Source organism: Lynx rufus, unplaced genomic scaffold (genome assembly GCF_022079265.1).
Source record: "Lynx rufus isolate CCGP_SWC_20201006 ecotype Redwood Valley unplaced genomic scaffold, mLynRuf1.p SCAF_16, whole genome shotgun sequence".
Taxonomy (NCBI): domain Eukaryota; kingdom Metazoa; phylum Chordata; class Mammalia; order Carnivora; family Felidae; genus Lynx; species Lynx rufus.
Window position 1 is genome coordinate 47,328,766 of NW_025814830.1, and position 133,854 is coordinate 47,462,619.

Here is a 133,854-nt window from a genome sequence, read left to right on the forward strand (position 1 = left end):
AAAGGTTTTCTTGAAGGAGAGGCAAGAATCGAAATTCTAGCTTGGTCAATTACCAGATGTATTTCTCGGTTAATTTCTTTAAATTTTTTGAATTTCAGTTTATAATTCTGTGAAGTATGGATATGGATCGTGCCATTCCTCTTCCTCTACCCAGCACTTGTCATGAAATTGGAAAATATCTTCCATTATATTTATAACGACAAGGAGGAAGCGAGGAAACAAGCATTCTGTGTCTGCTTAAAAAACTTGGATGTGGGGCGCCTGGGTGGCGCAGTCGGTTAAGCGTCCGACTTCAGCCAGGTCACGATCTCGCGGTCCGGGAGTTCGAGCCCCGCGTCGGGCTCTGGGCTGATGGCTCAGAGCCTGGAGCCTGTTTCCGATTCTGTGTCTCCCTCTCTCTCTGCCCCTCCCCCGTTCATGCTCTGTCTCTCTCTGTCCCAAAAATAAATAAACGTTAAAAAAAAAAAAAAATTTAAAAAAAAAAAAAAAAACTTGGATGTATTTTGGTATGCATTCTTTAAGTCTCTTCCAGACATTTCCAACCAGAGGTTTTCTACAAACTCTGTGCTAAAGATCTTCAGCTAAACCGAGTGGAGTGTATTTGTAGGTTTTGGTTTTAAAAAGCAGATTTGGGGGGAGTAACATCAGCAAGATGGTGGAATAGGAAGCCCTACACTCTCCTTTATCCAGAAACACGGATTTAACAGCAACAAACCAACAAAATACCTCAGTGTGAAATGCAGAAACTAATTAAAAGGCTCCTGCACCATAGGTGAGCATGAAGCCGACCACATCAAAACCCAGCAGGTAGGTAATTCACAACACTCTCCTTCCACTCTCTCGTCAGGGTCCTGTAGGGATAAACATACAGACAAATAGAGAAGCCTGTGGTGTTGTAGGGTAGATGAGTAAATCTTTCATCAATATGTACAGAGTATTTTTTAAAAGCATAAGAAGTCATTATAAATCTATGTTAATATATATGCAATATAGAAAGAAGTAATTTGTGTCACCAATAACATAACACACAAAAATTTATTCCAAATGGATTAAAAACCTAAATGTAAGGCCTGAAACTATTAAATTCCTAAAAGAAAAACATAGGAAAAGAGCTTCGGGACATTGAATTGGGTAATGACTTCTTGGATATGATACCAAAAGCACAAGCAACAAAAGAAAAACTAGACAAATTGGACTACACCAAATTCAGAAACTTCTTCATATCAAAATAAGCAATTAACAGTGTTATGAGAGAAAATAATTGCTAGTCATATATTTGATAGAGGTTAATATACTGAATATGTAAGGAGCTTCTACAACTCAACAACAAAACTTAATAACCAATTAAAAATGGGCAAAGAACTTGAACAGATATTTCTCCAAAGACAAGCAAATGATCAATAAACACATGACAAGATGCTCAATGTAACTAATATTAGGGAATGTAAATCAAAACCACAATGACATCCATCAAGAGTGCCAGTCTCTAAAAAGCAGAAAAAAAGTATTTGCCAGGATGCAGAGAAGTTAGAACCCTTGTACACTGTCAGTGGGAATGCAGAATGGTGGGCCATTATGGAAAATATGAAGGTGCCTCAGAAAATTAAAACTGGAATTACCATCTGACCCAGCAATCCTACCTCTTAGTATATGCCCAAATGAACTCAAAGCAGAATCTTGAAGAGATATCTATACAGCCGTATTCATCACAGTATTATGCACAATAGCCAAGAGGTGGCAGCAACCCAAATATCCACAGACAGGTAAACAAAGAACACGTGGTTTTTACATACAAGCGAGTACCATGCAGCCTTAAAAAGGAAGGAAATCTGGTCAGACTTGAACATGGATTAACCTTGAGAACATTTAGGCTAAATGAAGTTAAGTCAAGGGCACAAGGACAAATACTATATAATTCTATGCATGTGAACACCTGAAATAGTCAAAACCACAGAAAAAGAAAATTGAAAGGTGGTTACCAAGGCCTGAGAGGGAATGGGAGGTAGCGTTCAGTGGACATTAAGTTTCAATGTGGAAAAATGAAAAAGTTCTAAAGATTTTTTGTGACTATGATGTGAATCTACATACACTTAACACGACTGAACTACACACTTAAAAATGGTTCACGACTGAACTACACACTTAAAAATGGCTCAGATGGTAAATTTAATGTTATGTTTTTACAATAACTAAAAATTTTAAATTTTTTGAAGTTAGATTGGTTAAATTTTCATTTGAACTAACTTGTTTTTCATTGGGTAATGTTTTTGAAAAAAAACTTTAGTTCAATAAAAAAAAAAAGTATTTAGATTCCATTTGCAGTTCAGCAAAACAGGCCATTCCAAGTCAGACTCTAGAGTCAGTCTGACTTGGATGGAAGACGGTCAATCCAACTTAAGCCAGCCTATGGCTATTCTGTAGGTTCCTTCTGCTGACTTCAAGCACAATGGGGCTAAAAAACACTATTGATCACGGCCCTGATTTCCTAAAAATGTCAGGGACATTTTACACTTTTTCTCTAAGGCATTAAATATCAGGCCTGCCATTAAACAGATTGTGATAACAGACACAATAAAGCCAACTGCAAAGTTAACATTAAAGAATATTTCTCCAAAGGTCATGCTGCAGCTGTAGAATATCATAATGACCCTCTTCTTTGAGGGCTACTAAGTTTTTGGGGTTTTTTTTTCTTTTACAAAAGATGTCCTCAGCCCAGCTTTGCAGCTTCTATAATAGCAAACAATTCAGAGATGATTCCTGCTTGGTCTAACCCTTCCTGAAAATCATTTCACACAAGCACAAGCCTCATAAAAAATAAATAAATAAAACTCTCTCCCTGCTCCTTCTTACTAAGACACACTTCAGGACTCACCTAGCACACCCTCCCTCATTGCATGAAGTCAATAAACCTACTTTTCTGGACAAAAGGTTTGCCCCCTGTGGTCACTGGCTGTTGGAATGTTTCATCTTACTTGCAGGAAAAGGACGTTTCCGACATATCCAAAACCAGCAGGCTTATGTAGGGGGCTTTGTTCTTCTCCCAAACTAAAGATAAATCTGAGATTTGCAAAGACCATTCCCGTCTCCTGTCCTGGCTCACCATCAGTCAGTACACCGTCATCAGGAGAACGGCTGGAAGCTGAGAAAGCCAGTTTTTCTAACCTTCCCCTGACAACAGTTATGTGTCTCTGAGGTCCTTTAAACTGAACATCTCCTTCTCTGCACCCACGCACAGCTGGCCAGAAGGGTACCTCGGAGTTTGGATCCGACACTCATCCTCCAACGCTGGTTCAAGACAGAATTAATCATTCAAGGTCTTGCAAAAATATATCTTCAGACACACCTTCTTTGATTACCTTGAAACTATGCAACCTCTTCACAGACAATCTCTAACACACCTCTTACTCATTTTTCTTCTTAGCACTTAATACTTCCCATATTTTGTTCATTACTTTATCAAATTCTTTTCTTAAGTTTCATGGGTTTTTTTAAAATTTTATAATCATGACTCTTTTCTCCAATGTTTATCATAAATATTTCTTGTTCGTATTGCATTAGCTGCTGCTCAAAAAAAAAAAAAGATCAAAATAAGTAACTGATAGACTCTACTTTTGCTTTTTGGTTTTGGGGACTTTCTTGGCAGGTACAAATGTAGTTATAAAATCTGTAAGGAACTTTAGTGATCAAAAAATGTTTCTCCTTATTTTGCAGAGACAAAACTGGGTGTGAAGGCAATTTGGAAATGCCCTGATTTACTGGTGACTGAATGCCAGGTGATACTTGATTGGAAAAGGGAAGAGAGTAATGAAGTATGTTTTGAGCACTATACACATTTAGCATTTTGCCTTTTTATATTAATGAATATTTTTATTTTTAAATTTTTTAATGTTTGTTTTTGAGAGAGAGAGAGACAGATTGCCAGCAGGAGAGGGGCAGAGAGAGATGGAGACACAGAATCTGAAGCAGGCTCCAGGCTCTGAGCTGTCAGCACAGAGCCCGATGCAGGACTCGAACTCTCGAGCCGTGAGATCATCACCCGAGCTGAAGTTGGACGCTTAGCCGACTTAGCCAACAAGGAACCCTTATGTTAATATTTTTTAAATTAAAAAAATATACACTTTATACTTGTTTAAACACGTTTTAATTGAAGAACCATGAATAGTCCACTCATGTCAACAAACGGCAATATTATTTAAGCTTTCACTGTGACACTTCCTGATGCCATCTTCCTCTTATCTTGTGAAAGAAAGGGTGAAGGACTATTCTGAATTGTTTTCACCATTCCTCTGTTTATATTTGTAGTTCTGTCACTTATGTGTTCTTGAATTCACATCAGTGATTTCTTACTGTATGGATTCATTAACAACTTGCTTTTTTCAGCTTTTGAGATTCATCATTTTCATGTTAATTCATAATGCTACATTAATTTTCACTCCTGTATAATACTCAAGTGTGTAACAATGTCATACTTTATCCATTTGCCTACCCTGTGGGTATGTTAAACTTAGCTATTTGGGCTGAGAGCGAAGGTGACCTGAGTCAACAAAATGTAACTATTTGCTCCAGGAGAGGCCCACTCAAAAGGACTGCAGCCTAACAGTAACATATTAATTATATTAATAATAACAATATTTCACTATTATCTTTAGGAAATTCTTGCAATTCATTCTATCCAGGCAAACAGTTTGCATATCTAGAAAAACAATTATTTTATAAGGACAAGGCTTTGCTCATCTGGATACATGGTGAGCTTATCAGAACACAGGGATTAAAAAAAAAAAAAAAAAAAACAACTGTACTAGCCCAAAGGCAGGCAGAAAGGGGGAGAGAAAGGATCCAAGAACAGATGGAACTAACAGAAAACTTGTAGCAAGACGGGAAATTTAAATCCCCCCCATACTAATAGTAACATTAACTGTTAATTGTCTAAGCACTGCAAGCAAAAGACAGAGATGGTCAAACAGGAGAAAAAGCAAGAACTATTTGTCATCCACAAAATACCACCTTTCAGTATACAGAACAGATAAAAGTAAAAAGATGGAACAAGATGCAGTATGAAAACGCCAATCCAAAGAAAGCTAGCTAAATTAATAGGAGACAAAATTCTCTGGTGCCTTTCCGTTGTAGGGGAACAGGTGAAGAAGCCGGGAAAAAAAAACAAGGAATCGTGAGGATGGCCCCGCACAGCAAAAACGGCCTTGCAGGCCCCGTCTATACTTACCTTGAGAGGGACACAGAGGCCTCAGGCCTCGGGACCCAGACCTTCTAACAGAGCCGGACTGAAGTCTACAATTTCGACTGCGGCTGCAACTCTGCGGCCTTGCCACGACCCTGTTGTCGAGCCAGATGCTGCCTGCACGAGCGCGAGGCTATCCTGGAGCACACTCCGCACCAGCCCGGAGGAGATCGCTGGCAGCTGCAGGCCCACGAGAGCAGCGGGGAGCCCGTTGTGAGCAACAGGGCTGCCGCTCGGCCTGCGACACAGGAGCAGGTGCCGGCTTCCCTGATGGGAGGTAGCCTTCGTCCAACCCCTTCCTGCAGAAGCCCGCCTGCAGGAGCTGCCCAGATGACGCTCAACCCCCAAGCGAGGACAAGAACAATGCGTTTCCCAACTTCAGAGTCCCGTCACTGCTCCGTCAAAGACCTCAGCCCTCGAGCCTGAGAAGCTTCCGCAGACTGCGGAGGAGTAAAGGAGGAAAACCACTGCGCATGTCAGACCTGACGCGCATGCTCCACACGCCGCTCGATGGCTCCATGCACCACGCAGGGCTCACTGAGCTGTGAGAGCTGCGCATGCGCCGGTGGCCCATCAGCCCTTGAGAGCCTTAGCGCGGGACGGCGTGCTCCGACGTCATGCAGAATGCAGTGGGCCTAGGGTTCACTCTGGAGCGCGGGCGGAAGCTGATTCGGAAGGACACGTGGACGCCGGAAATGAGGGGAAGCCTGCAGACCCGCCGCCACGTAGTGGTGCAATGGATGGCACAGTGACTCCTCGGGCTCCGGAGTGAAGGTGCTGGCGCAGAAGCCGTGGCCGGCGGCCGGGGAGGCGGGCCTGAGTGGGCAGGAAAAGGAATAAACCATCTTGAATGCGGGGGGGGGGGGGGGGGGGGGCGGGGGGACTGTGGAACCAGATTGCGTGAGTACAGATCCTGCCTCACTGCTAGCTGGCTTGAGTAAGTTTACCTTAACCACTTTACGCCTCGCTTTGTCTGTCTTTAAACTGGGGACATTAATGGTCCTCCTCAGAGGGCCAATGGGAAGATTCAGTGAGTGAATACGAGAAGTGATCAGTACTAATTCCAGTTTTTAATGGTAAATGGTCTTAATATTATACCCTTCAAAATATTGTTTGCTCTTTTCAGTAAATAGCATTTGTTTAAGTGGTTTCCTTCTACTCTCCCTGTAGTTATTCACAGTAGCTCTATAATTTATTAAATAGCTTTCAACATCTATTGTTACCCTTTAGTTTGTTGTAATGAAATACGTTGATAAAGTTCCTGTTTCTGAAGTTCTTACATTACTGAAATTAATCCCATTTGTTTATATCATAATTTTATAAATGAATAGCTGGATTCAGACTTATAATAATTTATTTGAAATAGTTGCTTCTATGTTTGTAATTGGAATTCATCTTATTTTCTCTTGTGTGCTATCTTTACAATACTTGATAACTATGAATTAGGGATCTTTAATCTTTCTCTGTGGACTACAATTGTTTAGAATAACGTAGGAATTACATCATGTGTGAATTTAGATTAAACTCGGCAGTAAAACCACCTAAATTTGCCACCAGATTTGGCTAGGATTATTGGACTATTCAAATTATCTTTTTTTTTATTTTTGAGAAAGAGAGTGAGTGAGAGGTGAGAGGAGGTGAGAGAGAGAGAGAGAGAGAGAGAGAGAGAGAGAATCTCAAGCAGGCTCCACACTGGGAGTGGATTGACATGGCATGCAATCCCACAATCTTTGGATCATGACTTTAACCAAACCTGAAGTCAGGAGTCCAGTGCTCAACTGACTGAGGAACCCAAGAACCCCTGGACTGTTCAAATTTTCTGTCCCATTTTGGGTCAAATGAGGCATTTTATGTTTTGGTAACAAGTTACCTGTTTCTCTTTGGTTGTCCGTATTTATTATGGTAAGTTTGTACCAATGCTTTAATATACATCTTTAAGCTTTACTGTATTTGAAGACTGTATCTCATTATTAACCTTGTATATTCATTTTCTATGTATGTCTGTTAGGATTGCCAGGGATTTCCCTTTTTATTGTATTCTTAAAGAACAAAATGTGTATTTTGTATCATGCAACATAGAACGTGTAGCATATTACAACAAGTTAAGGAACAGTATCTTAAACAAAAGTTCACTCTCCTTTCATGGAAAAGAGATCCATTGTGTCAGCACCTTGGTATCATCAAGGACCCAGACTTGTCTTCATGCTCGCATTCCCAACACCTGGCTTCCATCCTTATGATCCTTATTATTCACGATAACTGTTGGAGCTCTAATGATCAGAGTCATGTTTCTGGACATTAGCAAGTAGAAGACAGGCAGATAAGAGGATCACTTTGCCAATGATTCAGCCCCCTTTCTTCGCCTTCCCAGAAGTTGCTGACGATACTTTTGTGTATATGTCTGCCAGAACTTCTTCATAGAGCCACAGCATGATGCAAGGAGTGCTAGGAATACAGCCTTTGTAGATTTTCATAAAAAAAAAAAAAAAAAAAAAAAAAAAAAAAAAAAAAGTTCTATCCCTGCATGAGAGGACAGGAATGAATATTGAGTAGAACTGGAAGTGTGTTACAGTGTCACATATACTACCAAACATTTCTGCTTTCACTTCTACTAAAACTTTTCATATCTTTGATCTGAGTTCATTTATCTTCCTCGTTTTTATTGGTTGATTTTGATACTCACCTTTTAAATCCTGAGGTCAAATAGTTTTTAGGGTTTTTGTCTTTTTAAAACAATATGTGAGGAAACATTTGGGAATATAAATTTGAAATCCTGTTTTCTGCTGCTTCATTTGCTAGATCTTAACCCTTACCTGTGGGTTAAATGTTCAGGGAAGCGTCCACAGACAGCTGGAACTAAGAGCATTAGATTTTAGGACTTATGTTCTTAGAACAAATATTCCCTGAGCTGGGTGGTTATGGGACATATTAAATCTCTCAAGCACACAGTCTTTCGTATCATAATTTATTTAACAAATTGCCTATTGCCAGACATTTAGTGGTCTCCAATTCAAGATGTGAGCATCACTGTATTTGCCATCCTTATGACAGATCTTGTTGTGTAATTATTTCTGTAAGATTAATTTCTAGAAGGGGAATTGGGTGTAGAAAATAAAAATCTGATACCTATCAGAAAACACCTTCTCTGTTTGATTGTCATCTGTTCTCCAAAGTTTTCCATAAAATATAAAATTGCTTTCTCTCCCACGCTTCTGGTGAGAGCGTAACCTGCTAACACTGGTTTAGATAGCAGTGTGGTAGCATCAGCCAAAATTTAAATAGGCATAGCCACTGGTGCAGCAAATCCTCTTCCCAGAGTCTTACTGAATTGCTTTTTTATGTACATAAATATACAATGTATGTGGTGAATCAGAAATATAGCCTAATAAGTAAACAATCACTATGAAGATACATGCATGTGCTTTGATTCCATTTTGTGAAGTGAAACTGTATGTGTATGTCTAAGCCTTTTGTTAGGGCTCAAATGCAAGGTAAAGGAATGAGAAGGATATTGAACAAAGGCCATGGTTACTTCTGAGGAGCTGGACGGCCCCCGAGAGGGAGAATGTGGTACAGAGAAAGGTCCATGTTTAAGTTGATACCCTTTTGTATTACATTTATTTTTTTCACTAAGGAGGTATTTTCATTTTATTATTAGAGAAAATAAGGTACTTATTAAAATTAAATTAGAGTGCTGGTATATACTTCTCAAGTTATCAATACTGTCATTCCACGATTTATGTATATTGCTTAGATTTTTATATGACTGCTTAATTTGTATTTCAGTGTCTCACCGTCATTGTCAAGGAGTTATGTTCTTTCTCTCTTTCTACTCTACTAGGACATAAATTGGATGCTGCCACCCCAGGTGTCATAAAAAAAAAAAATCCAATGAAAGAAGAAGGTGTACTTTCACAGTGTCTCCACAAAAACAAACAACAACAACAAAATTAGCAAACCACCCAGCACTCTTCTCATCCATACCCATAAACACACATCACCTGGTCATAATTTTTTCCATGTCCCTTCCTAAACCAGCCCTTGACCAAGGGAATTAGTATCATGACAGGCTTAAGGAAGAACCTCACCATAAAAGGAAAAAAAGCTATGGGGGGTAATGGCTATTAAATAAGACACCAGCAAGTCTGGTATCATGGTAAAAGGGATCCCTCCTCCCCCATAATAAGTGCCTTCCCCTTTTCGATCTTTTTAAATTAATGATTCTAAAGTTTGGACCTCAAATCTTACAAGTGTACTTCCACCAGAAAGTCCAGTTGTCATGCGTCAGCCAGTGTGAGTTGTAGTTGTGAGCAGTTCATGCTGAAAGCACTTGTGTCTGTCAAGGGTCTAGGAAGATTCCTTCTACTCTGCATGTATCCACAGATTATGAAGTTCCAAAGGGAATTAATAGATTATCACACTTAGTCTCAAAGAGTGTAAGATTTGATAAATCACAAAATAAATACATAGTTTTAGGAATGTATCAACAGCTTGGACCCACAGCCCTTTGCTCCCAGAAAAGGAACCATCCAAATTCAATAGTTACCATGCATTGGGCTGGATGCAGAAAGTGAATTTAGACCAATAGAACTAATTCCATGGGCAAGGTTGACCAAATATTCCTTCCCCCATCGTAGGTTGGGCTTCCCACAGTCAGAGAAAACTTGACACAAACACAACTATGCCTCGAATAAGGAGACCATCCTAATTTCTTCACCAAGCCACACAACTGGGTCATATTTCAGCAAAAAAAAATGTTAATGAGTTGCTAAAGACCAAGCATGGGCAAGTGTGAGAGTATAGAACTCCTGAGGTTCTCAGACACAAAGAGGTTTTGTACCAACTCACAGGTTATTCTTCGTGGACATCACTGGGTGCTTACAAGAAAGATGGAGGATGGGGTGGTACAAAAGGCATAAATCCCTACCCATTTCCTTTTCCCCTATGGGACAAACGTAACCATAGAAACAAAAAAACGTACACCTAGCTCTGCTGTTAAAGGTTACCATGGCAACAACAAAATGCACACATAGCTCAACTACCGTTAAGGTTTTCTCTTTATCTTTGGTGTTTGGCAGTTTAAATGTAATGTACCTGAGTGTGGTGTTCTCTGTAGCTCTTTGGCTTAGTGTTAATTGAAGTTCTTGGTCAATGGAGTAGTGTCTGTCATCAGGTTTGGAAGTCTTGGCTCTCTTATTTATTGAAATATAATTTCTGTACATCTTCTCTCTGGTTTTCCAATGACACATATTTTAGACTTGTTGACAGTGTCCTACATTTCCTTTTTGTTTATTTCTGGGTTTTTTTTGTTGTTTTTCTTCATTCTTCGTGCTTCATGTACATTGACCTCTGCTTTGATATTTCTTCAGATTTATTAATCCTGTCTTCTGTTGTGTTCATTTACTGTTAAATCCATTCAAAGAGTTCCTTACTTCAAATACTGTATTTTATCATTTCTAGGACATTGATTATTTTTATAGATCACAATTTTCAATTGAAATATTCAATGTTACATTCATTTTATTTTTTATACATTACCCACTTTTTTAAAGCCCTTGCCTGCCAACTTGGGATCACCTCTAGGTCTGTTTCTATTGACTATTCTATTTATAATTGGACACTTCTTACCATGTGTGGTTACTTTTTTATTGCATGCTGGACACTGTGAATGAGACTGCATATTATGTTATCTTCTCCTAAAGCGTGTTGGCTTTTGTCCTAAGCGCAGTTAAAATACCAACAGATCACTTTGTTTCTGGTGAGGCCCACTTTTAGGTTTCGTTAGGTTGGATGTACAACAGTTTTGTCCTAACGCATAATGTCTGCCCACATGGCATTGACTTTATGGGATCTCAACTGAATGTCCTGGTTGATCATGTACTTTAAAAATAGTAATCATAATATTCTTTCTTTATCTGGCCGCTATAAACTATAAACAGTTAAATTTTGTATTCATTATGTAAATGAACTTGAAGCATACACGATTGTTGGTAGGGGAACAATGCTGTTTAACTTGACCACTGCCATTTAATTGATGATAACCATTGCATAAGGATAAAATAAATAAATAACTCTTGACTTTAATGAGCATCTCATGTGAGACTAAAACTCAGTCTGAGGGACACCTGGGTGGGTCTGTCAGTTAAGTGTCTTGTCTCTTGATTTTAGCTCAGGTTCTCATCTCATGGTTTGTGGGATTGATCTCCATGTCGGGTCGTGCACTGACAGCACAGAGTCTGCTTGAGATTCTCTCTCCCTGTCTTTATGCCCCTCCCCGACTCGTGCAGGCACTCTCTCTCTCAAAATAAATACGTAAATTTAAAAATTTTTAAAAACTCTGAGTTCTGAAGTTAAGGCTTTAAAATTAAAACTAGGGGCGCCTGGGTGGCGCAGTCGGTTAAGCGTCCGACTTCAGCCAGGTCACGATCTCGCGGTCCGGGAGTTCGAGCCCCGTGTCGGGCTCTGGGCTGATAGCTCAGAGCCTGGAGCCTGTTTCCGATTCTGTGTCTCCCTCTCTCTCTGCCCCTCCCCCGTTCATGCTCTGTCTCTCTCTGTCCCAAAAATAAATAAACGTTGAAAAAAAATTTTAAAAAATAAAAATAAAAAAATAAAATTAAAACTAAACATATATCGGTTAGGAGAGTTTAGGTCGTGAAGATATAGATGTCAGCAAGTCCGAGCATTTCTTAGTTCCATGACTGAAAACATGTCCCTGACCTTCACTGCCAGACAGGTCCTGCATTATCCCCATTATCCCCACTCAAGTCTGACACCAGTGAAAGAACATGAGAATGCAAAGTGGGCCCTCGCTAGGATGGCAATGTATGTATACGAAGAATAATCAACTAAGAGCATGGGATTTAGAGCTCCAGGCTTTCCAGAAATATCTTGGGAAAAATTAAATATCTTGATTTCCTCCTTCCTGCTTTATTTTGATACTTCTGGAAACTGTATCTCTATAGCTTACTATCATTTTTGTTTCCCTGAGGAATCAGAGCTGCTCAAGTAAACATGATAAATGATATTTTTTTAAATGTAGTGACAAGAAAAAGGAAAATACTGGTGGTCTGTCTGGAACTAAAATTCATTTTACCTTACAGGTCTTATAATTCCTGGCAATTATCCTTGAAGTTCAAGTTAGCCAGCAATTACTGAGTTTGGGAAACATGGAGAAGAATGATACCGATTTTTAACTTACTAGCAACTGTCTCTTTCAGTTGGGTAAGCACATATTTCACATCTTAATCATGTTGGACATCACTTGATGAATGGGATGTATGAGACTTACTCCTAATATATGCTAAATGACAGAAGGTTGAAATCCATCAGAAGATTTACCAAGTGCTTCTTTGTATGAGATAAGAATCTGATTTGGCCCTTGGCATTCAAAAGTTTTAAGCTGTGGCAGGCAACCTGCTTAGAATATTAAATAAATGTTGATCATATACAGGGCTGAGTAAAGCAGAAGTTAAGCATTTAATTTAATAACACAGAATAAAGAAAATGTTTGTTTTTTTGGTAGTGTTACTCTCAGTTATTAATTGACTGCCAACCACATTCCAGACAGCAGATGACAAGGATCACGAAAACAAGGACCAGGAAACACTGTATAGCTCACAGCACATAAAATGTTGCTTGATTAATGAATGTTTGTTGAATCGGTAACAACCTGCTTGCCTTTTCCTACACATTATATCATTTTATCTCCAGAATTTCCCTGAAATGGATGTTTTATGCCCATTTCTTAAATGCTGAAATTGAGGCTTAAAGTAGGTAACGGCCTTCCTTGGCCCAGGTACCAAAGCCGTGGGTGATCATGCGGATCTCTCCGTACCTGTGCTGTGCTCGCTCACTCTTCTGGCTCAGCAGGACGTAGTCATTCAGGCTGAGGAGTGAGGAAGGGGTACAAGTTGGAACTGGTAAGTAAAGTAAATGTACCCTCTGAGAGGCGAGGTGAGGGTTTGTGAAACTTGTTGGATTCCAGTAGTAGGAACAACAGAAAGACAAGTAACCATGGCAACTATGTGCAGAGGCTGCCACTTGAGGAAGATGTGGAGGCAGAAAGGGGGCTCACTGAAGAAAACCTGGGTAGGAGATGGAGAGTGTGATATTGTGATGGAAAGTAAGAAATATATTTGGTTATCAGCCTATTCCTGGCTCACAGCTGTTGAAACCCTTGGAATTTCTTGTGCAGAGGGTGACAGAGGTGTCTTTCATTTTGTTACCAAGGTGACTTTTGGAATGTCCTTAGGTAAACTGAGGATGGGGAGCTGGTTGCCAGGAGAACCAACCACATGATTTGAGGGTTGAAACTTTCAGGACCTGGCGCCCCCGACCTCCAAAGCGAAGAGAGGGGCCAGGGTTTGAATCAGTCGCCATTGGCCAGCGATTTTAATCTGTCATGCCTATGGAATGAAGCCTCCATAAAAACCCAGCACAACAGGGTTCACATTGCTTCCAGGGGAGTGAATACGTGGAGGTGCTGGGAGGGTTGCGCCCCTGGAAAGGGCATTGCAGCGCCCTACCCGGTTCCCACCCCTCACCCTCTGCATGTCTTCTGTCTGGCTATTCCTTATTAGCTCTATATTTTTATAATAAACCAGTAATCCAGGAAGTAAAATGTTTCTCCTGAGTTCTTTGAGCCACTCTAACAAATTAATCAACTGTAGAGGCTCTTGGGAACTTCCAGTGTATAACCAATCAGTGAGAAGTGCAAATAATAGCCTGGGCTTGCAACTGGCATCTAAATGGGGCTGGGGTGGGGGCTGGGGTGGGGGCTGGGGACAGTCTTGTAGGACTGAGCCTCTAACCTGTGGAATCTGATGCCGTCTCCAGGTGGATGGTGTCGGAATTGAGTTCAATTGTAGGACAATCTGCTGGTATCCTGAGAATTGCTTGTTGGTGTGGGAAGCGCCCCCCCCCCCGCCCCCACCACATACACACATTGGAATTGGTACTAGAACCTATTTAGAGAGAAAGCTTAATCATCCGAGGTGTCTGGGCAGAGGGCCTTGAGGCAAAAAGTGGCATCCTGAGAACTTGCTGTGAGTCTGTGTTAAAAAAGTTACTAAGCCAGTTATGAATGGAAAATGCAGCTCTTTAAGACAGATGTGTGATTACCTAAATTTCACGGCTGCTCGCTGGTGGGCCCAACCCCAGATCTGGCCAAGTCATCTTTCCTTTGCCTTAAAAAAAAATGAAATGTGATGCCATGAGGTAGGGTCTGTATTCTTGAGACTGCCTACTATTCCCTGTTGACTCCTTAAACTGCCTCTCTATCCCTTTAACCACCCAGTCTCAGGAATGCACATGGGCCTGCTCCTTCCATATGGGGGCCCCAAACCTCAGTTCCCAAAGGAACAAAAATTAGGCCAGCATGGAATAATTTTGTATTGGCTTGTTGGTGGATTTCTTTGGGTTCATCCTTGTTTTTTAGTAACTTCTTTCAACATGGCTTATAATTATGCAACTACAGTACCTGCTAGAATCACTCAGCCTTCCAAACCCAAACACGTTCATCTTTATCCAAATGTAATTTATCTGAAATGCCATGTTGGTGTGAGAATTATGCATTACTACATAGGCTTCTATTTTCTTCTTAAATAATGAAATACCCTAATGGAAAATATTCCCTCTGAATAAATTTTAATGAGCACTTATTTGCCCAAATTGTTCTTTCTCTGAATGGCAAAAATTTAATATGAACTGGAATTATCAGGGGCTTTTTGTTATAATGGGCTTTGGGAATAAGTCATGCAAAGATGACTTATTTTCCTATATCTTCGAAACTGTGAGTGCTGCCTTAACAACTTCCTGTCAAATGCAAAGTGAGTGTCAGTGTCTTACCTTGCGTCTATACAGGAAAATGTCACATCAGAAATCATGCCAAGGTGTAAGATAATACAGGAGATTGAAGTGAACAAGAAACCTAATTGCTGTTGAAGGGCATATATCCCAGACTTTGCTGCTAAGAAAAAAAAAAATGCTTGTGTCTGCCACATTTTTTAATTCTCTGCATTGAATAGTTTTTCTGAGGAGAGAAAGCAAATGGGAAATATTACCCTGTACCCTGGCAGGCTACAGAGCACGGGCCTCATTGTGCTCACCAAGAATTAGAGCAGGGACAGATGTAGAACTTGGAGAAGTGCCTTCCAGAAAAGAACTCAGGCCTCAGCAAGAATTATGAGTCAGTGGAGTGGGGAGCCAGATCTGAGGGTGCCCCCATAGACTCGAGAATGCACACCATTAATTGCTTCTCTAGACTTTTCGCTCCATCTGAAATACTGCCAAAGGGAGCCAGTGCCATTTCTGAGTCATTTTTTATAATAGAATTGACATTGAAAGGGGTCATTTGGTTCAGTTTAAATTTTTGTATTGCATACCTTCTAGAAGCTTCATAGTATCAAAAACCAAACACAAAAGGGAGTTTCCATTTTCCAGGAGCTCAGCACTGGGACGGGGAGCTCACAGCTAAGTCAAAAACACTTTCAGTGAATGTCCATCCACTTCCTTTTTTTAAACCAGAAAAGTGCCGGCTCAGTAAGCACCTCCAAGGGGGCAAAAAGGCTACAAAGTTAATGTTCCTGGGATGCTTGTTGGCTTGATGGGAGAGCACAGGCTTCAGATGCTGATGACTGCACCACCCACCTGCTGAGTGGCCTTGACAAGTTCAATGAAAACCCTAAAAACTGCTTCCTTCTCAGAAAACTGGAAAAAGAACACCCATCTTGTAAAGCAGTTGTGAGATGCTCACATATGGTAGACATTCAAGGCATGTTCTCTTGAGCGATCTCCTATCCCCTTTGGCCCTCATTGCCTATGACCCCCACAGCTAGCAATTTTGTCCAGGAAGGGCTCTATCCACATCTGTACAAAGGATGAGAATATGTTATCTCAAAGAAGGTTTGGGAAGTGGAATTACTTCGTCTGTAGAGAAGGTAGGAAAAATATTAAATGTGATTAAGATTATTTTATAATCAGTAATGGTAATATGCTTCCTCATAATTTAGGTATCCTCATAATCATTTCTATTAAAAAGCAGAAAAATAACATAAGATTTAAAAGTTACAAAGTACTTTATAATTTGACTCTCAGAAAATCTGCTATTATCAGCATGAGAAGAAATTTTACTACCAATTTTAATGATGAGGACCTGAGACTGAGGATTTCAGAGGCCCCCAGTCTTATGTTTGCAAAGCATTCTGTACTTCTTGTACCTGCACATGGATCTCCTGCAAATACTAATTCAGGATATTTTGCCTGATGTCTGTTGTCCTGATCAGAGAGTATGACACTCCTCACATAGCCTGTCCCGGTCACCGCTGAATTGCCAAGCTTCTAGCACAGAACATAGCCCAAGAAGGAATTCGGGGATTCAGAGGAAAGGTTCACAGAGCAATGTTGTGGCAGGGGGGAGAGCCATATATTAGTAATGAAAATAAATAGGCTCTTTTCAGAAGCAGGGCAGCTGACTGGTAGCATATGTTGGGAAGGTGGAGAAGGACTGTCTCCCAGGCCTAGCTCACCACCTCTCTAGGTGCACACAGGGGTAGATGCTGCTTGCAGGGGTGACGCAGCCTCTCCAGTAAGCTTCCGAGTCTGTATCGAGGGACTGAGTGGTCGGTTGCCTCTGCGTGGCCAAGGGTGCTCTGAACGGGAGCCTTCCCCCATGCCAAAGGGGACCTGGGACAGTGCTTGGTTTCCACCCACTCAGGAGTGCAGAGATGAGAGAAACGGGCAGTGTCTCCTTCTGGGGAAAGAGTATTTTTGAGTGCCTAACATTTACTCCTAGTTTATTCCCACGTGGTAAGATAACGCACACACACAAACACACACACGCCAGCTTGTTGGGGATGTATCAGGCAGCAAGATCCCTGTAAGGAAGAACCCTGGTAAGTGCTGGCAATGATCCCTTCTGAAGTTTCACTCCTCTGGCCTCACATTCTGGCTGTTTCCTTTATAATGAAAAGAATCCCTAAATCAATCGTTTTTCTCATCTGCAAAGTGAGTTTGTAATACTCACTTCATCACATTGTTTCGATGTCCCAAGGATTAAACAAGAACATACGGGTTAGATACCCGGTACACTCACATGCTCAGTAAATGGCAGGGATTGGCATTGTCCTTCGGTTCTGAGGGAGAGGAGGACAATAACACTGTTGCTTTTATCAGCCGTGCATTTTCTCAGCATTCAGTCACACCTCCTTGTGTCCACACCACACCCCAGTGAGGGAGACAGTCTCATCCCCGTCTCGCAGGTGAGGAGTCTGGCTCCTGAAGCTGGTGTGACTTTCCCAGAGCTACATAGCGTGTAAATGGCAGAATGTTTGATCATTCTAGAGCCAGAGTGGCCTCGCTGAAGGTGGGCTTGGCTGTTCTTTTACTCAGGGAAAGAACAATCAATACCTCTGCAGGAACACTGCTGGAGAGAATCCTGACATGAGCACAAAGTTTCTGGGAAAAAGAAATTGGCAAACCTCCCTGTCAACAATCAGAAGGTGATCAGCAGAGAAAAGTACTCTGAGAGAGCACTGTTCTTTAATCTTCTTTGAAACAAAGCTGATTTCCCTAGACAAATGGATCGCTAAATTCATATAATTATCTGTGCACATACTCCTGTCATCTTCAGTATTTGTAGACAGCACGTTTTATTTTTTTAAGTAAAGGAAAAACAAATGCCATTATTCATATGTTCACAGGTGGAAAAATCTCTCTCTCCTTGCTTTTCTCATGCAGTTATCAGCACGTTATGATGAATTCAGGGAGTTGGTCAACAAATGTATCCATGAAAAAACTAGGAAAAGAAATTTTGACTGCTTCTTGCTGCTTGTTACTGTGAAAAAGATAATCGATTGCTTCCTGATTCTTAGGAAAAGGAAACAAAAATTCACTCCCTCAACGGAAGAGGAACCCATCGTTCTAGCCAAATGTACCTGATGAACGGGAACATGAAGTCATGGGGCAGACACACATCAGCATCGCTGGTCCCCTGCCTTCACACGTACCACCTAGACAACCATCTCCTCTTCTCAGGGCCCATCTAGGTCCTACATCCCCAAAGAGGGGAAAGCTAAGCCTTCCCTTGGGACTGCTCAGGTGTGTGTTGGGGTGGAGGGAACCAAGCATGAGCTGGCCACGTGGCAGCGTCCTAGGTTTCATGTAACCATGCCTGCCCATCACAGACCGGGCTGAGAATTCACATTTATTCCCCTGTGTTCTACTTATTGTATTGTATCCCTTTCCACACACCCTTCCAAGTCCCAAGCTGGTAAACACCCTTCTTCCAAACCCACGGAAGTCTTCGACACACTTCCGGCTATATTTGGAGCTGTCCAGCAGGCCAAAGCAAGTTTTTGTATATTTTGAGAAATTAACCTATTGGAATCCTCAGTCCTGGGAATCCAGCAGGAGTCAGAGTAGCTGATCAAAGCTCTCCATCCATAGAGACCTGGGGAACTGGGTCCTGCCTCAGCTAGGTCACAAGGCCAGTGAGAAAGGACTTGTATAAAGCAATTCTGGCAGCCCAGGAAAATGACTAGAAACCGCAATCTACCCACAGGCCTCAGTGAAGCAAAGGGCAAAACTAGGTTAAAAAACAAATCGTACGGTGCAATCTCGCTAAAACTGCAAACTGTATACATGTCATATTCATATTTTTGAAAAATATCAGAAGGAAACATCAGAATTCAACATTTTGAGCCTTTCTTTCCCTGCCTTCTAGGAATACAGGTGATTTTTATTTACTTGTGTTTTGATGCAGACCTATTTTTCCCCACATTTTCTCCATTAATCATGTACTATTGTCGTAATCAGAAAAAAGCTACAATTTAAAAAAACTACAAGTGACCCACACCAGCCTATGACTTGGAAGAGTGCTACTAATGGAGCCAAGTGAGTCCAGTGACAACAGTCATTCTCCAAGCCCTCCTATGCCCTTCAAATGGCCTCCCTGTACCCAAAAGAATGAAGCTTTATAAGTGTGCATCATCAAACACGGAGCCATTAGACCACTGAGTCTGCCTTTGTAGAGCGTAGAATAAGTGTTCTGAACAGGAAGGACTCAGCGGCTTTCTCTTCCCCGTAGTCCATTCCTCACCCTCACAGAGCAGGTCACTTATCCTTCTGACCACCTCCATCCTCGCCTGGAAAATCAGGGAGCAGTAAGCCACACACCAAAGGCGATAGCACGGGAATGAGGACTTGGAGAAGTTGCTGGGCCAGACACCAGTGGGTCTGATGCAGGACAAAGGTCAGGGACACACCGCGGAGGAGGCAGCTCTGCACCCACGGATGGGAGCACCGTGCATGGGGGCTCCGATCCCAGCTCTGCAACCATGCAGCCTGCAATCTTTGGGTAAGTTATTTGGTCTCCCTTGGCCTCATGTTCCTCATCTGTATGGGAGTCTTCTCTTTTGTCTCCCAAGAAACCGTTGTTGAAGTTTCACAGAACATTGGCTTCCTCCCAGAACAGGATTAGGAAAAAAAATGGCAACTGTGAATCTGAACAGAAACAATGTCCTAGCTTGGAAAACATGGAATGGAAATAAAGTGTGTTTCCCTTTACTTTTGCTTAAAATGAAAGAAAACCAAAACACCCCACCCTCACACATACCCCAAATACAATTGTATAATCATACAATAATTGTTCAGTTACTTCGATGTTGCAAAGCAAAGCCAGAATGCCAGAATTTTCTAAGCATCCATTGTCCAATATGGTAGCCACTGACCACATGTGGCTGTTGGAGGGTGGCCAGTCCCAGCTGAGATGTGCTGTCAGCGTAAACTACACCCTGGATTTCAAAGATTTAGTGTGAAGAGAAGGTCACATATCTCATTCATTTTTTTCATTGATTATATGTTGGCCTGATAATATTTTGGATATAATGAATCAAAATATATTATTAAAAGTAATTTCACCCGTTAATTTTCACCTGTAGTGTGCCTTACTAAAAAATTTAAAATTACTTACGTGGTTGGCATTATATTTCTTTTTTTTTTTTTTTAAACGTTTATTTATTTTTGAGACAGAGAGAGGCAGAGCATGAACAGGGGAGGGTCAGAGAGAGAGGGAGACACAGAATCGGAAGCAGGCTCCAGGCTCTGGGCCATCATCAGCCCAGAGCCCGATGCGGGGCTCGAACTCACGGACCGTGAGATCGTGACCTGAGCTGAAGTCGGACGCTTAACCGACTGAGCCACCCAGGCGCCCGGCATTATATTTCTTGTAGGCAGTGCTGATCTAGGAGAAAGATTTTCTTTCAGGGAATAGGCTCTACCTGCCCTTTCTTCAGGTGCCTTGTGACATGATGACAGAACTATGTGAAGCATGTTGCACACAGGGAAGATGGAAGGGCTGAAGATATTTATTCCACCACCACCCCCAAGCCCTCATTGGGTTATCATGGCTTTGATGTGAGCCACTGGGTCTTTCTCCTTCTTCCCTTTCCCCCCCCCCTTCCTCTTCTTTCTTTCTCTTCCCTCTTACTTATTGTAAAATCAGCTATGCCAAAGTGCCTGCTATTCCTGAGCTCTAATGGGAGTGAGGTGTCGGTCAGATAATTAGCTCCTGTTATACTTCACTCATCATTAGCACCTGATTTACTGGGAAAGCTTTACTCCAGGTAAAATCAGTACCTGCCAGAATGATGTGTCTTGTAGAGACAGGCTTTGCCTGCCCAGAATACTTCCAGAGTTCTTTAAGTAATATTATTTTGGTTTTTCTTTGCAAAACTGATCAACATCTTTGGTTGTATCAATCACAGTGCCCTGTACTCTTCCCCTCCCCACTGGACATTCAGGATAATTCAACTCCCTTTCCCAGGACTTGAGTCTCAAGAAGAATGACCTACCATGGGAGTGGAGGTAGATCTAAGCCATTTGTATATCAGTCTCCACAGAGACTGACTGATCACTCCTGCTACGGGGTTCTTAGACCTACCTTGATACTGTGCTGATTGATTTTCAATTCTTCTTTCAATCTGATGAGCTACCCAATAAGACTTGAAATAACTTCCTTTTGCATTTAAGCTGTGCAGAATCATTTTCCATTCCTTGCAGCCACAGCCCTCTATGTTGTTATTCTAATTCAGCAAAACAGTGAGATGCTGCAAAAAGTATTTAAGAACCTTTATCCCTGGCTGCAAATATTAATAGGATAGAATAAGGAGGTAAATTGGTTGAAACACAGCCATCCGCTTTGTCTTCGTACAAAACCACCATTGTGCTGTTCCTTGGCTGGCTCCGTTGATCATGAAGCTGATTCCCACCAGTTCTTGCAGACCTCACCTTCATGCTGGGGGCTGCTGAGCTCTGGGAAATGGGAGTTGAAAGGAATGAGAAGGCCTGGATCTCCCCGATCCTTTCACTTTTTAAACACTACTATCGTCAGTTCTCACTCAAGCTGTCCCCTGTGAAACCATTTTGAAGTTGGGCCAAAAGCTACACATCTCCAAATGTTCTTTAAATACCTGCTAGATTTTAACCGCTTGGGAGCAACTATTTCCTCATGACCTGCATGTGCGACTTCAACTATGTTTGTCATTCAGGTAGAGTACTGGTGGCTTCGTCTACTTAACCAAGGTAAAGGAATGCTTCCTTTCTTCCCAAAGTGTACCCAATTGTCCTCTTATTTGGGGGTTTTAAAGACTTGGTCATGGTCTTTCCTTAATTCTAATAGTCACCCAGTGCAAATCTCTGGAGCATTTTATGATGGGAAGAGGAGAAACTTCATGTAAGTTTTGCAGCTGTGAGCCGTGGATTTGCCATTACTAAAATACCTTGCATTTGCAAAATAAGTTATCAAGAAATTGTTTCTTCGTGAACCCTATACCTGTATTTTCCATTTTTGTTAGAAAGGTTGGTGCCAGCTAGGGAAGAGGGGTTTAGGGGTAAATATAGCTCCTTTGATGTGTATAACGAAGAGACTGACATAATGTTCTTTTACCAGAATTGTTTATCAGTTGCATACTAAGTTCCAAGCACTAAACTAGGGTTTTGCATTTATTATTTGACTTGTTTTTTGCAGCAACCCTAAAAGTTAGATACCATTATCCCAGTTTTAAAAAACAAGAATGCTGAAAACTAAGTAGGTGCTCTAACTACAGTCACCCAGCTAAGAAGTGGCAGATCAAGATTTCGAAGACCAGTTGGGGCACCTGGGTGGCGCAGTCGGTTAAGCGTCCGACTTCAGCCAGGTCATGATCTTGCGGTCCGTGAGTTCGAGCCCCGCGTCAGGCTCTGGGCTGATGGCTCAGAGCCTGGAGCCTGTTTCCGATTCTGTGTCTCTCTCTCTGCCCCTCCCCCATTCATGCTCTGTCTCTCTCTGTCCCAAAAAATAAATAAACGTTGAAAAAAAAAAAAAATTTAAAAAAAAAAAAGATTTCGAAGACCAGCAATGTCTGACTTCAAACCATAGTTAATTCCATCAGATCTTCCTGTTTCTTTTTTTGCTTTTGTTTTATGTTCATTCTGAGAGGGACAGTGTGCGCATGTGAGGGGGGGAGGGGCAGAGAAAGAGAGAGTCTCAAGCAGGCTTCGCGCTGTCAGCGCAGAGCCCGACATGGGCTCAAACTCACGAACTGTGAGATCATGACCTGAGCCAAAACCAAGAGTCAGATGTTTAACCACCTGAGCCACCCAGGCTCCCCACATCTTCCCGTTTCTTTGCTATTGTTTTTGCCATTTAATAAAATGCAGTTTAGTTAAAAAATAAAGCTGTTCAACCAAACATAACTTTGTTTTTAGGTTAACCCTTAAATAACATGAAACAAGAGTTAAAGAGACAGACCCTTCCTCAAGGGGACGTGCATTAAATCAACAAGTGGTATGTTAAGTACTACTTCTTAAAATTTAACTCCAGTTTTCAACTCATCAGGATAAAGTGTCTGGTGTTAGGAAGCCATTGTCCTCTATGGCACAGACACCACAGACTTGGCATATTCTGCCTGGTCCTGCTCTGTGGAGTTTCCCCATCCAGGGACACTGTCCCCTTCAGGCATTCTGTCAGTCATCAGCTGCCTTCCTTCCAAGTACGATCTGGACATAACTTTGCTGCTAGGTCTGTCCTGCCGTGTTTCTCCCTGAGCTAAGCTAAAGTTGAAAGAACCTTCCTCCTTCTATAGGTTACCGCCATCCCCAAACCTTCAAGTTTCTAAACTTCTCATGACCAGATGCTATCCTTCTAAGTAAATTATTTTGGCAACTACGTAACCTTATTGTTCTCTGACTCTCCAACCAGGATAAACCCACTTCTCAGAGGAGTGGCACAAACTCATGATTTTTTTTACCAAATACCTAAAGTAATTTGAAATACAAGATAAGGTTATATGGTTATTTCCTAAAAATGTCATGGATGGGTTTATCCAACTATCACATATGATTATTTCCTAGGAAAGTCACGGACGGCTTTATCACCTCGAAGGATGGACATTCCTGGTTCCACCTACTGTTCCAGCATCATGCTGAGGTTAGTTTGTGATACCATATGTGAGACTTTTCCACAGACATGGCAGTCACTGCCCAATTCCTGATGACAGGAGGGCGAGAAGGGACAAACGCATTTCCTTCTCACAACTTTCACACGGCCCCCTCCATCTTCAGGCCAAGTTTACCATCTGTTTCTTGAGTCTCCAGTGCTTACCGGGTAGGGAGTGTGGGGAGGTTGGAGGAAAGCTGAGTGGAAAACAGATTTCACAGAAAAAGCTTATAATCTTGGAGAAAAATAGGGGAAGGCCAGAAATACAAAGGTTTGAATCAAAGAGTGAGATAAATGATCTTCATCAGTGATAGTGTCTCTGCTTCTGAACTTTTATTGAAAAACAAACTTTTGGGCAATAAAGAAAACTTTCCTGAAACAACAACAAAAAAAATTCTGTGCCCCATAGTACCTTTCCATATATTTTTTCCCATTCTATGAATCTGATAAAATTGAAAATTTAAATCTCTTTAAGTTTTTAAAGGAAGCATGGATCACTGCCCTGAAATATCAAGCATAGAACATCCATGGTCCTATATAACTGAACTTGCCATTTAAAATCATTAAGGACAAATTTCCAAAATCCAAGTGAATCTAGCCCCAAAGATCTTTCAGTATAATTGGAAAATAACCCCTTGACTGGCTGTTGAAAAGGAAGAACATGGAATCCCTTTGGTTCCATGGAAAGAAAATGAAGAGTATCCCATAGTGGAGGCCAAAGGTGAATAGCATATGCTCTGAAAAGTTTCTAAGCCAGATAACCCCTACCCTTTTCATTTCATGGGTAGTAAATGTAGATGACTATCTTGATCCAGTCCTGGCTCCTATCCAGGTTTCTAGCTTTGTGACCTGGGGGGAGGATGTTTGACTTCTCTATCAGTTCTATTAACTATAAAAATGGGCATAATTATATTTGCCTCATAGGGCTGTTGTAAGGATTGAGCAAAATAAGCATATAAATGAGCTAGTTTAGTCCTTGACATGATAGGTGTTTAATGAATAGTAGATTTGTTTTCTCTCAATTTGCAATATCTAACACTTCTGTATGAAAAGGAGTCCTGATTTAACTAGAAATGTCATTGCGGCCAACTTGTGGGCTGAGATGAGCGCTCGGATGAGAACTCCAAGCAGACTTCTCAACACATGCCTGTCAAGTTTGCAACCAGTCAGATATGGAATTGTGTTTTCCCAGACAGAAGTGGAAAGTTACTCCTACCTCATAGAATTGTGTGAGTAGAACATAAACTTTATAAAACACCTGGCACTAAATAGCATTGCTACAGTACATGTGAGTGTGTCTGGTGGAAGAAATTGTTGCCGGCCACGGGGTCGTGGGGATGTTGTAAATCATAGATGGGAATCATCTTTGTTTTCTCTCTCGTATTTAGATCTGTAATCTACCTGAAACTGACTTTTGCCTGTGGCATGAGAAAGAATTCATAATAACTATTGGTTTTAAGGTCAAGACCCTTAGTAGACTTTTCTTGACCCATGGGTCACTCTCATGACCTTGACCCTCCAAGATAACTGGGTTCCACTGCACTCTGTCTTCTTTCCTTCCTGCTCCCTGTTGACACAGGCCGTCTTCCTGTATGTGCAGACATACCGAGCTGGGGAAAAAGAATGCTTATCTGTCTTCCCAAGGCCTGTGTCCTTCATAAAGGATGGTCTTGGAGAATCTCTAAAAGGCTAGAACATAGGTGGAAAATCATGGTGGGAAGAGCCACAGTACAGCCCACCCTCCTCTTCCAAATCTTTTGTTTGTATAAGCTTGGCAGGAAAGGGTGAGGGATGAGACTGAGGCAGCAGAGACAGCTTGGAGACTTCTCTTGGGATCTGGGATCTGCCCCCAGTTGTTTGAGCTCTGATGCCTCTTCCTTCAGCTTTGGATCCCATTTAGCAATTCTTAGGCAACCAGACAAGTTCCACATACCCACATCTCATCACCCCAGGGTGGTCTTGCCGGGGAAAGGGGGCAACACAGGAGAGAACTGGGGTGCAAACATAGTGACGCCTGTTGACACTTGCCAGTCTTACCTAAGGCTTTCCCTGTGTGTGCACACTTAGAGACAGGATGAGTGCTGGCGCCCTCTGCAGTGCCGAGTTCCTGGTACCCGGGAGAATATCAGTGATGCAGACGGTGACATTCGGTGTGTGCATCTTACAAGGAGTTCTCTGTCACCTCCCAAAGTTAAAAGCAACAACAACAACAACACTGAAACAAAAGTTGCCACGGCTGAACGGCTGGTGATAACGTTCGTTAAAAACAACTACCGCAGTCTGTATGTTGTGGAGGAGCCACGTGGCACCTGGAAAAATTGCATTCTGATATTTTAGGGGAAAAAACAAAAGTTAAAAGGAGAAAGAAAAGAACTCTCCTATCTCAAAAGACACAGATTTTCCCAATTCTGAGAATCTGAATCACAGCCAACTTACAAAGTCCTTTGAAATTAACAGGTTATATTAGCAGAGCTGATACAGCCTTATCTGAAAGTGAGCAAGAACAGCCCCCATCATGATGGAAAAGCAAAGCAAAAAGCTTCTAAAGCCTGTTACGGCCTGAGCCAGAAGAATTAAGGACTTTGCACAATATTGTCCCAGAATGTCTCAGAATCATATATTTTTGTGAGAAACTTGGAAGTCAGATTTTCTTGTGTGGCAGAACACATACCATGGGGATTTCAGAGCCGTGGATGGCCAGGATTTTTACTAAGCAGCAGGAAAAGTTCAGGGCTAAGAACCAAGAATAATGAAGATGTACAGAGAAGTATAGGTGGGGACAGGAGGTGAAGGGAGAAGATCTCAGGATCTTTCCAGTTTCTAATCTCAACCTGAAGTCTAGCCGCTTTCCATTCTATGTACTATGAGGTATATTTAAATTTATTTCACGGCCACCTTTTTAATGAGCTGTCTGGAGCTGGGTTCTCTTACTTTGTACCAAGAATCCTAACAACCGCAGTGAGTGTCAAGACACGGCCAAGTGAGCCGAGAGGTGGTTTTCTAGGCACAGGACGCCACACCCCCAACAAAGCTTACTCTGCCCCACGGGTGCTGACGTGTTCCACAAAATTCCTGAACATCAAGTTACACACCAGAGAAGTACGTCAGGCTGGATGTGCTTTGCCTGTGGAGGAAATGGAAGACAGATTGAGCCGGCTGCTCCAAGAAGCCAAGATGTGTGACTTGACTACTCCGCTGTGCAGAAGGCCATGCGACCTGGAGCCAGCAGACTGGTCCTAGTCTAAAACACTCTGCTAACGGCAGCCTAGGTATATTACAATGCTCCCTTAAGAACTTCTGCTCATCCTTACTCAGAGTAACACAGCTAAAACTGTTTTCCAGATCCACTTTTTCCAGTGTTCCAGTAATGAGATGTTCTTCGCACATGAGTCCCGGGCCCAAAGGGACAATTACTTTTCATCTGGATTCATAAGGCCCTAACGATGCTGACATCAAGCGCCATATTGTTAGTTCTGTGCAGTCTATATACATTTTTTAAGTCACATTTTCCTGATTATATGACCTTGAGCAAATTAATTAAACTCTGGACCTCTGTATACTTTTCTGTAAAACAGATTTAATATGCATTACTTCACGATTGTTGTGAATATTAAATAAACTTACCAATATAAAGTGCTTTGCACAGTTCCTGGCACATGGTAGGCGTTGAACAAAGATGAGCCTTTTATTATTGTTGCTAGAAGTATCTGGCTGCCTCTGTTGACTTTACTCCAGAGGCTGATGACCTCCCTCCCCTTTGTCTAAAAATATTTCAGATGCCACTTTAGCAGTTAGAGATTCATCTCTCCGGGTTGTCAAATAATCTCTTCTGTAATGTAGAAAATTCTAGTTCAGAAATATGAAATACTACCTAATGGTCATTTAAACCTTTTCGAAAATAGTTTTCCAACTAGATCATTTCCTTCTAATATATTTTACTGCAAAGAAGGATGCAATTAACCAATGGACTCTTGAGAGAGATGCAGACTTGCAGAACTGACATGGTGGGAGGCTGATGCCTAATTCTCCAGACTCACCAGGCAGATGAGCTTGTCTCCTCAGAGATACTCAGAGCTCCAAAATCTGAGGAACAGGTGCCTCCCTATCAGGTACATGGATTTTTTCTGCCATCTAGCGGTCAACTTTTGAGGACAACTGCCTTTAAGTAAGCTAAGAAGGCATTGTCCCACCCTGGACAGTTCACAAGAACCTGACTGGCTTCTAGGAGTTTGTTTTACGTACCTTATATAAGCGGAATCATGATTTCACAGGTGTACATATATGCCCAAACTCATTTAATCTTACACATTAAATATGTGCAGGTTTTGTGTATCAGTTATATACTTTAATAAAGCTACGTAAGTAACAACTCCTGGGCATCGTCTTTGGCTTGCACTTTCCAGGGACTGAGATCCCGTATGAGATGGAAAGAAACACAAAGGCCTAGATCTTCAGGGAGGTTAGAGCTCCACACTGGCTGTCTCCAGAGCAATACCTTAGCCACCTGTTCTTTGGGTGGCCTCAGGCTTGCCACTTCCCTCTCCCAACCCACCTTCTCATCTATCAGATGGGTCACACTATGGATTCCTGCTAGCTCTGATATTTTGGTGTTCCAGTGTCTCTCAGATTGCAAATATTTGTTTAAAGAAGCTTATCTATACTTCATTAATAAAACTAAACTGAGGAGAAAGTATAACATTTAGACAGTTAACTAATTTAGCATTCCTTAGGACAACTCAGTAATAAGGTGGGTAGGTATAAAGTTTCTGGCATCATCTTCCTCTTGGAGAAGCTCCTCCTTCTTAATTTCTGTGTAAAGCCTCTTAACTATTGATTCATTTACTCTAAAGTCTGTAGAATGCAAAGAGCACTGAGTAGGTGGCTTGTTTTTAATATTCAGATATTTTTTTGATGAATGCTAGAAAGGCTGATCACACCAATAATACATGTTTATTCATTTGTTGGATTTATTTAACCTAGACTTTTCCATTTGCCAAGACATAGCACTGGCTTAATCCCTTCCAAAAATGACTACCATACGTTTTGTACATTCTACCAACTTCCAAAGTCTCTCCTTTTCCCTTCATCGTTATTCTATTCAATAATTAAGAGACCGGATGGGGTCCTTGGGTGGCTCAGTCAGTTTAGCATCAGACTTCAGCTCAGGTTGTGATCTCACAGTTTGTTAAGTTCGAGAGACTTAGGGCTCGCTGCTGTCAGCACGGAGCCTACTTGGGATTCTCTGTCTCTGTCTCTCTGCCCCTTTCTCTCTCTCTCTCTCTCTCTCTCTCTCCCTCCCTCCCTCCCTCCCTCTCTCTTTCTCAAATATAAACATTAAGAAAAAAAACAAGAAAGAGGAATTTGAAAATAACCAACTACATGAAGGTCCCACTGGCTTCCCATTGCTGCCATTATCGCATCCAAACCTGCATTTTGCCATCAAAGCATTCCTTGGGCCCTAGAAAGGATGTTTGTGTATCACTTCTTCAGTACTCCCATCTCCTGCCAGCTGCAGCACCCTGAATTTTCTTTGGAAAAGTACTCCCTGCTATGACGTGAGTAGTCTTGACTTCACTTCCAAGGCCAGAGTGGATCTTTATTGGCTTAGGCCACTCTCGATGTTCCTTCTCCTGGCCATAGTGGTTGGTTCAGAGGTGGACATAGGAACCAACCCAAGTCAATGAGATTTCTGGAGGAACTTCTGAGAAATGGACTCTCTCTGATCCGTTCTGGACATAAGCAGGACATATATACCCAAAGAAACTGCTGAAGCCGTCTTGGAATCAGAGGAAAGAGACTGCTAGAAACTTGTGAGCCCCAACAAAGAAGAGCAAGAAATGGAGAAGGAACTGGAATCCTGACCAGATCATTGGAGCCCTGGACCAAGTCTGACCCGAAGCTAGTCTCTCCTTTCTCTTCAGTTAGCCAACAAAGCTCATTTATTATTTAATCCAGGTTGAATTGGGTTTTTTCCCTTTTGAAGTAACAATGACACCAACAATAATAATTTATAACTCCTATCAACCCCATGCAAAGTGTCCATACATTTTGCATTAGTCCTCATAGACTCTTTCCTTCCAACTTCACCAGACTAAAGGAAAATATTCAGGCAGAAGGGACAGCGAAGGACCCCAAGTGCCCATGAGGTTCCGGGGGGTGCTTACTTGGCTGTTAAAAATTGGACCTGAGCATGGGGGAGAAGGCAGAGGCAAGTGTGACCTCAAGGGGACGACCTAGGTCACTTTGGGCCTGACTGCTATTGCCGTAACTAGGAGAAGAAATGAGTTTGGAGGAAGGGGACGAAGTTCAGTTGAGAACAATTTGAATTTGAGGATAACTATCGAACTGAGCCTCAAAGGCGTTGACTTGTCTACCATCACCAGGAAACTGGCAGGTCCTTGAGGGCATGGACTGTGCCATCTGACCCCTAGAAGGCCCCAAGGAATATGTGCTCAATTAATGAAGAAATAAATTAAAGCTAAATTATCCAAAAATAATTACAGAACAATCAGGTCCCAATGTCTTCTGTGAGCCTGATGATCATTACGTTTATTAGGAATTCCAAAAAGTTCTGTGGTGCCTGCCAGTGGGAATGATGGTGCATCCGTGGAAGAGGTAATGCTAAAGCTGTACTTGGAAGATGTAGTGGAAGAAAGGGAGTAGGACATTCTAGACTGGGAGAGGAGCTGGAAGAAGGTGCTCATGCCTCCCTGCCTAATTTGACAATACCACTGTGTTGTGCAGAATTCTATCACTGTTTCAAGTAATGAGAGCACTGGAGTGAAGCAAGTAATAAGGGACCCCATCTCACCTGAAAACTGGAGACCCATCACAGTGACCAGAGAAGTAGAGGGTACCAGAAAGGCATTTTTCTTGGAGAAAAAGGTCACAGGAAGTTAAACAAAAAAAAAGGGGGGGGGGGTGTCCCTGGGTCACGTGGGTGGCTCAGTCAGTTAAACGTCCGACTTGTGATTCCAGCTCAGGTCATGAGCTCACAGTTTGAGTTCAAGCCCCACATGGGTCTCCGTGCTGACAGCACAGACCTGCTTGAGATTGTCTCTTTCCTTTTCTCTCTGCCCCTCCCCAGTCATGTTCTATCTCTCCCTTCCTCCTTCTCTCTTCCTCTCTCCCTCCCCCTCAAAAATAAAAAAAAATAAATAAAGGGTCCCTAACTGCATCTTTCTATCTCCTTCAGCTAAGTCAGGAGACCATTTGGTCTGTCTCTATTGAAATCCAAGGAATAGGAAATAAGGCAGCTGGTGGTGATGTTTTGTGCCTCGTTTTCTGATTACATACAAGACGGAGGGAAAAAAAGGGGGGAATTTTGAGCCATTCTGATAAACAAATCCAGAAGCCAACTGCATGGTTTTGTTGCCTTTACCTCCAAGGGAGTTTTTCAGAGAAAAAGTTACAATGAAAATTTCTATTTAAAAAAGAGGAAGAGTCTAACTCCCATAATTGTTTCCAATTTAAGAAAAAAATATCTTCAAAAGGAAAGTGTTACTTCTAAGCTAGTTGTTCCCTATGCATTTTAAAAAGAAAATATGGCACAACCTAAAGCAGCTTTCTGTCAGCTTTTGGGGATTTGCAGGAGAATGATCAAAGGGGCCCTTTCTCTCTGTCTGAGATATATAAACTCTTATCAGTCTCCTCTTAAAAGGCTCTCTGGGTGTAGGCAGTTACTCCTCTATCATAACTGTTTACTCTTACAGGGAGTAGAACTCTCACGGCTGGTTTTCTGAATGTCTTAGTCATCTGCAAGGAAGTACTTTGAAACATTAGAAAATCCATTCAGATCTTATTTAACTGGCAGCAGGTGACTTGGAAATGATTTTGTGCTCCTTCTTGTTTTCTAATTCTTTGAAGAATGATGATGCTCACCGGCTTCATTACTTCCACAGGGAATCAGATCTGGGATCCAGGGACCTGTGCAAACAGAGGCACCCACCCATCACCATTATGCAGTGGACACCTTCTGAGTCTTGGTGACCAGATTGTGGCCTTGTATTCTGGGCAGGCAGTTCTGAAGGTTGCTCCTGCTCTCGCATTTTAATATGGGCACTAGAATAGAGCAGAGGTGGCGTGGAATAGTGGATGAGGCTTCATGAAGTCTGGAGGTGCACATTCCAGTTCGACTTGACTAAATGCTTCAGCCTTTCTAAGCTTCTTTGTAACTTATCTCTAAAATAGCATAGTGATAGCCATTCCAAAGGAGTGCTGAGGATTAAATGAGATAGTATATATCAGATGTCTCCTATACATGATACACAGTATTGGTTCAGTGAATTATGATTGTTGCCAGTGCCGGGGGGCGGGGAGGGTACTCCTGGCAGTGGTATTGTTATAGGATTTTCAGTATTCAACCAATGGAAGAAAAAATTTAAGTGGAATACTCCTTTCCAAATTACCCATGTTGATTTCAAAGCGTTACAGTAGGAATGATTAATACAAATAATACGAAATTGCCATTTTTCAGTATGGGATATTTTTGTTGTTTTAATTTATGTTTTATTAAAGCTAATAGATGCTCATTTTCAGATATTTAAATGATACAGTTGTACCAAGTGGGAAATGAAAGCACCTTATCATCTCATACCTTTCTGCTCTGAGATATGGTAATTATCATTTCAAATCTGTTTGTGTATACATATACAAAGAGTGCTAGGACAAAATCATGAACTTTTCACTCAGCAATAAGATTTTATTTTGATGTGATGGTGGGCCATTTATTTATTAAAAAAATTTTTTTTAATGTTTATTTATTTTTGAGAGAGAGACAGTGCGAGTAGGGGAGGTGCAGAGAGAGAGGGAGACACAGAATCCAAAGCAGGCCCTAGTCTCTGAGCTGTCAGCACAGAGTCCCACATAGGGCTCAAACTCACAAACTGCGAGATCATGACCTGAGCTGAAGTCGGACGCTTAACTGATTGAGCCACACAGGCACCCCAATGGTGGGCCATTTAATTTCTAGGTCCTCATCTTTGGGGTGGAGCCCACTGGGAACTTTAGATTTTTGATCCAGTTTTTAAGCCAAAAGCAAAGTAGGCTTTCAGATTGCTCTAACAGAGGGGTTGTGAGTTGTCTATTATTAAATCACGTCTAATAATCTCAGCATTTCCTGTTGGACTTGACTTATAGAGTAATGCCTTTTGTTGAGGGATAATTTCAAAAAGTTAAAAACACAACTTACATAAACATATGATAAGGATATGCCAACAGTTTGAGTTTGTTAAGAAATGAAGCAATCAATCAGATGATATACCTGTTTCAAAGCAGAATTCAAGGAACAGAAATGTAAAGAGTCATTCAGATGAATGGTGAAATGAATTTGTTAATAGATATAAAACTGGCTAATGCTCTTTAGGACCATAAACTGAAACCTTTGGAGTGTAGATTTCTGGTGAGATAGAAATCTAAAAGTGAACATATTAAATGATATTATCAATGCTCCCATCAAGTAGTAAAGAACAAAATCAAACACAGATGGGTCCTCTTAAATAATTGAATAATCCTTGGATGAGACCTTTTAATGATGACCTATGACTTTAAAAAGGACACATTGTCATCTTTTCATTTAAGTTTTGGACATTTTTTTTTTTTTGAGAGTGAGAGAGCATGGAGACAGTATGAGCAGGGGAGAGGGGCAGAGGGAGCAAGGGAGAGAGAGAGAGAGAGAGAGAGAGAGAGAGAGAGAGAGAGAGAGAATCTCAGGCAGATTCCACACTCAGCCCAGAGCCTCATGTGGGGCTCAATCCCATGACTTTGAGATCATGACCTGAGCAGAAATCAAGAGTCAGTTGCTCAGCTGAATGAGCCACCCAGGTGCCCTTGGACGTTAATTATTCTTAAGAATTATTTAAACTTGTTCTTGGTTGTTATGGTCACTGTGTCCCTGTTATCTTGAGCCACAAAATCTTCACTTTCTATGTCTTTGATGTCCTTTTCATGTCTTTCATAATTTAAGAAAAAGGTTTTTATTAAAAAAACAAGACCTTAAATTTTTTTCATTTACTCTTTTTATCTTCTCAATACATAAAGCAGCAATGGGGAGACTAGTCCCTTGTCACCAGCAAGGTAATTTTATCTTCCGTTGTAGAGCTGATTTCACGTATTTGTAGTGATTAACTATTAAAACTCCTGTTCTCTTACTATTTTTGCATGTTTCCCTATTTCAAGCTTATAATAAATTCCTCCCATGCTCTATCCTACCCCCAAGACCATATAAGGTGTCTCTTATGTGTCCTAATGCACTTGTCTCACCCTATTATGATACGTTTCCCAGCCACCTACCTCCACCAACACACCTTTTTATTAACTTGGAAAATTAGACTGTTCTTGTCTCCTGTTTCCTTAGGGATTGACTTATATTAGGTGCTCCATAAGTAATACCTGAATCAAAGAATGATGTATGGACACTATTCTTATAGTCAATGAAGCAAATGTAAAACTAAAAACAAAAAAAATTAATTCAAAACATCCTTCTTCATCTCTCCCTCATAGTTTTCTTTTAATCATTCTACCGAACTTTCTTTGTCACTCATTTTAAACATCATAAAACTCTCCACCTTTTAATGTATTAATTAGTATTTTTGCCTTGACTCAAGACCAGTTGTTCTTCTTTAGGTGAAATAATGAAAAATGGTTAAATTCTGAGTGTCCCAACTCAAAGTTGAACTTAGCTGTTCAAAACCAGTTTTACTGACTATAATTTAATTTCGCTCTATAATAGCTATAAAACAGACTTCTCCCCTGGAAGAGCCAAAAGACATTTAGCACATCATTCTTAATTTTTTAGAAAAGAACTGAATCAAAAGAGTTCCTTATCATATAGCAATTTCATGGTGAGACTAAGACTGGTTTTTTTTGATACTCAAACTAGTGGGTGAAACATTAGACTCCACAGTGACAAGTTGGTGTGTATTACCTAGCCAACATCCCTGTTCGTTTTTGATCCCAGATACATGGTAAATGGAAACAAGCAATGATATTCTCTGGTTGGGCAATACTTGCTCTGCTTGTGAGGTAATCAAAGACCAAGGCTTATTAGGTGAGTCAACAGTAATACTTGCAATACTGGACAATCTCACATTGCCATAATGAGAAATGAATGATGCTACAAAGTTGAAGAAGCAGAAAGATAGCCTTCCCTTATTAATATTAATCATCGGCAGGTAACATAGTGAGTGCTCAGCAAATGCCTGTTAATGCTACTGCTCTCTCTGTTACTATGAAAGCCCTTCTCCCTGTCCCCACCTGCCAGGTCTTATACATACACTGACCAGGCAAGAAGGAGTACTGCTTCTAGGATATGGAAAATCAGAAATAGGGTCTCTTCTTACCTTCTTTCAGAAAACGAATGGGAATCAATAGGAAAATAGAGAATAGTGATTAAACCAAAAAAGGTTGTCTTTTGAAAAGGGCAATCAAATTGACGACTCAAGGGGTGTATTAATCAAGGAAAAATGGGAAAATGTGCAGATTACCATTATCTGGAATGATAAAAGAACATCACTACGGATATATCACACATAAAAATAAAATTAGGGAATATTATAAAGAACTTTATGCTAATAAATTTGAAAGTGTAGGTGAATTGGACAAATTCCATGAAAGATAAAGATTTCCAAAATACACACAAGAATAATTAGAAATTTAATTACCACTGCATCAGTCAAGGAAATTGACTTTGTTCACTGAAATTTTCTTACCTTCCAAATAAACTTTGCTTCACCACTTAATCTAACAAACTTTTTTTTTTTTCAACGTTTATTTATTTTTGCGACAGAGAGAGACAGAGCATGAACGGGGGAGGGGCAGAGAGAGAGGGAGACACAGAATCGGAAACAGGCTCCAGGCTCTGAGCCATCAGCCCAGAGCCCGACGCGGGGCTCGAACTCACGGACCGCGAGATCGTGACCTGGCTGAAGTCGGACGCTTAACCGACTGCGCCACCCAGGCGCCCCTCTAACAAACTTTTAAGGCAGAAATAATACATTCATTCACAAACTCTAAGAAAAAAGAAGAGAAATGTCTTTTCTTAGGTTATTTTATCAGTGAAAAATTATTATGACACTGAACACAAGAAAATACATACATACATGCACACACACACACACACCCTCTAACATCGATATTCTTCAGGAACATACACATAAATTCCACAAGAAAATATTAGCAAATTAAATCCAGCAATGTGGCTGAAAGTTGATTTATCTTTCCAAAAACCAAATAATGCGGTTTACTACATTAACCAAATAAATGGTTAAAGAGGATCAATTTAATTATGTATGTAGATGCAGAAAAAAAAATCTAGCAAAATTCAATTTTTTGAGAGAGAGACAGAGTGGAAGCAGAGGGGGGGCAGATAGGGAGGGAGACAGAGAATCCCAAGCAGGCCCCAAGCCACCAGCACAGTGCCTGATGCAGGGCTCGAACTCATGAACCATGAGATCATGACCTGAGCCAAAAACCAAGAGTCAGATGCTTAACCAACTGAGCCACCCAGGCACCCCCCAACAGTTATTTTTGATAATATCTCTCAGAAACATAGCAATAGGAGAGAATATTTGTTAACATATTAAAGAACGTATAATAACACTTTACAACCAACGTCATACTTAATAGTGAAAGACTGAATGATTTCTCCTTAAGATAGGCAGCACGGTAAAGATTTCTGCTCTTATGCCCGCCATTATTCAACCCTACTATTCTTTATTGTAACAAAAGTTCTAGTCAGTATATAAGGCAATTCAAAGGAATAAAAGTCATAGTGATTGGAAAATAATAAGAAAAACAGTTGTTATTCATGGATGGCAAAATCTTGTATGTAAAATTTATTAAGAAATCTAAAGAAAAGCTACTATAACCAATACGTGAACTTGACTAAGTCACAGGGACAAGAACAATGTAGAAAATTCACTCGTACTCATTTGTATACGACAGGAACAATTACAAATTGAAATTAAAAATTGGGGCGCCTGGGTGGCTCAGTCGGTTGAGCTTGAGCGTCTGACTTCAGCTCCAGTCATGATCTCGCAGTTGACGAGATGGAGCCCCGCGTCGGGCTCTGTGCTGACAGCTCGGAGCCTGGAGCCTGCTTCAGATTCTGTATGTGTGTGTGTCTCTCTCTCTGCCCCTCCCCCACTCACACTCTGTCTCTCCTTCAAAAATAAACATTAAAAAAATTTTTTTAATAAAAATCAATACCTACTCAACAGCATAAAAATAAGAAATAGTTAAGAACAAATTTAACAAAACATGTGCCAGACTCATAACACTAAATACAAAACTGCAGAGAGAAATTTTAAATGGTATAATAAATAGAGATAAAATGCTCATGGTTTGAAAGGCTCACTATTGGTATCAGTTTCCTTAAAATAATCTCTAGATTCAAATCAATTCTAGTCAAAAGCCTAGCAGGCATTTTTGACAAGCAGTATCTAAATTGTATATGCTGCAGGCTCTGTATGCAATGGAAATAGCCAAGATGGGTTTAAAAAAAAAAAAAAAAAGAATACATCTAAAAGAATAACACTACAAAATTTCAAGTATATCATAAAGCTACAGTAACAAAATGTGGTATTAGCATGAGAATACTTATATAGGTAGTAGAGGAAAATATACAGAAACAAACTCACTCATGTAGGGTGCATTGATTTTCAACAAAGAGGCTAGGGTAATATAATGGAGAAAATTGGTCTTCTCAAGAAATTATGCCAGAACAATTGATGTTATATGGAAAATAATTAACTTTTATTCTGTCCCCAGACCACACACAAACATTGACTTGAAATGGATCTTAAATGTAAGGGCAAAAGTTTATGCCTACAACTTCTAGAGGAAAACAAAACATTTTTACAACCTTGGCATAGGCAAAGAATTCCTATATTACAACAACAACGACAAAAACATGAAAGGTTTAGAAAACAACTTTTGCTTAATTAAAGGAAAATATGTGTATTATTCAGAAGACACTGTAAGGAAAAAAAGCCAGACTAAAACAGCGAATATTTTATGGAATAAAATAAAACCATTTATTTAAAATTTATTGAAAAATAAAACAGTTAACTTGAAATGCATCAATGTAGCTCTGTTTGCCTCGAGATAATTCCAATGAAGAGCCTCACAAAATGTAAAAAGGATGGTGTGTCTGGTGGAGCTCTCATAATGTGTCTGGTGGAGCTCCATATCCCTGGATAGGAAAAATGTGTGTGTGTGTGTGTGTGTGTGTGTGTGTGTAAGAGAGAGAGAGACAGAGAGAGACTGAGAGACCCCTATGGTAGTCAAAATAATGCCCCTCCAAAGATAACCAGATACTGATCCTTGGAACCTATAAATGTCATATTAAATAACATTATGTATATTAATGTTACAAATGGAATCAAGTTTGTAATGAGGTCACTTAAAAATAGATTATCATGGGGGCACCTGGGTGGCTCACTTGGTTAAAGCGGCTGACTTTGGCTCAGGCCATGATCTCACTGTTTGTGGGTTCGAGCCCCGCGTTGGAGTCTGTGCTGACAGCTCGGAGCCTGGAGCCTGCTTCAGATTCTTTGTCTCCCTCTCTGCCCCTCCCCTGCTCATTTTCTCTCTCTCTTTCTCTCTTTCTCATTCTCTCTTTATCTTAAAGAATAAATAAACATTTAAAAAGTTTTAAAAAATAGATTATCATGGCTTATCAGAGTGGAGCCAATGCAATCACAAAGATCCTTTAAATGTGAGAAAAGACGGCAGAAGAGTCAATGTCGTACACTGTGATGTGAGAAACACTTGGCCAGCCATCGCTGGCTTGGAAGATGGAAAGGTGCCATGAGACCAAAACTGGGGGCAACCAGCAGTTGGAAAAAGCCAAAAATGAAAAAGAGAAATTCCCCTCTAGAAACATATTAAAATATCTAGGACATATTCAATTATGTTTTAAAATCTAATGTGATACTGATGAAGGAATGCACAAATAGACAAATTAAATAGAAAATCATTTTATAGTCTCAAATACATCTGCAAATTTAGTATATGCTAAAGGTGATATCTCAGTTAAGTATGGAAAAAGAGAGCTTTGTAATAGAGTTATTGGGTTAATTGGATATCCATATGGCAAAAATAAAATTGTGCTCATGAATCATACTGATACTAAAAGAAATCCCAAATTGGTTAGAGATCTAAATATAAAAAGTGAAATTATGGAAAGAATCATGGTAGAATCCTCTAATACGTGTTAGTTGTGGAAGCACTTGCTAACTATGATTCAAATTCCAGGTGCAGTTAATCAAAATATTGTTAAACTGATTATATATTTTTTAACTCAAGATGAGTAAAATGTTATATGAGAAAAATAATTACAATTATACCATGGAGAGTTAATGTTTTTAATATATAGTTTCTAGAAATAGAGAAACAGTCAATAACCCTGTAGAAAAAATAGGACAAGATATGGACAAGTCACAGAAAAACAATGCCAATGGCTCTTACTCCAACCCTATTTCTAGAAGTCACTTGTAAAGACATATATCTATGTCTATACTACCCAAAGCAATCTACACATTTAATGCAATCCCTATCAAATAACCAACAGCATTTTTCACAAAACTGGAACAAACAATCCTAAAATTTGTATGGAACGGCAAAAGACCCCGAATAGACAAAGCTGTCTTGAAAAGGAAGAGCAAAGCTGGAGGCATCACAATTCCAGACTTCAGGTTATACTACAGAGCTGTAGTAATCAAAACAGATGATACTGGCACAAAAATAGAACATAAGTCAACAGAATAGAAAAATCCAGAAATAAACCCACAATTATATGGTCAATTAATCTTTGACAAAGCAAGAAAGAATATCAAATGGGGACAAGATAGTCTCTTCAACAAATAGTGTTGGGAAAACTGGACAGCAAAACACAAAAGAATGAAACTAGACTACTTTATTACACCATACACAAAAATCAATTCAAAATGGATGAAAAACCTAAATGTGAGACCAGATACCATAAAAATCTTAGAGAGAGCACAGCAGTGGCATTGGCCACAGGACCTTCTTTCTAGATATGCCTTTTGAAGCAAGGGAAACAAAAGAAAAAATAAACTATTGGGACTACATCAAATCAGCAAAGCTAAAAGGCAACGTATGGAATGGAATAAGATATTTGTAAATGGCATATCTGATAAAGGGTTAGTATCCAAACTATATAAAGAACTTCTAAAACTCAACACCCAAAAATCAAATAACCCAATTAAATATAGGCAGAAGACATGAACAAACATTTCTCCAAAGAAGACCTACATATGGCCAACAGACACATGAAAAAGTGCTCATCATCACTTATCATCAGGGAAACGTAAATCAAAACTCCAATGAGGTATCACCTCACACCTGTCAGGATGCTAAAATCAACAACACAGGAAACAGGTGTTGTTGAGGATGTGGAGAAGGGAGAACCTTCTTGCACTGTTGGTGGGAGTGCAAACTGGTGCAACCACCGTGGAAGATAATATGAAAGTTCATCAAAAATTTAAAAATAGAACTACCCTACAAATGAGCCGTCACACTACTGGGTACCCAAAGAATACAAAAGCACTGATTCAAAGGGATACCTGCACCCCTACGTTTATAGCAGCATTATTCATAATAGCCAAGATATGGAAGCAGCCCAAGTGTTCACTGATAGATTAATGGATAAAGAAGATGTAGCATGTATATTATTCAGCCATAAAAAAAGAATGAAATCTTGTCATTTGCAACAACATGGATGGAGGTAGAGACTATAATACTAAGTGAAATAAGTCAGAGAAAGTCAAATACCATATGATTTCACTCATATGTGGAATTTAAGAAACTAAACAAATGAGCAAAGGGAAAAAAAGAGACAGAAACAACCAAGAACCAGACTCTGAACGGTAGGGAACAAACTGATGGTTACCAGAGAGGGGGTGGAGGGATTCCAGGTGAAATAGGAGATGGGGAATAAGTAGAGCCCTTGTCATGGTGAGCACTGAGTGGTTAAAATAAAAAAATATAAAAATATGCTTAAAAAATAAAGATACCTTGTTAAATACAAGAAAAGATGCATGTATTTTTTTTTAATTTTTTTTCCGATCTTTATTTTAGAGAGAGAATGCAACTCAGGGAGAGAGGCAGAGGGGGAGAATCCCAAGCAGGCTCCACACTCAGCGTGGAGCCCAACGCGGGGCTCGATCCCACGACCCTGGGTTCATGACCCAAGCTGAAATCATGAGTCAAACACTCAACCCACTGAGCCACCCAGGTGCTCCAACAAGATGTATTCCCACAGAAAACTGTTGAAAGAACCAATTATTAGGAAATGGTTGGATAATCCAGGGCCTATCAACACAGAGTACTATACAACTGTATAAAGAATGAGGAGTGTCATGAGGTATGCCCTAAAATAAAAATGGCAAGATGACCAAAGCTATATTTAGTGCACCACAATGGATGTGCTTATGTCTGTGCTTTTTCTTTTAAATTTTTATTTTAAGTAGGCTCCACACCCAATGTGGGGCTTGAACTCACAATCCAGAGACCAAGCCTCACGTGCTCTGAGCCCTCACTGACTGAGCCCACCAGGCACCCCTTGTGTCTGTGCCTATAGGTATTTCCATTAAAGGAGCAACAGGAAGATAAACCACAACATAGTAAATTGAATCATGGTGGGGGGTGTAGGGCAAGTAGCAGAGAAGAGAGCTGCGGGAAAGGAGTTGAAATTGAATGAGTGAATAAGTTTTGTTTGGTAGATTTGGTATTGCAGGTGACTTTGTTTTCTTCAAATCCTAATGCAAATTTAAATTGTATAAAGGTCCTAAATACATTTCTTTTTTTTTTACACGTTTATTCATTTTTGAGAGAGAGAGAGAGAGAGACAGAGTGTGAGCAGGGGAGGGGCAGAGAGAGAGGGAGACACAGAATCCAAAGCAGGCTCCAGGCTCTGAGCTGTCAGCACAGAGCCCAACGCAGGGCTTGAACCCCCAAACCATGAGATCATGACCTGAGCCAAAGTCGAATGCTTAACCAACCGAGCCACCCAAGCACCCCATGGTCCTAAATATATTTAAAAATAAAACAAAGGTGTCTGTTGGTTTTCTAGGGCTTCCATAAGAAAGCACCATAGACTGAGTGGCTTAAACAACAGAAACTTATTTCCTCACAATTCTGGAGCCTAGAAGTCCAAGATCAAGGTTTCAGCAAGGTTGTCTTATTCTGAGAGTATGTCCTTAATTTATAGATTGCCACCTTCTTTTTTTATGTTCACATGGCATTCCTTCTACGTGTGTCTGTGTCCTAACGTCCTCTCATAAAAGTACCAGTCATATCAGATTAGGGTCCACCCTAATGACCTCATTTTACCTTAACTCCCTCTTTAAAGACCCTATCTGTAAATACAGTCACATTCTGAGGGACTGGGGGTTATGACTTCAACATGGGAATTTCAGAGGGACACAGCTCAGCCCAAAATACTGACCAGGAATGGATCAATTTGGTGGCTCTTTGAATAACCATACAGAGAGATTCCAAGTGACAGTGCGTGCAGTAATCACACAGTACCTGCCTGGTTGATATGCCTGAAGGATGAAAGGAAATGCAGATGAGAGAAAAATGATTCCAGCTAATACACCCACTTATCAAATTGTACCCTCCCAGTGGATATGCTCTAGGGCGAAAAGGAAATGCAGAGGGCTATTTATCCTTCCTGGTGCTAGGTGTTCTGCAGAAGCCGCGGGACACCTTGGCTCAGACTGACAGAGGTAAGGCATTTTAGACGTAGAACATAGACTTCATGCATCCAGGAGCTAGATCCAATCTTTCTCAGGCCCTTAAACATTAAGGGAGATAAACAGTCATCCGAAGTTATCCCAGTTTCTGTCTAGAGGTGGATGGAGGAGCTGGGCTAGAAGTTCATGCTGTAATTTATGCCCTGTGTTCCCTAGGGCCCAATCATGGATCCTTCATTCCTGGTAATCTTTCCTTTGCTCCTGGCCCTGTCAACACCTTGCAATGCTTGTGATTGTAAAATTCAGCACCCTCAGACATATTACTGCACATCAGATGTCGGTGAGTCTTAAGGGGACACCTTAGAGAAGTCTCCACCAAGGAGCTCTCACCATAGGGTGTAGAAATGCAGAGGTGGGGGGAGCTCAGAGGTGGGTGATCTGATCAATGCCTTCATGAGACTTTGGATGTGGGAATCCTAGAGCAATGAAGCTATGGGCCCCTGACCCATTTCTTCCTCCTCCCAGTCATATTAGCTGATATACAAGGACCAGGAAACAACACCGTGACAAAACAAGGTTTCAGAGTCAATGTCATTAAGGTAAACTCAGTACCTCCTTTCTTCTTACCTCCTTTCCTCAAAATCAGCAAGACTATCTGCTCTTGCTGAGAGATTTGGATGGTTTCTGGAGCCTAGCAACTTCTATGTAAACCTAAGGTCCTAGTCACTCTTTCCCTCCCATTGCAGGTACTCAAGGCTCCCAGAGGCATCCCAACAATCCACGAGATCTACTCACCCATCAGTTGGAAAGACTGTAGTTATAGGCTGAGGACCACTCAACAATCACTATTACTTATCGCAGGTGAGCATCCCTGTCCACATACAGCCCCTCAACCTTGCTACCTCCTCCTAAAAGGACCACCTGACTTCTGCAACTAACCCCACCAAGGACCAAGGGCCCCATTATCATGATCTGACAGACTCTTCCTGGGGCAATGCTGGACCCTCATTCATGGCTGACTCTGTACCAGCCTCAGGGGTTCTAGACCCTCTGGTCTGACTTCCCAGGGGATATGCATACATGGTATACTAACTCAGGCCATGCTCCCCCCTCACTGCAGGCTATCTGAGGGGGGGCACATTGCGCTTCACAAGATGCCATCTGGTCTATTTCTGGTACCGGCTCACCAGACAGCAGAGGCTAGGTTTTGAGGCAGCATACAGAACAGGATGCAAATGTCAAGTGAGTATGGTGATTTTTCTCTGCAGCCCAGGAACTACTCTTGTCCCACGTCCTTGTTCCCAGATCTTCCTCCCTGCTGTCTCCCTCTGGATGACCCTTGCTCTTTCACCTTCCTTCCATTCCCTGACCTCTTCCCACTGTTCCCTTTCTGTCCTTTCCCTCCTCACTGCTCCCCTTAGCCTCTCCTTGTTGACAGACCCTTGTTGCCCTTGTCGGTCCAGGATGGAGTGTATGAACAGGAAGTGGGCAGTTCTGTATCTCCCTCCACACCTAGGTTCAGCCCTGCCTCCACTGCTGGCATTCCTGCCCTCAACCTGACTTTGGAGAGTGTGTGTGGAAACAAAAAGACTGTAACTACAAGGTATGGGAAGGAAACCATTCCTTGTTCTCCATGTGTGTGCCCTCCATGAATGGGTACTGTGAATGGACCCGCATCCAGATGAACGATCCGTACCAAACCTCGGCTCCAGCGACCTCTGTTCACTAGGCCCGGAATCATATAATAGAGTTTAATATTCTGTCTCCTGGTCTGGCTGCTGCTAACGGAACTGAGTTAGTTTTGTACACCTCCACTGAAGTGTACGCTTAAGTTTTGTTTACTTTCTGTAAGTAGTGTACGCATCAATAAAACTTACAAAAACAAATCCCAAGTTGATAAACCACCCTGATGACAAATTCCCTTTATCTTCTCTGTTCATCAATTATCTTTTATTTCTTCTTCATCCAGCAACCTCATGCCAGACTCTAATCCTTCTTATTGCACAATTCCTGACATTTCCTCATCCTCTCAAAGCAAGAGCCCTGGGTCCAAACAAAGGGACAGATCCAGATCCAATCTGACCAAGGTCACACTCCACCTGACACACCCTTAACCTTCCCCAGATGATTTGCAGAACCATAAATCACAGGAGAAAGGATATTCCTTGTTCCCACAGAATTAAGACTCACTTGCAAATATAAACATTGTTCCTTGTCATATTAAAATTCTGAAAATAAAAGACTTTTAAACTTTTATAAGAACACAAAAGGCAACATTTTTAGGACTTCAAATCACAAAAGTTCCAAAATATATGAAGGAAAATGTTGATAAATTCCACTACTCTAAAATAAAATATCTTTCCCCAAATAAACCAAAGTACCATAAACACTATAAAAATATAAGACACAGACATAGATTGGAATTGGAAAGGATTTACAGCTTTATGATAAAAATTAGGTCTGAAGAGTGTTTTGGGGAATTGGTTGAAGTTTCCCTTTGAACATAATTTATGAACTTAAAAATTTCCCAGAGTCCTTCCAAAAAGAGTGTCTTCTCTGTGTTATTATTTAATTTAATTATGTATTTTATTAATCTAATTTTATTTTGTTAATTATTTTAAATTTGGGGATCATTTTGGATTTACAGAGGAAGGTACCAAGATAGTACGAAGAATTCATACATATTCTTTACCTAGTTTGCTCTAATGGTAACATCTTATGCAACACTGGTATATTTGTTAAAGCTAAGACATTAACATGAGTACAATACTATTAACTAAATGACACTTTATTCAGATTTCTACCACTTTTCCCTCTTTTTTGTTCCAGAATCTAATCCAGGATACTGCAGAAATTAGTCTGGTCTGTGACAACTTTTTTTTTTTAATTTCTTGAAGTTTATTTATTTGTTTTTGAGAGAGAGAGAGAGAGAGAGAGAGAGAGAGAGAGAGAATCCCAAGCAGGCTCTGGGCTGACAGATGGGGGCTCAAACTCATGAACCATGAGATCACGTCCCAAGCCGAAATAAGAGTCGGACGCTTAAATGACTGAGCCACCCAGGCACCCCTGGTCTGTGACAACTTCTTAATGGAACTTCATTTTCAGTGACCTGGAAGTTTTACAGTGTACTGGTGTTCTGGAGACTCCCTCAATTTGGATGTGTCTGTTGTATTTTCATGATCAGACTGGGGCTGTCGATTTTCAAGAATAGCACAAAGAGGAAATACTTACTCTCGTTGCACTGTATCACAAGTACCTAGCCTTGATATTACATCACTGATAGTGTTAACAATGATCACTTGGTTAGGCTGGGGTCCGCCAAGTTTCTCCACTGGAAAGGCACCGTTTTTCCTTTTTATACTCTTCGCCATGTCCCATTGGTTTTTAGTTGAATAATGGAATTTAGAAAATCGTATCTGGACACGGGTTCGTCATTGCTACTGGGGTGTCACTGCTTCCAGGCCTTCTCAGTAGACAGAACTAGGAAACATATGTATGCATATGAATTTAAGTATATCCACATGGTTATAACTATGACCCTTTCTCTCAATATATATTAAAATAAACCTGAGTTTCATACTAATGCCAACTACAGAATAATATAGTGCTCATTATAGCTCTCACCTATTGATTATTTGTACCTTTTTTTTCTGACAATAGGAAACTTGACTTTTATTTTATTATTTGTTCGAACCTAGTATATATGTAAAGTAGTTTCAGCATGTACCCCTGTAAAGTAAATTTACCAATATAGTACCAGGTTTATGTAGTTTTTAACATAAATCCACTCATTCAAACTCACATGCACACAGTTTCTACCCTAAGGCCCCAAAGGGTCCCAAACATACCTGGGTCCATTCTGGGAAAGGAGGCCCTAGGGGACATGGTGCAGACTCAGAAATCTGGGTGAACTTACATGCATTGCCAGGAATAAAGACACCGCCTGATATTTCTACATCTACAATCCCAACCTAATTGATCCCGACCCCCAATTTCAACCTTCCAGTGAGCAGGTCTTCCCATTTAAAACTCTCAGAGAAACATAGATCTCCTGGCAGAAGGTCAAGAATGTAAGTAGACATGGTTATGGTTAATAGGCACAGAAGAGGCTGCCAAATCCACGCACCAATTGTCTGTGGTCTCGCTCTCCCTGGAGTTCAACCAGTGACCTTGGAATCAGAAGAGAATTCTAGAAAAGAAGACTGTGGAAAAAATGGCACAGGCTTAGGGAACCAAATGGGAACAGGAAGGTTTTCTGTGCCTATCAGGCCACACACACATGTGCACACACACACACACACACACACACACACACAGTCACAAAAATGTTTATAAATATTTGTGTATATGTAGGTGACATATATTTCCTAGGAAGCTTTATCTGCTGAGAGACTAAATGAAATGAAATTTATCAGTTGCATAGGGAATAGTTTCTTACATAGGGCACAAAAACCAGAAAGTATAAAAGACAAACTGATAAATTGTGCCTCATTAAAATTTAAAACTTTCATTCTTCAAAAGCTGCAGTTCCAAAAATAAGAGAATGAGCCCCAGAGAGGGGAGTTAAATGCAAAACACATATATCTGACAAACATGCTATATCCAGAATATATTAAAAGAAAAAAAACCTCTTGCTACTCAAAAGGAAAAATAACAATAAAAATGAGCAAAATGTCTGAATAGACACTTCATAAAACATGATACATGGGATGCTCAGTGAGTTAAGTGGCCAACTCTTGATTTTGGCTCAGGTCATGATCTCACAGTTGGTGGGTTTGAGCCCTGCATCACGCTCTGTGCTCACTGCACAGAGCCTGCTTTGAATTCTCTGTCTCCCTCTTTTTGACACTCTCCTGCCCGTAAGTATGCTCTCTCTCTCTTTCTCAAAAACTAATAAACATTAAAAAAAATATTAAAAACAACATGATACAGGAATGGCCAATGGTCCCTAAAAATATTATTGGAAAAACACAAATAAAGCCTCTATAAGATACAACTTCATATTCACTACAATGGCTAAAATTTAAAAGAATGACAATACCAAGTGTTGACAGGGATTTGAAGTAACTGGAATTCTTCCAGTTTGTTCTTGGGATTATAAAATATTGCAACCAACTTGGAAAACATTCAACATTTTCTTATGAAGTTAATGATACAATTATCATAGGATCAACAGATTACAAACATATTATTTATACAAATAATGAAAACAGAGAACTTCTTTAAAAATAAGGAGACTTGTAATGAATGTATATAATAGCTTTATTCATAATGGCAAAAATCCTGGGAAATAAACATTTGTTATCAGTAATTGAATGAATAAACAAATTTTGGTTTATTCATACAATGTAATAGTAACCACCAAGAAAAGGAACGAACTACCAGTATAAATGACAACGTGGATGCATTTTATAAGCATTGTCCTGAGAGGAAGAAACCATTTATAAAAGAGATTGCTAACTATTTATGTTAAATTCTAGAACATCCAAAATTACATTTATAGAAAATAGGTCAATGTTTGTCTGGCCTAAGGGAATGATTAGCTCCAAACATGTATGAGAGACTTGGAGTATTTATGCTGTTTTTCTGTCTCTTGATTAAGATATTGTTACCTAGTGTATTTATTCACAAAAATTCTTTAGACTGTGTGATTGAAATGTGCAAGTTGCATTGTGTGTCCATTTCATTATAAATTTGATTACATCGGTAGCCATCATTTTATTACTTCTTGTGATTCCATGGGTTGGCTAGGTGGAACCTCCCCTCCATGTGACACCATCTGCAATTAGCTGCTGATGGAAATGGACTGGAACATTCATTTACCACTGCCCATGTGTCCATTTATTATTATAGGCTGAATTGTGCTCCCAAAATTTATATGTTGATGTCCTAACCCCCAGTACCTCAGAACGTTACTGTAGTTAGAGAGAGGGTCATTAAAGGCATAAATAAAAGGAGGTCACTAGGGGTCATTGGGTCACTAATCCAATATGACTGGCATCCTTATAAAAAGAGATTAGGACACAGACACACACAGAGGAAGGGCCATGTGAAGACACAGGAAAAGACAACCATGTACAAGCCAGGGAGACAAGCCCCAAAAGAAACCAACACTACTCACAGCTTGGTCTTGAACTTCTAGTCTCCATAGTTGTGAGAAAATAAATTTATGTTGTTTAAACCAACCAGTCTGTGTTACTTCACTATGGTAGTCCTAGAAAACTAATGCAGGTATTTTTTAACTTCAGGTCATTTCTCTTTCCACAGAACCAATATAACCAGGAGCACTTCCTTGTCCTCTCTGAATTGGGAGAATTTTTCCCTCATCTCTTTGTCTGAAAGTCACCCTTGTGTTAGCATATCATATGGTAGCCATCCATTTTCACCTTGTTTCAACACACCAAGCCAGCCCATCTATTAACAACTCTGGGTCTGTCTTTGTCCATCAGGGGGTCAAATTTTGTGAGTAAAGAAAAAGGCTTGGTGCAGGTAGTGATGATAGGGAAAAGAGAAGACAAAGAGGTACACCAAATATAAAGAATGGGCAAAAACAGAAAGAAAACAAGGAATAAGTAAAGGCAATGAAGATAGAAGGAGAACAAAAAAAAAAAAAAAAAGAAGAAGAAGAAGAGGGAGACGGAGCAAGGTACAGCAGGAGAGAGAAAGCAATAGCTCCTGGGCTGAAAGAACATTTGGTGGATCACTCATGGTAGAATTAGCTTCTGCCTTGTAGACACCAAGATGCTTTCTTTCTGCTCCTAGTTGTACATTCCCATATTGCATGCTACATCTATTCAATTTTAATTTATTGTTACTCAAAGCCGCTCATGAAGAAAGAAGTCAAACTTGGAGTGTCAGCACACTGTGTTCCCTCTGTAGTTTGAGTGAATCCAGCCCTGGGGCTTCAGGATACCCTGGGCAAGGAAGCAGATCAGCCCTGGATAGGCAGTCCTGGGAGCACAATGTCCTAAATTATTAAGGAGAGACAATGACTGTGTTTCTGGTCTGTTGGCCAAAATTGAGGGTTCATGTTGGCGGTCAGAGAAAACAAAGTGCTGGGGTATATGAGCTCATTCTAAATGGAGTATTTTTTTTGCTAGAAAATACTCACTCATGAATGTATTTTTTCACCATGGTGCTTTTTCTCATCAGATGTGTAGGTATATTGAAATTTCTCCTCAGGAGACTTGATCATCTGTGGAGGAAAGAGGAAAAATGATGCAGACGCAGGAATATGTGTGGGATGGGAGGCTGCAGTGTTGGTATTTGACCAGGACCTGTCTGACCCCCACATACTGCACATTCTCTCACAGCAGGATGGAGAATCCTCTGTTCTCATAGGGAGATGTGTATGGAGAGGAGATGGTAGGGTGAACCTGGTAATGTGATTTCATAGAGTTGCATTTTCCTGTTGAAATGGTGAGTCCCTAGAATAAAGCCATCTTGATTGAGAGATTGGAAAAGAGTATACATGGACCCTCTCATGGTTATGTATTCATGTGTCTCCAGCCAAGTCTCAGAAAGACAAAATACGTAGCCCCATGGCACCCACATGCCCTATCCCCCACTCAACCACCACAGCAGGGAGAATTCTTACCCCTTACAACCAAATGGTGAAATACCATAGGCAGGGACTCTGCATTCTTTACAGACTCACCAACTTCTAAGTAAACAATCCAGTGGTATAATAGCGTACAAGAGTAGACTTGCCCAGGCATGGCCATGATAACCAGGAGGATACAGAGACCACCAGGAAGTTGGGAGCCAGGTAGGAGCCTGGATACCAATGAAGGATTTAGGAAAAGACTTTAATACAGTCCTTCTGTCTTTACTGATATAACATGATAATATTACAGAATGTGGATAAATAATATTAGTGGTTTGTGGTAAGTATTCCTTTAATCATCATGAGAGACAAATTTTAACTTAACAGTACCTAAACTCAAGGTACTTGGGTTAAAATCCAAATTGCATTAATTTCTGGCTGTAGGACCTCAGGACAGCTCGTTAAACAGCTCACTCCTTAGAACCCTCAACTGTTAAATGTAAATAATTACAGAACTTTTCATACAGGACCACTGCCAAGATTAAATGTTAAAAACATGAAATGTACTTGAAGTATTACCTGATACCAAGTAAGCACTCAATCAATTGGACTTGTATTGTATATTTCATGGTTAGTAGTTATTATTACTCACACTGGCAATAATGAACACTACTTTAATAAATAATTATCTAACCCTTTTTTTAATGTTTATTTATTTTCAAGAGAGAGTGTGATTGGGGAAGAGCAGAGAGAGAGAGGGAGACAGAGAATCTGAAGCAGGCTCCACACTGTCAGCGCAAAGCCCAGTGTGGGGCTCAAACCCACCAACCATGAGATCATGACCTCAGCCAAAATTGCACACTCAACTAACTGAGCCACCCAGGCACCCCAAGGATCTACCTCTTTCAAGCCTCAGCATACTCATAAAAATATGAATTTATTCTCCTAGTTTTGAACTATCTCTTCATTCCTAATTGCAGTATTAATTTCAGTCATATTGTTAATGTAAAAGCAAAAAATGATATCAATGGCACATCACAACTATCCTAGTTTCATATAGATTAAAAAGGAACAAGATTCACCAGTGTAGTATTAATCATGGTTTTAATGTTATGATAATGCAAATTAACAATGTACTGAAATCATCCTCATTTCCTAAAAGGAAACCAATATTTTCTTGTGACTACTTCTTTGGCCCTGGAAAGGTCCTGCAATATGAAAGAACTCTGTAAGATGTCACAAAATTGCTCAGAGATTAGTCCCTATAGTCACTTTCCCCCAATGTCCTTCAAAGTCGGCCATGAATTTTCTTGTACATAGCCATGTCCCTACATCCTCACCTTACAATGACCACTCTCTCTCCATTCTCTGCAAATTCCCAAGTTCAGGCAGACACTTGGCTGGACCTTACTTGCCAGTCAGGGGCCTATTGCCATGCCTCTAGTATATAACATTTAATCTTCTTTAGGCCATGAGCCCTGATATTTATTTATTTTTTTTTAATTTTTTTTAACGTTTGTTTATTTTTGAGACAGAGAGAGACAGAGCATGAACAGGGGAGGAGCAGAGACAGAGGGGGACACAGAATCTGAAACAGGCTCCAGGCTCTGAGCTGTCAGCACAGAGCCCGACACGGGGCTCGAACTCATGGACCATGAGATCATGACCTGAGCCGAAGTTGGACGCTTAACCAACCAAGCCACCCAGGTGCCATTTATTTATTTTAATGTTTACTTTTGAGAGAGAGAGACAGAGCGTGAGTGGGGGAGGGGCAGAGAGAGAGGAGGAGACACAAAATCTGAAACAGGCTCCAGGCTCTAAGCTGTCCACACAGAGCCCAACACAGGGCTTGAACTTGGGAACAGTGAGATCATGACCTAGGTTGAAGTCGGACACTTAACCCACTGAGCCACTTGGGCACCCCACCCTGATTTTAGCCACATGCCCAGGCTTTTGCATCAGGAGAAGGTGCCAAATGGGTCAAGGATCAATTGCTTGTTCCTAGGCCCTATCAGGGCCTCTCAGTACCACCCATGAACTCATCCAATACCCCTGCATAAGCAAGGGGGAGAAAGACCACATTGTATCTGTGGTCAGAGATATATGAGTGCAGTATGAATTCATGTTTATTTTAATATATATTCAGATGCCCAGATGCACAAATAGATATGCTTATATACAAAGATTAGCATATGTATGTATATATAAATAAATATGCATATATAAATATGTGTTTGTATTATTTATTAAATTAGTTTGTTTGTTTGTTTACTGGCTCTGTCTCCTAAGCAGACCTAGAGGCATTGACACCCTGATAACAATGAGCACACCTAGTGCCCAGATCTTGGTTTCTAAACACCATTATCTAATAAAAGAAATCAGAACTCTTTTGGAAAAGGGCTGTATACAGGGCAAGGGCAGTTAAAACACAAGATGATCCCAGGTATATTAAAAAGACACATGAATCAATATGAAAAAACTCCCAATAGCCATGGCTGGAACAATTTTCCAAGCAAAATGTGTAACAACTGAAACAATTAAAATACGGGACAATTTTCCTAACAAATACATAATATTAAATTATAACTCAAAGAATAAAATAAATATCCATCATTCTGTGCCAATAAAAACAAAATATTAAATAAATGAGGAGAAGGGACAAATCTTCCTTACAGAAGAATTGCAAGGGAGCCTCGTGGCTCAGTCAGTTAAGCGTCCAACTTCAGCTCAGGTCATGATCTCACAGTTCATGGGTTCGAGCCCCATGTCGGTCTCTGTGCTGACAGCTCAGAGCCTGGAGCCTGCTTCAGATTCTGTGTCTCCCTCTCTCTCTGCCCCTCCCCTGCTCATGCTCTGTCTCTCTGTGTCTCCCAAAAATAAATAAAAGTTAAAAAAAAATTCAAATAGCATGTGTAGATATGTGCCTTCTAGGAGGTGGGAAATTCATTTCCTTTCTCTTAAGTATGGAGAGGACTTACCATGTCCCAGAGAATAGAATACAGAAAGGAGAAAATAGTGATTTTCTAGTAGAAAAACACTGAAGAAACCATCTTAACCAAGTGATCAAGGCTACTATCAGCAGATATCATTTATAGCAATACCATATACAATGAAAAACATACTCCACCTCTGAGTACATCTTAAAAAACACCTTTTCTCTTTTCAAAGTGCAATTTACTTAAATATGTCACATAATGCATTGTATTTAAATTACAATTCCTTTGTAAACCTCTGTTATACTAAATTTGTATGACTGAATCTATAACCACTAACTTTATTTTTTTATTTATTTTTTAATATAATTTGTTGTCAAGTTGGCTAACATACTGTATATACAGTGTGCTCTTGGTTTTGTATAACCACTAACTTTAAAATAATGCAACAAAATGAAATGCTGACCATTCAGTTTTGTCCTCTGTTTCTGTTGGACTTTCTCATCTATCTAGGACCCACTAACACAATGCAGACAATCTCAAAATGTGACTACTGGCATATAAGCTCTTACCTTCCAGTCTTTCGAGATGTTTCCTGAAAATGTGACTCAAATTGAATACTTCCCTTGGAGATAACCAATTCATATTGTTAATGACAGAAGATGGAGGTATCCTGGCCTTCATGATGCTTAGCACATATATGTTGAAAAATAGCATACTTAGTAATTTCCAGATCTTGCCATAAGCATGTTTACAACATCTCTCTTTCACATACTCTGAATTCAGTTTTTGGTTTTGCAAGCTGAGGGGAGTTTAGGAGTCTCTACAGTATTTGGTTGAGACCATCATTGCTTGTCAGGGAAGTGAGCTGGCAAACAGATGATGAGGATAGACCATTTGTGCTAATTTAAGTGATCTGTGTGTGATTTAACTCGTGCTCTTGATGCCAAATTTTTGTGCAAACGTAAGTATCCCCTGGTTCCATATTTAGGTTTTAGGAATGCCTAATATTAAAGTTGAAAAGTTTTAGTGGATTTTCTCCTCAAGTTCAGCAATTTGCCTTTACAAAAATTACTTAATGATTTTGACCTTAAATTTTTCACCAAGAGAAAACAGACAATAACAAGATAATATCCCTAAACCTATGAATTCATTTATAATGTGACACCAGATGATGCCAAAGCCAGCACCAGATATTGAGGCTACTTTGAAGGATGATGAATGGTGACATTCTAGGGCTCTGTTGCTGATTAGTGAGATGCTCTCCTTTAAAAATCTTTATAGGTGGCTCAGTTGCTTAAGCCTCCAACTCTTGGGTTTGGCTCAGGTCACGATCTCACAGTTCACTGACAGCACGGAGCCTGCTTAGGATTCTCTCTCTCTCTCTCTCTCTCTCTCTCTCTTCCCCTCCCCTACTTGCACTCTCTCTCTCTCAAATAAACAAATAAACTTAAAAAAATAAAGATCTTACAAATAAAATAATCATCCATTAAGGAAATGATTAAATAGGGCCTGAAGGAACCCACAGAGCCCGTTGTAGATTGAGGCATACAAACCAGTACGTTAGGTTATAAGTGACAGAAAACTAGCTCAAAGTCACTTCAGCATAAAAGGGAGATCTATGAGCTCTCCTAATTAGGAAATAAAGAACTGCCCCTGGCTTCAGGCCTAGCTTGATGCTAGGACTCAATACCCGTAGGACTTTTAGTCCGTCTCTCCCCCTCATGAATCTGCGAGACTCTTCTGGCCTCCTTCCTCAGACAGGTTCTCATCTGCCAACTCAGAAACCCCACAGAAAATAACCAGCTTTTTCTCTTCTCGGGCATAAAAATCCAAGGAGAACTCTCATTGGGCCGTGTACCCTTCATTCCCCAATAAGTGTGGTCTGAGCTGGGGTACTCTGATTGGACTGGGTTGACCCAAGCCTTCTACTCTGTGTCCAGGGAAAGATGGTCATGACCAAAAGAGCCATGTGGGTGAGGGAGAAGTTCCTGATAGAGAAAGATGAGCAATCCTTTCTTAACTCCCTTTTATTTATTTTTTTTAATTTTTTTAACGTTTATTTATTTTTGAGACAGAGAGAGACAGAGCATGAACGGGGGAGGGTCAGAGAGAGAGGGAGACACAGAATCTGAAACAGGCTCCAGGCTCTGAGCTGTCAGCACAGAGCCCGACGCGGGGCTCGAACTCACGGAGCACGAGATCATGACCTGAGCTGAAGTCGGATGCTTAACCGACTGAGCCACCCAGGCGCCCCCCCTTAACTCCCTTTTAAATGAATGCCTTAGAGTTGGTTTCTCTTACTTTCAACCCAGAATCCCAACTACTGTAGCGCGTTGTAGGAGATGGGACAATGAGTAGGGAAACTGCTTTCTAGGCACAGGACTGTGACACTGCACACCACATGTCTCACAACAGCCCTGGGGTGCTGATACAGAGCTGCTGCTCAAAGCTCTTGAGCGTCAAGCTATACCACCAGAGAAACACAGCAAGTTGAAGAATGGAGTGATGTTTTGCCTGAAGGAAAAGAAGACAGACTTGAGGGGCGCCTGGGTGGCGCAGTCGGTTAAGCGTCCGACTTCAGCCAGGTCACGATCTCGCGGTCCGGGAGTTCGAGCCCCGCGTCAGGCTCTGGGCTGATGGCTCAGAGCCTGGAGCCTGTTTCCGGTTCTGTGTCTCCCTCTCTCTCTGCCCCTCCCCCATTCGTGCTCTGTCTCTCTCTGTCCCAAAAATAAATAAAAGTTGAAAAAAAATTTAAAAAAAAAAAAAAAAAAAGAAGACAGACTTGAACTGATCCCTGCCAACAGCTGGGATGTGTAATTTAAACATTCCACTGCCCTAAAGGGAGTCGTGTAACCTGGAGCGAGTGGGTCAGTCCTGGTTTAAAATATTCTGCTCACATCAGCCTAGATATTGTCACAATGCCCCCTGAAGAGCTAATTAATGGTCATACTCACCCAGGGTAACACAACTAAAACTGGTTCCCAGATCCTGTAATGAGAAGATTCCAACACATGTGTTGCAGGGGCAAGAGAACAAGAACTTCTTTTGAATCCATAAAGCCCCAACAATGCTACCACCATATTATTCATTGCATATGGTGTGAATAGATGCAAAGATGCGGTCCCGAGCATTTTTCTAACTGTAGGGCCTTGAAACACATTACTTGAATTCTCTGGGCATCTGTATACTTTGTAAAAAATGTTTAATAGTCATCGCTTCGTGGGGTTAATGTGAAGATTCAATCTGCCTACTATGTAAAGTGGTTGGTACAGTGCCTAGCACATAGTAAGTGCTGAACAAACATCGGCTCTTATTATTATTACAAGAAGTATAGGGCAGCCTCCACCAACCTAATTTAAGAGGCAGAAGAACTCTTAGTTTCATCCAAATATGTTATATACACCACTCTGGCCATTACAGATTCATCACTTTGGATTAACAAATAATCTCTATGGCAATGCCAAAAACTCTAGTAGGAAACATGAAATACTACATTCAGGACTTTCATAAATAGTTCTCAATGTTGTTATTGCCTCCTAATGGGTTTTAATGAAGAGAAGGGTGACATGAACCACAAGAATCTTCAGATAGGTACAGATTGGGATCGGTGACACTGGAGTGTTATCAGTGACACTGGTGGGCTGCAATGGGCTGAGAAGAAAATGTTTTGATGGAGAATTTTCTGATATCACAATGATCTTTAATTCTCATTATTCACCAGGCAGATTAGCTGGTCTCAAACACAAACACAAAAACAAAAACAAACAAAAACAGAAAACAAACACACAAAAAACCCCTATCTCAAAGCTCCGTAATGTTTGGAACAGGAGTCTACGTATCCAAAACATGGATTTTTCTGCCATCTGCTGGTCATTTTTGAGAAGGACAACAATCTTTATGTGAGCAAAGATGGGGTCTTTGGTGCCTCTCTTCTTTCTTGCCCCACCTGGGGACTTGCCCACAAATCTCACTGGAACAGTGGGTTGTAGAATTTAGTTTGTGAAATGGGTGATGGGACTTTGGAGATTAATTATGGTGGTATATGGAGACACTGATGGACTTGTATGGGGTCAATGATTAGTGTCAGTGGGTTCAGTAGCAAATGTCCGTGGGGTAAGTGAATGTGGCTGAGACCTGAGTGATTGAAATGGTACCAGAAACGGATTTTTTTTTCTGGACTTAGCAATGGAGTCTCTAGAAATAATGTCTAGAATAGGATATTGAAATATCTGAGATGTGGAATCTATTTTGTCTATGGTACACAGTCTGTAGGATAAATGATGTTTAGACAGAGGTGTCTGTGATGTGGGTTCTAGAGGCCCAAGAATGTGGAACCTTATGTTAGTTGAATGATTGAAAAATGTTTCAAAATTTAATATATATTAGGTAAGTTTATCTAGCCCATGTGAGTTTCTTGGCTGTGTAAACTATCCTAGTTCTTAGGAGATGCATGTATTCAGGGGTGAAACATACTGATTTCTGTGATTTACCTTCAGTGTGGTTTAGCAATAAAATGTGCATGTAATTTTCAAAACGGTTAAAAACTATCAACAAATTAGAAGTTCTAAAGTATGTATGAACTGTAAACATTCTCAAAAGACACAAAATTAACTTGAATGAAAGGAAAGATCCATTGTGTCTGGGGTTCTCTAACATCAGACACCTCACTCCATCCAAAGTAAAACAGCGTACAAAAAAGAAACAGATCCAGAGAAGCCTGGGGTCAAAGTCCAGCTGACATATCCTGAAACTTCCCTACGTAATTTGCTCAACCAAGAATCGTTAGGTGAGGAAAGGGAGAATATTCTAGTTCCCGTAACACAAAAGTTTTAAACTTTTATGATAACACAAAGGAGACTATCTTTAGGACTCCAAGATACAGAAGGCACAAAATGTGAAGGCCATTATTAATCAATCTGACTACTTTAAAATAAAACATGTTTCCCAAAATAAAACGAAATACCATAAACACTGTAAGATGAAAACACTGCAAGATGCAGACCCAGGGTAGAATTGTAGAGAATTTACAGAATAAGTGAGGTCTGAAAAATTAGTGTTTTGGAGAATTGATTGAATTTCTCCTTTTAGCATAATTTGTCATCCCCAAACTTGTTCAGAGTCCTTCCACAAAAGTGTATCCTCTATTTTTTGTTCTATTCGATTTTTTATCATAGAATAAATTTAGATTTGCATAAAAGGTTCTAAAATGGTACGTAGAATTTTTTTTCATACCCTTCCACCTAGTTCTTGCCCTAATGAGAACATCTTACATCACCAGGGGACGCCGGTCAGAACTAAAAAATCAACATGGACACAATGCTATTAACTCAATGGCAGACTCTATTCAGATTCCATCAGTTTCTCCACAAATGTGGTTTTTCCATACAAGAATCTAATCCAGAATATCACAGCCCTCAGTCACTGTATCTCCTCAGTCTCTGATCTGTGACAGTTTCTTGATCCTTCTTTGTTTTCCATTAACTTAGAAAACTTAAAAGAGTGTTGCTCACCTATTTTGTACAATGTCCCCCAATTTTTGTTGGTCTCCTGTATTCTTATTATTAGACTGAAATTATGGTTTTTGTGGAGAAAATTACCACAAAGAAGAATTGCCCTTCTCATCTAATCGTATCAGGGGTACATTATATACACATGATACTGGCGATGTTAACATTTATCACTTGGTTGAAGTGGCGACTTACCAGGTCTCTCCACTGTAAAGCCACTTTTTATGTTCCCCTTCCATACCTTTTCATTTGGAAGTGAGTCACTAAGTCCAGCCCACATTCCAGGGCAGGGAGAGTAATTGGAATTAATTCAAATTGCTCTGTAAGGGAGATCTGCTCCCCTTTCCCACCCCCATCTATTTATTTAGTTAGTTATTTGACATTATTATGGACTCATGGAGATTTATTTTGTTTTGGGGGTTATAATCCAGTCCTCATATTATTTATGTATTTGCTCAAATTGTTCTAGCTTTGCCTATGGGGAGCAATTTCAGGTTGACTTCTGTACCCGTTTGCAAAGCTCATATTTTTAAAATCAGAGTATGGTATTTAAAAACCAATATCCAGGGGCGTCTGGGTGGCGCAGTCGGTTAAGCGTCCGACTTCAGCCAGGTCACGATCTCGCGGTCCGTGAGTTCGAGCCCCGCATCAGGCTCTGGGCTGATGGCTCAGAGCCTGGAGCCTGTTTCCGATTCTGTGTCTCCCTCTCTCTCTGCCCCTCCCCCCTTCATGCTCTGTCTCTCTCTGTCCCAAAAATAAATAAACGTTGGAAAAAAAAATAAAAAAATAAAAACCAATATCCAGAGGAGTAATGTCATCAGAATGGCCGAGTAGGCAGCTGCAAGCTCTCATCTCCCCCCGAGACACATCAAAAAACAAGCAGAAAATGTCAGAACCAACTTTATCAGAACTCTGCGAAACAATCAACAACTGACAGCAGCCAAGCAAATGCTGAATCAAGAAAACAATATGACTTCAACACAGTAGAAAAGTTCTGTGGTGACTTTATTTGCCTTTATTCCCCCCATTCCCAGCTATAAGGTGGTTTTAAAGCAATAGCAACTTGCATTTCCAGAGAGGCACCCTGCTCCCTGAATCAGGAAGGAACAGAATAGACCTTAGTGGCAAATTAGTGTGTGTGTGTGTGTGTGTGTGTGTGTGTGTGTGTGCGCGCGCTCAAACCTGTCTGGTGGTTTATCTGAAGGACTGACGGAGGTTGTTCATCTCTGTTTCATCTAACTTGGAAGTCAGCACAAGGGAGTAGGTCTGAAAAGTAGTAAGAGTGGCTCAAAACACTACCAGGCCTGCTAACTCCCCTCAGGTGCCAGAAAACTACCTGGTCTTACACAGTTTACCCCCTCGAATGTGCCTACTTCTGCTGTCTGCCATAGCAATTCTGGCTGTTCTCCACCAAGGGCTTTCATCATTCCCCACTTCTAGAAACCATCCTAGAAACACGTTCCCACCATCTAATTCAGTTCCTGCCATTTGGGCAAATTGCCCCAGCTTTAGCCATTGTGATGTCCTTCAGACTGACTCCCGTGTCCTTTTGGTATATCTGTAACTTTTATTTACTTATTTAAAAACTGTACATCCTTCCAGGGCATGGTTACTGGTGGGGGTGAGGAGTGGAAAAGAAAGGAGGTTGGCTGAAGGGTACAAACTTTAAATGAGATGAATAAGTTCACAGGATCCAGTGTACAACATGGTGATGTTAAGTCCTGTCTCCAAATTTAATCTTCAATACCGTTTGGCCACCAATCACAGATTCTTGTCCCATGTCCACCTCCAGGGTCTTGTGAGTACATGACAGCTAGATTCCACTATTCTATTGAAATATTGCCCCTGTTTTGCTAGCAGGCTCAATATGTCCCTGGCTAGGATGTATTATGACTTTCTCTTAGTTATTGACTTCATGGGAAACACTCACAAGGCTTTGTGTTAGGAAAGAATTTGGTAGGATGTGATAAGAGTGCAGGACCTTAGAGAAACAGTTGATTCCAGAGCTGAAGAAATGAAAATGCACAGTGGCCCTGGGGCATCATCTCATGCCATAAATCAAAGATTTTTTTTCTAGCTTCATTAAGGTACAATTGATTTTAACACTATGTATATTTAAGGTATATAATGTAATAATTTGATATGTGGTATACATTGTGAAATGATGACCAGAGTCAAGCTAAATTAACAAATCTGTCACTTAGTGACTTTGTGTGCATGTGTGTGTGTGTGTGTGTGTGTGTGGTGAGAACACCTAACATCTACTCTCTCAGCAAATTTCAAGTATACAATACAGTATTATTAACCAAAGTTCATCATGTTGTACACTGGATCTGAAGGACATCACAATGGCTAAAGCTGGGGCAATTTCCCAAAATGTATGTTGGCCATATAGGCTGACACCCCAAAAGAATAAAGTGAGTATCTTTTACCAGATGGTTGTAAATAAAATATTGAATAAAGAAATCAGCAAAGAGAAGGGGCAAATTGTGGAAACCCCTGCAAAACTTCACTTCCCTCCTCTTTGGGTGCAGGCTGGATTCAGTGACTCACTCACTTCCAAATAACATATGAAAAGGTAAAAGTAGTGACTTTAGAGTGGAGAAACCTGGAAGACACCTTCTTAACCAGGGGATCAAGGTGAATATAACCAGGGATAACTCGTAGTGGTATCATTTGATATGATGCAATGAGAGGGCAATCCATTTCTGTGATATATTCATCTAAAAAGCCTATAATCCAAATCTAACCAAGAGAAAACATCATACAAACCAACAGTGAGAAACATTTTACAAAATACCTGACTTGTATTCTTCAAAATTATCAAGATCATGAAAAACTAGGAAAGAGTGAAAACTGTCACATATTGTAAAAAGCTAAAGAAGGCAAATAGAGACTCCTGGATCTGATCAGGGAAGTGAAAAAGGCTATGGGTGGCAAGACTGTGTACATGGGAATAAAGTTAGGTTAGCTCATAGTATTGTACCAATGTTAATTTCATTGTTTTGACAGGTGCACCAAGGTTATGTAAGATGTTAACCCTGAAGAAACTGAATGAAAGGTACACAGGAACCCTCCATACTTAACTTCCAGCTTTTCTGTAAGTCTAAAATTATTCCAAGTTAAAAGTTCATTTATTTATTTTTTCAAAAGATTTTATTTTTAAGTAATCTCCACACCCAACGCAGAGCTCAAACTTACAACCCCAAGATCAAGAGGCATATTCTCCACCAACTGAACCATCCAGGTACCCCTAAAAGTTTATTTAAAAAGTCATATTTTAAAAAACAAAATTGTAGGGGCGGCTGGGTGGCTCACTCGGTTGAGCATCTGACTCTTGATTTCCGCTCAGGTCATGATCCCAGGGTCTTGGGATCCAGCCCCACATCGGGCTCCATGCTAAGTGTGAAGCCTGCTTCAGATTCTCTCCCTCTCCTCTCTATCTCTCTAAAATTAAAAAAAAATTAATAAACAAATAGAATCAAAAGTCTCTAAAAGAATAAACAAAATAAAACAAAGGAGCCCAGGGGCAGGTGGAGTTAGCGACCAATGTAAAGGAAACTAAGAAGAATTATTCCAGTTGCCCCGTGAACCCATCATTAGCCTGTATTTTACTCATGGTTATGCCCCAAAAGATGAAAATGAACTACAGTTGACTGTACATCCTCCCAGGAGCTTGAAGGCCCTACCGAAACTTTGTGGTGCATCTCAGCTGAGACGGCCAAAGGGGAGACGCTGTAGAACAGTGACCTAGACTAGGTGCATCTAGTCTACAGATTCCAAGGGCAGATATGTTTGTGTCTAAGCTGTTATGGATTCGTTGACCTTCTTAAGTGCACACATGAATACATTTCCTCAAATTTGAGGAGCTTTCAGCCATTAAATTTTTCTGCCTATTTCTTTGTTCTCTTTCTAGAACTAAGGTTATGTGTTTAATGCAATATATTTAATGGCTCCCCAAGGGTATCTTAAGATTTGTTCATTGTACTTCATTCTTTTATTTTTCTGTCCATCAACTGGATACTCTTAATTGATCTGTCTTCAGTTTTATAGATTCCTCCTACTTCTAGCTGAAACCTGTCATGGAAACTCTCTTATCCGTATGAGTTATTATACTTTTAAAACTCCTGATATTCTCATTGGTTTGTATTCATAACTTCAACTCGTGTATTCATATTATCTATTTTACGAGTCATGTAATTATCTTTACCTATGCTTTCTTTTCATTTTAATCACATATTTATAATACCTGTTTTGAAGTCCTTTTCTGCTCAGTCCAACATCTCAGCCCCCTCAGTATGCCTGCTGACAGATTTTTTTTTCCTGTGTAAAAGGCATACTTTCCTATTTCATTGCGTGTATTACTGAAAAATTGGCAATTTAGACAGTACATTGTACCAACTTTGGATTCTGTTCCCACCTTGTGAGTGGTTGTGGTGGCTGCATTTTTATTTGTTTGCTTAGTGATTTGCCTGGACAAGAAGTCTGTTTCCCCCTCAGTGTGTGTGTGACTGTTGTCATCTTGTTTCCTAGAGCTTGGCGTTCCATCCCTACACCCTTGTTACTTCCCCTCAATAACAAGATGGCACTTTACCCTATTCCAGCTAGAGCGTATAAGCATTGTTTATGGAAACGATGGAGCCAGAGAAAGGGATTCACTAAATTTGTATATGATGTCCTGGCAAACTCCTAAGAGACGCATGTATGAAAATGACCAGAGCCAACACAGCAAAATGTTTGAGAAATCGACTACTGTATAGAATACCAAACAGGTTTCACAATTGGCCTCTGGGTGGCACACAAGTGAAAGAAGTCAGAATCACATTGCAAAGGCTTTGAAAGCTAAGTTCATAGCTGAACTACAGCCCATGGCAGTAGGCCAGAGTGTGTGTTCCCAAACCAAATGGGTGGGCCACTTACTAAAAGGGAAGATTTTAAAAGGAACCATGTTAAATAATAGTCAAAATGTTCCCAATATAGTCTAAAATAGCATAGTTGCGGGGCATCCGGTGGCTCAGTCGGTTAAGCATCCGACTCCTGATTTCAGCTCAGGTCATGATCTCACGGTTTGTGAGTTCGAGCCCTCTGTGCTGATAGCATGGAGCTTGCTTGGGATTCTGTCTCCTTCTCTCTCTGCCCCTCCCCCGCTTGCTCTCCATCTCTCTCTCTCAACATAAGTAAAAATAAACTTTAATAAATAAATAAATAAATAAATAAATAAATAAATAAATAAATAACATAGCTGCCTCCTCTTTTGTAGATCTGTGGTTTGCCTTGTTACCGCTTCCAACTAAAAATCTTCTCCCTAGTAATTCCTGTGGCTTGCCTTCAGTTTTAATTTCTTATGATTCAGAAGCACTCATGGGAAAAGAAGTCAGAGCCTGAGGGTGACCTAAGTGCATGCAGGTATCCACAGAAAAGAACACACTGTGGTCCACAAATAGTCTATTCCAGAGGCTCAGGGGACCCTGGGGCAGGTATAGAATGGGGCATGGTTGACCAGTCCTGGGAGTGCAGTGTCCTGGGTGCCTCATGAAGAATAATGTGCAGAGAGGGTGACCTCTTAGCCTGGGAAGATGAATGGTCCGCTTTGGAGGAACACATGCCAAGGGTTAGGGGTAGGAGTCTGGAGAGTGATCAACTCACCCTAGATGAAGAATTTCTTCCGAGGTGTCCACTTCTGAATTTAAACACTGTTGTCCTTAGAAGTCAGATAAATGAACTCAAATACCCCTTCAGTAGCCTTGATCACCTGTAAAAAGATAGGAGTGTGGCATGGGATTGAAGACTATGGGAGTGTTTGGGTCAATTCAAGCTGCTATAATAAAATATCATAGACTGGAGCACTTAAACAACAGACCCAGTTTATTTCTCACAGTTCTGCAGGCTGGGAAGTCCAAAATCAAAGTGGCCACAGCCTTGGTATCTGGTAAGAATCCACTTCCTGGTGTGCAGACCACTCCCTTCTTGCCATATCCTCAGGTGGTAGAAAGAAAAAGAAAGTAACTTCTCAGGTCTCTTCTCATAAGGCCATTAACCCCATCATGAGGACCCCCTCTCACAATCTTCTAATGGCCCAATGGCCCTATATCCAAATAGCATCACATTAGGGGTTAGGGCTTCAACATATGAATTATGGAGGGCATGATTCAATTCATAGAAGGTAGGCAGAATAATGGCTCCCCCAAAGATGTACTTGTGAAGAACTTGTGAATGTGGTACCTTACATAGCAAAAGGAATTTTGCTGATTTGGTTAAATGTAAGGACACTGAGTTGGGGAGAGTGTTCTGGATTATCTGGGTGTGCCCAACTTAGTTGTATGAATCTTAAAAAGTAAAGAACCTTTCCTGGTTCTCAGGAAAGTAAATACAACCCTAGAAGAATCATTATAGGGACGCAGCATAACTCCCAGGTCCTAGACTGAGCCAATCGTATGCAACATTAATGGCCTCACCCCCATCCTAAGAATGTTCAAGACCTGTCAGGCCCTCACTGGAAGGTCACACACAAGTCAGTGGTCAATGCTTATGGCTCTCATCCCAAACTACAAGATTGGCCATGCCCAAGACATTACCAAAGCCAGTCCATGCTTCCTCAGGGAATGAACAGAGAATCTGGCTTCCTCTTACCCATGGCTTCAAGACCTCAACCAGTTCATCTGGTCTGTACTACAGTTTGTGGACCCTCCAAAAAGTCTTATGTGTCCTTGAGCATTGGAGATCCTGTATGCAAGAGTCACAGGAGAGCACACGTCAAGCAAGGAAATGTCCCTATCGAGTCAAAGACTTAATGAGTGGGCAATTACAGGTGAGAAAGCAATCAGCATACCTTCATAAATGCTGGATACACATTAATCTGTAGCCAAATCTTCAGCTTTTCCTCAGTCCTGGGAAGACCCAGAGATGAACAGGCATTTGGCCAGAGGACATAGGAAGGCCAGGCACCAATGCCCCTGTTGCCCTCCAGGGTCCTTCACTTGGATTGTGACCCCAGGCTATAACCATTCCCCATGACCTCCTCTGCACACAGTAGGAGATTATGCATATCAGAAACAAATCTATTCGATTAGGTGCACCCTTTGTCCTCTCAAAGTCCCCAGGGGATTTTAGAGGAGGTAAGTTTGATTGTCTGGGCCTGGACCAGTTCATCTAGTCTGCCGTAACTCCTGAGCACCCACAATAGGTGCTTCCTGCCTCAGGCAGTGTAGTTCCCCAAAAGCCCCCTGAAAACAGGAGACCAGGAAGAGGGATACTGGGCCATTAATCTTCAGGGGAAAATAAAATTCTAGACAGGGGGATGTCACGGACAACATAGGAAGCTTTCCCTGTGCATCATGCCCTTTCCACAAGCCTGTCCACTACCCCGTGAACTATTGCCCTGTTCCTGCCTTGGACCGGGAGCCAGGCTTACAAGCTCATCAGACAAAAAGGGTCAAGCTGCCAGTGGCATCCATGAAGCATGGACCTACTCCTTAAACTAAACTCACATCTCCAGTCCATCTCCTGTGTTTGACCAAGACCTTGTGGGGATCAGGGGCCAGACCTATCACTCAACCCTCCAGACAGGCTGTGTTCTCCCTGTCTCTCTACCCCAGATGACTCATGCCTTCCACAGACTTTAAGGGAGATTCACGAGATATAAGAACTTTTCTTAACCTAGAGCACTCTGGACCTGGCACTTGTCTACCTCCAGGTTTTATACTTTCGGTGGTGTAAAGACACAGGCTGTACTCGACATGGAGAAAAACCAGGGTCAAGAGTGTGACTTGCAGATGAAAGAGAACACAAAGTGGTGAAATCAAATGGAATGAAGAAACACAGAGGAGGTTTGTCAACTTTTTACTTATTATATTATGTTAATGCATAAACTTAACGACAAAATGCATGAACACTGTGTGCGTACAGCTTTGTGAGTGGTAACAAAATGTACACACCTGTTTCACTAAGACGCAAGTCAAGAAGCAGAAAAAAACAAGTGCCCAAGCACTGATCCAAAATCATGCACTTGGTGAGTTTTGAGGGTTTGGAGGGAACTGACGGGAAGAAAGAATGGAGTGTTTGGCATGACTGGTGTGCCTGGGAATCTTACAGCGTTGGGGAGCCTGGATGGCCTGGGCGGTTTGTTGAGCCTACGGAGTAAGACGGCTCATCAGTTGGGTGAGGTGAGTGAAATGCAGGAGGCTCTCGTTTATGTGATTCTAGTCACAGTGACCAAGTAGGAAGGGCAGGCCGGAGCTGGTCAAGGTCAAGTGAATGAACTCAATGTTTTTGGGCAAATATGCCCCATGGGACAGGACAGGAATTCAGGAAAGCAGCAACTCACATTAGTTTTACAGTCTGTCTACAGAGTTCAATGTCCAGCAGTGTCAGGTCCCCTCTGCTCTCCGTTACTGGAGTCCACCCCGATTAGACAAGAGAAGTGAATGGGGGCATGTGAGAAAAAGAAATGGGGCTGTGGTGAAGCCACAGAGGAGAGAGATGGGGTAGTGAGGTAGAATGGAACAAGGAGAGAAGGAGGACAGAGGTACAGAGGTACAGAGGTACAGAGGTACAGAGAGAAGGAGGACAGAGGTACAGAGAATAGTGATAGGATCAGAAAGGAGTGAGAGGCCAGGAAACAAGGTGAAGGAGCTCGCAACAGTGACATTCGCTGCAGGTGCAGCCCTGGGGACTGCTCATGAGATAGTTTAATCCTACCTTTAGGAAGCTTTGGTTTTGCTCAGAAAAGGACCTCCCCCCCCCAGAACCCCATATGACAAATATTAAAGTTCAGTTCTCTGCTATGCAGGCAACTTTGAGGGAAAGCATGATACAACATTAGAGCCTACAGAGTGTATCCAGATACCTCCATGAAAGGACATTCCATGGTTCACAGGGATCCATCCCAGAGGCTCAGAACACCCAAGGGTAATGAATCCACAAGCCCAGTGTTCTGGGGGCAGCTCAGAAGGCAGGACGCCTGATGTGAGGGATTCCGTGTTACCAGACACACGGATGGGAAGCAACCATAGGGATTCGTGAAGGACAAAGCAATTGGCATGAGTCAACTATCCCACACGAGGATGGCTCTGCTGGGGAATCCCGCCTCATTGGTGCCCCCACACAGACTCACTGACCTGTGTGTGTTCGTGGAAGTGCGTATCGTCAGCTGACCTTGCCAACACCACCACCGCCATGACATCAGTACAGTAAGGATGAAACTCAGACACTAGAGGCTTGTAACAAGTTTCTATGAGGAACATTGTCAAAGAGAAAGGAGCTAGACCTCAGACTACCCTAGGATCGAATCCAGGAAATGTTCGTCCTGATTGTGAATCCACAGGGCAGAACATTTATCACTTCCGTCCCTCGCAGCTTTCTATTTAAAACAGGAATAATTTTGACTTCCAAGATGGTTATGAGCAATTACATAATTATTAAATTATTAAAACATATAGAGGGCATGGAGCAGTGCCCAGCACATAATGCATGTGGCTCTAGTGTTATTTTTGTCCATGTACTTATGCTAATTACTATGATTCTTATATGTGAGGAACAAAATGGCAGCAGTTGTTGACATTACATTATAAAAAAGGTTACATTTCATTCACATCTCTCAAAAACATGTAGAGTGTGGCTTATCTAAACCTGTTTATAGGAGCATCTTCATGTTTGCAGGAGAACTAATAGCAATAAAAAAGAACTAATAGCAATTATATAGGTAAGGTAATTACAATGTCAATGAAAGCATCACATTTATGCTTATTTCAACTGGTGATGGTAGAGCACAAGATTATCATGGTACCAACTATTGCTGTAAAGATAGCATGACGCAAATAAACAGTGAAGGATGGCATCACCACTTTGGTGAGGAAACAAGGTGCTGCCCTAACAATGACATCTCTGTCACACAGGTGTCACACAGGCCCATGCCCTGGCAGGTGATCTGTGGAGGTCACACGCAGGGCAAAGCCAATGTCCCAACCCAGCCCTCCTGTCAGGGCTGGGCAGATGCTCAGTGGATGGTCTGCCCCAGCCTGTCCCCTACCCAGTGCACATCCAGGAATAGTCATGAGATCGCACTGGGGTCAGTGATTGTGTCTCTTCACCCCACCTCTCCCCAACCCCAGGATGGCACATGGTAGCCACACCCTTGATCAGACCATGCCCTCTTGTGGGTGAGGAATCTAGATTTAGCCTTAAAATGTTCTATTCGAGGGGGACTCTGCCTTCTTCTGAGCCACCTACCCTGCACCAGCAGCCTCCACGTCTCATCACTACACAGGAGATCAGTCTCCTCACTTCTCTCCTGCGAAAGGAAGTCACAGGCATGTCACGGAAAAACTACCATATACCTGACACACATTTGGCCTGGCCCCACCCCTCAGTCTGTGTCCACTTAGGCACACTTAGTGTCTGTTAAGTGACAGACTCTTATTATCAGCTCAGGTCATGATCTCACGATTTCGTGAATTTGAACCCCATGTTCATGGAGCCTGCTTGGGATGCTCTCTCTCTCTCTCTCTCTCTCTCTCTCTCTCTCTCTTTCTGCCCTTCTCCCACTCACAATGCCTCTGTCTCTCCCAAAATAAATAAATAAACTTAAAAAAAAGAGCACAGATCATGTTTTTCCTAAAATTTTTCCTGTTTACTTTTATTTATATTCTTAGCCTGATTTATAGGAAAATTAGATGCAAAATGAAGATAACTGAATCCTCTATGAGCATTTGAGGTGCATGACGGCCATTTTCAGTTCTTGTGTCCTCAACTGCTTTACGTGTCCCTGCTGACATCACCACTACCCAAGTATCAATATAATATTGACAGAACATGGAAGTATATTCAAGATCCCTCAAAAATTTTCCTTTAATCACTCTGTGGAAACAATGTTGAAATGAATAAAACTAGCCTCAAACTACCTTAATCAAATCCAAGACATGTTTCTTCCAGGTTATGACGTCTTGGAACAGGACACTTATCTCTGATCCTGAAAATATAGAGTTAAAATTAAAACATGGAAAGCACATGGAGAAGAAGTATGTGGCACGCATTAATGACTCAATATATGTTGCTGGTTTTGTTTTTGTAAATCTTCAAAATAATTATGTATTAGCTCCTCTTACCGCCGTGACAAGGCACCACAGCCTTTGCAGTTTAGCACAACACAAATGGGGGCGCCTGGATGGCTTAGTAGGTTGAGTGTCCAACTCTTGATTTTGGCTCAGGTCATGACCCCAGGGTTGTGGGATTGAGCCCCGCGTCAAGCTCTGCGCTGAGCGCGGAACCTACTTACGATTCTCTTTCTCTCTCCCTCTGCCCCTCTCCCCTGCTCTCTTTACTTAAAATAAAAAATAAAATAAAACAACACGAACGTATTATCTTATAGTTTTGTAGGTCAGAAGTCCAAAACAGGTCTAAGCAGGCTAACACCAAGGTATTAACGGGGTTGCTTTCCCTCTGGAGATCCTAGGGAAGAATCTGTTTCCTTGTTTTTTGAGGATTCTATAGGACACTGTCATTTCTTGGCTTTTGGACCTCTTCATCTTCAAAGCAAGGAACATAGCATCTCTCTGATGTCCTTCTTTCATTGTTAAATCTCATTTTGAGTACAGCCAGGATAGGTTCTGTTTTTAGGACTCATATTTTAAGATTGGACCAATCTGTGTAGTCCAGAAAACCTCTTCCTTCTATAGATCCTCAAACTTAATCACATGTGCAAAGTCCCTTCTGCCACATAAGATGACACTGACTGGATTCAGGAGAAAAAGTAGAAGTTGTTAGGGGTTATTGTTCTTCTTACTTTCATCATGCTGTATTAGGAATAAAATTGCAGCAGTAATTAACATTGCTTTACAAATGAAATTCTGACTCATTAAAAAAGAAAACCCTCCAAAGTATGAATTGTCCAACCCTGCTTTGCTAGAAAATCTTGATTTTAAAGCACTATGAATTTAAATTGTATAAATAAAAAAGAATGAGGTGGGAAGAGCAATTGAATGAAGGTATAGATAGAATCTGTCAACAGGATGAGATTTTGACATTCCTTGTAATTTATTGATATTTGAACTTCCTTGAGTTTATTGATGCATCATCCACAGAAAGAATTGTGTACACATCTCCTTATTGCAACAAACCACCTCTCATTCACTGCAGCACCCAGACCAAGAGAAAGTCATGAAGGTTCTTGAAATGCTTCAGTGACTCATGGGCTGCAGGAAGGACTAAGCACTCCTTGGGAATGTCATGGTCTTAGACCTTCGGATGTGCATGAGATGGCATGATGTGGGAGAAATGGAAGATGCGTTCAGCCTGGACACCAGGAGGTGCAAGTGCTGGTCTCTTCCAGGTGTAGGGGGCACAGCAAGCCATCAGGAAGGATGGGGTGCACAGCGCCATTACATTACGATGTGAACCGAAGTCATATAAGAGCCATAACAATATGGGGAGTGAAGGAACCTCAGCAAAGTTAACCCCCAACCCTCTTTCCCTGAGTCCGACTCCTTTCAGAATAGAGAAATGGGGTGAGTCAAGCGCACAGTGGCTGGGCCAACAGCCAACAGAGAAGGAGCATTGTTCAGGTTAAGGGAGTAAGAAACATGGAGAGGAAACAGACAATAAGGAAGTAAAAACCAGCACTGGGGCCTGGCGACAGAGACTGTGGAGAGGTTACTCAAACTAGGGTTACATCCTTCACCACCTTCTTGCACAACCTTCTGTCTGGTCTTTGTTGACCTCTCTGCGAGAAATCATATCATACCAGGTCGGGTGTAATTTATTACCACCCAAATCACCATGCAGGAACAGATGCTACAGCATACAGCAAAAGGGGTCAGTGCAGTGTGTCCAGATGTCCACTGACAGGCACACACTGCTTGGAGGTCGTAGGTGGTCAGTCCCAGAGGCTCAGACGTCCTGATGCAGGTACCAAAGGAGCCCAGGGCTGCCAGAGCTGTGAATACAGCTACCAGGGGGTGATTCAGTGGGTGAAATGCCTGCAGCGACGGGCACTGTGGTGACTTGATGCCTGCATGGGACCCAGGATGCAGGAGTCTGTTCTGTGAGATAATATGACAAGAAACCTGGCAGGGGTCAGCACACCCCCAGAGAGGAAATCTCTGTAGGAAAGCCAAACTCATTGATCTTATAATACAGAATCACTGACTTAGCTAATTTGAAGAGATCGTTTGTCCCTCGGCCCTTTTGATCATCTATGAGGAGAAGGCGTGTGGGGGAACAGAAAAGAAACTAAAGAACTTTAGTGGAGCAGGCAACAGAGCCCTGATACTTCACCAGGACTGGTTGGGTCCCGGAGCCCCTCCTGTGTCCCTCAGCCACAGCGGTCGAGGGGGTGTGGGGGACTTAAGGATGGGAAAGTGTCCTTGGGGTTCTATTCCTCTTGTCAAACACCTGCAGCTGCGTTTTTCACCCATTCTCTGACATCAGTATTTATCTGTATACTGATACCAGCAGAGTATCACTGTAACATGGCCAAACATGGAATCGAGAGACTTGCAACAACTTTCTGTTTAATCACCCAGGGTAGAACAATGTAGACATGAATGGAGCCAGGCGTGAAACTACCCTACGACCAAACCTAGGCTATGTTCCTTCCTAGGTGTCTTTCCTCAGGACAGGACATTCATCCCCTCTGTCCCTCAGATTCTTTAATGCGATAGGAGAATAACTTTGTCATCCAACATCACCGGGAATACAGTGTTAAGTAACTTAAAGCACACAGAACACATAGGGCTGTGCTGGGTACATGTTAATCCTGTTGCTATTGTGATTGTTGTTACGAGTTGCTTCATATTCTTATGTGCTAGTTTACTCTTGCTACGTATACAACATAATACCACAACCTTAGCCACACAAATAACACGGATTTAATATCGTACATTTCTGTATGTCAGAGCCTCAACCAGGCTCAAATCAACATATGAGCAATACTACCTTCTCTTCTGGAGGGTCTTCTGGAGTATCTGTGCTTTGTGACATTTCAGAGGCTGACAGCATTCCTTGGCTCTTGGCCTCCTGTGTTCATTTTCAAAGCCAACCGTGTAGAATCTCTTTGACTCATTCCATTTCCATAACTATTTAGGATTCAATTTGGGAAATGTTCTCCACTTTTAAGGACTCATATCATTACACTGAGCCACTGGATAACCCAGGGTAAATCTCAATTCAAATATCTTCACCTAATCATGACTGCAAAGCCCCATTTACCATGTTAGGCCATATATTCACAGGTTCAAGGGATTGAGATGTGGGCACTTTTAAAGAGCCATTATTTTGAATGCTCAATGTTACTAATACTAATATTTATTAGGAATAAAATTGCAGTGATAAATAATAAGCCTTTACAAATGAGGTTCTACCCCCATTTAAGCTGAAAGAAGGAAAGAAAGAAAGAAAGAAAGAAAGAAAGAAAGAAAGAAAGAAAGAAAAAAAAAGGAAAGAAGGAAGGAAAAAGAAAAAGAAGAAAGGAGGAAAGGAAGGAAGGAAGGAAGGAAGAAGGAAAGGAAAGAAGGAAGGAGGGAAGAAGAAAGGCAGGAAGAACTGGGGTGCTTTCTGGAGGAGGAGAGCCTATGAACCCAACCAGGCCTTCCCCTCAAGGCTGGGCAGACACTCAGTGGATGGTCTTTCCCAGGCTCTCAGTGCACCTCCACAAATAGTCATGAGATCGCACACAAGTCAGTAATTGTGTCTGTTCACCCCACCTCACCCCAGCCCCGGGATGGCCACACAGCAGGCTCACCCTGGGTCAGGCCATGCTCTATTGTGGAAAAGGAGTCTGGATTTAGTCTTTAAAGGGGGACCTCTTCTGCTTCCTTCTGAGCCATCTGCCCTACACTAGCAGTCTTGTATTCTTTGTTTCAAAACAGGAGATCAACCTCCCCAACCCACGACTAGGGCCAGACAGATAGGGGAATGTCACAGGCATGTTGGGAAAAAATCACCACAATTCTGGTACCAACACTTGGCCTGCCCATGCCCTTCGGGCATGTGTATCCTCTGTGGAGACAGAGTCCTCGACCTTGGACTGGGCCCACCACAAATCCAGAGTCCTCTTCTCGGAGCCACAGGGATTTTGACATTTGTAACCAAAACTACTATAACATTGTATGCTAACTATACTTCAGTCAAGAAAAAAAGGAGAGAGAGAGAGAAAACATTAAGCAGTGTTCATGCCTTTCCTGTTGTGGTCTTAGCTCGGAGTTGTGTGTATCTCACACTCTCTTTAGGTCCACAGTCTTATTGCCCCTAGTGGGGAGAGATGGTGTGATTTCAAGCAAAAAGGAACAGACACAGGGATATGGTTCTTAGATGAAGGAGAGACTGAAGGAGGTTACAAAAAGGAATTGAGTGAAGTTACAGAGGGTGTTTCTGGACAGGTGAGGGCTTTTTTCTTTTTTTTAAATCCAGGACCTTGGTAAAGTTTAATGATATACAAACTATATTAAGAAATGTGTTTGGGGGCGCCTGGGTGGCGCAGTCGGTTAAGCGTCCGACTTCAGCCAGGTCACGATCTCGCGGTCCGTGAGTTCGAGCCCCGCGTCGGGCTCTGGGTTGATGGCTCAGAGCCTGGAGCCTGTTTCCGATTCTGTGTCTCCCTCTCTCTCTGCCCCTCCCCCGTTCATGCTCTGTCTCTCTCTGTCCCAAAAATAAATAAACGTTGGAAAAAAAAAATTTAAAAAAAAAAAAAAAGAAATGTGTTTGTGCGACAGGGGTACATCTGTGTGAGTTTTTTTGTTAAGTTTATATTCACTCCTATAGGCCATGGTACCATCAACGGGTAGCATCTTGCTACCAGAGCAAGAGAAAGTCCATGGAGAACACATCAAAAACAACAGTACTTGATGGTGCTAGGAAGGTGGCATGGTTTGGAAAGGATGTTGACATCCGTAGTCTGGTAGAATTGTGGGAACTAGCATGTTTGCTGGGGAGGGTTGCTTGTTTGGAGAGATTGGTGGCTCTGAGTAATTTGTCAGTTCATATTTTGGGAAAGTTTGGACACGTTGATTTAAGGAAGGCAGGAAATTGAAAGTGACTGTGGGTTTGAGGATTTTGATGGACTTGGAGATTTGGCATTGGGGACATGTGGAATTAGGGGGACGGGACATGTATCTGGAGACTTTTGAATAAATTCGCCATTTGGGGCTTGCAAAATTTGGTGGATTGGTTCAGGGCTTGATAAACTTGAAGTTATGAGATTGGTGGTTTGGGGGAGGTAAGCGGACATGGGGATTTGAGCTTCATGGAAAATTTGGGACTTGAGGAGCTTGAAAAATTTGGAAATATTGAGGCCTTGAGGGAGGACAAAGGTTTGGAGAGTTTGATGGGTTTGAGCACGTGGGTATATTCCGGCAGTATGGTGTATTTAGGAAGTTTGCAGGGTTGGGGAGGCTGAGTGGCATAAGGATATTGGTGGTTTTGGGGCAGTTGATGGGCATGGGGCACTGTTGAGCTTGAGGAGGTTGATGAGCATGAAACATCGGTGAATTTGGGGAATCTGAGGTTTTGGTGTGTTTGGTTTCAGAGGCTAGAGTTTTTGGAAGATTGCTGATTTGTGGAAGGTGGCAGCTTCAGGGGTGTGGGTAGATTCATGGATGCTGGGTTGTGTGGCATGATTAGGTGCTTTGGACATTTTCTTGGCTTGGAAGAGTGAGAGTTCTGGGAACACTGGTGGGTGTGGTGAAGATGGGGTTTGGGAGAGGTTAACAGATTTGGGGAGGAATAGTGTTTGGGGAGGTTTTTGAAATTGGCAACATTGAATGTTTTATGGAGGTTGATGACTTAAGGTGTGCTTAAGGGCTTGGTTAAATGAGATTTAAGTATTTCAGAAATGTGAAGAAATTGGTTGCCTTGTGCAGGATGGTAGGCTTGGGAATGGGGTTAGACCTCTGTTGGGTGAAAGAGAGTGGAGTGCAGAAGGCTATGAATTTGTGATTCCATTTACATTGATTAGTTCCAAAGGGTAGGCTAATCTTATTCAAGTTTTGCACTTGACGGCTGCAGGACAGGGGGTGTTCAATTCAAAACTATGTATCTAGGAAAGCATCCAACCCTTTCCCCATGGAAGAGTGTGGTAAATGTAGCTAAGATCATCATACCTCTGTTCCTTATTTCTATTCCCAATCCAGTTTGGAGAAGATAATAAGATCAGGGGAATCAAAGACAAGAAGAGTGGCAAGATAGAGAAAGAGAGGCAAAGAACTGGGGGCAGGGAGAAAGGGCTGAAGAGACAGAGCAGAGAACAGCAAGACATGGCAGGGAACAAAAAGTAGGAGCAGGGAGCAGTGGTACAAATCAGAGAAGAGAGCATGGAACAAGGTGAGGGTGCATAGACAAGAGAGAAGAAGCTGGGAACAGAAGAGGGATAGGAAATAGGGAAATGAAAACCACAAATGTTCCTGCACTGCAGGTACAGCTGAGGGAGCCAATCACAGCACAGATACACTACAAGTTGCCTTGTTTTTGCACATAGTTATGTTCTTCTTCCACTCCAATTTCCACTGTATATATTCAAATTCAATTTCCCAGCACTCAGGAAGTCTAGAATCGTGGGAGAGTTATCACAATGTATCCAGAGAGGTACAGGTAGGTTCCTGGTGTGGTTTATGCATTGTCGGTTCCAGAGGCTCAAGACAACCTGGGACAAGTTTAGAAGTAGGAATGGTTGTACAGCCCTGGGAACAATGTGCTAGTGACCTCATTGGAAAAAAAAAAAATCCTTAGAAAGGCACTCTTTCCAGGACTTGTGGGTAGAGCCCAGTACGGAAATGTTTGTGCAGAAGATGAGAGGGCACCTTGAGATTGAGTTTAAGATTGATCAACTCACCCGAAATGCAGAATTTCTCACTGGGGATGCACACTTTGGATGTAAGCACAATTATTCATTCTCCTTAGCAGCCATATAAATAAACTCAAATACCCTTCGGTTGCCTCAATCCTCTGCAATGAATTGAAAAGTTTTTGTGTGAGCCCAGGATACTTACTATGGTCTCCAAGATTCACTGGACTCCAGAACTTACCCCATCTACTCTTGCCGGAGCTGTTTTTTAATGCCTTGTATTTTGGAGGGAATATGGGTGTGGGAAGAGTTGATTTGTTTACCTGGGGATGTTGATTCGGCCAACATGACAAGGAGCTTGGAATTAAGCACACCACGCAGAGAGAAAGGAAGTCGCAATTCAGGGAACCCCTGTCGGGAAGGCAGGGAAGAGTTTACTCTTCAATCTCCTGAAGACAAAGTGATCAGAGATCAAGTCTATTTCTCCTATGATTCCCCAGTGTAGATGGAGATCAGGAACTCACTCCGCGGTTCCTCAAGGGTTTTGCCCCACCGCTCCAGCCCAGGTTAAGAACAAATCCAGTCCAGGCAATCTTTCTAAACCAGGTGTACACCCTCTAGGGGGCGGGTCCCCAGAGGCGAAGGCGTTTCGCCTCCCCTAGCCCAGCCAATGGTGGCACGCAGAGGCCGGAGGGGCATTTTCCTCAACCAACCAGTGCTCCGCGGCCTTTCAAAGCCACGCCCCCATGTCCCTGCCTTAGGCGGATACTCCTAAACCTGCAGCTCAGCCCACCGTTGTTTCGGAAATGAGGTCTGCCTGACCTTTTGTGAGTCTGGGCAAGCTCTGGGCAGCATGTACGTGGCCTTCGTAAGCTCACTCCCCCCTCGTCATGAGCACGTCCACGGTTCGCGTTTCCCTATTTCCAGAGTCCGCCGAGCCCTTTGCCCGGCTGACTGCAGACGGACCCACGAATACTTCCTACTTCTGAGAAGCCCGCCTCTCGCCTTAGCAGCCAAGTCCCATAGGTTGGCCAGGCTGCGCACAGCGCTCCGATTGGAAGGGGGGGGGGGCTGTCCGTCAATCATTTCCTCAATGCACAGACTACTCCACTCCACCTTCATCCCCTCGCTTTCTCGGGTGGATAAGGGAGCGTGAAGTTGCCTCTGTTCTGGCGGAGCACCACTATTGGTCGGGCACCAGTATCCATCATGACTGAGGCTGCCAAAGTCCTCGAATGAAGAGGGACATCGGCTTGAGTCTACGATTGGGCCCGGGGATATGTCAGTCAAGATGGGCGGGTGCAATCTCAAGCCAGTGCACAGTACTGGTAGATGTAGGCGGCCAGAATACCGGCGGAAGCGCTGAAGGAGAGCCGGTTTCTCTTGATTGGGCCATGAGGGAGGCAGTGCCGCCCTCCGACTCCGGATTGGCTGGACGTGAGCCGCGCCCCCCTCACGCCGGCAGCCTTCTGTAGGAGAAGCGGGCCTGGCTCGCCTGTGTCAGCCGGGCCAGCCAGTGCGGTTATAGGCGGCTCACCGGGTCCCTAACCGGAGCGACGTAAATCTGGGAGGGGCGCGCGTCATCTCAACGGTGCGGGGACACCAGTAGGCGGCGGGAGAGAGGGCTGCGGCGCAGCGGAGAGCGAATAAGGCGCCTCAACCGGAATCGTCTTGGGAGCGACGTCGCACCCGGAAGTGTGGCAAGACGGACGCCGCACCCGGAAGTGTGATGCTACGGCGGCTTGAGAAGTGATGGTACCCGGCCAATTGAGATACGGGGTTAAAACAGGTGTGTATGTATCTTTATTTTCTAAGGCCCAGTGGGACCTCCCTTTTCGGAAAATGTTGGAGGGTGCGCGTATTTGGCATGTTTTTGACTGTTTCATCCTGTTGAAACCTGACGGGAAATGAGCACTAGGAATGTGCCCGAGGGGGCCAGGCTCAGTAGAGGCTTTTAAGAACTTTCTTTTGCCTCCTGTCACCTTCAATTCTTCTACCCCACAGGGATGTGCAGATGGAGGCTGGAGGTGACACTACTGCCCCACCCCCTGGGGACGTGGAGGACTTGGAGGACACTCGGTTTCCCAGTGAGGTGGCAGGAGACGGTGGAGGGCTTCGCGAAGACCCACCGGATCCTGGAGACGGGGACCAGGAGGAAACAGGTATGCCTTCCCCTCATTCGGGTCTTGGAAGGAATCCCTACGGAGTGTCTTTGTTGAGGGAGGTCAATGGAGGACCAGCGAAGAGTCTTTTGGGACTCAGGAAAGTAGCTTAAACCATAGCAGGATCAGTAGGAGGTCATTGTGGACACACGGTGTAATTTAAATCATGGAGGAATGACAAGGAAATCCGTGGGTATCAGGGGATGTTCCCTGGGGCCTTGGTGTGAGTTCAGGTCTTTGATGAATCAAGAAGAGATTGGGGTCACAGAGGAGCATGGGGATTTAGGATGTTTAGGTCAATGAATGACCAAAAGAAAGTTAATACAGTCGAAGAGGAACTATTTAGAAGTCAGTGTCTTTGGTGGCTAAGGTGTTATGTAAGTCCTTGCGGTGGGAAAGGGGATCAGTGGTGACAAGTGGGCACTCAGTGTTTTCATCATTGAGGAATCAATGGTGAGTTGTTGGGGGCAGTCTTTAAGGAACCAGAAATTAGTGGATGTTAATGGTGATCATCGGTAGGGAGGCCGTGGACATCAATGAGTTTATTTGGAGACTGAGATGACCTATAGGAGAGTCTTTGAAGACCCAGCTGGATGTGTAAAGGTATTTGGTGGAGACACAATGGGAGTCTTTGGGGAATCGATGTTCACTGACCACTTTGGAATGAGTGGATGTTAGTGGCATCATCAGGAAGGATGAGTGGACATCACTGAGAATAAATGGTGGTGGTAAGGGGTAGTGTCTTTGAGAACTTGGGAATTACTGTCAATTAATGGCAGGTACTGGGAGGAGGTAATTGGTAACTGGGTACATGGGGGATCAGTGAATGTCAACCAGAGAATGAGGGAATATGTTGTCACTGGGATTTTATGGGAAAATTGTTGAGACATACTTACCAATGGATAATAATGGTTGTCCTTGAGGGATGAATGGATATTGACTGGAATAAAAGAGAGGAGTGTCAAGGGAGTCAGTAGGGGGCAGTGAAGTCCTGGGTTTTATTGGTGACTATTAATGATGGTCATGAAGAAAGTCATTATTATTGTCCTGTGTGTTAGTGTATATTATAGTGGGTATTGTGAGGAAGGGAGTAGCTATCCGTGAAAATAAAGGGGGGTCAGGGAAATCAGAGGAGGTCACTGAAGTCCCGGCTGTTAGTGGAGATTAATAGTAGTCACTGGAGTGAAGGGAGAATAGAATAACAGGGTCAGAAGAGTCAGTGGAGGTCATATGAAGTCTCAGATGTTAGTAGAGGTCGATGCTGGTCATGGTGGGGATGAAGTGCCCATGGAGTAAAATATTTTAGATTGTGTGACAGGGCAGTCATTGGAGGAATTAGTGATATTGTGGGGTCACTGGGATGTTAGTGAACAGCAGTGGGAGTAAATAGTGGATTAAGGAAGGCTTAAAGATCTGGGTGTTAGTGGATATTCATGGCCATCATTGGGAGAGTTAGTGGTTATCATCAAAAATATACATGGGTGACCAGAAGAGTCAGTGAGGTCATAAGGGATCAGTGAACATTGATGAGAATAAATAAGAGGTTAGGGAGGAGTGGGGCAGGGGGAAGGATTTAAATGAGAGAATATAGAGATATTAGTAGATGTCCTGGTGGCCAATGAGGGGTGAGTAGGTACTAGGAGAATAAATGAGGGGTCAGAGGTTTTAGTGGGGAATCACTGAAGATGGAAATATTAATAATGGTCATTCAGAGGCACTGGGGTGCTTTGAAGACTTGGAAATGGCAGTTATTGAAAGAATAAACAGTCTCTAGGGAGATAGTTCAATAATGACAATGAGAGATTGGATTGTTGGGGTTTTAGAGGGATCTCTTGGGTGTCATTGAGAGGCAGAGGAGACACCTGGAGGTCTGTGTCAGCAGCAAGGGTCACTGGGGAGCCGGTGGAGATTTGGTAAATCCTTGGGTACCTGGAGTTAGTGGGAGTCCACAGCCAGATGACCCACCAGGAGTTCTCTTTCAGAATCCGAGACAAAGGACCAGCCACCCAGCCTGCTGTCACCACTGCCCCAGTCAGGGGCCCCATCATGCACCTGTGGGCTCTGGGATCCGGCAGTCTCTGAGAATAGTCCCACAGGTGGCCCTGAGAGTGGCTCTGGGGGCCAGGGCGGGGACCCCAGTGACGAGGACTGGCGCAGCAAGCGGAAGCACGTGTTTGTGCTGAGCGAGGCAGGCAAGCCCATCTACTCGAGGTACGGCAGTGTGGAGGCACTGTCCACGACCATGGGCGTGATGACAGCCCTCGTGTCCTTCGTGCAGAGTGCAGGAGATGCCATCCGTGCCATCTACGCCGGTGAGCAAAGGAGGAGGTAGACCGGGGGATGGTGACTGGGAATCTGGCTGGCTGGCCCACCGGCTGCCTGGGGGACTAGCCCACCAGCCAGGGGTGAGTCCGTGTGTGTGGATGGCTGGCCAGGCGTCTCTCTGTTTGGCCAATTGGGTTCTGAGTGATTAACTCGCCCGGGTCTAAGTCACTGGCTGGATAAACTTCCTTATTTATCTGAAAGCGTGACCTCGGGGGCTCTGTGGCTGAGATGGGTGTCTTGCTGGGCTCTGTGTCAGTCCTTGCTCTGTGTCATCCATGCTGTGTGTCTCACCTGATTCCTTGACCCATCGTGTCTCTGCGAATACCCACACTCCCCCCAGTTGTCCTTATCCCAGCCCAAGGGTACCATGGGGTGACCGCGTGAGCTTGGGCCAACAGTGTGTGTGTTCAGGCAAAGAGCAGAAGAGCCCCGCCCGATCCCCTCCGGTCGCCGCTGACCCATCTCTCCCCCCCCCCCCGCCCCCACCCTTCCCTCCCCTAGAGGACCACAAGCTGGTGTTCCTACAGCAGGGCCCACTGCTGCTGGTGGCCGTGTCAAGGACTCCGCAGTCGGCAGCCCAGCTGCGGGGGGAGCTGCTGGCTGTGCACGCACAGATAGTGAGCACGCTGACACGCGCAAGCGTCGCCCGCATCTTCGCGCGCAAGCAGAACTACGACCTCCGCCGCCTGCTGGCCGGTTCAGAGCGCACGCTGGACCGGCTTCTGGACAGTGTGGAACGCGACCCCGGTGCCCTGCTCCTGGGCGCCGTGCGCTGCGTGCCCCTGGCGCGCCCACTGCGGGAAGCACTGGGCGCGCTGCTGCGCCGCTGCACGGCACCCGGCCTGGCGCTGTCCGTGCTGGCGATCGGAGGGCGACTGGTGACGGCAGCTCAGGAGCGGACCGTGCTGGCCGAGTGCCGCCTGGACCCGGCCGACCTCCAGTTGCTGCTCGACTGGGTGGGGGCGCCGGCCTTTGCGGCAGGAGAGGCATGGGCGCCTGTGTGCCTGCCCCGCTTCAACCCCGATGGCTTCTTCTACGCCTACGTGGCTCGCCTGGATGCCATGCCTGTCTGCCTGCTGTTGCTGGGCACCGACCCTGAGGCCTTCCATGACATGGCCACCTGCCGGCGCCTGGTGGAAGAGGGCATGCACACCCTCGGGGCCACGCGTGCCCTCCGGGAGGCTGCCAGCTTCTCTAGTGCCCCAGCAAGCAGTGCCCCTGCCTACAGTGTGCAGGCTGTGGGGGCACCCGGCCTCCGCCACTTCCTCTATAAGCCGCTGGATATCCCCGACCATCACCGCCAGCTGCCTCAGTTTACCAGGTAGGCCCTGACCCTATGGGCGGTTGGCTGGGCAGGCAGGCTTATTTGACTAAAAGATTCTTCTGCTGGACGTGAGGCGGGAGAGAGCCGGGCATCCTCTGGAAAGGTGGGATCGAATGGGTGTCCGTGTAATGAGGGAGGCTCAAGGAATCCCTTACTCTAATCCAGTGCTCAAGGAATCAATCCCTCGTTTGCTGGGGAAGCTGGGTCTCCAGCCCCTGAGAAACCCCAAGTCCGATGGGGAAGGCTCGGCTGCCTCATTTCATTGAACCCCTAGACTGAGGGGAGACGGGCGAGCCAAGGAGGCCTCTGACTGACCTTGGCCTTACCTCCCGCGGTCCCCGCAGCCCTGAGCTGGAGGCCCCGTACGGCAGGGAAGAGGAACGGCAGCGCCTGTCGGACCTGTACCACCGCCTGCACGCGCGCCTTCACAGCTCCTCCAGACCCCTGCGCCTCATTTACCACGTGGCCGAGAGGGAGACGCTGCTGGCCTGGGTGAGTCGGCTAGGGGTCAGAAAGGGTTCGTTCCCGACCTCACGCCTCCTTTTTCCCCACCGGATCCCCTCCGACCGTAACAGCCTCCATCGAGCACACTGTGCCTTGGCCTGCATCACTGTTCCTGACGCTACATGTGTGTCTTTGAAACCCATGAGGATCGCGGGGTCTCCAGCCCTCCAGTAGCCCCATCTGTTCTCTGTTCCCCCGTAAACAACCTGTACAGTGTCTTCCACTCTGAAGAGGTCACATTAACAGCCATCAGTGTGCCTCCTGCTTCCCGGTTAGCCCTGCCTGTGTGTGCACAGTGCACCTGGCACTCTGAGTCCCCAGCGCTCTTGAACATGACAGAGTTGGTCCCAGGCTGTGCCTTCTGCCCGGGGTGTTCTCCCCTGGGGTCTCTGGGGCTCCTCGCCTCCCCTTCCGTGGGTTTATTAAGGGTCAGCTATTCAGGGAGTGTGGTCAAGGTGACCCCGTTGGAAATAGCACCTTCCCCCAGGCTCTGCCATTTAGTACACATATATTAAATAACTTCTTGTATGTCTGTTGTGTATCAGGCATTGTTCTCACCTGAGAATTTTATTTTACTTTTACATTTTTTTCACTTTGATTTTTAAGCAATTTCAGACTTACAAGATGCAAAACAGTACAAATAATTACCATAAATAGGTCTTTCACCTAGTTTCCCCAGATGTTAACCACAGGCGCTTATTAAAATCAGGAAATTAGCATTACTACAACATCATCTCATCCACAGACCTCATTTAGATGTCACCAGTTGTCCCACTAACGCCCTTTTACAGCTCCAGAATCCAGCGTAGGATCATAGGCTGGGTTTACTTTTTGTCTCGTTTAAACCCTCCGTAGTCTTTTTTGTTTTGCATGTCGTTGGCACGTCTCAAGGGTACCAGCTAGTTAGTTTGTAGAGTGTCCCTCGACGTGGGTTTTTCTGATATTTTATCCTGCGTTTTGGGCAAAAATATCCCCCGAGTGATGTGTCCTCCTCTGCATCCTGTCAGGAGGTCCACAATATCAGTTTGTCCCACTGTTGATGCTAACTTAGATCACTTGGTTAAGGTGACATCTCCCAGATTTCTCCACTATAGTGTTTTGCCTCCTTCATAACCGGCAAATATCTTGTGGTGATTATGTCAGACTTGTTTTTTTATCATACTTTCGTCCACCAATTTTAATACCCATTAATCATTCTTGCCTGCAAGAGTTACTACTTTGGTGTTTACCAGGTGGTGAGTTTTGAACTCCATCATCCCTTCTACATTTATTGGTTGAGATTCTACTACTATATGGAAGAACTTTTCCTCCCCCTGTTTATTTGTTGAATTTTTAATTTTCTATCATTACGGTCTCAGGGATTTTTCTTTTCTTTTTTTTTTTTTTTTAAATTTTTTTTTTCAATGTTTATTTATTTTTGACAGAGAGAGACAGAGCATGAACGGGGGAGGGGCAGAGAGAGAGGGAGACACAGAATCGGAAACAGGCTCCAGGCTCTGAGCCATCAGCCCAGAGCCTGACGCGGGGCTCGAACTCACGGACCGCGAGATCGTGACCTGGCTGAAGTCGGACGCTTAACCGACTGCGCCACCCAGGCGCCCCGTGGGATTTTTCTTTAATTCATTGTGGGCTCAAAGACTTTTCTGTCACTTATTTTGGTGCCCAAACGGTCTCTGATTTAGCCAGGCTGGCCCCTGTGTCTGATACGTCTCCATCACTGTTGAAGCATTCTCATTTTCTGGCACAAGATGTTCCAGGCTCATCATGTACTTTCTCTGTGCCCGTCCTGGAATGAGCCATTTGTCTAACGAGCCCTTGTGCCTTTTCGTAGAGAATGGCATTTCAAAACCAAGATACGGTAGGCCCAGGATTTTAAATTTGCTTGTCAGGAGATGACTCACTTAAGAAACGGCATCTAAGGGGGAGGTGGCAGGCCATGTGGGTTTCTAGAGGGAGAATGTGGGGCTTGTCTACAACAGCTGCTCTGTAAGTGTTAAGCTTGTTAAGTTGTTAAGTGTTAAGCATTGTTGTTGTTATACTCGGTGCACAGATAAGCAAACTGATATCCAGGAAGTACACACACACACACACACACACACACACACACACACACACAGCCATCATTACCCAATTGAAGCCACTAGATCCAGCTGATTCCTTGGCCCAACTGAAAACCCCTGGCCCGCCGTGATATTAGCTTACCTGTTTTAGCCCAGTGACCAGGTAGCACCAGGTGGGAGCCCTCGCCAAGTGTGTTTTCCAAACAGGAGACAGGCATGGGGTTAGGGTGGGGCAGACGGGACAGGGCATGACCAGCTCTGGCTCAACTGACTCTTGTCCCCTCTCAAACCTGCAGGTGACTTCCAAATTTGAACTCTATACCTGCCTCAGCCCCCTGGTGACAAAGGCTGGTGCCATCTTGGTAGTGACCAAACTCCTGCGCTGGGTGAAGAAAGAGGAGGACCGGCTCTTCATTCGTTACCCACCCAAGTACTCCACACCCCCAGCAGCCCCAGCTGCCTCTACAGACCAACCTTCCCATAATGGCTTGTTCACTGGACCTTGAGAGGCTGCTAGATTGAGCAGCGCTGGGAACCACCACCTTTAGCTTTTACCTTCTGTCTCCACCCTGGAAATGGGGCGCAGGAGGGGCAGGGGAGAGGCTGCTTCCCCCTGCACCTCCACCTCTGGGGCAAATCCTTAGGCCTCCCTCTGCCTCCCTCTCCCTCTGCCTCACCTCCTCCACCTGGATGATGTGCCAGCCTCTGTTAGGGGCTGTCTCCTCCCCCACACCCCCCGTCCTGCATCAAGAGTCGGCCTCCTTGATGGGCTCTCAGCCCTGAGTGTCCAGGGCTGGCCAGGGTCCCCATGGGGGGCCCGCAGGGGCTCTGGAATTGGGAATGCGGTGCCGGCCTATGGCAGGAACCAGCCTGGGGATATTTTAAAGAAAAAAACCCTGTACATAAAAGGCCTAAAACCGGTTCCCACGAGGACATTCCTTTGCCCTTCACCTACTTCGTCTTTACCCTGTCAAAAGTGGCCCCCATCAATGTAGCTGCTGCTGCTGCTAGTAGTGAGAAGGTGGCCTCCAGGGCCTACCTGTCTCTGTAACCCAGGCAGAGCACCTGACTTCGCACATGGCTGAGATCCAGACTTTTTACGCAGGAGGTGCCCTCGGCTTCCAAGGCTCGTTGTACTCCTCTATGAAAAGGAGGAAACGTCGCGTAGGCTGTCACGTGAGGATTTGTAAACGAAAGGGGACTCGACCTCTTGTGTACCACCGCACAGCACACGTGTATGTGTCCCAGACCTTCACAACCTGCACAGCAACCTAGAGAGGGAAAGCCCTCCCTAGAGTTTGTATGTGTGTGCACAGCACTCATTCCTCAACCGAACCAAGACCCAGTTGTGCTCCTGTTTTGCCTCCCCCGGAGTTGGCGGGCCTCAGGGTAGACGCATGCGCGCTGTCAATCAGGGGCACCGGTCCGCGCTTGGCTACAGCTGAAGCCTCGTTGCTCCTCCGCCCGGGTCAACTGGCGAGCGGACACGCACTACACGCATGCGCGCCGCAGAGCCCTGTAGCCCTCGCATAGGTGGGTTTTTTTTGTTTTTGTGTTTTAACCAATCGTCATCCGAGGCGCACGCAAGCGCAACCTCCCGCGCGTAGGAAAATGGCGGGGAAGTTAGAGCCTTTGGCAATGGAGCCGCCGGAAGTTGTGGAGGAGGCCGAGGAGGCTGAAGGTAGGGAGGGCGAGCAGGCGTCTCCGCAGTCGGGTCAGAAGGGAGGGAGGCTCTGTCCCGTAACAATAACGAAATATTAGTAGCGGTACTAAAAACGTGAAAATTTAAGCTTTTTATAAAAAACCCTTCATCAAAGGGAAGACAACTATTCTCAATCTAGATTAACTCCTGTCAACTTCGTTGGGTATGTTGACTTAAATGTTTGGAAGAAACAACAGCCTGTATGTATATTTCGGTATGCATCCCTTCGTACAAAACACGGAAGTGGATGTTGTCACAAAAATCACCCTGCTGCCGCCACACCGAAGAAAATCCCCAGTAATTCCCCAGTGTCCTTTCACACCCAGCCCACGTCACATTTCGCGTGGACTCTTGGGTCTTAATGGAGAATGGCCTCTCCCATGGACAGCTTTTCTCCACAGCATTTTGTCAGTTAGGACACCCCACACCCTAGTGAGAGGGGAAAAATTGCCCTAGAGATCATTAGAAATCACAGTGTAGCCAGAAGAAGAAAATCTCCCAAGACGGTGAGCTGCCGCTCTCCCCCTAACATTTTTTCGTTACAGACATTTTCGGAATGTACACAACTACAGCAAATAACATGGTGAAGGCCCATGTACCCATCACTCTGGTTTCACATGTCGACTCTCTGCCCTCCTCTGATCTATCCCTGTCCCCCTTCCTGCACAGTCTTTAAACCGTTATATTAATAACATGTTGGATTGCATCTTTCCAGATCTATCAATGCAAGCATCGTCAATAGTTACGATTGTTATTTCTCCAGCACCTAAAACAAGGCCTGCTTGGTATATAGTAGGTACTCAGTAATTTTCTTTTTTGTATTGTATGGATAACTAATAACTTTACCAGGAAGAGCTCTCTTAAATAAGGGCTACATGTGGAGGGCCAGCTTTAAGCAAAAAACAGACAGAAATGAGAAAGCTGCAAATAGATCTCATGTATTGAGCAGTTACTATAGCACTTATGATAGTAACAACTGTGCTGAAAACTATTTTAGTTTCAAGCTTTCAAATTAGTCACAATTGAAGTTATGATTAACTTCACCAGCAGCAGAGAAAATTGAAAAGCATATCAAGTTATCATTTTCTAGCCCATTGAAAATGGCTTTAAAAAGAGAGGCTTTAAATCTAGTATTGATTACTCTGTGGGGAAACAGCCTGTCTCTTGCCTCACTCAGAGAACTGACCACTAAAGACTTTGCTAGAAGCAGTTTGGAAGAATATGTTTAGCATCTAAAATGCTATTCCGTATCTTTAGTCACCGTGCTCAGTAATCAGAGAGTATGCAGATGTGTGGACCACAAAGGATCACTGGAGTGTTGCGGATGGAAGTAAAACACAAGGAGCAATCAGGGAAATGGCTGGATTTAGATCTGTCCATGCATATCGTGGAATGCTTGTGTGGCGGACATTATTTTAAGCAGTAGGGGGAAAAATCCAATCTCATTTAAGATACTTAACAATGGGTTTTAAAAGCGTAAGATCATGGTTTGTTGACACAGAAGGAGCGCCAAAGGTGATCATAGTTTTATGAGAGGAAAGCAAATTGGGATTTAAAAAAAAACAGAGGGCCTTGTCAACTAGAGCCCTATGTATGTCGCACAGAACAGCGTCTGAAGCTAAAGGCCTAACGACCCTCAACAAGGGACGTAGGTTTTTAGGAGTGCACAAAGGTGGAGGTATTTTGTGATGTTTTTTTTTTTCTCTTTTATTTTGCTTTCAGGAAAATGTATTCTATAATTTTAAAATATAAGAGAAATAGGGGAATTTTTGAATGGCATCGGAGGATCATATACTGACCTTGAGCACTGTTAACATCCCAGTTTTGATGGTTATACTGTGGTTACCTGGTAGAGTCCCCTTGGGTATAGGAAATATACACTGGAATAGTAAGGAATAATGGGCCATGGTGCCTGCAATTTGTGTTACAGAAATGCTCACAACTGGGAAATCTGATACCAAGGCAGATAAGAGCATTGGGGCCTTTTTCTACCACTTTTATGTACATCTGAAATTATTTCAAAATAAAATGTTAAAAGGGACTCCTGCTGTACAGGCTGTTTTATAATATACACTCCTAAAAATGTTTATCAGGACGTTAGTCTGATTATTTAAAAGATTTGCTGATAACTCACGATGACCAGGACTAGAAATAAGGTGGGGAGGAAAAATACAGACAGAGCTTTGGCAGAAATGGTTACAAAAGCCGGCTGTAAAAGGCACGGAGACAATCAAGAAATCACGTTATCTGGGCACTGGATGGTATTACGTGATGACTGTTACTCTTGTTGGTGTGGTTAAAGGTTTGGAGTCATCTAGTGAAAATCCCTTAAGTAGCTGAGACTCTTCATGAAATATCCAGGGATGAAATGTCAGGAAGCATAGGGCCTTCTTGAAAATACCTCAGCACAGGAAAAACGTAGCTGAAGCAAATATGGATATATATTAATAGCTGTCAAAAAGTTCATCATGGTGTCCTCTCTACTTTTGTGTGTGTTTGGAAATCTTCATGTGGAACACTAAAAAGAAAGCAAATAATTAGAAGTACTTCCCCCTTGTTAATAAAGTAGCTTTAATTTTTGTTTCACTTCCAAATATTGAAAATTATAAAAATTTAAGAATCTCAAGCAGAGACATACCAACCTAGTATTACTGATTATATCAGAGAAAGGCAGTAAGATTTAGGGCTAAGGTGAGAAGGAAAAGTGTCTTTTTAACTTCACTAATTTCTGTAGTGTCTGAATGTTTTGGGGGGTAAGAAAGTAAAAATTAAAGCAATACATGAAATACATTTTACTAAAAGGTCTGAGTGTGTTCAAAGGCAGTAGTTACCTCTGGGAAGGGGAGTAACTTGATGAAGGGGCTGTTCATGAGAGGAAGCTTTTACTTTTGGTCCAGGTTTTTCTACATTAGCTTATTAAGTGCTGAAAACTTCAAAAGCAAAATTAAATTAATGCATGCTAATTTGTAAAGGATTTCAGACAAGACAGAAAGATGTACAGAAGGTGAACATATCACCCCAAACATTTTTTAAATTTTTATTTACTTTTTTTCAATGTTTGTTTATTTTTGGCGGAGAGAGACAGAGCATGAGCAGGGGAGGGGCAGAGAGAGAGGGAGACACAGAATGCCAGGCAGGCTCCAGGCTCTGAGCTGCAGCACAGAGCCCGACGCGGGGCTCAAACTCACAGACCGCAAGATCATGTCCTGAGCTGAAGTCGGATGCTCAACCGACTGAGTCACCCAGGTACCCCAACCACCAAATATTTTAACAAAATTTAATAAGCCTAGATTAAGAAAGAAGCCCTGATTTAAAACATGATTTCTAATGGCTACAAAAGATTTCATCCTACGAATATGCTGTAGTTAACTAAAATATCTTTAGGTTGCTTCAGTTTTTTAAGATTAGAAACAATGAACAATTTGCCCACCATCGTTTATTTTCTTAAGATAGATTCCTAGATAATGGAATTTCTGATCTGGAGGATTTGACTAATTTTTTAATATTTACTACTAAAAAGCTTGAAATGCAAGACGGGTTTTGCCTATCATTTTGGCAAAAATTAAAAAGCTTGAAAACGTATTTGGCTGCTAAGATTACGGGGAAGGAGTCTTTTGTGGACCTGCTTGAAACAAGTGGAGAGCAATTTCATAATACACATCAAATTTAGTAACACACATGCCCTTTAATCCAGCAGGTAGCCTAGTAGGAATTTATCCAGTAAATATATTCCCATACCTGCACAAAAAAGAATGTATGGGGATGGTTTTCGGGTTGAATTGTGCCCCTCCCCCAAATTTATGTCTACCAGAACCTAAAAATGTGACCTTATTTGGAAATAGGGTCTTTGTAGATATAACTAGTTAAGATAAAGTCATACTAGATAGAAGAGGGAAATTTGCACATACAGAAATACAAGAATGCCGGGTGAAGACAGACACACACAAAGAAGGAAGACTCCAAGGAAAGACCCATTTTGTGGTGCTTCGTTATGGCAGCCCAAGAAAACCAATACAGAGGGTCACTGTGGAATTGTTTATAACAACAAAAAGGGAAACATCCTGAATACCCATCAGTAAGGGGGCTTCTCTTAAATCATGGTATATCCATTCAGTGAATCACTATGAAGCCACTAAAAAGAATAAAAAAGATCACCAGTATACCTTGTCAAATGAAAAATACAAGACGTGGACCATTCATGAGGCAACACTACTTGTATAGAAAGAGTGGGCTTGTGCTCATATATGAATTGAATTATCTCCACCTACACAACAAAGAGCTTGTAACACTAGTGGTCTCTCTGAAGGGGAAGTGAGAAGCTTAGGGTCTTAGGAGGAGGGACTTTTCCCTGTATGTTACTGTGAGTAAGTATCTCTTCCTTTATCGTGTGGCTATCTTACGTGTTTTGTGAGCGGCCTTTCATTTTCTCTGCCCAATGTTCCTCAGAGAGGAGTGGGTCACTGGGATTTGACCTTTTATCATTGATTTCAAGAGTTGAAGATGTTGAAATTTTTCCTGTGGCTTTTTTGTTGTTGTTGTTGTTATAACTTTATTTTATTTTTTTTAAGTTTACTTATTTATTTTGAAAGAAAGAGAGCACGAACAGGGAACGAGCAGAGAGAGAGAAGGAGAGAGAGACTCTTTATCAGGCACCACGCTGTCAGCGCACAGCCAATGCAGGGCTCAGTCTCACAAACCGTGAGGTCGTGACCTGAGCCGAAATCCAGAGTTGGACGCTTAATTGACTAAGCCACCCAGGTGCCCCTGTTATAATTTTAAAAGTGACACAGGCTGGTGTTAAATACATATAGAAGTATAAATGGTGAAAATTGTTTTTGAGTCAAGATCCAAATACATTGGATACAATTGGATACAATTAAAATTCCAATGAATGATACTTGTATCAAGTCTCTTAAGATCAATAGAGTTTCCCCTCTCCCTCTTTTTTTTTTTTTTTTTCTTCTTTGCTGTGTATTTGTTGAAGAAACCAAATTGTCCTCTGGAGTTTTCCAGCATCTGGATGACACTGATTGCATCCCCATGGTATCATTTAACATGTTTCCCTGCCCCTTTTATTTCTTCCGAATTAGTATTTAGGTATAGAAACCTGGTAAGATTCCGGTTGTGTTGTTTTGTTTTGTTTTGTTTTGGCAAGTTTCCTTCATAAGTGGTGTTTTGATCTTCCATGAGGAGGCTCATAATACCTGGTTGTCTTCTTTTGATGCTAGTCATTGATGACCATATCCTGGACCTACTGATTCTTTAAAAATTTTTTTCCTTACTTTAAAATTTTTTCATATTATAATACAGGTAGTCAGATGTTAGAGGAGTATATTTATTTATTGTTGAGAGAGAGAGAGATCAGGGGTGGTGCAGAGAAAGAGAGAGAGAGAGACAGAGGATCTGAAGCAGGCTCTGAGCTGTCAGTACAGAGCCCGACTCAGGGCTTGAACTCATGAACCATGAGATCATGACCTGAGCTGAAGTCGGGCACTTAACTGACTGAGGCATCCCAGACCCATTGATTCTTTAAGAATTTGCAGCTTGTGGCCTATAATGATTTTTTTAAAAAAAAAGTTATCTGAAATCTTTCTGTCCTACTGCATCACTTTGAACTTCATACTGATTCTAAACAGCAGCAGCAACAAAAATGCATCCCCTCCTTCTCTCACCCCCACGTTTCATTTCATTAAGGAGATGCCTGTGGTGTCCTTTGACCTCTTGGGAGTAGCTGAACATGAGGAGTCCTGATTCATCCAGCACACATCGTAAACCTCAGGGACAAGGGACGGGCTCTTGCAGGAGCCTGCTCTGTCTGGAAGCCCCTCAGCCTGTCCTCGGTTCCAGGTCAAGGGTGTCTACGCCTTCCTTCATCCCTTCCCAGAAGGCCTGGACCTTCCCTCCCTCCTGAAATTGTGGTTTTCATCTCCACAGGGCAGACCAAGCCTTTGAAGGTGCCTGAAGACTTGCTGGCAATGGTGAAAAAGCTGCACAAAGGTCATGCATGTCTTTGTGTCTGAGGCTCAGCCTGGGGTTTTGAGGCAGGCAGATGCGGTTCAAACCCAGACCCCTCAACTCACAACCCTGGGAAATTATCCCACTGCACATTCTCCCTCTTGCACAACTTAATTCTTTGAACTAAAAATATGGCTTCAAAATTCAAGAAGTATAAGAGGATGGAAAAGCCTCCTCTCTTACACACATGAACACACACACAAACACCAGCCACCCGTGTCCCTGACCCAAGGGCTCGCAGCAACTATTTTTAAATTCTTAGGTATCTTTCCAGAGCTTAAACAAAATACATTCATGGGTGTGTATTCTTTGTCCTCCCTTTTAATACACGATGGCAAATGGCAATGCAAATGACTGTACCTTGCTTCCGTTGTTGAGGGGGGCCCAGGAGCCAGCCTACATCTGGGCTGGGGCAGGGTACTGGCCACGTTTGAGGTTTGACCCCCACCCCAGCCCATCTGCAACTTAAATACTGTGATCCGTTGGTCTGTTTGGTCTGTTTCAAATAAAAGAGAATCACTTCTTCCTCCTGCCCTCACACTGTCCCCCCAACCCCCATGGCCACCTGCAGAAGTGCATAGGGGCTGCTGCCTAGGCTAAAATTAGGTAGAGAACTTACGGGACTGGAAATGCAGGGTGTTGGTGACCCTCTCCAGTAAAGTGAAGACCCTCAGGAATTTGTTATTGTAATCAGCACCTTGGAGAGCATCCAGGCTCCTGGAAGTCTCAGGGGATGGGGTTGGTGGCCTGGGAAAATCAAGGGCTTGAGTTTATTAACTCCAGAACTCCAGATTCTCAGGGGTTGGTAGTGAGACCCAGCAAGGGGTGGGAAGATTTTGCCCCAGTTCTGTGCAGCTGACTGAAGTCAGAGAGGGCTGAGGAGGAAGTCTTTTCCATACAGAGCCCTGAAATTGGGACTGAGAAGTTAGAGATGGTTCCCTAAAGAGAGAATGATCTCCCTGTCACGGGAGAACCTTAAAGTTGCTATCCACAGAGGAAAGCATTTTTCTCATTTCTCAAATGTGGCCAAGACCACAGTCAGATGGACAGAAGTGACTGCCAGGCTTTCAACAGGGTGGAGCAGGTGGGAGATGTCCACACTCCCACCACACTCAAAATTACATCCAGAAGCCCCCAGCATGCCCCAGGAGGCCCTGAGTGATCTGCCATCCCACTTGCCCCACCTTGCCTCCTGGTGCTTTTGACTTGCTCGCTAGACTCACACCAGCCACACCAGGCCCTCAGCCATTACTTGGGCATCTGCCTCACTCGCTCCCACCGCTGGGGCTTTACCCTTGTCCCTCCGCCTGGCATGGTTCCCTCTTCCATGCTCCCCACGCCGTGGAGTGGGCAGGGCTCCCTTCCCTCACCTCTATATCAAGAAGCACCCTCTACCCTTTCCCTCTTCAACCCCTTGCTTCGCTTTGTTCCATCCACCACAGTTACTGTCGCCCACATTGATAGCCTGTATCTCCGTTCAGTGTCCGTTTTTCCCATGCAGGATGCACACCCTGCAAGGGCCTCTCACAGAACCCAACGTGTAGCAGGCGCTCAATAAATGCGTTTTGATTGTTAGTAGCAGAGACACTGTGCCAACAACCCACCCACCTCCATCTGCCTTAGACAGCCAGGCGTCTGTCTTCTCTGGCTCAGTCTTCGTTTCGTTCTGCAGAGGGAAGTCTGGAGCCACAGATTGAAGACCTGATTAACCGGATTAATGAGCTTCAGCAAGGTAAACGCCAGGACCTAGGCTTCCTAGCTGGCCAGGAAGAACCTCGACTTGGAGTGCCTCCACTTCCTCAGCTCTAAAATCCAGGCACCTCTGGCTTCCTTAAAGATGAGTGTGCAGAGTCTCAGTGTGCGAGAGAATAGCAGAGGTAGAGGCTGCACTCGCACAGTGTCTTCTCTTTTTTGGCCTAGCAAAGAAGAAATCCAGTGAGGAAATGGTAGAGGCCCAAGCTCTCTGGGAGAGCCTGCACAGGGAACTGGACTCCTGTAAGTGGCACTAAGAGAGGGACCCAGAGATCTTAGGAGCACGGCTGATGTTCTCTGCCTGCCTCAAGGTCTTTGCATGGATGTTCCCTCCACCTACATTGCTCTTACCCCTATAATCCAGATTGCCTTTTGTTGTCTCCTCGCCTTTCTGCTGTCAGTGCAAACTTCATTCTAACAGGTCGACCTCAGTGCCCCATCGGAATATGGAATGGCACCTTCTGCCTGTCACCATCACTTTCCTGCTTGACTTGTTTCTTCACAGCCTTTATTTCCACTTGACATAACAGATTTATTTCTAGTCATCTATCCCATTGGCCTAAACCCTGTGCATTCTGCAGTCTTCGCTCCTTTGGCATTTGCAGAGAATGTGGACACTGAGGGGGAGAAACTGGATCAGGATGCCCCCCCCAGTAGGAGATGGGTGCGGGTGGCAAGAAGATACCGCCCCCCCCCCGCCCTGGCACTGTACCTTACCTTCGGTAACCTGGTATGCCTTGTGCGCGAAGTGGCAGTGGGGGCACGGGGTGTGGCCCCTGGAGGCTCAAAGTGTCACTGTGTTTTCCAGTGAATGGAGAGAAAGTTCACCTAGAGGAGGTCTTGAGCAAAAAGCAAGGTATTTATCAGCTCTCTGTCTTCATTGTTCTACCCCATTCTACCCACAAAAGCCCACCGTTCCCAGAATAGCTAGAGGAATCCCACTGACACCGAGTCAGGGTGCTTCCCTCTCTGCTCACATCTGTCCCTTGGCGGCCACCTGACCCGAAGTAAACACTAAGGGCCTCTGAGTGCCCTCCGATGTGTGATATGATGTGGGGCCCATGACGTCCTCCCATCCCTGATTCCCCGGGAGCTCACACAGGGCTCCCTTGGTTCCTCTCCCCACAGAGGCACTGGGGATCCTCCAGCTGCACTGCCAGAGGAAGGAAGGTGGAGCTCAGAGGTAAGAGGTCCTGCCCAACTCTTCCCTACTTTGTTCCCAACCTGAAGGAGGATGGGGCAAGGGCTACGGAATATATACCTTGGACACACACTTCTCATTTTTCCTTTCTGCAGAGTAGCTAGACTTGAGACTCTCTCTCATCTTTGATATCAGATAATAGTGTTGAGATTAACTCACTCATTTAAACGTTCATTGCTAGTTTCTTTATTAAATAAATTTCACCCACTGGTGTTATTCTGGATCTTCTCTTGGTTACCAGCTCTCCCACCATCCATTCAATTGTTTATCTATCTGCCCATTTAGGCCCCCCAGTCATCCATTCACCCACCCACCCATCCATTCATCTACACGTCTATGCAATCCTTTTCAAGCCAGCCAGCCAGCCAGCCAACCGTTATGTCTTCCATCCAATCACCCATTCACCCTCACTCCATCTTTCCAATCACCCATTCATCTAGCTGTTTATTTCTTCGCCCAACCATCCGTCCAGACATCTATCCATCCTTCTAGCAATTCTTCCTTTATTTCTCTGTCCAGCCACCATCCCTCCACACTTCATTTGTCCAGCCAGCTATCCTCTCTTCCGCCAGTCACCCGTCTATCCAGTTATTGTCCATCCGACCATCTCTCTATCCACCTCCATCCTTTGAACCTTTCCTTTCTTGTGACCAGATGCCTCACACCCTGGCGGACCATGATTTTAACAGTGTAGGAAAACCCGGTGATAAAGTGGATGTATGCTTAACCACACCACACGTATCAGTTTATGTTCGTTTTTCTACCTAATCCCCACAATGACAAGGACAGGATTTAAGGGCTACTGTCACCTTCCCACCACTACCACCATTTTACATATGAGGAAACTGAGACCCAGACTGGTCGAGTAGCTTGTCCAGGGTCCCAGTAGAATAGCAGATCCAGAATTCAGGTCAGGACTTTACAATCTATTAAGCCAAACTACTGTACCCCTCACGGAAGTTTCTTGGGAAGGCATGGTTTGATGAGGGACAGGATGAACAGGGTGATCATCTCAGAGGCCCATAATGCTGCCCACTGTGTCACAGAAGAAAGGAGAATGATGAAGGTTATGAACAGACCACCCCACCCCCCAACCTTGCTGAAGGAAATGGAGGCTTATTTAGAGACTATGACTAAGAGCTGTCTTTCTCCTTCCAGGAAGAACATGTTTCAGGAGTGCACAGAGCAAATTTCTGTCCATAGCTGTCAGGTTACAGAGAGTTGCAGGCAGAGGAAGCTGGGGTAACCCCACATCTACAGCCTGATGTGGCAATGGCTGGGCATGGGAGTGGAGCTTGCATCAGGGAGAGTTTGTTGGAAGAGGAGCTGTTGGAAACAAGGCTTGGAGAAGAAAGCCCATAAAGGGGCTCCTAGTAGAGGGAGCACCAGGCAGAGATCCAAGGGTCCCCCAGAGGAATCCCCAGACTGGGCCAAGCTGGATGTCAGTCTCAGTGTCAGTCTAGCATGTGCTCTCTCATTCCTGGGTCTTGGCCCCTAGGGTTCAGGTTGAAGAACAGCTGGAGAATTTGATGAGCCAGCACAAGGACCTCTGGGAATTGCACGTGAGCTATCCTCATTGCCTCCAACCAAAGCCCTTCCTCTCCTGGCTTCTGTGTCCCCACAGACTTGCTCGGTGCCCACCCACTGCTCAGCCCCAACTCCATGGAACAGTCCTTGTCTCCTTTCTTCCTCTTACCCACCTAGTCAGCCCTTCAGCTTTTACCTTAAATCTAGTCACCTCTTACCATCCCCCATTGCCACGTCTAGCATCTATGGCCCGGCCTGTTGCAGTAGCCTTTGCTGAGCATTCTGCTTACTTCCTGCTCACCTAGAGTTTGGTCCCCTTGCAGTGGCAAATGGGAACCCTGAAAAGGCCATGGTTTGATCATCCCTTCATTCAATTAATGTTGCTGGATGCATCCAGCAACATTCCAAGCAGGAGGAGACAGTGAGGAGCCAAAGGGGTCAAGGATTTGTTGTCCCCAGGATGGTTGGGGGGGGGGCATACTCAGACTCCGAACAAAAAAATAAGTAGATAGATCATGTAATGTCAGTGGGGAAGGCGTCTCTAAGCAGGTGACATCTGAATGCAGACATAAAGGAGGAAAACATTCAGGTGTCGTGATGCAAATGCTCCTGGAAGAAGGAAAGGCAATGCAAAGGCCCTGAGGCTGACGCGCGTCTTGGGTATTTGAAGAAGAGCAAAGGGTGGGGTGGGGGGGGGGTGGGGAGAGTGAGAAGAGATTTGAGAGGTGCACGGGGATATAGGGAGCTTTTGGAGAAGAAATGTGTCTCACCACCACCAACCACGGCAGGAACTGCACATGGAGTTAAATCGAATGAATGAATGAATGAATGACCTAATTCCGGTAAGGACTTGCTGAGAGGACAGACAGACGGACAGGTCCCCTCTCTCGCAGATGTTGAAGCAGCGATTGACCTGGGAGATACGTGCCCTGCAGAGCAGCCAGGAGCAGCTGCTCACTGAAGGTTGTACTCCGAGCAGGGGGAGGGGCGAGGGGCGGGGCCGAGTCCGCCGGAGCTCCCGGCCCCGCCCGTGACCCCCCGCCCACCCACAGAGAAACTGGCCCGGGACAAGCTGCGGGAGGTGGAGCGGAGGCTGCGCTCGCCACCCGAGGTCGGGGGCGCCCGGATGGTGAACGACGGGTGAGAGGGCAGGGGCCCTGGGTTGAAGGGGAAGGAACCAGGAGGAGGGGAATGGGCTAACTTTCCCCCATCGCTCCGGCACAGCCTCCAGCCGACCCCGGGGCGGGCTGGCGGGACTTCTGGGGCGCCGCGCTCCTTGCACCCCCGCCGCTCGCGCCTCGGCTGCTCTGCGTCTGCGGTCTCTGTCGGGATCTCGGTGGCTTCCTCCCCTTGCCGCCCCACTCTCGTTCTCTTCTTCCTCTCTCCGCCCCCCCTGCTCTCCAGGCTGCCGGCGGAGGTGGAGATATTCGAGGGGCAGGAGACTGCCCCAAACCGTTGCCCCCCAAAGGACGCGGACTGCAAAGGAGAGGTAGGGAGCCCGGCGATGGCGGCGAGGGGGCAGAGACGGCGGGGCTGCCCTCGGAGTCCCTGGGAGTCAGCGTCCGTGGGGAGCAGGGCGTCCCGGCGGAGGACGTGAGGGACAGGGTGAAGGCAGCCGCCCGCCCGCGTGCCCGGAGGCCAGCGCCCTCGGGAGCCGGGGCCCGCAGCCTGACTCGTGGCTCCCGCAGGCCGGCCCCGAGCGCCCCAGAGCCGGCAGCGAGGACTTGGAGCCGCCCCCAGACCCGTAGGACCCGCCCCGCCCCCTCCCCCCACGCCCCTCCTTCGAAGGCGACCGGAAATAAAGGCGCGGATTTCGGACCGTCCTCCACCTCCAGCTTCGGTCTGTTCTCCAATTCCTAACTGTTTTACCACCAGGGGCTAAAGGGAACGTGTTAAACACCCATATAAGGTCCTGTATGTCTCCTAGGAAATCCCAGCCTCCCAACAGCCCCTGCGTCCCCCACAGACGCCGCTGACCTTGGGCCCCTTCCCTGCCCCCCTCACCCGGGCAATTCCAGCCCGCTGCTGCTGCACCGTCTCCAAGTACTTTTTCATCTCAGGACCTTTGCCCTGCTGTGTCCTCACGTGGTGGGGGGGGGGGGGGGCTTTCCCCAGATCTCTACAACAGCAAGTCGGTTAAGTATGTCAGCTCCCTTGGAGGCTGACGTGGGGGACCCTGTTCCAAAAGGTGTCTTGTTGGGGCGCCTGGGTGGCTCAGTGGGTTGGGCATCTGACTCTTGGATTTTGGTTGGGTCATGATCCCAGGATGGTGGGATCGAGGCCCTGGTGCGACTCTGTTCTGAGTGTGGATCCTGCTTAAGATTCTCTCTCTTCCTCTGCCCTCAGCCCCTTCCCCCTTTCAAAAAAAATAAAATGAATTAAAAAAAAATTAAAATTCAAAAGGTGTCTTGCGCCAGGGTCCTGTCATTTACCAAACATGTATTCATAAAATGCACGTGCTGGTTGCTGTGTGCCAGGCACTATTGGAGGCCCTGGTTTTAAATCAGAACAGGGGTTTGTAATCTATTAAGTGCTTACTAAACGGTTCACATCAACTTACTGTTATTCCCAGGCTACAGATGAGGAACACCAAGGTGTGTATATCTCTTAGAACAGGGATTTTTATGCAATAAATACTCAATAAATTGTACGTACTGTTTATTATTCTCGTTACTATTCTTATCATTCCCAATCTAGAGATGAAGAAAATTGAGTCAGTGAATGTAAACAGTAAGCCCATAATAAATATTCAGTCTCGCCATTGTTATTATAGCATAGATGAGGCCACGGAAAGCTTTAATCCCTGTTCCATGGCTTCTACCAGGCCCAGCTGACGACTGGCCTGCCCCTGATCACCTGCCCCACTGCCCACCGTGTGGATTACAAAATGCCCAGGCTTCAGGAACGCACTTTACGCAATTGTCAGGCCATCAGAACTGTTGAATGGCTGTTGAGGAGCAGGACAATCACATGTTCTTAGGCTTTTACCCTACGCCTTATTTATTAACTCTGAAGGGGGGGGGTGTACCTTTACAGTGGGGAGATCAGAGGGCGAGACCACCTGAACCAGGGGCTGAGTGTCGCGTGACCAGCTGGGGGGCCACTTGACCATATCTTCCTGGTGCGACGTGTGGCATGTACCCGTCAGCACGCATGTGAGGATCTTGATGAAAATGCTTAACTTAAATTGAATCAGTTGGAAACTACGGTGAGGGTTCTGTAGCACAGCTCCCGTGCACATCAGGAACAGGTCCGTGTCGTGAAGAATTGGAGAAGCTCTTAAGTACCAGTTTCCTGTCACTGCGGTAATAAGTTGCCACAAACCTGGTGGCTAAACCAAGTGTATTACAAATGTGTTACCTCAGAGTTCTGGAGGCCAGAAGTCCCAGCTCTGGAGGAACTGGGTGTCGTCAGCGTTCTGCTCCTTCTGGATGCCCTTAGAATCTATTCCTTACCTTTTCCAGCTTCTCCAGCTGCCTTAAATATTTGCCTCCTTCCTTCCGATCCCTGCTTCAATCTGCACATCTCCTTCTCTGACTTTGACCCTCCTGCCTCCCTCTCAAGGACCCCTTCTGATGACATTAGGTAATCGGGGAAAATCCCCCAACCCGAGGCGCCTAACTAAACCACACCTGCAAAGTCCCTCCAGCCACATTAGGTCACATACTCCCAGGTTGTGTGGATTAGGATATGGACATCTTTGGGGGCCATTATTCTGTGCTACCACCCTGGAGGACTGTTCTCGAGTGGGAGAGACCAAAGAGACCAAAGGCAATTCATGAAACTTGACTGGGCCCTGCATCAAGGCCGGGAGAAAACAGCTGCAAAAGACACGGTGGGGTCCTTGGGGGGAATTTAAGAACAGAGTGAAATTTGGATGGCAGGGCGGAATTAGTGTGGATTTCTAGCAGAGGCACTGGCAGGGGGTTGGTTGGAGAGTGTCCTTATCTTGGCGGGAGGCGGTTGGAAGTAGGTTTTAAGTTTCCTAATGTCTGCCACCAGTGCTCCAATGGTTTGGCAGAGCGGAAGTGGGTCCGTGTGTGGATTCAGAGACGGGGAGGATAGAGTGGGTGCAGAAAGAGACTAGTAATCGGTCTGCGGGGGGGGGGGGAGGGGTTGTATGATTCTTTTTCAAGACTTGAAACCCCTTATCATAAACCTAATAATAAGCGGAAACTTGGGGTTCCGTTTCCATAGCCCCTTCCTGTCTCCTAAATGTCCCAGTGGGAAGCCCCTGAGATGGCGGACTTTACATTTGGGATGAGCACGGGTAACACCAGACTCGAGAACCTGTCCTCGACCCACAAACCTCTTCATTCAAACTCTTGACTTTCTCCAGAGGTGACCGTGCTGGTTCGTGATGTTCTCGTTAGGTCCCAGCTCGACTCTGCCTTCTTAATGAAATTTCTTTATTGGTATTCAGTTCCTCAGAAATGAGAAGTGCACCTCAGGCTCTCAGGCTCTCCCAATTGCCATTGCTCGTCGGGAGATGTTCTGACTCTCTCCTCGGCCAGGGATTTCTGGAATTGCAAGGGAGAATGAAGCCTGGCCCGGCCTACAGCAGCCTCCAGAAGGAAATGAGGCTCTACCCTGGTGGCCTTTCCTGGTCTACAACAAGTCTGTGTCCTTTGGCTTTTGATCTGCTAGTTGTTCTCCAGGCTAAACTGACCTCCCTCTCCCCGCCCAGCTCCTCTGTCCGCAGGGCTGGTATTCAGTTCCCTGAATTTATTCCCAGAACTTTGCTTCTTGGTCTTTCAGGTTCACATGTGAACGGATCCCAGGGTGGGGGAGCTCAGCTTTGCCAAAGGCTGAAGAACAAGCCCCCAGGGAACCGAGCTAGAAAGGAGCCAACCTTGAAAAGCAGGGGGAGGAGCCAGAGGGACTTGAGGTGTTCACACACTGGGAAAGGGAGGGGCGGGCAAGCTCAGTAGCATCTTGGGGGGACATCCAACCATCTGTCCAGGTGACAGACCAGCTCCGGGGACCCTTAGCAACCCAGCCCCGCCTCACTCTTGCTGTGTGACTTCACCAAGTCAGTTAGCTTCACTTCACCTCAGTGTCCTCATCTGGAAAGCACAGGCTTGTGAGGGTTAAAGAAATATCTAGAACGCCCCCAAGACAAGACCTGGCCCAGGACAGCACTGGGTTGGACATAGATAGCTGCCATCATTACCACAAAGAATTTTTGTATTCACGTTTGGTCACCACGTCAGCGATCACAGCGGATCCCCATCAACACCACTGGTTGGTCGCTTAACTACAACCAGGATAGAGCTGGGATTGAAGCCCAGGTCTTCCTACCTCGAGTCGAGAATTCCCCCTGTTCCACATGCCACACAGCACACTCCATTCTTCCCCCTTCCATCCGGATTTGTCTGTCTTTCTTTCTTTCTTTCTTTCTTTCTTTCTTTCTTTCTTTCTTTCTTCATCTTTAAAAAAAAAAATTCAACTGAATAAAATTTGAAGATCTTATTGGCTTTATTCAATGATTCCTGAATGGGGCGGCATCCAATCTAGCAGATAGCAAGTTGCCCTGAGATGCTGTACAAAGTCAAAGGCTTCTAGGCAGAAGGGAGCAGGAACGAGGAAGTTCTAGGGCAAAAATGCTGGTGGGTTATTGCAGACGCACCTTCCTTCAGGAGATGGCAGGGGTCTATCCAGAGGATGATCTCATTAGTGCTGACTTGTGGCTGTCTTTCTGGTGAGTGCACAATAAGCTTGTACTGATTACTACGTCAGAGATTTCTTTTTTCTTTATTAAAAAAAAATGTTTTTAAATATTTATTTATTTTTGAGAGAGACAGCAACAGAATGTGACTGGGTTGGGGCAGAGAGAGAGGGAGAAACAGAATCCGAAGCAGGCTCCAGGCCCTGAGCTGTCGGCACAGAGCCCGAAGCGGGGCTTAAACCCACGAGCTGTGAGATCATGACCTGAGCTGAACTCTGATGCTGAACCCACTAAGCCACCCAGGCACCCCTCGATTTCTTGATTTTACTTCTGTCTCTCTTTTTAATGGACTTTTGACACCAGCTTCTGCCAGTTTTCCCAGGATCCCATCTGCAGGCGCTGGAATGAGTGGGGGTGTCCCCGGGACTCTCATCCTTGTTATCAAAAACTGTAAAGGAGGAAAAATAATTCTCCCTCTTCCCTTTTGGTGAGTGGCCGAGACCCTTCTTTTTCTACAGTGCCTCGTAAATGGATACGCTCATCTAGGCTAAAAGTTCTCCACTATGGCCACTCTAGCCCAGGGTGATCTCTGATACATTTAACCTGCTTGTTTTCAGCCTTAAAACAAAATTATATTCACCTGCAGACTCACACTGGCTCAGAGTCGGAAGCTGTTAGCTTTTTAAGTCGGACCTGGCTCAATCCCTGGCCCGTTCCGGTTCCGGCCGCGATCTGGAAAAAGAGGTGCTCCCATTGTCCGAACACGAAGTCCGTGGAGACAGGACCCGGGATGTGAGAGGGACGAGCCCCCCACCTCCAGACGCCCCGGAGCAGGCAGCTCCAGGGAGCCCGCAGGTAGGACCTCGCCTGGTCGCTCTGGCCCCTGGGGGATGGCAGGGTCTCCTTTGGCTCCTTTTCTGACACCAGAACGGCTGAAAGGTAAACTGAGGCCCATTAAAGAGTTTAAGAGTTTATCTGCACAAAAATGGATTCGAATCCGGCAGCATTCAGTTCAGTGGATAGAAAGGTGCTCCGAGCAGCGGGAACAGTGAAGGAGCAGGAACAGTGAAGGAGCCTACAGGCAGCCTGGAGCGCGAGCAAGGAAGTTTTCTAGGCAGAAAAGCGGGCTGGTTATTGCAGAGTTCTTTTCCTTTAGGGAATGGCGGGTGGGCGGGGCGTCCAGCAGGTAGGTCACGTGTGGAGGGCTGATCCGGTGATTAGGTCACGTGTGGAGGGCTGATCCGGTGATTGATGGACCGGTTTAAGTCTACTTCTGAGAGATCCCAAAGTGTAACTAAGTGAAGTGTCAGTTTTGTGACCCGGGGCTTGGCACAGTGATTCCATTTGGGGCCTATTGTCTCGTTTGTAACAAAGGGTGGGGGCATTATCCTTGTTAAAAAGACGGGGTGCAGGCGAAATCCTGGCATTTGAAGCACCAGATGCAGTTTTCTTTATAAATTGTCACACGCGTGTGGGTTCCAAGTGCTTCTGCGGACCTTGTGAGAAATCCCACTTGCTGGTTACTGCTTTCCTTCTGCACCAGAAATAAGTTCTTGTTAACCATCAGTGCTTAAAATACTGCTTTCATTGAGGAAGGAGCTCACATCAAATGGAGCTCTTCCCTCTTGAAAGAAGCCTCAGAAACTGGAGCGTCCCTGGGCGCATAAACCCGCTTGGGTCCGCTAGGAGCTCGTGTTCCTTCTCTTTGCCTCATTTCCTTAGGAAATCTGAGTACCTTTTGAGTGGATACTGTGGGCACCGGACGCACGTGGTAAAGACATGACAAACTTGTCATCGTTATCTTTTAGCCTCTGGCCAAAAAAGAGTGGGGGGGAACTGACAAAACGTTCCACTCCCTTCCTGTTGCTAAACTCGAGATGGTTTTGCTCTTGTGTACAGGCTTCTGAGTGCATCAGAGAAAGAAAGGGATGGAAGGAAAGGAAGAAGGAGGGAGACAGCGAAGAGGAGGGAGAGGAAAAGGGAGGGGGGCAGGCCAGGGAGGGAAATGGAAGGAGAGGAGAGAAGGAAGAATGGAAAATCTTGCATTTGGGAAAGTGAAGTGGAACTTGCTAGACGACGAAGGGGTTCGTGGGTTACCCCTGTTCCGGAGCCCCATCCTATGGCTGGGCCGGATGCCCTCTTCAGGACGCCTCGGAAGAAGTGCAAAACCAAAGCAGGGTCAGAGATGGACCTCCATCCCGGGTTCTGAACTAGGAATTGGAAAGGAACTCTGTTAGCAAAGATTCAGCTATGTGAATTGGACTCAGTAGAGGTCGGTAACACTGGACTTGAGAGCATTTTTGACCACGATAGACTTTATATAGTAATAAGGTGCTTTTTACGTGTAGGATCTCATTATAGTCTCAAAATAATGACGTAAATAAAAGAAGTAGATGTGGCTGAAGCTGTGAGGTTCCCCTTGTGGAAGGAAGAACTCTGGGATCGCCCTCCATGATCCACGACCATGTGTAATTCACCCTCTTGATTGGGGGGAATCGTACATAGGTGACAGGCTGTCACTTTGTCATGAGTATGCCTTATGACACAGCTGACTTCAAGAAAGGGTGACAGTCCTCAGCGGGGCTGACCTGTTCAGGGGAGCCCTTAAAAGGGACTGGGTGCGGGGCAGCTGGGTGGCTCAGTCGGTGAAGCCTCTGACTTCAGATGGTGGCTCAGGTCATGATCACATTCATGAGCCTGACCTTCATTGGGCTCTCTGCTGTCAGCACAGAGCCTGTATCAGATCCTCTGTCCCCCTTTCTCTCTCTCTCATTTCTCTTTTCCTCTCTCTCTCTCCAAATAAATACACTAAAAAACCAAAAACAAGCAAACAAACAAAGAAACCCAGAGAGAGACTGGCTGCTTCCTGGTGAAAGAGATTCAAACCATGGGAGGGATTGGACACAGGGGATCTTCGCCCTTGCTGGCTTTGAAGCTAGAGGGGGACGCGTGACAAGGAATGAGGCCGCTTCTGTAAGCCCAGGAGGCCATCCAGCTGACAGCCAGCAAGGACACTTTTCAATTCATTTGCATTATTAATATTTTTTCCATCAGGTTCGGGAACATTTTTTGTAAAGGGCCTGCTGGTATATGTTTCAGGTTTTGCAGCCACACACAGTACGTGTTGCTGTCACGTATTTTCTCTCTGCCTTCCTTTTAGATTTTAAAACGTAAAAAAAATGCTTCGTTTAAGGACTGAACCCAAACAGGTGTGGGCTGGTTTGCCAGCTGCTGGTCCAGATAATCAACAAAACAATAAATTAAGGCTTGAATTGCAGGCTTTGCCAATTTCTGTAGTGTAAATAGACCGGCCGTGATGGATTTCAAGCTACCAACGTCAAGTTTCTTGGAGTCAGGAAACGATCGGCGGTAGCCTATGGTCATGTAATATTTGCATGCATCAACACTGGTAAATAACCACCTGTAAGAGCACAGATAGTAGTAAAATACAGTTAACGTAATCAGGAAGGGTTGAGTTTTGAGTATCTGTTGCCCTTGTTTTTCATACAAATTGTTGTGCGTTTCTGTAATTGAACTTTCATAAAGGTTGTGTGTGGCCACTCCTGGACACGCTGAGGGGTTAAGAGCTGGCTTTGGGCTGGGACCCGTCATCCCAGCACAGCACTGCTTGCGCCCTTCTGATGGGGTCGGGGGTGGGGGGGGGGTTCCTCATGATTCCCTCCTGGGAGCTGACTGTGGGCCCCTCCACCCTGCGCACGTGACTGTGTCACAGGCGAGGGGAACAGTAAGAACAGAGGGGTCCTTCGAGCCCAGGACCCAAGAGGGGTCGCCTCTTGTGACCTCCCGTGAGGCAGAGGGGAAGTGAGCTGCTCACTCGCTCAGGCTGCTGCTCTCTTGGGGTTTTGTTACAACTCTTGGCTCTATATTCTAATGCGGTTTGGGAATTGCCTTGTTTGAGTGAGGAACCCAGTCCTCAGACAGGAAATCGCCTTGGCGGCGTCACAGGAAAAGTCCCATGCTTAGCATTGGAAACCACGCCTTGAACGCCACCGCGATGCCTGTTACGTCCCGCTGCAAATCAAATCCCTCCGCCAGTCATCGGTAGCGGCAGCCAGCTCAGGCGTGCGAAGAGGCCCCTGACTGCCGTCGCCTGGCTAGTGCTCTGGGCTCCGGCAGTGTTTCCCTGGGCCGCACGGGATGTAGTTGGAGAAGGTGACCTGTGAAGCGGGAGAGCTGGGCCTCCCTGGGCATTCGCGGAGTGGGGGGGACAGAGGTGGCCACAGGGCCTTGGCGTACCTGACACTTTGTTGAACACAAGCAGGGAGCTCATTGCTGTGCTGCATGCCACAGGGGTCACAGAAATACAGGAGGAAAAGTCACCTGATATCCAAATATGTGCATTTCCCCCAGCTTCAATGTCCCCCTATCCATATGCGTCAGGACCGCTTTGGATGATTCCAGTCTTACAAGACCGCATGTGCCCAGGACCTGATTCATTCCTGACTCAGAAAATGACACGTAGACACACTTTGTGATCATTTTCCAGTTGAGATTTTCTAAGTTCTTGTAACACACAGAGATATAATTAAAATATCGAGATCCATATTATGCAGTAAAACAGTTAAACATCGTGGTAGCTCATTTAGTGTGGCTTTTCCTTGAACGAGTGCTCTTTCCTTGTTGGGTGTAGAAATATGTTTATAGGTCAAAGGCACTAGTGATCTTTGCTCTCAAAATGACTACTTTCGGGCATTAGAAATGTCTTAGGTTCTCTGTTTTGTCTTAGTCCTGGTCAGCCTAACTGCAAGCCAGGCAGAGGGACTTAATTTTCACTGCTGCTTCTCTGTACCAACACCAGCTGGAGGCCAGTTATTAAATATTATGACGTAATTTTGCTCCCTGTGTTGGGAGGTCAGGGAGCCATATTCCAGGAACACAAATTCTGGGGAACTGCAGCTTGCTATCTCCAGTGTCTCCGAGTTACTTATTTTTTTCAGGATGTTTTATGGTGCTGACCTTTCATTTGTCAGAGTCTTCCCGTGTTAAACGTGTGAGGGTCACATGTCTCTTGGCCTCATTGTGTCTTGGGCTTTGACCACTTGCTAATGGGCCATACCATGGGCAAAGTCCATACCATGGCTAGTCCATACCATGGGCAAACCATGGCCACCGTGACCTCATCTAATCGCAGCATGGACTAGCTCCTCTCTCCCCCAAGGTGGCATCCGGACCGACTCCTGTGTCACCACTGGGTGGGAGACACGGGAGCTCCGGCAGGCAGCTCTGACTTGATAGATCCCCAGAGGCTGTGTTTCCTCCCCCCACCTCTGGGCGAGAATGAAGTGCTGCCATATGGCTTAACTGAGTGTGCCGTATGGCTTCACCAGTAAACGCTGAAATGCTCAGATGACGAGCTGGAGAGGAGAAGGCGTTAACTGCTGGTGGGGCCAATCTTGAGCAATGAAAGAGGGAGACGATAGGAAGCTGGAAACACACGCTCTGTCTTTGTCCTCTGACGCCCTGGTCTGAAGTCGGGATTTGCTGCGTGCAGCCCACCAATGTCCTGTGTACCGAGTGACCAGCTCTTTGTCTTTGGGAAGCAGCAGGCTCCCGGGTAACGCATTACTTGTGTCGGGAAAGATTCCTGAGTTTTCCAGGTCAACATGGCACCAGCTGAAAATAAGAATTCAACCCTTCTGTAATGACATTGCAACTGCTAGCATATTGGCATCTACGATAGGCTGGAATCCACATAGAATAGTAGAAATAAAAACACAAGCAAGTGTTACAAGAGATCATCTAATAAAATGAATCGCGTGTGTTACCTAACGCCTCAGAGGACTCCAGCTGCCCCATCCACGTACTTACACAGTTGGATTCGGAGTACAGAGTAGATGTTGAGAAACAGGACTAATGATTGCATAGGCCCGAGTTACTGAAAAGAACCGGCCCCTGAGAACAGGACTGGCCGAATCTGTGGTTCTGGGCGCGGAACAGCCACGCGGGAACCCCCTGGTCGTCCGGGGCCCATCGCTTCTGGCTTCCTGGTGGAAGTAAGTGCGGGCCACCCGGACCGGAACAGGCCGAAGCCGCTGTTCCCAGTGGACCGATAGCAAGGGAGTCAGTCACTGTCATTCACCTTGGGCAGGGACTCCAAGGTAGATGGGAGAAGAGCTTTCTGGTGCACAAAACCCGAGGCTGCGGGTGGCCCTGGCTGGAGGCTGTAACCGGGGCTGACCCCAGGGGGCGCATCTGTGTGGTTGGGTGGGGCTGCGTTCTCCTGGGGCTAAGGGGAAGGCTTTGTCCGTGGGCCTTAAGTTGGAAGTGAGGGCCGAAATGAGGAAGAGGGTCAGTTATTCCAGTCCTGACTCTCTGGGGACAGTCGCTAAAGGAGTTGCTGTCTGGCTTCCTGGCCTGGGTCAGGAGGATCGTGAGGACTGTCGGATGGCTTCCTGCAGGCGGTAGCGCCTGTGGGGGGTCCCGACCCCCCGTGTGTTCTGGCTCTTGTCCGCTTGTACCTTCAGTTTCTCAGCCCCAAGCACCGTGAAGTCAAGAAACAAATGCTATTGTGTGTAAGTGCTGTACAAATGAACTGATTCTAAGTACTAAATCAGGGTTATACTCTAGTCTTCACTATTATTTCTTTGGAGAATTATGTTCTCGATTTTTGTTAAACATGAGTTCCAGGGAAAGGTCATCTTGATACAATTTTAAATAAAAAGGGAGGGTTGGGTGTGGTTGGAGAGGGGAGGTGAAAAGATGAGAAGGTCGCCAGGATAATCCACCTGTCATAGTAGAATGGCTACATGATTCACAAGACAAAGGACAAGCTCAATCTGAGAAAGGGAACATTGAAGACCTGACCCATAGTTGCTCTGCCTTGAAGGCATTTAAAAACGTCAAATAAGGTACTGTTATCCTTCTCTAGCCTAGCCTTGGGAACGTTTCTGTGCATGGCGTTGCTCGATAAGCGTCGGGAGGTTAGAGATAGTTGGAACCATGTAAGATCCTTCGGGGCTTTGGTTTGATAAAAAGGCAGTGAATGGTGTTCCAGTTCAGGTCATCTGCTCAGTGTGGACAAACAGGATTTTGGCCTCCATGAGTTTGCAATTCAGTTTTTGTGAAAAAGGAAGAGCGTTTGAATAAGAATATTAAGAAGATAAATTGAGGTCAGGAGATTTTAGAAAGAGACCCTCTACCGCTAATAAAACCAGCCATGACATTAGCTAGTTTGTTTGCAGTTGCACATGGAAGTGGTTATTCTAAACGCTAAAATGATGCTGATACCTCACAGATTCCAGATACGTTCCAGAACAATTGACATTTATCAAGAGACATTAGAATCAAGGGCTTTTTGGCTTCATGGGGAAAATGATTTTCATTAGTAAATAAAAATTCTTCTCTATAAGAGGTGGTGTACCGGCTTCCTAGGGCACTGTACCAAAATAGCCCAAACTGGGTTGTGTAAAGCAACAGTAATGTATTCATTCACAGTTGTGGGGGCTAGAAGTTCAAAATCAAGGTGTTGACAAGGTTAGGTGTTCTGGGGGCTCTGAGGGAGAAACCTTCTCGTACTTTTCTTCCTTCCTTTGGTGGTTATAGCAAATCTTTGGTATATCTTGGTTTGTGGACATCTCACTCCAGTCTCTGTCACCACCTTCACATTGCCTTCTTTACTGTGCTTCTGTGTATCCTTTTCTGCCTCTTCTGAAGATATTCTTACTGCCTAGAACCCATCCTAATCCAGTATGTTCTTATTTTGATTCCTAACTAATGAATTCTCCAAAGACCCTCTGTCTAAAAAAAGTTACGTTCAGATACTCTGAGTAGACATGAATTTGTGGCACAGAGTATGGAACTCACTACAGATGTATCCTCTGAATTATCTTAGAAGAAGAGCCGAACTAGCACAGCAAGTTTTGTAGTTTGAAATCTGGCCCCTGGCCTCACTGGAAATAGGACCTTAATAAATCAAACTTGCAAACTGTTATGTCCAGATTTATTCATCTGTAAAATACGAATAAAACGTATTTATCAAAAAATGCGATCACGAGCTTTGAGTGAAATACTCACCATAAAAGTTGGTTGCTTGGTTTTACTGTTTGTTCTCACTAGCTCGATACCTTCCACTTTCAAATTAGTTTTGTAGTTTTAGAGCACGAGATTTTTAAAAATGTAAGCCTATGTTCAGATCTATAGGGCTTGTGTAAGCATTGTTGGGGATCATTGAGGCAGATGATCATTTATTTTCATTAGAAATACTGTAAAGAAATAGGAGTCAGCCCATTTCCCAATTCTGCAAAAACCTTGGTGATTTTAAGTCCATATTCAAAAGCTTGTTTAGGGACATTGAAGTATTCTTATCCATTCTCCTCGGAGATACAAAGACATGTACATTCTAGAGTTCCAAGTTCAAAAAAAGTTTTTAATTTATTTATTTTGAGAGAGACAGGCAGCATGAGTGGGGGAGGGGCAGAGAGAGTGGGAGAGAGAGAATCCCAAGCAAGCTCTGTGCGGCCACCACAGAGTCTGATGGGGAGCTTGAACTCACAAACCGTGAGATCTTTACCTGAATTGCAACAAAGAGTCGGACACTTAACTGACTGAGCCACTCAGGTGCCCTCGACAATTTTTTAAAAGTCTCTTTGCTTATTTTGGGAGAGAGCGAGTGATCTGGGGCAGGGTGGAGGGAAGGGGAGAGAGAAGCCCAAGCAGCCTCTGCACTGTCAGCGCAGAGCCTGATGCGTGGATCGATCCCACAACTGTGAGGTTATGACCTGAGCCAAAATCCAGCGTTGGATGCTTAACTGGATGAGCCCCCCAGGTGCTCCTAAGTTTAACAGTTTTAGGTCATAATTTATGCTGCTTTAAGATTATCCACAGTTGATTATATCCCATAAAAATACTGGCAAAACATCGGCTTGGCCATGACAGAAACAAACCTGGCTTTGTAAAGTAAGGCTTCTGTAAAGTAAGGCAAACAGAAAGAATGTTCATTCCCAAGATGGCAGCTTCCCCTTTTTCTGAGATTGTAAAGTTTATATGTACCGATGTATTGGCACCCGATAAAGGATGTGAATACACGATAATGGCTGTATGTGCACATGGAGGCGAAGGTTCATCACAAACAGGTCTCAGAAAACCAGGGCAAGCAGAGTTTCCTGCTGGGCACATAATAAAGGAGAGTGGGAAGGCAGAAGAACAATGAGAGGACAGAAAAATGCACCACTTAGCCTGGTCCAATCACTCTTGCTATGTAGCTCTGTGACTTTGACGCTATTTGCAGTTATTTACAGCCTTTTCCATGGGGTTTAATGAAACCCAGAAACATCTCCACCTTCTGTAGTGCGGTTGTCTACTGGGATCGATGTTCAGCTGACAGCATCATGCTCTTACTTTGTTAAAAGAGACATTTTAATGCTCGTTCCATTTCAATTTCTGGAAATTGCTCTATTTCAGTGTGGTGGCTCTCTTCTATCCTAGACTTGATGATGGCACATTATTGCCCTGCGTGTCCACTGAAGGTAAATGTGATGGGTCCCATCCTGAGGACGGCTTTGACTTCGTTTCCTAAAATGTCCTTTAGATAGGCTGATTGTTTGGGTGAATGATAACACAAAAACTCTGTAAAAATGAATTAAAATGTTAGCTCGGGAAAAGGAAAATTTTGTAAGAGATTAGTAGCAAAACTTTGGGTTCAATTGATGAGATGTTCATTCGCTCATTGATTCAGGAGTATTTTTTCTTGTAGAGCGTGTGAGAGCGAGCAAGCAGTGTAGAGGGGCAGAGGGAGAGAGAATCTTAAGTATGGAGCCTGACATGGGGCATGATCTCACAACCCTGGGATCATGACCTGAGCCAAACTCAAGAGTCGAATGCTCAGAGGACTAAGCCACCCAGGTGCCCCTATTCAGTAGCATTTCTGAATGTCCTCTATGTACCAACACTGTATAATGCTTGGTTATAACTTGATTAAAAAACAAAGAAAAGCCACTGTCCTAGGAGCTGAATTCAACGTAGGATTCAATCAATAAACAAGTGAACAAGTAAAAATTCAAATTTTATACTAAATTACAGTATTTGAATGCTATTATAGAGTATAATTTACTTGGGCTCCTAGTCAAAAAGTGTACTTATGGAAAGTCCCTCAAGGAGTTTGTATTTAAACCAAAACTCAGTGACAACCGGTCTGCCATGTGAAAAATGAACAGTGTCATTCTAGGGAAAAGAAGTGCCATGAGGAAAAGACTGGAGATGGTCAAAGCTTTCACATATTTGAGAAATGAAAAGGGAGACAGGGTACTGAGAGGGAGGCAGAATTGAAATCAGGGAAGGTGTAGTTCGTATTATTTAGGTGTTGTAAATCACAGGAAGGTGTTTGAAATAGACACCAAAGATGGGCCACTATGGTAGTAATTCCTTCTTTACTGATTGGTATTACTTCTGTTATTCAATTGAAGTTATTGAATAAAATACATTTATTCTGGGTACACTCATAGACACCCACTTCAGTGATGAAGACAGGCCATCTCAGACCATCCGATGGAGAAGAACAGGCATTGTGATGGGGCCAGTGTGCTGAAGGGAAGGACAGAGACTTTGAAAAGACACAAACTGAGGTTAAGTGGTGGAAGCCGATTTAGATCTTAATTCATGTTTAATCTTTAACATGATTCTGTTGAACTTCAGTGGATTAGAAAATAAATCCTGGAATTGCTGATGTATGCTGATGCAACGCAGCCCAATAAGCCATGGGATAAGGTGTCGTGTCAAGCGGGATTCAGGAATTGACAATGCCACGGAGATGGCATGGTTTTCCAGTTTCGATCTTGTACTTTCAAAAGAAGACGGAAATGGGTAGAAGCTTAAAATCTTGTGACGTGCATATACTGTAACCATGTATGCATCAAGAATGTTAAAATTCAGTGCTGTACCAATAATGTCCCCAATTTATAGAGCATTGGCTTCACTGGAGAGTTTGGGGGAAGGGCGTGCAGGCAATACCGTCAATATGGTGGATAGAATTATCCTTGAACGCCTAGTTCTATACTTAGTTTTTCTGCTTTCAGCCTCAATGTATTTGTCCCTTTACCAATTATCCTTTCATGTCTTCCTGGGCCCTACCCTGTTTTTGAGTCCTTCAGACAAAGGAAGTGCTGTGTAATATACCCTCTCTCACGTGGTAACGCACTATTTTCTATAATTGCTGAAATGCCTACCGTGCTGGACATACAGGAAAGGAGACGCTGTCCTTCCTCGCAAAATACTGAAACTGGATTAGCAGGAAGAAATACTTAGATTAATGACTACAATGTAGGAAAAAAGTTAGGGTTGGTGCAGGAGACATTTAAAACACCCGAGGGTGGAATTGCGAAGAGAGAGTAACGTCGGGTTGGAAGGGGAGGTCAACGCCTTTATGGAGGCAGCAGCATTTGAACGGATACCTGAAGAACGGACATTATTTTACAGGCCGGGAAAGGAGGTCCAGGTGCGGAGCGTGGTGAGCGGCCGTGAGGCGTGCACGCGCTAATCTTGGGGAGGGTGGAATGATTGCCTCCAACTGATGGTTTGGACGGAAGCCAGTATTACCCGGCTTGTTCATGCCCTTTATTCGTCCTGTTGGCACCAAATGACTTTGGTGGTCATCAGAAATAAAGCCTACCTAGTAAGATAAAGATACCTATTCTGATACGTTTATGTCTGTGTTACTGTCGGATTCAGGATCCTAGTGATTCACACCTTTTTGCAGTTCGCTCCCACCTTGCACCAAGGTTGGTCTCCGGGACCGATATAATGCAGACGAGAGGATGGGATGTCACTTCTGAGATTAAGTCATAAACAACTGCTGCTTCTGTCTTGGTGGTGTACTTGCTCTCTCTTGGATTGCGCGCTCAGGGAAGAAAAGGTCAGCCGCCATGTCATGAATAGCTCTACGGAGGGGACATACTCAGTGAGGAACTGAGGCCTCCAGCCGGTAGTCACATGAGTGGCCTTAGAAGAAGATTGTAAAACACCAGGGAGGCCTTCGGATGACCAAAATCCTGGACTCCATTTTGATGGCAACCCCATGGGAGACCCTGAGTCAGAACGACCCAGCTACACTGCTCTCAGATTCCTGATCTTCAACGTTTTCTGTTTTCAGCTGCAGAGTTTTGGAATATATTTTGTTACGCATCAATAGATAACTAATACAATTCCCAATGCCTACAATAAGGTCTGATATATATAAATGATTTTAGTAAAGGCTTAAAAGAATAAGTGAATGGAGTGTTTGCTTTTTATACTAGGGACTTTTTAAAAACTTTTTGATCTGAATATATAAGCTTCTATTTGGAAATCAAATTATGTTTCAAGAATTTTTTTAAAATACTATTTGCAGTCATTGAATATACTATTTACTTGTTTACTCCCCAGGTTAGTCCCTGACATTCAAATATTGCTGCTGGCTGCAAGTTAAGATTGAATTTTGAGCAGCTGTCTTCATCCCATATAAAAGGCTATGATTCTATTTTTGTTTATCACCTATGATTTTATTTTAGTCTCCAGAAGCAATTTTGAAAAAAAAATAAGGTTCACTAAAGTGTTAATTCTTGAATGAAAAATTCCATGATGAAGATGTAAACATAATCAGGAAACTTAATGTTTTTAAAGTTCTTTATTTTTCATTACATTTAAAAGTTTCTTATTATGAGGATATCTGATTTGAGAACTTAAATAACATTTATATGGATCACAGTGAAATGGGGACACCGGGTATTACTCCAAATGACTTGATCAATCCTTTATAATTAAAAAAAATTTTTAGTGTTTATTTTTGAGAGACACAGAGAGAGCACAAGTGGGGAAGGAGCAGAGAGAGAGGGAGACACAGAATCTGAAGCAGGCTCCAGGCCCCGAGCTCTCAGCACAGAGCTTGACACGGGGCTCGAACCCATGAACCGTGAGATCATGACCTGAGCCGAAGTCAGACACTCAACCGACTGAGCCACCCAGGCACCCCTATAATTTTTAAAAATAAATTATTTTCTTAGAGAATGTTAAAGTTCATAGCAAAATTGAGTAGATGGAGTAGAGATTTCCCATGTATTCCCTACCGCTGCCCCATTGTTGACACCCCCCCTAGAATGGTACATTGTTATAATTGATGAAGCTTTGTTGACACATCATAATCACTCAAAGGACATAGGTGACATTAGGGTTCACTCTTGGTGTTGGCCATTCTGTGGGTTTGTTCAAATGTATAATGACATATATCCATCATTATGATACCCTACAGAGTATTTCCACTACCCTGAACATCCTCTGTGCTCCACTTTTCATCCCTACCCTGCATGAACCCCTGGAAAACACTGATCTTTTAGTTTTGCCTTTTCCAGAATGCCATAGAGTCCTAAAGTATGTAGCCTTTTCAGATTGCCTTCTTTCACTTAGAAACATACGGGTAAGGGTCCTCTGTGTCTTTTCGTGTCTTTTAGCCCTGAGTGATATGCCATTGTCTGGATGTACCACAGTTAATTTATCCATACCTCCTGAAGGACGTCGTGGCTACTTACATGTTTAGGCAATTATGAATAAAGCTCCCGTAACATCCATGTGCAGGGTTTTGTGTGGACACAGTTTTCAACTCCTCTGGAAGAAATACCAAGGAGCGTAACGGCTGGATCATATTATAAGAGTATATTTAGTTTTGTAAGCTGCTGCTAATGTGTCTTCCCAAGTGGCTGCACTGTTTTACATCCCATGCCGCTGACCCAGCGGTGGGTGAGAGTTTCTGTTGCTTCACACCCTTGCCAGCATTCGCTGTTGTCGGTGTTCCATGTTTTCGCCATTCTAACAGGTGTGTGGCTGTATCTCGCTGTTCTGAGTTTTCCTGATGACCTATAATAGGAAGCATTTTTCGTATGCTTCTTTCCCATCTGTATACCTTCTTTGGTGAGGTGTCTGTTAGGGTCTTTGGCCCATTTTTTCATCGCATTGAGCTCTAAGAGTTCTTTGCGTATACTGGCTAACAGTCCTTTATCCGATGTGTCTTTGGCAAATATGGTCTTCTGGTCTCTGGCTGGTCTTCTCATTATGTGGACATTGTCTGTCCCAGAGCAGAAGTTTCTCATTTTAGTGAAGCCTAGCTTCTCGGTCATTTCTCTCGATCCTTTAATTCTAGGTAATTGAGATAACGGACACATACGTGTTTTTACAGGTTATCCCTGTGACTTAGTGTAGCCGACGAACCCTACCGTGATCCCCAAGGAGTCCCAATCCCTGACGTTGGTGCCTTTGTGCGGCACCCTCTCGAGCGTCGGCAGGACCCGTGCTGTGCTTCTGACCAACAGAGCGAACACAACGGGATGTCATTGCTGTGATTATCTTAGGTTGTAGAAGACTCTGTCCAGGCAGACTGGAGCTAGGGCCTCCCCTGGTGAACCTCATGGAAAAAAGTGGCCCTGTCTGAGAAGGCCCTGAGGTGAGGACCTGTAGGAGGCTTCTAGGAGCTGTGGGCAGCCCCCGGGACCCTCAGCCCTACCGCCCGCGAAGAGCCAGGCACTCCCACGGCTGCGAGGGGTTGCCTCTGAGCACAATCCGAATGAGCCACTGAGCGTGTGCAAGCAGCTTCTTCCCAGGGAGGCCTCCGGGTGAGAACGCAGGCCAGCAGGTGCCTCGTTTGCAGCTCAGCTGTGGCCAGACTCCAGACCCGTGGCCAAGGGGGGGGGGGTGGTGGAAATAAATATGTCCTGGTTTAAGCAGCTAAAGTTGTGTTCATGGAGCACACAGTGAGGGCAAACTCACGGTCTGTGCTCTAAGTTTTGCAGTCCTGTTCCTAACCTTATTAAACCCACTTGTGTCTTTGATAATAACAAATATACGTTAACTATTTCAAAATAGATTAAAGTTACTTAAAAATAATTACACTGGCAAATCAAAACAAATCTTTTTAAGAGCCTATTTCCCCCTGGATGTTTCTTTGTTTCTTTTGTTTTTTTCAGGTAATGATATAATGATAATTTACATAATATGTGGTAATGCGATAGAAATTGGGGAGATGCTATAAAGTGGTAGTAAGGGCTTCTGAGAATGATTCTTTTTTAATCCAAGTTAGTTAACATATAGTGTAATAATGATTTCAGGAGTAGAAGTTAGTGATTCAACACTTAGATATAACACCCAGTGCTCATCCCAACAAGTGCCCTCCTTAATGCCCATCACCCCTTTAGCCCATCCCCCCACCCAACTCCCTGCCAGCAACCCTCAATTTGTTCTTTGTATTTAAGAGTCTTTTATGGTTTGTCTCCCTCTCTGTTCTTATATTATTTTTGCTTCCCTTCCCTTAGTGTCATTTGTTTTGTTTCTTAAATTCCAAATAGGAGTGAAATCATATGATATTTGTCTTTCTCTGATTTATTTAGCTTAGCATAATACACTCTAGTTCCATCCATGTGGTTGAAAATGGCAAGATTTCATTCTTTTTGATCACCAAGTAAAATCCATTGTGTGTATGTGTGTGTGTATATATATATGTGTGTGTGTGTGTGTGTGTGTGTGTGTATGTATATATATATATATATATACACATAAATATTTGTATATGTATATATATACACACATATATATATATACATATACACACACAATGGATTTTATACACACACACACACACACACACATGCATCTTCTTTATTCATCAGTCAATGAACATTTGGGCTCTTCCCATAGTTTGGCTGTTGTTGATAGCGCTGCTGTGAACATTGGGGTGCATGTGGCCCTTCAAAACACCACTCCTGTGTCCTTTGGATAAATACCTAGTAGTGTAATTGCTGGGTCAGAGGGTCGTTCTATTTTTAATTTTTTGAGGAACCTCCATACTATTTTCCAGAGCGGCTGCACCAGTTGGCATCCCCACCAGCAGTGCAAAAGGGTTCCTCTTTCTCTGCATCCTTGTTGACATCTGTCGTTGCTTGAGTTGTTCATTTTAGCCATTCTTACAGGTGTGAGGTGGTATCTCATTGTCGTTTTGATTTGTATTTCCCTGATGATGAGTGTTGTTGAGCATCTTTTCATGTGTGTGTTGGCCATCTGGATGACTTCTTTAAAAAAGTGTCTATTCACGTCTTTTGCCCATTTCTTCACTGGCGTATTTGTGTTTTGGGTGTTGAGTTTAAGCTTTTTTATAGATTTTTGGATACTAACCCCTTATCTGATAGGTCATTTGCAAATATCTTCTCCCATTCCGTCGGTTGCCTTTTAGTTTTGTTGGTTGTATCCTTAGCCCTGTTGAAGCTTTTTATCTTGATGAGGACCCAATAGTTCATTTTTGCTTTTGTTTCCCTTGCCTCTGGAGACACGTCAACTAGGAAGTTGCTGCGACTGAGGTCAGAAAGTTTGTTGCCTGTTTTATCTTGTAGGATTTTGATGGCTCCTGTCTTACATTTAGGTCTTTTATCCATTTTGAGTTTATTTTTGTGTATGATGTAAGGAAGTGGTCCAGGTTCATTCTTCTGCATGTCGCTGTCCAGTTTTCCCAGCACCACTTGCTGAAGAGACTGTCTTTATTCCATTGGCTATTCTTTCCTGCTTTGTCAAAGATCAGTTGGACATACATTTCTGGGTCCATTTCTGGGTTCTCTATTCTGTTCTATCCCTGGATGTTTCCGGTACTGCTCTGTGAGGAAGGAGATGCATTGATGAAATTTTCCTTTCCTGACACTGAATGGGGATCACTCTAGAACACATAGGCACCTGTTGGATTATTTATATATGTAGGAAAATGAAAGGGAAATGGGAAGACAGGACCATTTACTGTTGGTCACTCATGCGTTTTATTGCAAACAGATGTGGTCAGTGCATGGCGATAACTTGCCTCTGGGGTGAATGACTGGGATCCCTTTCTAGGGTAGAGTCGCTGGCTTCCGTTGTGCAGAAAGGACTGCCTGCTACCAGTTTATCAGTCTTCCTCCTACCTCAGCTCCAGGCTCCCTTCCCAGAATCCATTCAGTGTGGTTTCCACTGTTAGGGGAACCTCACATTTTTTTCAGTCCCTATATGTCATCCAAGGGCTTGTCAAGGCAAAAGTAAACCAGAAACAACCTCAGATGCTAGAATCCACATACTCTGCTTTTGTGAAACATCCAACATAATCTCATCTTGAATGGAAAGACTCTTTTCATCTGTACTGATCTCTCTAGTAATATTTTCCATGTTATTACGTTCTGTCTATGTAGTTCCCTGCCCTGTGACACAGCAGTATCCCTGAGGGCAGTAGTACATTTCCTTTTGTGTTCCTGGCCTAGAGTCTGGCTTGTCGTTCTGCTTCGCACCAGTTATTCAGTTGCTGCTGACAGGTGCTCACCTTGTCCATCATTGTTTCAATCGGTTCCCCTAATAACCTTGTATTTTAGATAACACTGTTATCTCCAATCTACACGTGAGGGAACGGAGGCTTAACAGATTCAATGTTTGAAGCACTTGGCATGGAAAAGGCAGGTGGAAAAATATTTTGTAAATGTAAAGAAAAAGCAAACGAAAGGTAAATTAATTTTAAAAGGAAATATACTGAGGAAAAAGAATATGACCCAGGAGAATTTTGAGGGGAAAATATTTGTTGAACAACACGTTTTGAGGGCCCTGATCTAGGCTCTGACAAGACTGAGGATATATTCATCTTGACCTGATTATGGAGGAAACACACTGCTTTCTGGGCGCCCCGTCGTGAAGGAAGTGTGGCCCCAGGGCTCAGAGCTGGGGGACCTCCCAGAAGGGAGCGGCCATTTTACCCTGAGCTGGGTTTCATGCGCAGCTTTGTAGATGAGAATAGTAATGGTGTTATGTATTTTGAATGGGCAGAGGGAAGGAAACAGTTCTTGTAAAGCAGGAAAACTGTGGGACCAGTAGTGGGAAAGTAAGAAAGTATATTTGGGGCAAATTTGAAAATAAGTACAGAAGTGAAATCAGAAAAGAGGACAAAAAAATCACTGTGCGTTTCTCTGCTTGAAGGTCAACACCATGACCCTCATCTCCCCCAGTCTGAAATCCAGCCCCTTTTCCACACGAGGTATGTTCATTTGCTTCAGTTGTTAAGACAACTAAAACAGCTGAGCTAAAAACACAGTTCCCAGCTGAATTAGATAAAATCTCCGAAGTTGTACGCATTCTTGAGAATTATTTTATTTTAGCTGGGTGTGTGCATGGGCCACATGAGCCCTAAATGTCTGTGCCTTGAGGGCAGGATCCATGAACAGTTTGTTGGCATTTCTCAGGGTGCCCGCTGGGCACAGACCACTAAAGGCAGCAGGACCTTGGTAAGTATGTGTAGAATAGTCCTGGGGCTGGGGTGGGGGAGAGGAATTACATGGAAACCATTGAATCAGAGAATCAGCGGTTACTTCCTGAGGGGAGAAGGAAGGGGAGTGTTGAGAGCCCAGTTGGGACCCAGACACAAGAAGTCTCGGTTGTACGCATTTTATCACTACTCAGGAGCACCCATTGAAAGGTTCCTTGAGTAGTAGACTGGTCAGGAGCAGAGCCACTCTGAACAATGTAATGGAGCAGGAGACTGAGGTTGGAAAGATGACGTTGAATCTCCTAGAACAGTTGAGAAGGAGGCAGCAGGGGCCTGACCCAGGCAGTAGGCAGAGAAGACAGAGATGATGGGTCTAAAGACCACGGGAATGCCAGTTCAATTCTAATTCTTTCTTTGAGCGGATCTAAAGTCTGAAAATCAGGAGAGTGATTTCATTATTTTTATTCTCAAAAAGGAACATCCTGTTTGGTGGGACAGGGGTTGAGTTGTAGTATTTTGGTATAAGGCCACTGATCCTGTGTAGCGTTTCATAGCACCTGCTGGATACACGTACGTGCATACAGGGGTGCTCAAGTTCTCACCTGACTACCTGGGTTCAAATCCATGCCTCCCCACCTGTGCGCCCCTCCCCAGTCTCACTGATTCAAATGCATGTGAGGTTAGTAGCCGTGTGAGTACAGCAGGGCCACTGTGGGAATTAAGGACCTGACCCCCAGGAAGAGCTCATGCTCAGTAACTAGAACCCATCCTGTTATAACGGCATGTATTTACAAAATTCTGATCACATTCAGTGAACAAACCAAGGAGCATTGCCTCACTTAATATGTTCTGTCTATATGTATTGTGTTCTTAAATATTGGCCTTGTAATTATCTTTACAATGGGGTCTATTAAACTTGTTTTCTTAGGAACAAATTGGTATGCATTGCCTACTTTTTTCAGTGAACAAACTAAAGGATTCACTTTCTAACTTTATTTGGAAGAAGAGGAAAATTTCCACACAATGGGACTATAAGTGAAAGAATACCCGTAGGTATTTACAATAGATAGCAGACTGTGTTCTTAGTCTTTCTGAAGGTGTGAAATTGTAGTTAATTGCTTTGTTCTCAATTTTAAAGAGCAAAGAGTTCATAAATAATAAGCCTGAGTGGCAGTCTGCAAAGGCTCTAAAACCTCTCAATGTGTTTCTTCATTGCCCAAGACGTAATTCTTCTGAGTGTTGATTAGTCCCATGAATTTTAAAATATTTTTTAAATGCTCTGCAGAGAATAAACAGATGAAAATTATCTCGGAATTGCTTTTAAATAGAACTGTAAGTATCATGAGAAACATACAACCTTTGATTTCCTGTGATCCACACATCCCTTATCTAGTTATAATATTTTTTACAAATAAAACCTAGGGTCCTACAGTGAAATGTAAATAAGGAGTCACTGCTTCCTAACTGCATAATGATGAGAGATTTTTTTTTTTATTTGGGTCACCTGTTCTACGTATATGCACGGAGAGAGAGAGTCTATTTTCTTCATGTCTAGCAGCTATTTGCTCTTGGAAAATATCCATCATTAAGTGACTGTATTATCTACTCAATCTTAAATGCTTCTGGATTACAAATTTCACCAAACATTTAAAACTACTTCCATGTATGTTTAGAACTCTACTGTCCTTGAGATGCAATACGTATGCCTCATATTTGGCCTGTTGTCACCAAAACCCACCACAAAGAGTGTCATGAAAACCAAACCCATCATCGGGGGGTAGGGGGATGCCTGAGTGGCTCAGTCAGTTGAGCATCTGATTTCCTCTCAGGGAATGATCTCACAGCTGGTGAGTTCGAGCCCCGCGTTGGGCTCTGGGTGACAGCTCAGAGCCTGCTTCAGATTCTGTGTCCTCCTCTTTCTCTGCCCCTCCCCCGCTCACGTTCTTTCTATCAAAAATAAATAAACATAAAAAAAATAAAAATAAAAAACCCACACCTATCGGAGGTAAATACAAGTCTTTGGGACACCCTAGCATCATGAGATTGAGATTTTCTTTTTTTTATTTTTTATTTTTTATTTTTTTATTAAAAAAAATTTTTTTTTCAACGTTTATTTATTTTTGGGACAGAGAGAGACAGAGCATGAACAGGGGAGGGGCAGAGAGAGAGGGAGACACAGAATTGGAAACAGGCTCCAGGCTCTGAGCCATCAGCCCAGAGCCTGATGCGGGGCTCGAACCCACAGACCGCGAGATCGTGACCTGGCTGAAGTCGCACGCTTAACCGACTGCGCCACCCAGGCGCCCCGAGATTGAGATTTTCAAGGCACTCCCTTTACCTGGACATGTTATATCACTTTTTAGTCATTAAAAAAATTTTTTTTAATGTTTTTATTTATTTTTGAGACAGTATGAGCAAAGGAGGGGAAGAGATGGAGGGAGACACAGAATCTGAAGCAGGCTCCAGGCCCCGAGCTGTCAGTGCAGAGCCCGACGCGGGGCTCGAACTCACGGACTGTGACATCATGACCTCAGCTGAGGTCGGACGCTTAACCGACTGAGCCACCCAGGCGCCCCTTTAGTTGTTGTTGAATAAGCGTTAAAGTAGAGTGGGATGCATATGCCAGGCAGTCCATGGAAGAACAAAGAAAGCCACCCTTTTGTAAGGCCAAACACATACAGCCCATTGATAAGCAGTAACTGTCTCCCGAATGGCAGAATTCATAGCGCCCTTCGTCTCGCATAAGCCATCCTAAACTCATTTGGCAATTGGAGTGACTAGCTGCGGTAGCTAATGGGCTTTATCCAAAGGACGATGAGATGGCAGGAGGGAGTTTCGGAGGTAGGCACCTATGCAAGGTAGACTCCTCCCTTCCCACAGACCCTGGGAGATGGCGGTGCTGTCTTCCAGGATGGGTACATTCCAAAGACATGGCTGGCTCAGTGGGTAGAGCAAGCCTCTTGGTCTCGGGCTTGTGAGTTCAAGCCCCAGGTTGGGTGTAGAGATAACTTAAGAAAACAGAGCTGGTTCCCAGGTTCTTCAGAAAGAGTCTCATGGGTTACAGAGGTGGTAAGAGGCTTATGTAGCTTTTTTTTTTTGAAAGATTTATATAAATTTCAAAGACAGAAAGAGCTGACAAGTTTTCTAAAGTAAATGTTCTAAGAAAAGGCAGGCAGATGAAATCTCTTCCCTTATTTTCAACAGGGAGCATTAAGCCTCTTATTTTAATTCCTATTTTCCCCAAACAGCCTTGGATGTCCATTCAGCTTTCTCGGCCTCCTTTTCCTCCATGTAGAAAGAGGGGAGTGGGGATTCCTATCTGTGATTACAAATGACTTGCCTACCAGACTTGAGAACCACTGAACTGCCAGAAGGAGAAGCTTCCAAATTCTTCCACATTTTCACGTCCATTTTCATGGTACAGTAAACACACACACACACACACACACACACACACACACACCCCTAGTCTTAGAAGGCAGAACATTTCAAGTTCAAGCTTGAAATCTTCACAAACTAAACGTGACCTAGGGCTTATTATTTTCCTCTTTAATCTCCAACTACCTGGCCTGTAAATGGAAATAGATATGATGGTGTCAATGGAGTTATTTTAAAGACAAAATAAGGGGTCAATTTCCCTCCTTTATTAAGGGGGTCACTATTATATAATATGTAGTCTGTGCATTTGTGGGAATGATAAGCATATCTACCTATTCACCCTGAATCCCAGCTTTGAAAGCTAAATAAATCTGTCAACTAGTTTTTGTTTCACATGTTCATTTTTTTAAAATCTTTTTATATTTATATATCTTTGAGAGACAGAGAAGGAGCAGGGGAAGGGCAGAGAGAGAGAGAGGCAGACACAGAATCTGAAGGAGGCTCCAGGCTCTGGGCTGTCAGCAGAGAGCCCGATGGGGGGCTGGAACTCACAAATTGTGAGATCGTGACCTGAGCCGAAGTCAGTTCCTTAACTGACTGAGCCACCCAGGTGCCCATCAAATGTTTGTTTATTTTTGAGAAAGAGAGCGAGCGAGCAAGGGAGGGGCAGAGAAAGGGGGCAGACATCTGAAGCAGGCTCCATATTGACAGCCCAGAACCTGATGTGGGGCTCGAACCAACCAACTGTGATAGCATGACCTGAGCTGAAGTCGGATGTTCAACTGACTGAGCCACCCAGGTGCCCCGAAATGCAATACTCTTTATCAATGGTTTAGGGCAGTGTTTCACCAAAGTGTGGGACTCATATTACTCTTGATGTCTATGATCCTGATGGCCCATTGAATCACATTGAAACACAGTGGTGATGTTATTCTCCTTTCAAAAATGGTTAAATATGTTTAAAAAGAAACACTTTTATTTTGATTTAAAATGCCTCAAATACATCCCCAAAACTTCTAATGCCACCCTCCCCCCCCTTTCAGTAACACCTTAGGTCAGCAACTACATTTTTCCTTTTTATTGAAAGAATTTTTTTTCATGTTTACTTATTTTGAGAGAGGGAGAGACAGAGGGAGAGAGAATCCTAAGTAGGCTCCACACTGTCAGCACAGAGGCTGACATGGGGCTCACTCCCATGAACTGTGAAATCATGACCTGAGCCTAAATCAAGAGTTGGGCACTCAACTGATTGAGCCACTCAGGCGCCCCCGGCAACTATATTTTTCTAGAACTTCACATACTTGTTTAACTTTCCCTCTATTTATTTTTGTGTTTGCCTCCTAAAGAAGCCAGGGCTAGATTTTCATACGATAATAAGAAAGGTTTTTTTTTTTTTAAAGTAAAAAATGAATGGGTTTATTTAAAGAAACCTGTAAAATGAAATGAGTGGGTTCCACACAGTTCTGACCAATCAGGGCACATGCACTGAAAGCAGTAAATCCTTCTCATGCTTCCAGGATGGTAAGCGGAAGCCACAGCCTTAAACTGTCCCAGTCGGTCGGTGGGGGGGATAGGGGGCGGAGAGAAGGGGAGGGGTACATGGCAACCTTGCAAACCCTGCCTTGGCATAATTGTGAATGATTTCTGTGTTGCTGAAGGACCAGGGTCAAAATAGAAAATTCAGCGGAGGTTCCTGTGCAAGAAATCCGGATGACATTGTGCGAGAATCTTTATTATCCATTGACACCCTGCTTTTACATCTTTAAACACACTGATACGACTCTAGTGTTCAGGGCAGGGAGATCATGGTTCTGTTGTTTTCGCCTGGCTCATGCTGTTTCTTAAAAGTCGAGTAAACTCCATTTGAGGTGGAATTAACAAAATGAAGCCCATCCAGTGAGGAAAGTGTGATCAAGATTTTGAGATCTATGTCGTGAGAGCTGAGGCTGAAGAAGCTAAGAATAATTTTTCTGATGACACAGAGCTGGCTACTGACATCCCCTTTGTGTGTGAATGTCTTTCATGGGATAAAGAAACCAGCAAGATTTGCTGGTAAATACTGTGGTCCAAAGGTAAAGTCAGCCACTTGGGGTAGTGAGAGCTCTGTCAGCAGAGGTAATCAAACAGGTCAGGCAGCAGTGGACAAGTGTGCAGTCACAGCTGTGTGCAATGGTTGGGGCATTAAGGTAAGAGGCCTGGTTGGGGTGTGGCGTGTGGGGGTGGAAGTTAGAAAGGAGTTAAAATGTGAAAAATAACCTGCTCAGCTACAGCCTGTTTACCAGGACTGAGGATCCTCTGTTTCGGAGTATGAACAACTTTTAAAACTTTCTGGTATAGTTGCTTAATTCTAATTGTCACTTCCAACGACAGAATCGTCACATGACATGACGTCAGTGCAGCAGAAGCATGAGTCTTAAAGAGAACCTCCAAAGACCAGAAAGAAAACTAGGGGTAACTGGTGAGTTTGCACAGTGCACAGGCAGCTCTGTGGAGGGGACGATGGGCCCAGAGTATGTTTGGAGGTAATCCTGGGCTATGCTGACGGCCAGCTGGCTTTTCCGTTGTGTTTTCTTGTCTTCCAAAAGCTGAGTCTTGGGGTTCAGGTGGGAAAGGCCCAGCTTCTGGCCTGGAACAGTCAAGTCTGACTTGCTATGTGTGTGTCTAACCAGAAGATGGCAGCATCTGCCCAGAGATGCGCCAACCCTCCACTGCTACCAGCTGGCAAGGTGGGATGTATTTAAGGGACACAAGAGGGCTCCAGCTCTCACCACTGGTGGCGGAGCCGGCTGGTTCGGAGGGTCTCCGTGTCTCCATGTTTCCCCCTACAACTCCTTCTCCCCTACAACTCCTTCCACCCAACCACACACACCCCTATACCTATTCATAAACAGGATCCTGTGGCTGCCTACGTGACTGTCACACACACACACACACACACACACACACACACACACACACACACACGATTCCCAAGCTGAGACAGGGCCAATGAGCTACTAAATCCCAAGGTGCCATTTCTTCTTTGCCAAAATCTAAGTAGGTAATCACAAGAAGTGTTCTACATTAAATGCATGTTTCAGTGGTGGGATTTTTTAGACTCCAAGGTCACCCAGGGTACCAGATGGACAGAGGTTGTATCCAGTAGGTAACAACAGCAAATAAAGAATCAAGACTGTGTACTTCTATGTGCCCAGTGCAATGATCATGGATGTTATCTATCATAAGAAATTCTAAAAAATGTATATACTTCTTTAATAATGAATATATAAATTATATACATAACATAATACATTTCTAGCTTCATGGTGTGAGAGAAGTAACTTCATCCCCCATTACTTGGTTCTCCCAGTCACTTCTGTCACTTCTTCATTGTCCTAAACCACCTAGTGGTAGATAAGAGATTTAATCCTGAATTTACCTGATTCCAAACACTCTCTCCTTTGTCCTCTAACTGTGTCTCCTACAACATGGGGACAACAAGAAATACTCATTCCTCTGAAAGGAATTTACTGCCAATTGCAATTATTTTTCCTTTTCCAAATAGAATACAGGTGAATTAAACAAAAACTCTTGCCAAGTGCTACATAGAAACTTTTCTACCAAAGGCAAGTTCCAAGTTCAATGGAATGGAACGTGGAATTCTGGCTTGATGTGGCTCTACAGGGGCATTGCATAAAACACAATTTTCTGTAATCACAATAGCACTGGAAGAGCCCAATAACCATTTGACTTTGAAAACACGGCTAAATGAAAATTGCTGTGCTTGTTTTCTAGAACGTTAATAAATAAGATCAAGTGTATACTCTCAGGTCCAGGTGAGACGGAATGAATGTGACACAGATGCCTGTTGTATACAGGGGCCGTGCATCCATCTGGTAAAGCCACATTAGAGTAAAGTGGCATCAGCCTTGGAGTCACGTTCTAAGTACTGAATGTGATCATTTCCCTCTATTCCACCTTGGCCAGACTGCTCCTGCTGACGCCAACATTTTGGCCAGAGGAAAATGGTCAGGAGAAGAGAGACTGGATGGTCAGGCACTAACTGCTCCAGGCCAGACGTCCCCTGGGCCCTCAGCTCTTTCTAACACTGTAGGCTGGCGAAGAATTGATTTAAGGAGAGCAGAGAGCCTGTATTGAAATATGCAGGGGATGTTTGGGGAGCCCTTGGAGATCAGATACAGGCCCGAGAACAGAAAGTAGACACAGAGGGTGTCTCCTTTAAGGAAAAACATGGCGGCACGTATCACCGTCCCACAGTGGCCTGGGTGACCTGGCAAGGGCCAGTAAACACTTGGTGTAGTGATGAGATACACAAGCGGAAGGAAGAAGATCCTTTCCGTGTCTGGAAGTATAAACCACAGCTCTCCCAGAGCCTTCAATCTGATGGCTCTGATGCCTCGTTGAGCCTTCAATCTGATGTGGAAACCGGCATTAACCCCCATGGGGGTGACCTGTATTATAATAGGGAAAGAACGAGGTGCTAAGGAGCCCATCAGAGAAGCCCCTAATCCCTTCTCAGGGGAGTCAGAGAACAATTCTTAGAGAAAGGCAGTCTAATTTGAGACTTGAATATGGGAGTCCCTTGGATTGAGAATGTGGGAAAAAGAAAATTTTCCCCTGGAAATAATCCACTTTTCCAACACAAAGTTGCCCATGGCTTCCTATACATACATGGAAACGTTTCTGCTTCCCAAACACTAAGAAAAGGGTCTCGTTGTATCCATTATCTATTGCTGCCTAACAAACCATCTCAAAATATTGTGTCTTAAAACCTTGACCATTTATTTGCTCCCGATTCTGCAGTTTGGGCTGGGCTCAGTCAGGTGGTGTTGTCCTGGTTTGTCTAGAATCAGTCACAGGCCTGCTGTCACCCGTTAGCTCAACTGGGAAGATAGTCCAGATGGCCTGGTTTCTGGCAGGCTGCAGTGGGAAGGACAGCTGCCTTTACATGGTCAGCATTTCACAGGCCAGCATTTCAGGAGATTAAAGGAAGACCTTTCAAGGCACCCTGGAGGACTAGATTGTAGAAATCACCTAGCATCGCTTTTCCTGCATCCTAGTAGTCAAAGCAAATTTGAAACTAAAGAATGAGGAAATGGGGTGTCTGGCTGTCTCAGTTGGTTAAGTGCCTGACTCTTGGTTTCGACTGAGGTCATGATGCGGTTCATGAGTTTGAGCCCCACATCGGGTTTTGCACAGATGTGTGGAGCCTACGTGGGATTCTCTCTCTTCCTTTCTCTACTCCTCCCCTGCTCATGCTCGTGCGCTCTCTCTCTCTCAAAATAAATAAACTTTAAAAAATTATAAAAAAGAATGAGGAAAAGATACCTAGTTTTGACAGGAGGAACCACAAAAGATTGTGGCTGTGAGCTTCAGTCTATGGCAATCATGCTGAGAAATCCCGAAGTACAGTCAATGAAAGGGGACTCCAGAGAGTTGAAGCTTGAGCTTAAGGATGAATAAAATTTGGGAAGGAGAGCAGAGGAGGACAAAGCACAGCAGGGAGAGAGGTTGGTGAGCACAGATGGACTGTTCAGAGGAGTTTCCAGGGTTTCGTATCAAAGGAGCAGGGAAGCAATTGAGGGGAAAGACCCAGCAAGAGAAGAACGTTCTCACGACAGGTGCAATGCCCCACAATGCACTGGTTTGCCTGCATAAGATTATCAAGGGCCTTGTATGATCAATGCAGGAGTCCAGCAAGAGAACATTTCCATCAAGAGATTTAAACGAGTTCTGTTTGTATACAGCTTAAATGTCATTTCACAGACGCTGCATGAAGTAGCCTCAGAATTATTTTGTTCCTATGGATTTGGTCAGAGCCCCGCTTGTACTTGGTGTATCCCCTTGTTTGGTCACCTTGGTGAGTCCTGCTTCCTGGTTTTGGTCCTGTTACCTCACCAGGACAAGAGGAGATATGCTGTTTTCTTAGCTGGCTGCAAAAAAAAAAAAAAAAAAAAAACCCACCTGGCTACAGTGTGGACACCGATGCCAGTGACTCTGAGGACCATTATGAAGGCATGTGAACTTGAGCACCTGAGGGCAGAAGCCATCTGAGCCAACATACGTCTGTTGCCAGTTGGATTGCCACAGGATGTTTTTCTTTCCTGTGGATTTATCTTCAGTTGGTAAGGAAAAGACATTTAATTGCTCAATGGCCGGTGGGAGGAAGAAATGAACAGCAATCAGCTTTTGGCAAAGGCAAGAAAGAGGTGATTTAGATCACCAAAGGTCGTATGACGCCCGAGTGACCTAAGCCACTGGAGAAGGATAGCAAACCGTGTCGTTTCCTGGCACTTTGGGCTATTCTGTGGGCAGGACCAAAGCGTGATGTAAAATTAGAATGCCAACTCTCTTTTGAGCAAATCCTTCTGTCATTTTGAGGGAGTCTGGCAACCTCGTAGCCTTTATGTTCTTGGAAAGTGTTTTGAAAATCAAGTGGAGGCACATTCTCAAAGCAATTGCAAGTATGACGAGGGTCTTCTACTTCTGTAAGCACACCTCTTTGTTGCTGGAAGCCCAAAGGAGCATCTGTAGAAACGCAGAGGAAGCCTCCAATAGTGCTTAATAGTTCTCAATTCGAATTTACGTTGTTTGGCCAACCTTAATGCTGGCAAAAAGTACTCCTTTGTTTTGCTTTGAGGAGAAGCAGAGTCTCTTAGAGGTGGCAGGAATAAAGACCTGTTGATTCAGCGCATTTTGTGTTTGATGAGCTAGATTCTGTAAAATGACACGCCCCCAAACCTCAGGTTGTCTGTGTTTTGCTAAGATAGGAAGGACTCCCTCGGGGACAGACAGGCCTGGGGCTAATGATGCTGTTGGGTGAATTCATCACTAAGTCTTTTTCACTAACAAAGACATATTACCTCATATGGTTTACAGGGCCCTAAAAAATTAGGTGAGTGAATCTAACGTCCAGCCAACACATGAACACAGAGTCGACATGTGGCAGCCTGCCAGAGAGACGACTTCTTGTTGGTTTGCATAGACCAAGACGAGGATAAGTGACCATCACTGAGCATCTAGTTGATGAAGTCTCTCACATACTGTAATCTTTGCTGGAGTCCTTGAGAAGGGGGCATCGTCTATACTTAATTTGCAAACAAGAAAATTGTGGTCCAGATAACATAAGCATCATGGAATCAGAAAAGGTTGGGTTCTAGAGAAATGCAGCTCTTAGCTCCTCTTATGACCTGTGTGACATTTAGCAGATTTTCAATCTCTTTGAGACTCGTAGCTCATCTTTATAAATGGGGGGGGGGGGGAGGATAATACCTCTCTCATAGGCTTGTGACAATAGAGGAGAATTCATTCACTCTTCCACAATATATGCACCTCCAAGTTGCTTATCAAGTGGTTACTCAGCATTGGACCCTGGAGTCAGACCACTTGAGTTCAAATTTTTTTTTTTTTCAACGTTTATTTATTTTTGGGACAGAGAGAGACAGAGCATGAACGGGGGAGGGGCAGAGAGAGAGGGAGCCACAGAATCGGAAACAGGCTCCAGGCTCTGAGCCATCAGCCCAGAGCCCGACGCGGGGCTCGAACTCCCGGACCGCGAGATCGTGACCTGGCTGAAGTCGGACGCTTAACCGACTGCGCCACCCAGGCGCCCCCAGACCACTTGAGTTCAAACTCTAGCTCTGTTACCTGCCAAAGGTCATAAACTGGAGAACTAGGTTAACTTTTCTGTGCCACATTTCCTTATTTATAAAATGTGGACAGTAACAATAGTTGTCCCGGTGGTTTGTTGTGAAGCTTAAAGATGCCAGTGGTAGGTAAAGCCAATGACACTGACAAAAGTCATGATTCTCCTAGGTGATTTGCCCAGCGTCAAACGGCATGCAGGGTCCAGAGCTAGAGTCCAATCCCAGGTCCAGCCTAAAGTTTTAAGGTTTTCATTGTGAGCCAGGAACACGGAAGTGAGGGCAGGGATGGGAAACCGTCTGAAATCCCAAGAGATGGGATTTTTACGATGGTACGAAAGACTTGGGCAACTTTGAACAGACAGTGGAAGTGTGGGAGGGCTTGGGTAATGCTTTCCTTGTGGCCAGGATGGGATCTCTCAGGCTGTGATCAGAGAGGCTCAGAGCCCTGCTGCGTTGCTGGACCTCCAGAATGTCCCTAGTCTGTGCATAAACTGTTGGTCAGGAGACTGAGTTCCCCACCTGTTGTATCTGGGTGTTATCTTCAGCTCCAGTTTATTTTTTTTTATTTTTTATTTTTAAAAATTTTTTTTTCAATGTTTATTTATTTTTGGGACAGAGAGAGACAGAGCATGAATGGGGGAGGGGGCAGAGAGAGAGGGAGACACAGAATCAGAAACAGGCTCCAGGCTCTGAGCCATCAGCCCAGAGCCTGACGCGGGGCTCGAACTCACGGACCGCGAGATCGTGACCTGGCTGAAGTCGGATGCTTACCCGGCTGCGCCACCCAGGCGCCCCGTTCAGCTCCAGTTTAAGAGCAGAATCTCTGCCATGGTCATGGGGCACCACCATATTCCTTTATTATTCTATGGCTGCTGCTTTTTGGGAAAGTATCTGGGAGTAGTTGTTTATATCCAGAGTGGCTTATCCTGTATCATTCATGCAATCATTCATTTGTTTTCCATGTGCTACTAATTCCAAGGCCAAATAGCTAGTATATTAAGTTTCTATTTCCTTATCTGTACAACTGGTAATAAGACTGTCTATCCCAGGTCTGGGTGTCTTAGTTGGTGAAGTGTCTGACTCTTGGTTTCATCTCAGGTCATGATCTCCCAGTCGTGGCACTGAGCCCCGCGTTGGGCTCTGTGATGCACACCGAGCCTGCTTGGGATTCTCTCTCTCTCCCTCTCTCTCTGCCCCTCCCTGCTCAAGCACTCTGTCTCAAAAATAAACATTTTAAAAAAGGAGACTAGGAGAGTACCTATCCCTTAGGGTTTTGATCAAGATCATACAACATAATGCAGGCAAGATACTTGGCTATTTTGGTTAGTCATCACCTTAATACTTACAACTCTATTGGAAACACACTGGGGTAGAGCAACAAGAAAGGAATTTGTGGGGGTTTTTTTGGCTATTGTCTGAAGGTCTAGTTTTGAGTCCTGATTCTGCCACCGTGACTAGTGTGACCTAAGGACAGTCACTTTTTCTCTGAGACTCTTTTGTACTCATGTAAAACGAGGATGTTGGAAATGGTCAACACTTAAAGATTTTTTTTTTCAAGAAACATTTGTTTGGTCAAATTGTCCTTAGAATGAAAAGGAGGGGCGCCTGGGTGGCGCAGTCGGTTAAGCGTCCGACTTCAGCCAGGTCACGATCTCGCGGTCCGTGAGTTCGAGCCCCGCGGCATTCTGTGTCTCCCTCTCTCTCTGCCCCTCGCCCGTTCATGCTCTGTCTCTCTCTGTCCCAAAAATAAATAAACGTTGAAAAAAAAATTAAAAAAAAAAAGAATGAAAATGAATGTTCAGTGGACATAGAAGTCTGGGGAAGTTTCTATCTTGCATTCCTCTCCTGGAACACCTCCGTGCACGTGACCATAGTAAGGACCCTGCAGTAAAGGAATCCTGTGGTAAAGAACCCTGTTGGTTGTGGGCTCAAGTTGCCCAAGCCGTTTGACCACAGTACTTTCTCCCTGTATCACAACAAATCCCCTTCCCGTGGATTATTCTTTTGGTCATCCTGAACTAGGTGATCTCCTAAGAGCCTTCTCAATTTTGGCAATCTTTTCTCCCTACCAACATCATCTACGTTCCGTGTTTCTATAGTTGCAACATCAGGTACAAGTGGAAATGCTTTCCTGTTGATGGGGACCACCTCTGTCAATCCCAAACCACTTGG

The 133,854-nt window shown here is 43.8% G+C and overlaps 2 protein-coding genes and 1 long non-coding RNA gene across 4 annotated transcripts; 2 read left to right on the top strand and 1 right to left on the bottom strand.

Moving 5' to 3' along the window:
• Window positions 1–47,692: 47,692 nt before the first annotated feature.
• On the bottom strand, window positions 47,693–66,334 carry LOC124511505 (uncharacterized). 2 transcript variants are annotated; one of them, XR_006961910.1, is made up of 4 exons: window positions 65,246–66,334; window positions 65,047–65,139; window positions 64,063–64,393; window positions 47,693–49,622 (listed from the first exon to the last, which is right to left on the bottom strand). It is a non-coding gene; the product is annotated as an uncharacterized LOC124511505 (long non-coding RNA). The 2 variants fall into 2 exon arrangements; XR_006961909.1 differs by having other exon boundaries at window positions 64,063–65,139.
• An 11,298-nt stretch (window positions 66,335–77,632) lies between these two features.
• On the top strand, window positions 77,633–88,350 carry MON1B (MON1 homolog B, secretory trafficking associated). The gene is made up of 6 exons (XM_047078799.1): window positions 77,633–77,975; window positions 78,191–78,348; window positions 80,331–80,660; window positions 81,175–81,994; window positions 82,342–82,489; window positions 84,858–88,350. Exons 2-6 carry the CDS (start codon window positions 78,201–78,203, stop codon window positions 85,065–85,067), a joined length of 1,656 nt encoding a protein of 551 aa, XP_046934755.1. The 5' UTR covers window positions 77,633–77,975; window positions 78,191–78,200; the 3' UTR covers window positions 85,068–88,350.
• On the top strand, window positions 86,173–98,728 carry SYCE1L (synaptonemal complex central element protein 1 like). The gene is made up of 11 exons (XM_047078800.1): window positions 86,173–86,242; window positions 92,198–92,260; window positions 93,951–94,010; window positions 94,199–94,273; window positions 94,839–94,886; window positions 95,159–95,213; window positions 96,730–96,793; window positions 97,652–97,721; window positions 97,811–97,898; window positions 98,163–98,247; window positions 98,447–98,728. Exons 1-11 carry the CDS (start codon window positions 86,173–86,175, stop codon window positions 98,504–98,506), a joined length of 738 nt encoding a protein of 245 aa, XP_046934756.1. The 3' UTR covers window positions 98,507–98,728.
• Window positions 98,729–133,854: the final 35,126 nt, after the last annotated feature.

Coding starts and splice junctions, on each gene's coding strand:
- MON1B (XM_047078799.1), top strand. CDS start 78,201: ATGGAGGCTGGAGGTGACACTACTGCCCCACCCCCTGGGGACGTGGAG. Junction 80,661..81,174: donor CATCCGTGCCATCTACGCCG/GTGAGCAAAGGA, acceptor TCCCTCCCCTAG/AGGACCACAAGCTGGTGTTC. Junction 82,490..84,857: donor GGGAGACGCTGCTGGCCTGG/GTGAGTCGGCTA, acceptor TCAAACCTGCAG/GTGACTTCCAAATTTGAACT.
- SYCE1L (XM_047078800.1), top strand. CDS start 86,173: ATGGCGGGGAAGTTAGAGCCTTTGGCAATGGAGCCGCCGGAAGTTGTG. Junction 86,243..92,197: donor GGAGGCCGAGGAGGCTGAAG/GTAGGGAGGGCG, acceptor TCATCTCCACAG/GGCAGACCAAGCCTTTGAAG. Junction 98,248..98,446: donor ACGCGGACTGCAAAGGAGAG/GTAGGGAGCCCG, acceptor TGGCTCCCGCAG/GCCGGCCCCGAGCGCCCCAG.